Source organism: Lissotriton vulgaris, unplaced genomic scaffold, assembly GCF_964263255.1.
Source record: "Lissotriton vulgaris unplaced genomic scaffold, aLisVul1.2 SCAFFOLD_875, whole genome shotgun sequence".
Classification (NCBI taxonomy): Eukaryota; Metazoa; Chordata; class Amphibia; order Caudata; family Salamandridae; genus Lissotriton; species Lissotriton vulgaris.
The window spans coordinates 15,798-159,976 of NW_028251487.1; the positions used below are offsets into that span (position 1 = coordinate 15,798).

The following is a 144,179-nucleotide window of genomic DNA, read 5'->3' on the forward strand; positions in this document are numbered from 1 at the left end:
CGCTCTTGATAGTCCCGTGGTGTCACATTTTGAACCGAAGAGTCCGCACTTGACCTCTGGAACAACAAAGAAGAATTCGTTGCCCCCCCCCCAATCCTGACCTCTTTCCCCACATTACCCCCAACACTTTGTTTTGAATTTACACTCTTTTTGCCTTTCTTGAAATTCCCAGCCTGACTCCTGGATGCCTGACTAAACTCACCACTCCCTTGAAAACCAGCACTAGTCCCTGGGCAAGCTCCGTCTCCCACCCCCCCATCAAACTGTGACCAAATCAGACTTGAACTCCGCTCTTGAGGCCTATCTGATCGCACAAAATCCGCTCTGGATTCGCTAGAGTAAACTTGATCAAGCTCCCCCGTATACCTTGACACTATAGGGGCAGCCGCATTAACAAATGGCCCATTCAAAGAATTCACCATTTGCGCTTCAACCATGTCGCGCTGTGCTCTCGAGTTAGCCACCTCTCTGGAAACATGGCGCACATTTTGTTTGTCAGTGAACATTGGGCGCTCCACCCAAAGCAACTGACCGTCTCCGCTCTCGCCCTGCGCGCTCTTTCTGTGTGGAATATCATATGGTGAAGGGCGTGCACATGGAAAAACATATTGAGTGTCCCATTGCCCGGCGTCTTGATCCCTAGGCAAAAGTCCATGTCCTTGGTCCTGCTCGCCCTCTACTTCTGAGTCAGTCTCTTCATAATATTCTTCTTCTACCTCAGAATCACTCACATCCTGAGTCCCTTGACCTGGGCCCTCTCGCTGACCTGTCTGATGCCCCACCGCTGAAACCAATGGGGGCTTCCTCGCTCCAGTCTCCACCACTCTTGTCAGCCTGGCACTATTCTGAGGTATAGGGATAGGAATCAGCTGAATGAGGGGGGCACTGGTGGGTTGCGTGTCATAAACTATTTCTTCTTCGCTGTCGCTTGAATATGCCACTAAAGAACCCGACCCCCCTCTCATGATGAAGTTCTGACTGGCAGAACTCTGCATATAGTCCTTGCCCGTCGCATCCCGCACGGGAAGACAGCTAAAGGTGTGGGAAGGTAATGCCAACCCCTGTTCACCTATTCTGTCTTGCGTAAGGGCCACCTTCTTAATCGCTTTTTCTTTCCCTTTTCTCTTCAGGGCTACCTGTGTACCCTTCTTAGCCGCTCCTGAAGGTACCCCCGCCACCTGCACATTTACCTCAGCTCCAAAGTCACTTGCTGCCTTCTGCCGTGTGAGGGAAGACGCTCTACGCTCCTCTGTACCCCTTTCCATCTCCACAGGTCTTAAGGCTGCTTCCGCACCTGCGCTCAAGGAACGAGCTCTCACCTTCTTCCTCTTGACAGAAGCCGGTTGACAGGCTTCAATGGCAATTTGAACCCCTTTTGCCGCTTGCCTCCGTGGTGGGCGCTTCGGGGGGAGCATTTCCTCAAGTGCTGCTTGTGTCAGCATGTCCTCCCTACCTTCCTGCTGTATTACCCTTAAGGCAGCTATTAAATTTTCACTCATATCCATTTCTCCCCTTCAACAAAACCCTCCTTTTCTCTCACTAAATACACTATTTTCTACAGTAATATCAATATAAACACTATCTACTCTCACTATTCTGATTTTATTGACAAACGCCCTCTCTATCTACCTACGCCTGCTCTCCTCACTAAAAAACGCCGTCTAATCTGCCCTAAACGCTCTCCCTGCCTCGCGCTCTTGGACCCTACCATCTGTGCAAAAATCCGCAGGGGGAGACGTCTCGCGCCGCTCCCCCTGCGGAGCCATTCTACATATGTTCGGCTGAACGTATTAAGTCTATAAGGTAATTAGACCAGCTCCTATATATATCTACTGTCCCCATATTAGCCATACAATCGGCACTAATACTGCCCTTCTTTTTACTGTTCCCATTTCAACACAGCCAATTAGCTGACCTATTCCTATATCTGAAAACCAGCCTGATTTTATCCAACTGTAATCTATCGATCTAAGGTGGACAAAACTATCTAAGTAAGGTATATAAATATTTTCTTGTTACCTACAACAATAAGGATAATATAATCGAGTAATATCACCCATATTCACTAAACAGTGGACCTATTACTCAAATATATAAGCCACTTCATACTCTTTACACCCTGCTTGTGCCATTATAAAATAAGTGCTTTGCACCTGCTTTTCACTTTGTCAATATCTTATTATAACTATTGACACGTATCTTCCTTTCATCAATGGCACCCGGAGATATAACTGTAACTGAAAGAGCTGTATTTTACGCATTTAACTAATTTGGCATTACAATCATCAGCTTTCAATATATTTAAAAAAAATACGTTTCTAAATTCCCTGCCCCCTTAAAAATAGGAAAATACTATAATCAATAATAGTCTCTCTTATTTACAGAGTCGTGCCATCAGCCAACCACCTGTTCTGAGTTTTTAATATTCTATCCCTATTGGAAACCCATCATTCCATGTACATTCACTCATTAAAAGTAAGTAAAGACTTTAGATCGGATTATCAACTGAACATATAGTTGTAGCTATAGATAGATACTATCTCAAATGACGTTATAAATCTATATACTGGTTTAAGTTTTCGCTCTTTTCTCTCTATCTTCCCAATGTTTTAAGAACCTATAAATAAGCTAGTTGAACGGACATGCAATTTGTCCTTCAATGCACACTATTTGGATATACATGTATCTAGATGAGCCTAGAATGATGTCAACTTGACCAATGATTCTAAAAATTGATAATAAGCAATGATGAACACATGAATGATACCTGCCTTATGTTGTTTTATAATAAATTGATACTGACCCTATGTTAAAAAATTTAAAAAATATCATGTTTAGTTTTGAATGCGACTGATATATTTATGTGTTTTTCCCTTTAGATTTTTTGTTGCATATTACATACTGTTATGTCTGCACTTCACGAATGATGGTCACCTGACGAAGGCCACAGGCCGAAACGCGCGTAGTGTTTAATTCCACCGCATTACCTACCTCAAGTCTTGTGCTCTGTTCCATCTTGTAGCCAACCTCAGTTTTCCATCGACCTAATTTCATGTCTGTTCACATAAATTCTTTTGCTTTATGTATATGTTATACAATCATTTGTATTTTGTGTCTATATAATCAATATCATCTTATCACAAATAATTTATGTATGTTTATATAAAAAAGAAAGAAAAAAACTATTTTTTATACATCAAAGATAAAATATATACAATAAAACCAAAAAATATAAAGGATAAAATATGTTGTTCTGTTTATTAATACATAAATGTCGCAAGTTAAATTTCAGATGTTAATTATACAAAGGGCAGTTTCGAGATAACTGTTTGCTATTGAGGGTGTTGCGCTCTCTATTTTTCCAAAATTCGTGCCCCTGTATGTGCATATAGGGTTAGTGACCTGGGAGCCTATTTTGATACGCGCTGTGGGAGAGGAATACAGTACGGCAAGACGTTGCCGAAACACCTCTCCCATCCCCATGCCGGTGAGGACCTGTCTCCGGAAGGGCCATTTGACCAGCCGGTGGCAGAGGCTGGCTCTATCTGCTTAGCGCTGTGCTCAACTACTATCACACTGTAAGCGCTGATTGTGTATAGCGTGTTTTTAACCTTAGCGATTGTAGGCTAATCTTAAAAATTTGTGTGTAATAATTTGTGTAAACAATCTCTGATTGCACCTCACCTCTAGGCTGATTCTAAAAGCTTCGGTGACTACGCATTCCGCCTACTCCCGCCCCGGTTCGCCGTGTCCATTTCTGGGCGTTTGATGCGGAGGGTGAGGAGGAGCCTAGCACTTCCGGGCTCAGGGCTGCCAGGTCAGCGCTCTAGCTGCGCTGCAGGTGTTTAGTACTTAAAGCTAAGTAGAACGCAGTCGGTCGGTGGAGAAGAGTCTAGCCGGTGGCAGAGGCTGGCTCTATCTGCTTAGCGCTGTGCTCTACTACTATCACACTGTAAGCGCTGATTGTGTATAGCGTGTTTTTAACCTTAGCGATTGTAGGCTAATCTTAAAATTTTGTGTGTAATAATTTGTGTAAACAATCTCTGACTGCACCTCACCTCTAGGCTGATTCTAAAAGCTTCGGTGACTACGCATTCCGCCTACTCCCGCCCCGGTCCGCCGCGTCCATTTGTGGGCGTTTGATGCGGAGGGTGAGGAGGAGCCTAGCACTTCCGGGCTCAGGGCTGCCAGGTCAGCGCTCTAGCTGCGCTGTAGGTGTTTAGTACTTAAAGCCAAGTAGAACGCAGTCGCGCGGTGGAGAAGAGTCTAGCCGGTGGCAGAGGCTGGCTCTATCTGCTTAGCGCTGTGCTCAACTACTATCACACTGTAAGCGCTGATTGTGTATAGCGTGTTTTTAACCTTAGCGATTGTAGGCTAATCTTAAAAATTTGTGTGTAATAATTTGTGTAAACAATCTCTGACTGCACCTCACCTCTAGGCTGATTCTAAAAGCTTCGGTGACTACGCATTTCGCCTACTCCCGCCCCGGTCCGCCGCGTCCATTTCTGGGCGTTTGATGTGGAGGGTGAGGAGGAGCCTAGCACTTCCGGGCTCAGGGCTGCCAGGTCAGCGCTCTAGTTGCCCCTATCTTTCTATAAATGTGTATGGGCCAGCGACCGCGCAGCGGACGCGTGCAGCGGGCGCGTCGGAAGCGCGCCGAAGTCGAGCCAAAGTCAAGCCTGTCTGCGCCGGTCCGCGGCCGGACGGGGCTCGGGGCCATAAATCCTGGTAGACCAAAGTCCCCCATTTTACGGTATGGTAGACAGGAACTGTTGGATCTGTGTCCTACTATCATCCTTCCATGTAAACACACTATGGAGGCAGTATCACTGCACAGCTGCTCAGTGTGTCCTTTTACTCCTGAGGACGCTCCAACAATAGCGCCCACTAAAGGGCAGATAAAGGCGGCACTGATAAACTGCAGATCTCTCAGTAAACATAGCACTAAAATTTATCACTTACTTGAGGATGATGCTCTAGACATCCTGTTTTTTACCGAGACCTGGTTAGGAGAACACTCAGACCCTGACATAATAGAGGCTATGCCACCTGGCTATTCCCTCTCCAGACTGGACAGGAAGGACGGCAGGGGTGGAGGGATTGCAATCGCAACCAAAGCGCCCATGGAATGCTCCATATCTCCCCTGACGATCGATCATTGTGAAGCAGGCTCTTTTACCATTAAATAGGGCCTCAACACTCCCTCTCGGGTATCCTTGTATATCGACCCCCAGGTAGGCTGTTCGATTTCACGGCTAGCCTAGTGGAAGCGACAGCTCACCTAGCCTTGAGAAAAACCAGATTCATAGTGCTTGGAGACATGAATGTTCATTTTGATGATCCCCTCGACAAAGATGCTTTGGACATCAGGTCAGAATTATATTCCCCACAGTTAGATCTAAAAAATCAGGACCCCTCACACAGACTAGGACACCTGTTGGACCCTGTATTTGGGAACTGGACCGGAGTGCAAACTCTTCCTCCACTACCGGTACCCTGGTCTGATCACTTTCTAATTCCGCTGCAGATACGGGTATCTGAGACTGAGCCTAAAAAAGATAGTGAACATCGTTATCGGTGTCGGAAATGGAATTTTTTTTCCCTCAATCAATCAATCAATCAATCAATCAATCAACGCATTTCTATAGCGCGCTACTCACCCAGAGGGTCTCAAGGCGCTGGGGGAGGGGGGTCTGCTACTGCTCGAACAGCCAGGTCTTGAGTTGCTCCCTGAAGGCGAGGTGGTCCTGGGTCAGGCCGAGGTGGGTGGGGAGGGAGTTCCAAGTCTTGGCGGCGAGGTAGGAGAAGGACCGTCCCCCTGTGGTGGCTCTTCGGATGCGGGGGACGGCGGCGAGGGCGTGGCTGGTCGATCGAAGCTGGCGTTTGGGAGCGTAGAAGTTGAGGCGGCTGTTGAGGTATCCTGGGCCTTGGTTGGGTAGGGCTTTGTGCGCGTGGGTGAGGAGACGGAAGGTGATTCTCTTGTTGACCGGGAGCCAGTGCAGGTCTCTCAGGTGTCCGGAGATGTGGCTGCGACGGGGGATGTCCAGGATGAGTCGTGCTGAGGCGTTCTGGATCCGCTGTAGTCTCTTCTGGAGTTTAGCGGTTGTTCCGGCGTAGAGGGAGTTGCCGTAGTCCAGACGGCTGGTGAGGAGGGCCTGGGTGACCATCTTCCTGGTCTCGGTGGGGATCCACCGGAAGATCTTGCGTAGCATGCGCAGGATGTTGAAGCACGACGAGGAGACGGCGTTGACTTGTCTGGTCATGGAGAGGGAGGAGTCCAGGATGAAGCCCAGGTTGCATGCATGGTCTGTTGGTTTGGGTGCGCTGCCTAGGGCGGGGGGCCACCAGGAGTCGTCCCAGGCGGCGGGTGAGGATCCCAGGATGAGGACTTCCGTCTTGTCCGAGTTCAGTTTCAGGCGGCTGTTCTTCATCCATTCGGCTACCTCTTTCATCCCTTCGTGAAGGTTGGCTCTGGCGGTGGCGGGGTCGTTGGTAAGGGAGAGGATCAGCTGGGTGTCGTCGGCGTAGGAGATGATGTTGAGGTTGTGCTGGCGTGCGATGTCTGCGAGGGGGCTCATGTAGACGTTGAAGAGGGTTGGACTGAGCGAGGAGCCTTGCGGAACGCCGCAGATGACCTCGGTGGCTTCTGATCTGAACGGAGGGAGGCGGACTCTCTGTGTCCTTCCGGCGAGGAAGGAGATGATCCACTCCAGTGCCTTCTCCTGGATTCCGACGTTGCTGAGGCGCTGCACTAGTGTACGGTGGCAGACAGTGTCGAAGGCCGCGGTGAGGTCTAGGAGGATGAGGGCTGCTATTTCTCCGTTGTCAAGCAGGGCTCGGATGTCATAGGTGGCTGCGATCAGGGCGGTCTCGGTGCTGTGGTTGGCCCGGAAGCCAGACTGCGAGGGGTCGAGGGATCCGTTCGTCTCGAGGAAGGCGGCCAGCTGCTTGTTGGCGGTCTTCTCGATGACTTTTGCAGAAAACGGGAGCAGCGAGATGGGGCGGTAGTTCTTGAGGTCGGTGGGGTCGGGTGATGGCTTCTTTAGTAGAGCGCTGAGTTCGGCGTGCTTCCAGCTCTCCGGGAAGGTAGCGGTGTCGAAGGAGGTGTTGATGATGTCCCGCAGGTGGGGTGCGATGACAGCGTCGGCCTTGTTGAAGACGTGGTGAGGGCAGGGGTCGGTCGGAGATCCGGAGTGGATGGAGTTCATAGTGCGGACGGTGTCTTCGGTGCTGATCGGAGTCCAGGCGCGGAGGGTGGTGGTGGGGGACGGTGGTTCAGTCGTGGCGTTCGTCGGTTGAGTGTTGAAGCTGTTGTGTATGTCCGCGATTGTAGGAAGGGGGAGTCTCTAGTTGGCGCAGTGCAACACTAGCGACAAGGAGGGACTCTCCTCTTCCTCGTCAGGGCTGAGGGTTACCTTCCAGACAACCTCTGCTTACCCTCTAGGTAGTGTGGCTTAAGCAGTCGCAGGCTAATCTTTGGGGCATATAGGTTAAACACTCGCAATAGTACACCTTTACAACCATCACACCACACAACGAGACCAGACTGTATTCTGTAAAAATATATATCTTTATATAGATTTTAAGCAGGCTTGTGAATACAGTCAACGTACTTTATGAAAACGGTTGCCAGTTACTTAGTTCGGGTTACCACAGTTCTTATGCAGTTCTCTTGAGGCCCGTAGGCCGGTGTTAACCAAAGTTCTTGTGGAGCCGGCGGCTTCCAGGGGATCTGTCCCACGTCGCGTTGCCTTCCCGGGATCGCTGATCGTTGCGGCTCTTCAGCCGAGCAGGTCACTGGTCATCCGGGGCAGCGGTGTTCTGTGGCGGCAGGGTCCTCTCCTCGTCGTCCGCTCCGACCCTGGAGGTGGCGGCTGTGCGGCGGTGACAAGTGGCAGTACGGTCCCCAAGTGCAGGACGTACCCAGCCAAGTGTCGGTGCAGCTGTGGGCTCACAGCTGGGCTGTCGGGCAGGCTACCGACCTTGCGGATTCTCGTAGGGCAACTGCCCGTCTTTGCAGGTGAGGGACTGCTCGTGATGCAGTCACCTCGAGAGCTCGGACCGGACGGGTCCTCCTTTGCTTTGCTCTCGGGCTCCCGGTGCAGTTGCGGTCACGGTGTTCGGGCCAGCGGCGGCTGGTCCTTACTTTGCTCCCGCTGTTGCTTTGGGCCCCGGTCACGGTGGTCGGGAGGACGTCGATGCCGTAGAGGAGATTCCTCTGTCGGTACTGCGGCGATGGTCAGCACCCGCAGTCGCTTTCTTCCAAGGGGGTTAGCGTCCACTGGTCCTGGGACGCTGGTCAGGGGGCAAGTTCAGTTGCAAGCCCTTGGAGATCTCTTCAGCAGAGTTTGGCACAAAGTAAAGCAAAAGTCTTCTTGTAGTCTTTTCTCCTGTCTCTCCTTCGGCAGCAAGGCACCAGACACAGGCAAGAGTCAGCACCCTTCCTTGTCTCTCACGGTCCTTCTCGTCGGGCAGAGTCCTTCTGTGGCCCAAACCGGATCTAATTCTCAAGGAGCAGGGCTCCTTCTTTTATAGGCCAATTCTTTTGTTCTCGCAGGCCAGGGGGGCCTTTGCATAGCCACTCTCAGTTCTGGAGTACCCCGGCGGGTGTACTCCGGCTTCTGCTTTCAGTGTGAGGGGCAGGCGCATCAGACGCCCCACAGGGGGTGGGGCCAGCATTGTGCGGACAGGGGCGGCCAGAGTACCTTGTTGATGAGGGCTTCGCCCTTCCTGGGCCAGGTGCCGGCAGAGTCATCCGCCGCTCCCCAGGAGGGTGGAGCCAGCATTGTGGTGGCCGAGCACAGCTACAGTTCGAGTCAAGAGGCACTCCTACCTCCCACTAAGGTGTAATCTGCGCATTCACCACCTGTCATCCCTCCAGCCCTGTCACTCACACATCCCAGACAGTCAGATACACATACCAGCAGAGGCGGGCTGAAATGGTTAAGCAAGCAAATGCTAACTTTCTAAAAGTAGCATTTGCAAACCCAGGATACTAAAATAAACTTGACTACAAGAAATATCTTATCATCCTGAGTTCAGGCATACTAAACATGACTCGCTACCATGCTCCTTGAGCCTGCGGGAATTATATGGTGTAATAATTCCAGCAGCTCAGTCTGGCCTAATGGAGCAGGTAGCCTTCAATAGTGAAATACGGTCTCGGTTGTAAGTCACTACTAGGACATGCCACACACATCAGGGCCTGTCCTACCTTACACCTACAATGCACCCTGCCCGCAGGCCTACCATAGGGGTGACTAATATGTAGTCAAGGGAAGGGTCGATGCTGGCAAATGGGTGCACTTGCCCAGCTGGCGTGACAGTACGGGACTGCACGCGGGTTCTGCGGTCGCAGTTCCCAGACACATCTTTACGGCTGCTTCGGTGGGTGGCGCAACCAGCGCTGCAGGCCCACCAGCAGTATTGGCATCTACAAGCCCCGGCACTCTCTAGTGCGCTTTACTAGGGACTGATAGTAGATCCAATGCACCAATCATGGATACCAATCGTATATACAGTTTTACAGTAGGGAGCACTTGCACTGCGGCACGGATCAGCCGTGGCGCAGTGCCCTGAGTATCGGAAAACCAGCAAAACATCTGAGGCACATCAGCAAAAAGTGGAAGGGAGACTCACGCCAAGGTGCCAGGTCTAACAGCGATCTTGTTGTGGAAGTAGGAGGCGAGGGAGTTGCAGAGGTCTTGCGAAGGGGTGATGTCGTTGTTTCCGGCGTTAGAGTTGGAGAGCTCTTTGACGATGTTGAAGAGTTCCTTGCTGTTGTGTGCGTTGTTGTCCAGTCGTTCCTTGAATGCAGTTTTCTTGGTGGCGTGGATGAGTTGGTGGTGTTTACGGGTGGCGAGCTTGAGGGCAGTCATGTTGTCCGGTGTTGGGTCTCTGCGCCAGGTTCTCACGAGGGCTCGGCAGTTCTTCTTGGAGCTCTTGAGTTCGTCGGTGAACCATGGGGCTTTCTTGCTACCGGGTCTGCTAGGCGGGGTCCTCAGGGGGGCGAGGTCATCTGCGCAGTCGGTGATCCACTTCGTGAGGTTGGTGGCCGCCTGGCTTGAGTTCGTTGTGCTGGTGGGGGGGTTCTTGCTCAGGGAAGTCGCGAGCTGGTCGGCAGTGATCTTGTTCCAGCTTCTGCGTGCAACCTGTTGTTGGTGGTGGGTCGTGGTCCTTCTGAAGCTGAAGTGGACGCAGCTGTGGTCCGTCCAGTGGAGTCCGGTGGCGTGGCTGAAGGCGATGTCCTTGCTGGATGAGAAGACGGGGTCGAGTGTGTGTCCGGCGTAGTGGGTGGGGGTGGTCACCAGCTGCTTGAGTCCCAGGTTGGCGAGGTTGTCCAGCAGGGTGGTGGTGTTGCGGTCGTTGTTGTTCTCCAGGTGGAAGTTGAGGTCCCTGAGGAGGATGTAGTCAGTGGAGCAGAGGGCGTGCGGGCTGATGAAGTCGGCGATGTCTTCGCTGAATTGTGTGCGTTGTCCCGGGGGTCTGTAGATGAGGGTGCCTCTGAGGGTGGTCTTGGGGTTGATGTGGACCTGGAAGTGCAGGTGCTCGGCGGTTGCGAGGGTGTCGTCGGTGTTGGTCGTGATGCGGATGGTGTTCCTGTGGACGATGGCGATGCCTCCTCCGGTGTGGTTGATGCGGTCCCTTCGGATGATCTTGTAGCCGTCTGGGATGGCGATGGCGATGTCGGGTGCTGAAGAGACGTTCATCCAGGTTTCCGTGAGGAAGGCGACGTCTGGTGAGGTTGTGTCGAGCAGGTTCCAGGGCTCGACGGCGTGTCTGTGGACGGAGCGGGTGTTGAGCAGGATGCATTTCAGGTGGCTGCTGCTGTTGCTCGTGGAGGTCTTGAGTACTGCTGGAGTGGTGCAGGTCCGGATGCAGGTGAACTTGCAGGCGTTGCAGCAGAAGGGTCCGTGGGTGCGTCTAGGGGTGGCTCGGTAGCACCCCGGGATTCTTCCAGCGTTGAGTGCGTAGAGTTCGGTGGCGCCGAAGGTGACCGGGGCAGCGGGTCCGGTGAGGGGCGGGGGCAGAGGCGGCAGGCTGCGGGCAGAGGCGTGCCCGAGGAAGATGCGGAGGGCAGCGGCGTGGAGGAGGTGAGCGGAGGTCTCAGCAAGCAGGGAGCGGCCAGGCAGCAGCTGAGTCAGCAGGCAGGCAGGCGAGCGTCAGAGCAGCGTGGAGGGAGCGACCGCCTGCGAGGGCACAGGGGTCACCTTTATCCAAATACTTGAAACTGCAGGATCTCCAGGAGGGTCACCTTTATCCAAATACTTGAAACTGTAGGACCTCCAGGAGGATCAGACTGTGAAACTGCTTATAATCAATTACAGAACTGTATTTTAACTGCCCTAGACAGCACTGCCCCTATCCGAAATTTAGTAAATACCAAGAAGGTGAGGAAATCCACCCCGTGGTTCTCCCCTGAACTCCAGATAGCTAAATCTGCTTGCAAAAAACTTGAACGGGTATGGCGAACCAACTTCTGCCCGATAATTAAAACTCAATATAAAAAAGCGCAAAAGGACTATAACAAAAAGATTCGAACCACCAAAGCATTGCATTATAAAAATCGCATAGGGGAAGCAGAGAATTCTTCTAAAGAGCTTTTCAAGATCTTCAAGGAAATCTCTGTGGTAACCACTGACAACACGTCCCACAGTGACTCGGTGGAAACTTGCAACAAAATTGCCAAATACTTTCCTGCTAAGATAACTGACATCTATGCCAATTTCTCTGGTAACCTGACATCTGGTCAGGGCTTTGTAGAGAGTGAAGGTGCCGCTCTCACAGAGTCATGCCTACGATGTTTCGCGGTCCCCCCTCCTGCAATACTCACGAACATCTGCAAAAGTATTAAATCGGGCTCCCCCCGGGATCCTGCTCCTCCTAAGGTACTAGGAGCAAGTCTAACAGTATTGGAGCCATACTTCAGACATGTGCTCCAAGTTTCGTTTGCTTCGGCCTGTCTTCCTGAAGAGTGGAAGAAAGCTATTGTACTCCCTATAAAAAAGAAACCCAATGTGAGCCAGGACACCTTGGAAAACTTGCGACCCATCTCTTTGCTACCTTACCTAGCAAAAGTGGCGGAAAAAATAGCCAATAATCAACTTATGGCCCATCTTGAATACAACAATGCTCTCCATAGCTCGCAATCGGGTTTCAGGTCGGGCTACTCCACCGAGACAGCTCTCTTGAGAGCGACCGAAACTTTACGGGCAGGAGCAGATGAGGGTCATACCATTGCACTTATTATGCTGGACCTCAGTGCCGCGTTTGACACTGTAGCACACTCCATCCTGCTACAGTGTCTAAACAAAGCCGGGGTTACCAAGGCGGCACTGGGTTGGTTGAAAGCGTTCCTCACCGATCGCTGCTTTCAGGTTCAGAGAGGCACTTACCTCTTAGACAGCATAGCCTTAGAACAGGGGGTGCCTCAGGGCTCTGCCCTGAGCCCCACCCTGTTCAATCTTTATATGGCCCCGCTGGCAGAGGTGGTTCAATCGTACGGCGTAGAATTAGTCTCCTACGCCGACGATACCCAACTGCTTATCTCCCTGTCCCAAGCTCCCACCACAGCTGCTGACAACTTTAAAACCTGTATGCAGGATCTTGCAGGTTGGATGACCCAACACTGCCTGAAGCTAAATGGCTCTAAAACGGAGGTTTTAGTGATAGGAGGTAAGGATGCTAGCTGGACTAAAGAATGGTGGCCATCATGCCTTGGGCCGTTACCCACTCCTGGTAAAGAAGCAAAGAACCTGGGCATCTGGGTTGATCCCAAACTTTCTTTCGATAGTCATGTCCATAAAGTTGTAGGGAAATGCTTCGGGGTTATGAAGACCCTCAACCGCACTCTGGACCTCCTTCCTCTTGAGGCCAGACGAACCATGACTCAAGCCCTAGTGACCTCACGAATAGATTACGGCAATGTGCTACTTCTAGGAACTACGGAAAAGAACATCAGGAGACTGCAGGTGCTCCAAAACACGGCAGCACGTCTAGTCCTTAGATTACCTAAAAGAGCAGCCTCAAAACCTACCTTGGCCACTCTCCATTGGCTGCCTATAAAAAAGAGAATCCTATTCAAAGCGCTCCTCATGTGCTATAGGATCACCTCGCACAAAGCTCCTTCCTACCTCACAGATCTGGCCATCCCCTACGAGCCTAATAGAACTCTACGCTCTAGGGGAACAGGCCTACTCATAATCCCCCGCATAAAAAAAGCCAGAATGGGAGGCCGTTCCTTTCGTGTGTTGGCAGCCAACAAATGGAACTCTCTCCCTACGATCATTAGGCTAGCGGACACTGAAACCAAGTTCAGAAAACTCTTGAAGACCTACCTGTTTTCCCTTTAGTCTCCAGCCTTTGTTTCTCCTTTCTCTGACTCTCTCTCCACAGCGCGGGGACACGCCGGGAGGGCGTCACCAGGCGCTTTATAAACCCCTTTATTATTATTATTATTATTATTATGAATGTCTTCTCCATTTCTAGGAATACCGCAAACACCTCCGGTCTTGTAGGCTGAATGGCAGTGAATACCGTACGCAGATTGTACACAAATCCGGCCTGTTCCGGGGCCACCAAAGTTGTGAAAAGTGGTGCCAAACGATTAGCAAGCAGTTTTGCTAAGATTTTGGTGTCCACATTCATCAAAGATAGAGGTCGATACGAGACGCTCTTGCCTGGAGACTTTCCTGTCTTAAGGATAGCCACTATGATCACCTCCTGCATAGATGGGGGCATCCCGCCTGTGATACACATGTCCTCAAACAGAGTGAGCAGATGTGGCAGTAGAAGATCAATGAACGCCTTATAAAAGGCGACAGTGAGGCTATCCCCCCTGCGCACTCCCTGCCCTCATACCAGAGAGATTAAGTGTAATGGGGTGACCCTGTAAACCTCAGAACCTGGGCGGGTAATTAAACAAAAAACAATGGTTCTGTCGGAAAGGGCATGTCAATTGAACATGGTACTTAATCAATGGACGTAAACATATATTCCACGAATGATATATACAAATAGTAATAAGCACTGACCACATACAAAGAAGGTGAAAAAGTCAATCTTTAGTATTTAACCTTTTCAAAGATTTGAATTATGCAATGATTCAAAATGTACTGTCCAAAATACACAAAACACATGGACTGTGAATACATAAGTAATAAACGTTGTGACTGGTGACTGGATGTTTACAAGTGATAACACATATATACATAAAAGAAAAACGTTTTCAAAATATCCACTGTAAATCACGATAGTCTCAGGAAAGTTCAATTGTTTCTTTGCTCAATGGGACTTTGTGCAGATGGATATATAACATATAACGTCGACGTTTCGACCCTGGGGGCGATGCGCTAGTTTGTGTGCATCAAGAGCGGGTCTTCATCAGGACTGGATTATGGTTGGACAGCCTTAATTATAGGTGTGTGATACTTCCGGTCTGTTTTCTGGGGGTCAGCCGAGAAGCACGTTTGGCACTATGTTGCTGTCTGGTTCTTTTTAAATCATGTTGATTCCTCTACACCAGCCGGTGGAAGGATTTTATTGGTCTGGGACGCCTTGGCAATGGCTCGGGCCTGATGGCAGTGAACGTCTGTCTCCGTCGGATCGTCGGTGAAGGTAATCTTCACCGACGATCCGACAGAGACAGATTCTTTTTGTTTAATTACTCATATCAGAGAGAGCCAGGACTATTTCATCCCTTTCGATCGACCGCATCAGAAACTCTTGATGCCAGTTGGACAGCCATGGAAGCTTTATATGCATCAGGTAATCTAATATTTGCTCATCTGGGCTGCAGCCTCTCGAGGCATATAGGTCCGAATAATATTGTCGAAATTGCTCCACCACTTGGGCATCTGTTAGCAGAGAGTCTCCAGGTTGTGTTCTAATTTCTGGGATCGCCGTGTTGTCTCTGCATTACCTGAGGAGCTGCGCGCAAGTACTGCTCCGGCCATTCACCCTCACCATAAGTACGAGCAGTGGCATACTTCCCGAGATGCTTTATTTCCGCATCCGCCTCTACCTGGTATTCCTGTAGAGTCTGCGTCAATTCTGGGCTAATCAAGCAGGGAAACCTATAACTCCTGCATCTTATGTTCCAGATCCGCCAGTCTATTACAAATCGATTTAAGAACCCCTGCATGTTTAGATATTGCCACCCCCTAATATATACCTTAAAAGCCTCCATACAGTTTGGAAGGAATCAACTGATCCTACATTGGTCTAAAAAACATCTCTATTGCCGTAGCAATATCTTCCTTAAAAGCGGCGTCTAGTAGGGAGTAGGGTGGAAAGCGCCACATGAAGGGGGAATGCGCTTCTTGGGAGAAGCAAGAACCAAGAGCAGGGGTGAATGATCAGAATATGTGCACAATTGAGCAAGACTGGATGTGAGGCAATAAGTGGAGGTGAACCAGTAGTCAATTCTGGTATGGACATTATAATACGCGGAGTAATGTGTGTAGCCACCCTGGCCCGTGTGCTTGTTGTGCCAAACATCGCACATATCCAACCTGATCAATGACGTCTCCACGACTCTAGCTGAAGCAGAGACACGTCTGTCTGGGCCGTCTGACCTATCCAAAGCGGGGTCCCTAACAAAATTGAAATCCCCTCCCCACATGATCTGCCCAGGAGCATGAAGGTCAACTTACTATAAAAGTCTGGGTGATCATAATTCGGTCGATAAACGTTTAGGAAAACCAGCTCCATTCCCTTACCGCAACATTTGGTGAGAATAGACGGACTCTCCCTATCCGTCTCCAAGGGCGACAGTCGGAACTGCGTCTTTGGGTTAACCCACGTCAGGACCCCCCTAGCATGCGTGGTGAAGCCGGCCACATGCACATTGCCCAGGAGCCCTTTAGTGCGTAAAATGGGACTATCTAGTGAAGGTGTGTCTCCTGTAGGAGGGCGCTATCGATATTATGCCTATATAGGTAATTCAAACATTTTGGGACGTTCCTATAGTCATTAAGGCCACGCACATTCCACGTGAGCACTGCGACCGAGTCTGGAGGGTTGTCATAACTTGTCTCAGCCATATCTGTCATGAGGGAGTATCCAGCTCAAGTTCCACAGTGCCAGTCTCACTGGGCCTACACAGCCATCATGTCGCACTTCGTATGATGTCACATCAGAAAAAAATTCATGAGTCAGTCTCAGTACATTCCCACCCCCCACCCATGCCAGGCCTATCCCAACATAGCCTGAACGATTCAAACCCCCATAACGTGCATTTTGACAAAAAGGATCCATGTCATCAACCACACAAAACATCAATTCGCATCTCAAACCCCACCCTCCCCCCACCCATACCTGCCCTGCCCCAACTTGGCCGTGGTGCCATCCCTCCCACCAACAGAACTGCCCCACCCTCACCCCAACAGAAAGAACACTGCCCAGTGTGATTCACGCGATGGTGGATGTAGCTCGACAGACACGTAGAAGTATGTGGCCCATGTAAGGCCGCACTCCGAACACCGTGAATAGTATGCAACTGTTTTCATTATGTACCACTAAATCCCAGGAGCAACTCCAAGAGTCTTACAGTAAGTAAGTGTGGCCACAACACTATGATATGCCATGGCAAAAGTTCAACCTGAAGTGTCACATAAGTTCAGTGTAATCCCAGTCTGCATGGGAATTTGGCGTCCGAGCTGAGCGATATCCACGAACATCCCCATAGCCGCCTCCCCCAGGAAAGAAGGCTTAGCTTGCCCCTTCTGGGCAGTGGAGTCTACCGAGTAGAGAGTCATTCTATTATAGGCATCAGGAGGGGAGAGTAAAGAGTCACAGCCCTACACACAGGGCCCCCACAACAACACACCCTCCCACCCAGGAGCTATCAGGTCATACTTATCCTCCGTCAAGCCTCCCGTCGCTTCATCAAGCAGATGCTTCTCCGGGCTATGTCGCCTCTCCTTCGACCAGTCTTTCAGAGCTGTTTGCAGTGCCTTCGGGTCTGTGAAGATGTGGGAGTGACCCTGCCTGTTAACTCGAAGTTTCGCTGGATATAGCATGGCATAGTCCACACCCAGATCTCAGAGTTATCTCATCATGGGGGCGAACAGGCATCATGCTTCTTGGACCCGGATCGTGAAGTCCGGGAACAGAGAGATCGTGGACCCCTCAAATCGCTGTGGCTGTTTCGCACGGGCCAGCTTCAGCGCAACATCACAATCCTGGTAGTTGAGTAACTTTGCTATGATCGGTCTAGGGGCAGCTCCTGGTGGCAGCCTTGGACCCAGAGAGCGGTGCGAACTCACCACCACAAACATATTGGAGAACGAGTCCTCACCGAGCAGGGTTTTCAGGAGCCTCTCCGTGAAATGTTCCATATTGCCCGTATGGGTAGTTTCCAGGAGGCCCGTGATTCAAAGTTTACAGCGCCTGGAACGCACTTCCAAGTCCTCTGTTATGTCCTGCAGGACCTTCAGGACCCTGCCCAGCTGTTTATTGTCAGTATCCATGACGGTCTTTGCTTCCTCCGTTTCTGTTAGCCTGCTATCTGACATATCAAACCTCTCAGCGTGCTTATGCTGCCTTTCAGCCATACAGTCCTTCCTATAGGACAGCGCATCCATCTTGGTGCCAAGAGATGTGATTCCCCCTTGTAGATTCTTCTCCATTGCCAGTAGCAGGCCGCGGATGTCCTGGTGTGAGTCTATGGTTGATTGGTCCTGCTCCCTGGCTCCATCTTCAATGGAAGCGTCATTTGACTTAGACCTTTTCTGGTCAGCTCTGTCCACTCGGCCCATCCTGACCTCCTGTGGGTGTTCTCATGCTCGCTTCTCCGTATCTTTGCATGAGAGCAGTTGCAGCACCAGTATCGCGTCTTCACAGGGGATATAGTGGGTGTCTTCTAGTGATGGCACCAGGCTCTCTCCCAACTAGGGCAGTCACCACCAAGACTTTGTTTCACCTGCCTCCCATGGAGAGTGCCCAGTCTCGTCCTTCCAGGCACAGATAGCGCAATGCAGCGCAGTGGCGCCTGCTGCAATCTCCGTAGTGGGCCCCCCTGCGTCACGGGCCCTGAAGAAGAGTGTCACCTCTCTTCCAGCTAGGCTGTATCTTCGCCCTGTGAGAGAAGCAACACCCCAATGTTCTAGCCCACCAGATCCTGCGTCAGCAGCCACAGGGGCTCAAGGGTCAGTACGCAGCATGTACAGGTTCTGCGCCGGGGTCATAGCAAATGAACTTCATGTGCCTCCCCAGGCTCTCCGCAGCGTGTTGTCGAAGCTGTCCACAGGGGTTCAGCAATCATCCATCTAGTAAGCCCTCTACCTCGTCAAGGAGCAGTAAGCAGGACAGTCAGCCCGCCTGTCACAAAATGGCGGCCACATTCCAGTCGGCCCACCAGGGTTTCGCAAGGCCCCGTAGCACGGTGGGGGAGAGGGCCCCACCTGCGGGGTGTGTCCAGCAAAGCCCCTTATCAGCGTGGATTCTGGGTAAAACAGCTATGCCCCAGGGTAATGCGAGACACGGGCTGCCCGTCCGCTGCAACCAGTCCTCTTCATGGGATAAGCCCCGCTCCCCATTGGCGTCCGATGCGTAGGCCCGCGGCCAGGGAGAAGCGCCGATCCCCAGGGGCCCAGCAGCACCAGTTGGTTCCACCACTCACCGGGTCCCAGCCTGACTGTGCGCCATCCGGGTCCACGTGTCGCTGGTCTCTCCGCAGAGGTGCCTCTGCAGAGAACAGCTCGATTTTATGTGTTTCACCCTGCCGAGGCCCCAGTTGTCAGCTGTCAGGGATCGCTTCTTCGTGCCTCAGTTGTAGCGCAGTTGCCGGATAAATGACTGATTTGTAGACGGTTTATCGGAGCTCCCAGCTCACGCCGCCATCTTGGTCGCAAGATAGCTCCGCCCCCGAACTCATGCTATATAGACAGTGGAAAATGCACTATAAGATTTAACCACCCTCCCCTTGGTCAGAATGGAGTTTATCATATAAACAAAGATCTCTGATCTCTGCGGTTGATAGCAGACTCAATACCTTAAGGCCTAGATGATAGGTTTACATCATAGGAACTGTGCAGCTCTTCTTCCTGTGAAGGTTTCCCTCCAAGTGTGTTGAATAACATGCAACGTGATAATATCAAAGCACAAGCTTTGCCGCTGCGCCGATGTGTGATGTGTGTAGCATGTTTTGTCTAGGCAATAGGGACTGACCAGAACAGAATAACAAGAGGCATGTTTTTCAACCTTGTACTTAATGTGCAGACGACAATGTTCAGACTAAACTCCAGGGTATGGAAAGGACGCAGTAGACAGACATTGCGCCCAATAAAACATTACAGTAACATGCGCAAAAGAAGCAATATGGCAGAGAAGCTAATGCTAACTTAGTAATGTTGAAAATAACCCTCCCCCTGGAAAGACCCTAGGGCTAAGAATAAACAGGAAACAGAGTTCAAAAAGCTAAGTGTGGTCCAAAAGCGCTTCTTGGATAAAAATGAGAACCGAAATCCAAATTAAGATACGATATTGTTTAATTCAATCCATAAAAGTACACGAGGTGAAGAATGCAATTTGTTCCAAAAGGCCATCTCTGTCATTAGTCGAAAAAAAAGGGATGCCTTCCAATTAAGAATGTCAAATGAGCAAGCATGCTCCTCATAAGGTGGGGCAGTGTTAGATTTGGGAGTCTCTAGTTGGCATAGGTAGGTACCTGTGACAAATAGGGACCCTTGCGTCTAGTCAGGGTAAGGGGTACACTCCTAAAATAACCCCTGCTCACCCCTTGGAAGCTTGGCACGAGCAGACAGGCTATCTCAGAGGCTGTGTGTAAAGCATTTGTGAACACATACAGTAATCAAGTGACACACTACAGATGGACACCACACCAGTTTTATGTCAAAAATAAGTATTCTTTACATAGATTTAACACAAGACCATAAACAACAAAAATCCACAATACTGTACTTTAAAAATGGTAGAATTAGCTTAGTTCTCTCAAGATGGTAAATGCGACACTCTTAGTTAAATGTACCTCCGAATGCGTAACGCAAGACAACAAAAGTGTTGCAAGAACGGTGATGCGTTGAAGATCCGGTGCAAAGAAACAAAGATGGTGTGATGCGATACGCTTCTCTGATGTTGCGAGATGTCTCGACTCGATGCGACAGCTGTAGCGGCGACACCCTTGTCCAGTGATGCGACAACAGCGGCTTTGGCGGCGGCACTCTCCTCCGATGATGCAAGACTCTTCCGCTCGATGTGACAGTTGCAGCGGCGACACCCGTGTTCAGTGATGCAACAACAGCGGCTGCGGCACGCTTCTTAAGTGTTGCGAGACGCTTTTCGTGATGCGGTGCAATGCGACAGCTAAAGTGGCGACAACCTTGTTCAGTGATGTGACGGCAGCGGCTGCAACGGAGACACACTTCTTCTCCGTGAGTCGCGCTTCTAGCACCTTGCGACACGCAGTCCCTCAGAATGCCCAAATACAGCTACAGGCACTTCCAAAGAACTCTGGGGAGCTGGTGGTTGAAGTCTGTTGTCCCTGAGACTTCAGCAGGAGGCAAGCTCTTTTCCAAGCCCTCGGAGATCCTTCACAAGTTGAATAAAGTGCACACAAAATTCCTTTCTCCTTTCTTTTGCAGTCAGGCAACCACTGCAGGCCAATCCCTCAAGCAGCATTTCAGCTTAGGGATAGTCTCTCCTCAGTTTCTTCTGGTTTCTCTCCTCAGCAAAGGTTTCTTCTTGTTTCCCAAAGTGGTCTAAAGTTCCTGGGTTTGGGTCCCAATATTTATACTCAGTTTGTCTTTGTTCTCTGAAGGCAGAGAGGCTTTTGCCTGATCCAAACCAGTTCTGGTCTGTCCTGGAGCACTCTGTTGACATGACTCCTTCTTTCCTTTCAGAGAGCACGGCAGAGACATCAGACACACCACAGGAGGTGGAGCCAGCATTGTGGCACAGCCCTATTCAGGTCCCAGGTGCAACTCCTCCCACCCATCTACATGGACATCTCTCTATTCAGCCCTGGCTGACTCTCCCTGTCTCCTGGAATTTCCCTGTCAGTCACCCTGTAGGTTTTGTGCCTCACAGGTGTACTATCCCCAGTGTCCACATCATGGACGCACCAATCAGTGACACCTGGGATCAGGGAGAACAGATCAGAAAACTGTCCCAGCAACTGGCAGCAGTCATTCTGTTGCTCAGGGGTCAGGGTGGAAGAGAGTTTGACACTATCCACTTACCCATCTCGCTCTGTCCAGACAGGAGGTCAGGAAGAGGCTCAGTCTCCTCCTCCATCCCAGCATCTGTCGCTAGGAGCAGGCCCACTTGGGACCTCTCCAAGTGGGGCTTCAGGCGGTTGACATGCAGGACCCTCAAGGGGTTCCTGGGAGACTGCAAGTCCACCAAGTAGGTAACTGGACTCTTGCGCTCCACAACCTCAAAGGGGACGATCCACTTATCCTGGAGTGCACAGGGCTCCACAGGGGCCATGAGCCACACTTTCTGACCAGGCTGAAGCTCTGCCAGAGTGGCATTCTGGTCGTAACACTGCTTCATCTCCTCTTGGCTGGCTTCCAGATTCGCCTCAGCGAGTTGCCTAAAAGGCCTAGTCTGGTTCTTAAAAGACAGCATGTAGCTATATACATCCTGGGGAGGTTTCCTGGGAGATTGCCCCTAGCCTTCTTTGACCAGACTTACAGGTCCTCTTACTGGGTGTCCATAGAGAAGCTCAAAGGGACTGAACCCTAGAGATTTCTGAGGCACCTCACGATATGCAAAGAGCAGGCATGGTAAGAGGACATCCCACTTACGCCTCACAGGTTCCTCAAGACCCATAATCATGCCTTTTAGTGTTCGGTTGAACCTTTCAACCAACCCATTTTCTTGGGGGTGGTAAGGACTGATAAACTTGTAGGTTACCCCACACTCCTGCCACAGGGATTTCATATACTTTGAAATGAAGTTGGTCCCCCGGTCATACACTACCTTGTGAGGGGAATCCCACTCTGGAGAAATTTCCCATCAGTGCTCGTCCCACTACGGGGGGCCATCACTGTCCTCAGAGGGATGGCTTCCGGATACCGGGTGGCATGGTCCACCAAGACCAGGATGAACCTAATGCCCATGGATGTCTTGGGGCCCAGTGGCCCCACAATGTCAATATCCACCCGTTCATAGGGGGTGCTGACCACAGGGAATGGCTGGAGAGGAGCCTTTTGCTTCCTCCCACTCTTTCCACTTGCCTGGCAAGTCTGACAAGTCCTGCAATGAGTGTCTGAACTCCTGCGCATTTGGTGCCAATAAAAGTGGGTGACAAGCCTCTCAATGGTCTTGTCCTGCCCTAAATGTCCTGCCAATGGCACATCATGAGCCAGCCCCTGTAGGAAGGCTCTGAAGCGCTAGGGTACCACCAGCGCACAGACTGACCCAGGCTCAGCAACCTTAGGCTCATTATACAGGAGGCCATTCTCCCAGTAGACCCAATGTGACCCAGACTGATCTCCTGCTACCTTGTCTGCAGCCTGCTGCCACAAACCCACGAAAGAAGGGCATTCTTTCTGCTCATGGCAGAATTCCTCCCTGAGGGGCCTCCTTCTTGCTGCCAATGGGTCAGCTCAGGCAGGTCCCCCAGTTCAGCTACCTGTCCCCCTGTAGGCTCCAGGGCATCCCCCTTAAGGTCTGCCTCCTCCTGGACCGTGGGAACTTCGGGCCGGTTTCCCATGCCTGCTGCCTCCTCTCTCTAAGGCAGGCTCCTGGGCCCCCCAATCAGGCTCCAGGCCCTCTTGAACACCTTTACTTGCTGCCATGGGCCATGTGGTGACACACACCCAGTCATGCAAACCCAACATCTCCAAATGAGCACTTCGCTCCACCTTTGCCCACGGTCAGCTCTCCAAGTCGTTCCCTAACAAACAGTCAACAGGCATGGCGGGCCTCACAGATACCTGAAGAGTACCAGAGACCCCTCCCACTCAAAGGGAACCTGAGTCACCTTGCAGTGTGTTACATTCTCTCCTTTCCTATTTTACTTCCTATCCTTTCCCTTTGTTACATCATTAGGTTCTTTGCCAGCCTTGGCATGCACTGTGTTTTTTTCTAGTGACATTCCATATTCTGGATGTTTGGTTTAGATGGAATTACTGTTTGCGGCTCAGTTGCATCTGGAGCTGTTATAGTTGGAAGAATTTTGCTGTGCTGAACTGAAAATAAACTTACTCCAAAATCTCTTTGGATATAGATTAATTTCTACAATTGGCGATGATATATATATTATTCCAATGCGCAGAGCCTATTCGGAATATAGGAACTACACTACATGGCGCCCAACATTTGGTAAGGCGATAAAACTAACGCAAGACGTTAGAGTAACTCAGTTGTGCTTTTTCACACAGACCCTTTTTCCCGTAAATATTCCAATAGACGTCTGGAGTGGGTGAAAGGTTAAAATCCGCCTGAACTTAGTAGGAAGAGATTCCTCTGTATAGTTTTTGGTCTATTCAACGTTGAAGGATACAGTGTTCCAAAATATTGTGCACCTAATCTTTGTTTCCTTGGAAACCTGCTCTGCAAACTTTCATTAAAACAATACCAACTAACGGCGACAGCAACGAAACCGGTGGAGAAACCGGTGGAGCTGCAGTAGATGCAAATCAACTGGATTTCGATACTACAGGGTTTAATGAAAACGAACCGGGTGCAATTATCATCCCGGAAAATATAAGAAAAGCTATAACTATAAAACTTATAGAAAACGTACTGACACCACGAGGTGGTACAGTCATATTTGTGGTAGAGGCCCATGAATATCGGCAGAGAGAGGTATTCTACACATGGATACACTTTCCAGCAGCAAACGCTGTCACACACGACTTCCACTATTACAAAATAGAGGAACCTCAGGATGAATACACTCCTTTCGAGGATGTAGAAATCCCATTAAATTACCAAGAGCACCTGCTCTGGTTTAAAGGGACCCTACAACATAATAATCACATCACTAGGCTCGGTCCACTAGGGATCCCAGGAGCAGCGTGGCCAGTTCTAGCCAGCTACACACCACACCCCGACATTGATAAAATGTCAAAGGAAGAAGTCTTAGTTAAAATGAAAGAATTAACAAAGGCAAATAGAGAGTTAGTTCAATTGGCAACGAGGAATATAACTAGTCTCCAGAAATTGAAAGAAACAGATATAACAGACCAACCAATTGAACTTGCCAGAATCATAGAAAAATGCTATGAAGAATTGGGTAGAGATAATTTGGATGGAAAACCAGTAAAACCCCAACTAACTGAAAATTCAGAAAATATATTTATAAAAAATAATCAAAACACTCCAAAAAAGAGCTGGGATGGAAACAAACAATCCACTCCCAAAGGAAAAAAATTCCAGTCCAGAGGAAGGTCTCCTCAGCACAGAGAGAGATCTCTAGGCCGAGAAGACAAGTCTCCCCAAAGGGAACCCTCTGAAAAAAGATACAACCTTAGAAATAGGGACAATTTGAAAAAACCTGATAGATATCAAGATATTGATACACGTCCTTCTCGATCTTTTCAGACTTCCTCGCAGAAATCGGAAAGAAGAGGACGGTCAGAACACAGGGAAGAGCACGTCAAGCCCAAAGACAAGGAACCTACTCAAAGTAAAAAATTACAATTTCCAAGAAAGAAGGTAGCCAGTATTAAAGTAATCAAACATGCCGAGGATACTGAGGACACAGCTGAAAAACGGAGAGTGGGCACAGACAATGCTAGACAGCGGAGCAGAAGTGACCATAGCTCACAAGACCCTGATGAATCTTCTGGAGACAGTGGACACGAATGAGTACATTCTGGTGGAAACTGCAGACACACGAGTTAGTGTGCCCCACAAACTATATGAAATAACATTACGTATAGAGGGAGATAAAACCAGGAAAATAAAAAGTCTGTTTTGGGAAAAACTTTCGAAAGGCTATGACATTCTGTTAGCTGAGAAAGACTGGCCACCAGAGTTTGTCAGGGAGTGCCCTCATGGCGAAGAAATGATTATGCCTGCCTTCTCTGATCATATCCCAATCCATAAAAAATACACATATGCAAGAAAATGGGCAGTGGCCCAAGCACCTGCGTTATATAAAAATCATGTAGGATGGGATGAGGACTCCCCTCCTCACAAAATCCAGTTAAAATGTCAACCAACTGCACAGAGGCAGTACCCAATTAAGCAAGAAGCTAAAAAGCAAGTCAGGGAGATCTTAGATCAACTTGAATATCAAGGGGTGATTGAAACATGCACCTCTCAAATGAACAATCCTTTGTTTCCTGTCTCCAAGCCAGACGATTCATATCGTCTAGTCTTGGACTACAGACATCTTAACTCATGTTGCAAAACATTTGCAGTACAAAACTCACACAGTACAGCATTAATGAATAACATCATTCGCAAAAAATACAAAACAACGTTAGACATCTCTAATGGATTCTTTTGTCAAAACATTGCACCTGAAAGTAGGTATTTGACTGCTTTCTCAATAATGGGGTCACAGAAAATTTCTGTCGACTCCCACAGGGATTCAAGAATAGCCCAGGATTATTCTCAACGAGGGTAACAGAGTTACTACAAATATATGATGATGAGGCATTATCTTATGTCGATGACATCTATCTCACAGATGATGACCTGGATACTCACTTTAAAAAGTCACAAATTGCCCATTTAACTGTCCTATTTTTAGGATACGAATTATCAAGTGAAGGCAAAAGCCTAGCAGACAACTTCTTAGAGAAGTGCGCGGTACTCCAAGCGCCAAAAACGCTGAGGAACTTACAATCTATGCTAGGTTTCCTGAATTTCGGAAGAACTTACATTCTAAATTATGTGGAGAGGGTTAAACCTCTCTATGAATTAATATAACCTGATTTTAAACCAATCAATCGGACTCAGAAACACACAGAAATTTTGAGATCATTGCAAACAGACATGTTAGCTAAAACAAAATCGGAAACTCACGACAACACACGCAATATGGTGATCCGAGTCATCCCAGGAAGATGCGGATTCACGTACCTGACCTCTAATGAGGGAGAAACGGTACCAATAGCTTACAAATCACATTTGTACACACAAGCTGAAAACACATTCAGTCTTTCAGAAAATACTGTAAATGCGGTTCAGACTGCTGTAGCAAGAGAAAGAGCCCTAGCCCAAGGCAAAAGGATAACTGTTTATACAGCAGAATCAGCCTTTGAGGCGTTATTAAGCCCAGTTAATCTACAAACGGTGGCACTAGATCCAAAATGGATACAGTGGGAAAATTCTCTTGCTGCAGAAGACGTGAAATACTATTTTGACCCGAACATGAAAAAACTGAAGGATTTGTAATTTGAAGAAGAATATCCTCTGCCAATCGAAATTCTGCCTCTCCAACAGTACTCTTGTATAATCTATTCGGACAGATTTGTACAACATTACGATGTGGATAATAAATCCTACAATGCAGCATACGCGATTGTTAAAGGTCGCTGGCTCTGTGGTAATTTCAGACCAAAAATAACAAAAACTGAATCAACAAGAAACTGTTCGGCTCAGCGAGCTGAAATCAGATCTTTAAAGATGGCGCTTGAAAATGCCGATCGTGAATTCCCGACACTAATAGTGTGCGATTCGCATTTCTGCGTAAAATCTTATAATAATGACTTGCAGAACTGGGTTCAAAACGATTACAAAGATGACACAGGTGCCACAATCAAGCATAAAACGCTTTGGGAACATGTAGTTCTTTTGCAGAAAGAACTACGAAAGACTCACGTGATACATGCACTGAGTCATCAACGTGGTGGCGTTCACGTTGCAGGAATTCATTGGCTACTACAGCCAAAGCGGAAGCAGCTCAACCGGCTTCTGTAGCCACAAAAAAGCGTTCAGAAAAATACATAGACGGGGAAACGATGCTAGCAGTAAACACGTCTTCAAAAGACAACTGTGCAGCACTACCTGTGAACTATCCACTCAATTATACATACATCATTGATGCGAACTCCGTTCCTTTTGCTCGAATCCCTGGAGTGGGGGATAGGGTAATTCCAAACACGAACAGGAGAATCTTCTTAATAGCAGATGCACACATGAGATTGGGTCCAAGGCACCAAGGGATCAAAGAATCTCTGAAAGAATTACAATCAGAATACTGGTGGCCGGGGATTAGCGTGCAACATCATAAATTTGCAATAAACTGCCAAGACTGCAGCAGAGATCGCAGTGGCGAACCGACCGGAGTATTGCCATGCCCTTTGATGTAGTTAGCGTACGTCTATCTACACGTAAAATCCAGCATCCCAGTAATTCAATTTTAAGACTAATATTCACTTAAAAATATAGACCCCAGCGCTCGGCTGACGCCAGAACTGTTATAAAAGATTTGTGCGTCTTTATCGGCATATACGCAATTGGCATGCTACATTCTGACCAGGGTCCTGCTTTTAGCTCTCGAGCTTATAAGGATGCCATGACCAGCATGGGCATCGCATTGCGGTACTCTTGTCCCTTCCATCCTGAGGGAAATGGGATTGTGGAAAGAAAAAACCGAGACATAAAGCAATCTATAACGGCAAGGGTATTAGGTTCGGGTGACGGGTGGGTCCAGCATTGAACAAGTGTCCAACGTAGTCTTAACAATCTGCCAAGAAATTCTCTAAAAGGTTTCAGTCCGTACAAACTATTGTTCGGTGTTAGAATGCATATTCAGGACTTAGATAGTCAAATTTCAGTGGTAGAAAAGAAATGCTTTGATATCAAAGATCGTTTGGCTGTTTTACAGGACTTAAATGAAACAAGAAAAGCCCTGAGCAAAGTTAAAACAACAGCCGACAGCCACTGAGGATACACCACCTGTCCCAGCAAGGCCTGTCTGGATTCCAAAGATTGGGGATCTGGTCAGAGAAAAAATCGCGGTAAAGAAGGAATTTTGGCCTTCTTACAGAAAAGCAGTACCTGTCCTAGCTGTCAACGGAACAAGATCAGTCGTACTACTGCCCCTTGCTGGCAAAAAGGAGAACTGAGTTGTATCAATCGACCTGGTAAAACCACAATCATGTGGCCAATAATAAGTAGTAGGCCCAGTGGTCTCCCAAGAAGTAGCAGAATACCAAAATTTGCTACAATCCAAGAGGTTCAAACTGAGAGACTAATCACATTTGATAAACCTGCAGTGAATAAAAAAGGACTATGCAACAATGCCATGGAACTTGTGCCTCTTGAAACCCAAATCACAACAGTTTGTCATGAAACACCTGTCTACAACGATGTAGCCTCAGACTATGCTAATGAAAGAAAAGATGATAAAGCAAATGAAAATTCGGAAGCAATTCCAACAATTGACAGAACTGCATCTGGCTACTTCATCAACTTTGATAACTTTTCGGAAGATCCAAGCGAACCTGAAGAAACGCCAGCAACAAAAAGTTTTAAAGACAAAGTAACTGAACTCTTTGATCAACTCAAAGAAACATATTTGATTTCTCCATGGATTGAATTTTGGGTTGTGTTAGGTGTACTTTTCCTCCTGCTTTGGCTCATCATGGTCCTTTGCCTGGGAAAATTCCTTGAGGGAAAATACAGTACAATGGACACAGCAAGTCAGAACATCAACTTGGTCCTGAAGCCACACAAATCATCTCACATCGAGAAACGAGAACTTTCATCAGTAAATGTCACAGCCATTCCAATACCCGGCGGGGTAGCTTGGGACAAAACAGATTACAAAATCTATGGCCCGGTTGAACTCTTGAAATATCCACATCAGTTCAAGGTTTCATTAAGTGACTTTGTAAAACCAAGTACATTCTCTGATGATTGGGCCTTTGAAAGTATAAATAATATGATGTCTGATTTAGTAATGTCAGCAAAATGTACAGAACATGATTACTTACAAGGTTCATCGAATTATGAACAGATGTATTGCTACAATCACTATGCACATCACTACTTGCATAAATCTGCACAACCTAGAAATGTTTTTATCTTTAATCAATGGGAACATTGTGCAACTCCACCCAAAAGCAGTTTGAAGACATTTTATGAGAAATTCCCATACTTCTCAGGGTTTAACACAATTGATACAGAAACGTTTTATTTTAAACTGTCAGAAAAGACAGGGTTAAAAACAATGTTGACAAATACTAAATTGATATATTCAGAAACATTTTATGAAAAAATGATTACATTTGGTTTTGATTTTTGGAAACACAACATTGAAACGAAAACCATCTGGGGTTCAAAAGATTGGCAGGTACAAGGTTTAGAAGCATTGTTTAGAGCCTGCATGATCCCAGAACAAATTATATTCCTGAATGACACCATTCAACAAACAACCTGTCTTGGCCTAGCCAAAATTAAAGACTTAAACAAACCGTCTATTCCTAAGCCAGTATCTGACTATAATAGCACTACAGACATTGAGATAGACGTATCCCATATTTTACACCAAAACAGAACACATCCTGATTGGAAAAAATGGTTGATCTGGCCCACAGACACTAATAACTGTCAAGATAGATTCCTGATCAAACGAAAGGGATTCAAAATGGCCAGACCCTAGATACTCCTAGAGACAACATCCAGGGATAGTTACAACATAGAGTGTAGGGAAACTATGCCTTGAGTGGCTAGAGATATCCACACTGGCTGAAATTAAGCTACACTTGACTTTACTTAAAGACGGTGCTGACTTGCGTGATTTCTTATTGGGACCACGCAAACAGCGTCAAAAACGTTTCATAGCGGCCGGTATATACGCTGCATACAACGAAGCTTGGAAAGTAATGCAAATTGAAACAGCAGAGAAAATACGAGAAATTGATCGTATTAATTTGGAAAAATCACTGTCTGTGGTGGACAATGGGTTAATGACTGTCCTCCAGAATATATTCACTGGACAGTATTGTATCATCTGCTATCGATATAAAAGATCAGGACTTACTAATGCTACAACACGGTCAGTCCCAATTACGTTCAATTGTACAGCTTGGCTGGACGTTGCAAAATCTGGGTTTAGGCTATGTGCCTTGGCGTTTAATCAACACAAGGTCATTGTTTTCTATCTTTAACCTTACTGATAAACAAATCAGTTTGGCACAGAAAGGAGCAGACTATACGATTCTGAGCATTGAAAAACGTGAGAGATTAACGTTGACAATGTCAGAAAGACCTGTCATTGAATGGATAATACACGGAATAATCACAATTTCGATAACAACTTTCCAATTTAAAAATTGCCAAGAGTATATACCAGCAGGCCAGCATGAAAGGTTGGGTAAAGGGTACATTAAGTCATCATGGAAATTACCTTACACACACATGGTAAAGTGACAAAAAACAGAATGTATTTCCTAGTGGTAACAATTGTAAACGATCACTGAGCGGTATACTTCTGTGCCAAGGTATTAACTTGCATGGGGCCTGTGAGGGGACTTCAAATAACCTTTCAAGCCACCAGCACGGCACACCTGCAACACAAATAGAGCCATTCTTTAGACAACTTTCTAACGGGAGTTACGTTCTAATAACGGACCACAGCTGTTGTGGCATGGGGCCAGGGAAAGCCTATCTCGTAAGTGTTAGTTCCATGGTCACTTGCTGTATGCAAGTATTGTATCCAAACGCCTCTCGTGATACGGAGACGACGATTTGGCCTTCTTTGAATATCTCTTCTATACGAATTGATACTTTAAGCAGAATGAAGTCTGTTCTTTTACAGACAACCGTGCCTTTTACGTCATCAAAAGAAACGTATGATCTGCAAGTTGCAAGGACAACAGCAGAGATACATACCCTTTTATCAACAAATTGCCCCGTGCATTTCGTAGAAATGCTAAGCCAAATCCTAAACATGTCAGATACCAGTGGGATCGCACATGTATTTAAGACAATTTTTTCGGGACTGTTGACACCCTTCGAAGCAGTCCTGGGCATCTTTCCCAATTTTGTCCATTCTGTCTTTGGCGGTCTACCTCTACTTTTGGGACTCGTAGCAGGAATTTTATTTTTAATACTTCTGCTCCGATATGGCAAGCCAAGTTGCAGACAATACTCCAGCAACGATGGAAGAAACGATCCTAGCCCTACGCTATCGGGACCGCATAACTAGAGTCCTTGGATTAGCCCGGCTAAGAGATCTGAATATGACCTGGTTTCTTTCATTCAGACCTGTCTTACACTATAATCAGCAGTACCAATGGATATCGATACTTTACTAAGTCCTGTGACGGCTCATGCATCGTGTTGTCCCCAGCGGTTACCAATCCTGATGACGGCATTCGTTGAGACTTCATCATTACGATTAGGTGGGAGTGAAGTACGAGATGAGAGCAACATCACCCAGGTATGACCTTCTGTGAGCATTGCTGATCCAAACATCGATGATAGCAATCACGCGGAAAACTGCACTGTTTCGGCATTTTCAAACTTAGTCGAACTTTCACCTGAAGCTGTAGACTGCTTTTTTGCACATCTGTCTGAAATGATGTTCTCCCCTGAACAGAGAGAATAACTTTTTAAACGACGAGCACACAGCGTTCCTCTGAACTCTGAATTTGGCCTTCAACTTTGATAACAACAGCTACTGAACACGTTTGGAACTATTTTTTCCCCTGAAAACTTTCAACTTCCAAAATATTTACCTTTTTTCTGGCACATATACTCTGCTTAAAGTAGAACTATTCTTAAAGAACAGAGCTTCTATTTTTAGTGACTCTAGAGACAATACATTACCTCAGCCTCTAGCACATTTACAGCAACTGTATTTATATGTGATGGAATGGTCTCAACTTTTTTCTGTATTAAAGAGCCATTTCATGTGTAATTTTCGCAAATCGTTCAGCAAATATATATACATCCTTTTTTTACTGAATGATTACACTGCTTAATAAGCGTACAGTACCTATAATCTATTTCGTGTATTTCACATACACCCTTTCTAATGCAAAAAATGTATTTTGGGGTGGGTTGGAATACACATGCAACTTTAAAATGTTTACTATTGCTTAGTTTTAGTAATGATGGACATTAGATCGTAGAGTGGGTATTGTGTTTTTATCTAGGAACCTATATCGATATTCCTATTTTATGCCTTTATCCGGGTATAATCAATAATGTCCCTATAACGGCATAAGAATTATATCCATATCTAGCGGTAGCCCATGCAGTCATATTAAGCAAGGCTACTTCCCCGGACTGCTAGAAAGCACAACAAGTTCTCTAAACACACCAAACCTCCAGCAACATGGGAAATCCCCGTTTGCTTTTGTTTTGATTTGTAATAGAACTCCTGCGAGCACTGTAAGAACGGCCAGTTCTTGGTGACATCTTTATTGACGTCTTATGTCCACCCTTACGTCAAACCCGGCACCTTTCATGTATAAATATACCAACGTTGCCTTAAGCAAACACACGGTGGTGGTTTTGGAGCAGAGCAGTTCTCTACTTGCCCGAGAGCCCAGCTGATGCGAGAGCCCACGGACGCTGCCCCTCCTCTTTGACGCCCTGAGAAAGACGCTGTCTTTTTCTCCAGCCGAGAAAATCCAGCTCCGGCGTTTCCAGCCTACCCTCGCGGGTTGCTGGGATATCGAGTCCTGACAAAGAGATACCAGACCTCCTGCTTTGTAATACCAAGGTACGGAGCTGACTAAACCCTTAAAGAGAATTCTTGATTCAGATTCTTGGCAAAACAAACTTAACTTAAACTGCTACTTCCTTACTCCTTCCCACGTATTAGGCTTAGGTCAGGTACACCGGGGTAGGCGTAGTTAGAAGCACCAGTTGAGTACGTTAGTCAATGTATATATGTATGTATAGATTTTATCCATTTTAAGTATCTTATGGCTAAGAAACCATATCAATGCTTTTACAGTATTATTTTATAATACTCCTTTTACTGTACGCACTTTACTTTACATTAAGTATTGCAATTGTGGCAATTCATTTCTCTTGCATGAGAAGGAAGACTGCTCAATAAATTATACCTTTTTATTGAAAACGCCCGTCTCTCTTTTCTCTGCACTCTGGTGAAACTAAGTACGCACAATTGACTGAGTGAAATAACTGTCTATTGTTTTCACACGACTCTAGAGATACACTCTTATTCTGAGGGAGCAAAGTTGTCATGTTATATGGTTGTCAGAAGCTAATCAGACTCCCCAGGATATAGCGGCATGGATTGGCAAATTTAGCGGCACAAAAATGAAAATTTAGCGGCACAAAAATGGAAATTTAGCGGCATTTAGCGGCATTTTATTTTGGGTTTTTTGCAACACCAAACACAGATATCTCACTGTTTGAGTTATTTGACAACATGGAGCTATGTACATTTTGTTTATTTACAATTCAACCCATTTGTTTTAGGTAAAAGGCATGTTAATCTTGGCCATGTTCCTCATCATATGCCCAGTTTGGATTCCTGTGTTCCCTTGTGGTTGGCTGGGGTAGGGTACAAAAAACTGTGTATTCCATGGGGGAGGGGGCTAATAGTCATAACCTGTGGGAGTAAGTAGTAAGATGCAAGACAATGATGATTCTTTGTGGAAGAGGCTGCTATATTTGTCAACCGTTAATCTAAAACAGTAGCAAAAATACAGTATTTGTGATTCATACATTTTTTAAATGTACAGTAGTTAATTTAACTGGGAAAGTAAGTTGATCCATTTAAAATTGGAAACCAATGCCGGTTTTGGAAGCCCTCTCTGCACCACCAGCTCTCTCTGCACCACCAGCTCTCCTGCACCCCCAGCTCTCCTGCACCACCAGCTCTCCTGCACCACCAGCTCTCTCTGAACTACCAGCTCTCTTTGCACCACCAGCTCTCCCCTGCACCACCAGCTCTCCCCTGCACCACCAGCTCTCCTGCACCACCAGCCCTCTCTGCACCACCAGCCCTCTCTGAGCCCCCAGCTCTCCTGCGCCACCAGCCCTCTCTGCGCCACCAGCTCTCTCTGTGCCACCAGCTCTCCTGCGCCACCAGCTCTCCTGCGCCACCAGCTCTCCTGCGCCACCAGCTCTCCTGCGCCACCAGCTCTCCTGCGCCACCAGCTCTCTCTGCACCACCAGCTCTCTCTGCACCACCAGCTCTCCTGCGCCACCAGCTCTCCTGCACCACCAGCTCTCCTGCACCCCCAGCCCTCTCTGCGCCACCAGCTCTCTCTGCACCACCAGCTCTCCTGCACCACCAGCTCTCCTGCACCACCAGCTCTCCTGCACCACCAGCTCTCCTGCACCACCAGCCCTCTCTGCACCACCAGCCCTCTCTGCACCACCAGCCCTCTCTGCGCCCCCAGCTCTCCTGCGCCACCAGCCCTCTCTGCGCCACCAGCTCTCTCTGTGCCACCAGCTCTCCTGCGCCACCAGCTCTCCTGCGCCACCAGCTCTCCTGCGCCACCAGCTCTCTCTGCACCACCAGCTCTCTCTGCACCACCAGCTCTCCTGCGCCACCAGCTCTCCTGCACCACCAGCTCTCCTGCACCCCCAGCCCTCTCTGCGCCACCAGCTCTCTCTGCACCACCAGCTCTCCTGCACCACCAGCTCTCCTGCACCACCAGCTCTCCCAGATGGTAGGGTACAAAAAACTGTGTATTCCATGGGGAGGGGGCTAATAGTCATAACCTGTGGGAGTAAGTAGTAAGATGCAAGACAATGATGATTCTTTGTGGAAGAGGCTGCTATATTTGTCAACCGTTAATCTAAAACAGTAGCAAAAATACAGTATTTGTGATTCATACATTTTTTAAATGTACAGTAGTTAATTTAACTGGGAAAGTAAGTTGATCCATTTAAAATTGGAAACCAATGCCGGTTTTGGAAGCACCGCATAGCAGACGTGGCTGTAGTGTGAATGGTGCTTAAAAAATGCATTTAAATGCCGAAGTTTGTGTCAAGCCATTCATGAAATACTTGCAAGAAAAAAATTGTAAATTAGGCCATATGTACAGATATGGTCATGATCATGCGTTCGATATGTTGGTCAAATATAGCACACAGCTGTTCACGTTATTGATAAATGCATGCAACCGCTTGTGGGACAAACAATAAAAGATGACATGGCTTTTACTTTCGTTTTCAACAGGCATTTCGGATGCAGACATCATAAACATCACTCTGCCGACAGGCGTCCCCATTCTCCTAACAGCTTTTAACTGAACCCCCAACATCTCCACTGAGCCCCCCTCCAACCCGGGCAGCGCTGTCCCAAATACGCAGCCCAGGCCGGGGGCCGGTCTGCCACATCTCTACTGAGCCCCCCTCCAACCCGGGCAGCCCCCACAGCGTAGGACGGACGTACCTGTCTTCTGTTTGCCGGCCGGCTTTCCTCCTGCTCCGAGCCCCGGTCTCTTCCTGTCGCTGCTGCTTCGTGCTCTCTCCCCCTCTTGGTGTGGTGCAGGTCTTCTCCGCTGGTCTTCTCCCTTCGCTCGGCCGCCGTCCTCGACCTCCTGGCTCCTTCTCCGCAAATGAATCCTGGGGGGAATGGGAAAATGGGTGCCTCGCGCCTTCTTTTAAGGCGGAAACGGGAAACGGGCAGAAAGACGGCGGACGGGCGGAAACGGCAAATTTCGCGGGCTTTATGGCAAATATCGCGGCATTTCCCGAGATTGGCCGATTTCGCGATTTTTTTGCAAATCGCGAAATCGCGATAAGCTGGAGGGTCTGGCTAATCCCTTCTTGTCTATTCAGGGAGGTTAAACTCCTCCTCGTTTATTCGAGAAAGTTTCTAGTGACCTCTGACCTAGCTGGCGAAACTTAAGTCTAATATAGTCAGTAGAGACCTAGTCGACCTCAGTCCTACGTCTACACTGCTGAATATATTATTCCAATGCGCAGAGCCTATTGGGAATATAGGAACTACACTACACCACTTTTCAAAGGTTGGTGAATAAAGTCCTCACAGGCCTGGAAGACTACAGTCTAGCATATCTAGATGATATTGCTGTCTTTAGCTCCACCTCGGAGGATCACCTGGTCCACCTGAGAAATGTTTTGGAGGCCTTGCAGAAAGCAGGCCTAACTATCAAGGCTACTAAGTGCCAGATAGGGCAGAGTCAGGTTATGTACCTGGGCCACCTTGTAGGTGGAGGCCAGGTTCAACCATTGCAGAGCAAAATCCAGACCATCATGTCAATTCAGTGCTTTCTTGGGCCTGACTGGATACTACAGAGGGGTATGGATCCATTGTGCCACCCCTGAATGACTTAACTTATAAAAGAATGCCTAAGAAAGTCCAGTGGACAGTAAGCTGTCAAAAGGCATTTGATGACCTGAAGCAGGCCATGTGCACTGCACCAATTCTGCAAAGTCATAACTACTACAGAGAATTCATTGTCCAAACAGATGCATCTGAGTTGGGGGTATGGGCTGTGCTGTCATAATTAAATGATGAAGGTCAGGACTAACCATTATCTTTTATTAGCAGAAGGCTGACTCCTAGAGAGAAATGTTGGTCAGCTATTGAGAGGGAGGCCTTTGCTGTGGTTTGGGCTCTGAAGAAGCTGAGGCCATACTTGTTTTTACTCACTTCACTGTTCAGACTGACCATAAGCCCCTCTTATGGCTAAAACAGATGAAGGGTGAAAACCCCAAACTTTTGAGGTGGTCTATTTCCCTACAGGGGGTGGACTATACAGTGGAACATAGACCTGGGAGTAACCATGCCAATGCGGATGGACTCTCCAGATATTTCCACTTAGAACATGAAGACTCAACTGGTCAAGGTTAGTTTAATGTCCCTGTGTTTGGGGAGGGTGGGGGGGGGGTTGTATAGGATAGTAGGATCAGCTTACTATGGTTACCCTCACTTTTTTCTGGTGTTTCACTGTTTTTCAACTTTAGTCTGGCTGGGGCCTTACTATTCAGGACCCCAGCCTAGCTGCTTCCTCTCTAAAGTGATTGCATGCACTTTAGTTACACTCCAGATTGGTTACTGGGTTACCCTTGTGAGTCCCTAGTATATGGTACCTTAGGTACCAAGGCTATGGGACATTGGACTTTGTGCTCTAGAGTGCACTCTACATTAGAGTGGACATGAATATTTCTAATAGCCGCGCACCAACTACAGCTCCAAGATGCCCTACTGGGTCAACAGTAGCGCTATATTATGTAGATTTCATCCATTAAGTGAAACACATTGTGCACATTCGAGAAGTTTGTTAACATGTATCTGAGTTCTGTGACTCTCGAGTTTGAGACCAGCCTTCTTTTTACGTCCCAACATGTTTTTCAGACAGAGCCTCACATGAACCATGGAGGACAGAGGGGGCACATCTGGGGACGTCCTGCTCTACGCTTTGCAGAACCTCTACGAAGCTGACTTCAAGACCTTTAAAAATAAATTATCAGAAATCAACTTCAAAGGACAGCGAAACATTCCACAAGGAATCCTGGAGAAAGCAGACCAGATTGACACCAAGAACCTTCTTGTACAGTACTACGGCTCGGACTCAGCCATTGATGTGACCATCGAAGCCTTCACCAGGGTCAGCCTGATGGAGGCGGCAGCCAGACTCAGAGAAGAGCGACAGCGAGGTAAGAGGGTAAGATCCATCAAAATCACACTCCAAGGTCCACCTTGTTGGCCAAATTTAAAACATTTTCATTGGTTTTCTTACTTAGAGGATAATAAAAAAGATTTTTCTAAGCCAGCACTGTTGCAGGATTCAGTCAGTCAGTCAAAGCTTATATTTCGGTTAAAGACCATAAAAAGACAATTTACAATTTCATGGTCTAGTTTAAAAAGAGAATTAAAACTATTTTAAAAAGATCACAATAAAAACTGTGTCACAAAATGTACAAAAAGCTAAAAACAATACAAAACAGTACACCCATCTCATAATAACAGACATCGAATAAAAGATATACGGCCCCACACAGTGAGTACCTTTACCATGATCAGGGAGAAAGCCCTTAGCTATTGGGTAGTGGTTTTGGACTTCCTTTTAGAATTGTGCATCTAGTATACCACATGGATATAAGAAACCTTGATGTTGCAAACACGGCCAAGGCCGTGGTGTCCGTTCTTAGGATTCTCAGTACTACCCTAAAGTCTCTAAGACCCCTGGACCTGCAGAACTGAACTATCCATTTGGCCCTCGCGCCACGGTACGAGGGGCAGAAGAGCAGGACGTGCTGATCTTTCTCTTCTGCAGCCCCGTACCCGGGGCAGGTGCTCACTGATTGTGTGCTCCTAGTCCACTTATGGGTGAAACCCCTAAGCGGAAGTGAGCCATGCCTAAATTGGATGTACAGCTTCTTGGCCAGCAAGGACTGGATATCATCCAAGAATTTCTTGAATCCTGGGAGTGCCTTGAAGTCAAGAAAGTGCTCTGTCAGCCTGCCCATAGAAGGATTTGTAAATACACTGGCGTGACGATGTTGGTTTAGGGCCAGATTCCAAGATTTTTTTAGAAATCTGGGTGCATGCCGCCTCAGGAGACGTCCACAGATCCCCCATTCCAAGTGCTAGAGTAAGATGTTTGATATAATTCAGCCATGGGATATTTCCTGCTCCACTTACAGACAGAAGATCACGCAAATCCTCTCTGAAACTCTCTAGTTCTGGAGTGGGCCATAGCCTTCTCCAGTATAGGAGTGGACGGTTCGAAATAATATCCTGTATAGGGACTAATCCCAAGTCGAACCTTAGGGGGGTTAAGGGAGTGCTACTGGGGAGTCGCAGGATCCGTCTGATGAAGCTGTTATCCGTAAGGGAAAGTGAGGGTGTGCTGGCGTGCCCCCAGAGGTCCGCCCCATAGATCGGGCCCCCGCGTGCCTGCACTTTATATATCTCAACCGGCGGACCCACTAGTTTCTGGGATGTATTGTTAAAAACTTTTAAAATGCCACCCGAGGATTGTGATAATTTTAGGTTTGCCCTGGCTACGTGTGAGGACCAGTCCATCTTATCATTAAGAGTGACCCCCAAATAGTCAAATGTCACCCACACAAGGCAACAGGTAGATTTGGCCGGGTCCCCCACTCAGCAGGGGCTGACGCTGGTCTTATGCGCCTCCTGGCGCGGTCGTTTGCTGGTCGGGCCGCAAGGGCTTCTGGGGGTTGGAGTCCCCTGGCCCGCTCTCCGCTCGGTGGCCGCGCTCCGGTGGTGGGAAAGGAGCGAGGTGGCGGGAGGCAGGCGGACAGCTGGCAAGATGCTCCGCAACTGCAGGCAGCGGACAGGCTCTCACCCCCACAAGGCAACAGGTAGATTTGGCCGGGTCCACATCGGGCCTCCTCCAAGTATATTTGGTCTTATTTCGGCTCTAAGCACCTCAGAGAGTCTTCCTTGGAGCCTGCATGTTGTTGTTTTTTTAGTGCTTTTGTGGTGCAGTTGCCCCGCCCATAACTACCTCTGCTGGTGCATGATCGAACTTCTTATAGTATCGCGAGAGGAGTGGGGCAACCTCATGCAATCCTATGTGAAGAGCTGTAACAGGCCTTGTCACGACTTTTCCAACATCCATGAAGTGGTATCGGCCACCCGGCACTATCAGAGGTCACATTGCACGTGCTCCTTACTGACCACAATTCTGGGTATTAGTTCTACATTGGAAAGATGGTCTCAATAGTCTTTGGCTCTCTGGAGTGCCTTGGACGAGCTTTAAAGACTTGACTCGTAGGAGGCGATGTCAAGACCAAGGCAAAGATTTACAATGCAGACCAGTAAACCCATGTAGAACCTTTTTGGGAATTTTCAAACCAACGCACACTGGTATTTGCATTGGTTTGTAAGGAAAAGTATTGCAAACCAGGGCGAAGAGCTGCCTTGTGTTGCTGAGAGGCACGGGGCCGTTCCATTGGTGGTTCATGGCCATTTCCATGCTACCGCCCCGCCCACGCTTTTTGATGCAAAACACTACCATTAAAAGGCAGGATTTTACCCTTCAAAGTAGGAGAAGTCTTAAAGCTTGCCTAGTCATAGTTTTTTGTACTTGACTGGGAGCCTTCCAGTACGAAACCGATGCAAGACTCATGCACACACCCTTGCACTATGGCGGAAAGGTGTGTGCGTGGTGCACCTGCACTAGGGAGATGGGAGGAGAGAGCCATATCTCTGTAGGTATGGCACTGTTGTGTTTTCTCTCTGGCTTGCAATACATTCATGGCTTCTGCGCTGCACTTGTGACACACTTGTACACCTGGGCCTTAGTGTCATACTGTAGTTATCGCCATCATGAATAAAGGAACAGATGGGATGGGCTAACTTTAAAAATGCGCTCCTCTCTTCTTTCACCAATGCCCGTGAGCCTTGAAGCCTGGTAACATTCACGGCGCGTACCTCACACTCGTATTCCTACTTTTGACCTTGTGGTAGAGGCACCTTAATACAACAGAACTGCCTATTCACACATATTGTTAGTTTCTTGAAGAATAGACAGATCGACTAAATTCTTTAGTAAATGCTCATTTGTGTACTCACAGACACAGGTGAGAGAAGTGACAAACGTATGCATGTGAAGTGTGGCTCAGGGGTTAGAGGCGGCAGACCCGGAAGCTTAGATCGGCCCTGGACCAGGGTTCAATTCCCCGCCTCGGCGGGTCTTGGGCTCAAAAATTCCACGGACTCGATAATTCTCGTTCCGGTGCCTACTTGACTCACGGGTTCACACTCTGCGACTCTGGGCAATAGCTTGCTTAATCTCCACTACGGCCCCTCGCGGTGGGATGCCTGACTTTCACCTTGTGGATACCCTGCTGGGGCTATCACACAGGGGAATATCAGGACGGGTTCCCTAAGCAAGCGCCGGGAAACCCACTGCGGGTAGCTGTGCGCTATATAAGCTCAACTACATTTACATTTACATGTACATGGTATGCTATTGCAGAAATCTCAACACAAAGCAGCGGAGCGCTGTACAAGGTCAAAGACAGCAAGTGACAGGAGAGGCAGCCGGTTTGGGGATGAGTTAATGCTTGGTGATACAGAGTTCTTTAAAGAGACCCGTCTTCAACTTTTTCCTAAATTGGAGCATCTTTGGGGCAGTCCTCATAGAGATGGGGATGCTATTCCATATACCGGGGCCCGGATTTATGAACGGACCGCGCTGCCCTTGTTGTTCCACAACACAATCCCTAAGTCAGATTCACCAAGCAAAGAAAGGCAAACTTGCGTGGCCCTGCGTGGCCCTGCGTGGCCCTGCGTGGCCTTGCGTGGCCCTGAGTGGCCCTGCGTGACCTTGCGTGGCCTTGCATGGCCTTGCATTGCCTTGCGTGGCGCTGCCTTGCGTGACCTTGCGTGACCTTGCGTGGCCTTGCATGGCCTTGCGTGGCGCTGCCTTGCGTGACCTTGGATGGCCTTGCATGGCCCTGCCTGCCCTTGCCTGGCCCTGCGTGGCCCTACGTGACCTTGCATGGCCTTGCATGGCCTTGCGTGGCCCTGCATGGCCTTGCGTGGCCTTGCGTGGCCCTGAGTGGCCCTGCGTGACCTTGCGTGGCCCTGCATGGCCTTGCATTGCCTTGCGTGGCGCTGCCTTGCGTGACCTTGCGTGGCCTTGCATGGCCTTGCATTGCCTTGCGTGGCGCTGCCTGGCGTGACCTTGCGTGGCCTTGCATGGCCTTGGATGGCCTTGCGTGACCTCGCATGGCCTTGCATGGCCCTGCCTGGCCTTGCCTGGCCCTGCGTGGCCTTGCCTGGCCCTGAGTGGCCCTGCGTGACCTTGCGTGGCCTTGCGTGGCCCTGAGTGGCCCTGCGTGGCCCTGCGTGGCCTTGCGTGGCCCTGAGTGGCCCTGCGTGACCTTGCTTGGCCTTGCGTGGCCCTGAGTGGCCCTGCGTGACCTTGCGTGGCCTTGCATGGCCTTGCGTGGCGCTGCCTTGCGTGACCTTGCGTGGCCTTGCATGGCCTTGGATGGCCTTGCGTGACCTTGCTTGGCCTTGCATGGCACTGCATGGCCTTGCGTGGCGCTGCCTTGCGTGACCTCGCATGGCCCTGCGTGGCTTGGTAAATCTGGAGTGCTTTGCGTTGCTTGGATCCACAAAGGTGATAAATGCGGCGAGTGTGGGTGTTCCCATGCATCAACCCATGGACTGTGGTGCATTCCCAGATTTACTAAGACTGGTAAACCTGGAGCTCATCAAAATGCTGCGCATTCCCAGGAAAGATGCAACGAGGAGAAATATCATTATTTCTCCGTGTTGTTTGCTCTCTTCTGCAGCAGACTTAGAGAGATCTTTGGATCCGGAAACCTGGAAGTTGGATGCGGTCACAACCACCCTGCCATACATCTTTATGGCCTCACCGAATGTGCATCCATTACAACTTCCACAGTAGCAAGTCTCTCGCCTGCAACACGTCAAGCATATTGCACATCAAGCCACACATCTGAGCTTTCTCAAACAGCGAGAGACAATCTTTAAGAATTCCACACTCTTCTCAAACAGCCGTGAGGGGATCGGCCGACAACGCTGCGCTGCCCACTACCTTTCGTGCCGTGAGGGGAACGGCAGCATTGTTTCACTCGTCTTTCCCTAGCCGTGAGGGGAACGGCGGGTAAAGAACTTCATCCCCCAGCAGCCCCTGGGAGCGGGCGCAGGGAGGAGGCGTCACTGCGGCCCTAAAAGGCGCGCACCCCTCGCGCACCGCGGGCGGGCGCCGGGCTAAGCCCGGGCAAAGGGCGGGCCGTCTGTGGCCGTCAGGGGCCGACAGAGGTCGGGTCGGGCAACCCCTCTAAGATTCAGCATAAGGTGAGCGACATCAAGTACTATGGGGAAACGTACAGTTATATCTGGCCCAAAGACCTCAACTGCTACCATCATTGAAGGTATGCTCGTAGAAGCTGTTAATATGGTCTCAACAGAAATTAAGTTAACCGAAAGAAGACTTTCCATGGGTTTTCTGGCAGCAAACTTGCATTTGTCTAATGGAGCTGAACAGGGCAATTTAACCATCCCACTCCCATTATCCCCAAATGTTCTGATCACTACCCCCAGCCAGCGAGAAATATTGCACGTGGACCTTGGGACTGATGATGGTGTTGTGGACAATCCAGAATGCCAATTGGGGCCCAAAGTCATTGCCAGTAGTGGGGATTCGGCCTTGGTTACTAAAATAGTGGGGGGAAAAAGGAAGCGAGGAGTAACTAAACCCACTAGCAGTAAGAGGAAACAGCCTGCTCGCCTAAAAACTCAACCAACTCCCCTAAGTATGTGGAGGCGAGGATCTACTGCTGTCACAGCAAGCCCCATTGAGCAAACACAGGATAATACTATCGACCTGACCACTCCCGAAGTTGCAATTAACAACGCACATACACAAACGGAGCATGTAATTGCACATGGTACACATGGAAGATCGGGCGATATTCTAATTGACACAATAATGGACTCTGTTTATGACCGCTTGAAAATTCTAGTAGATAAATAATTTAATGCTTTGTTCAAACAGTTGGATAGACTGGAAAATTTGGTTAAGAAACCGGATACAAAGAAAAATAATGTTACCATTGTTGATAAACTTATGGGGGGCAACAAGCAAACGGAAGTAATTGATCATGGCACGTTAAGGGCGAGTGGTGATAGTATGCTTTCATCTGTCAACGCTGCATGTGACAAGTGTGGCAATTCTAAAGATAGCCCTTCTCTCAAATCCACTCCCAACCTGATGTCCCCGTCAAAGGCAGCCGTTGGCAATGGGACCTTTAGCAACAGCCAGTCACGAAATTTAGTTTCAGCTATACCTGTACCGTCGGTTCCCGATCCTACAAGTATAGCAACTGCATTGAATAATCAGGCCAGGAATTTTTCTAAAGTTGTCCTTAACTTACCCCCCGAAGCCTGCCCATATGTTGTAATTTTAGCTGGTGTTCCTCCCCTGAAGCAAGACCAATCAGAATCATGGGAACAACTCAAAAATAAGAGTTTTGATTGGCTAACAAAGTATAAGGGCCTAGGGATGGCGAACGCCAACGAAATCCTAATGGTGCGACGTGTAGGATGGGTGGGACCTTCAGAAAAGAACATCCCAGGCGACTGTATAGTCGTGAATTTTAGACGTCCCTCCATGGTGAAATGGCTATTGCGAGCACAAGTTAATCACAATACTGCCCCAACCCTCATACATTCACTACCTTTGGGCTTTTTCTATAAATCCCCCTTAGGCCCACGTAATCCTTTGATACTAACTTGTACCGCACAAAATCGGTTTACTGCCCTGCCCAGTCTGGAGAGTCAGGATTGACTATTGAATCACCTCAGAGACAGTAGACCCCTTAATATCATGCCCAGCTGTTAGTGAACCCATAATCCCAGATTCAAAAATAAATGTTTTAAGTTGGAATATCGCAGGTTTAAGATCCAAACTAAATTCCAGGGAGTGGATTGATCTGGTTAGTAATTACGATATTTTGATGTTTCAGGAGACTTGGTGTACAAATGAATTGTTTTTAGAAGGATTCATGTGTTACAATAGTATTGTAATTAGCCCCTAAATAGGCCGACCGTGTGGGGGGTTATCGACATGGATAAAGATATCGGCTGAGGGCAGTATAAAACCTGTAACGACAAATAATGCAAATTTTCAAGCCGTTATTTACTCACGGGGGGCTTCGATATGTTTAATTAACTTTTATAATAATGATTTTACATCACTACCAAATAGAAATTTTACTAAGCTGTTTGAATTTATTGATGAACTGAATGACGAGCGGAGGTATGGCAAAATAGACATAATACTCCTAGGTGGGGATTTTCACGCACGACTGCATAGTGTTATTGATAACATCACTACAAGGGCGACCCCATGCAAAAGAGGGGAGGAACTTCGTAACTACTTATTCCCCCGCCATCTGATTAATGTAATGGAAAAGGTCGTCGTCAACCCAATTAAGGGTCTATTGCCCACCTATAGAGGTCGCGGATGTTCATCTACTATAGATTATATTTTTATATCATCCTCATTGGTAAATTGTTTAGTAAAAGCTGAGGTTTTATGCACGATTCAAGGTGACCATAACCCAATTTTAACAACTATTAGACTTTCCTCTAAATTTAGTGCTCAAACAGAAATAGGAGCTAAATATTTGGTAGCATCCACTGACAAACCTAGAGTGATCTGGAAGGGGATAGAAAATAAAGCCCTTTTTGCACATATGATAAGATCACACCCTGTACTGATAGATATCTGTTTGTCAAGTAGCACCTCGGGTGGGGAGATTATCAAGGCATTTAGTGATCTTTGTGCTGGCATTAAACATAAACCGCCTGATTCATGAAGCAAAATTGCACTCGCAAAGGGCAAGATTCTCAGAATCTTGCCTTTTGCGAGTGCAATTTTGGCATTTGGGATTCACAATCCCAAATGCTAAAATCGCTAATGAGGAATTAGCAAATATGCGAGGATTAGCATTTAAGGAATCTCTATTAGAGATTCCTTAAATGCTATTCATGACACTTGCAAAAATTGCGATTTAGCAAAATTGGGCCGCTATTTACCGAGAGGTCAGACCTGTCGGTAAATAGCAGAAACTCAGAAAAATGCTTTTAAAAGCATTTTTCTAAGTTGCATGTTGCACACACACATGTCCTTTGGACATGTGTGTGCGCAACACCTGTCCAAATGTGCATTTTAGGGGTGCTACAGGGTGTCCTTTGGACACCCCTGGCACCCTTAAAATCGCTATCTGATTTGCGAGTAGCAAATTGCTACTCGCAAATAAGGGATACTCCCCATTCATTCCTATGGGCCTTTTGGCCCATAGGATTGAATGGGGAGAAATTCCTTTTTTTGCGAGTAGCAAATTGCTACTCGCAAATAGAGAACATGTAGGAATCGCTATTGATTTAGCAATTCCTACATGAATGCCGTTTTGCGTGTCCTCAATAGCGAGTCGCTATGATTCGCTATTAGGGCCACGCAAAACGGCCCGTACATGAATCAGGCTGATAATCTCTAAACCTTCTACTAATTTAAGCAAGAATCCCAGATGGTTCGATAGCACTTGTTCGCGGGCTAATAGAGAACTGCGTGTAGCATTAGCGGCTACACCCAGGGATATAACTCTAGTCAAATTTATTTATTTATTTATGACATTTTTAAAGCGCACTGCAACCCTACGGGCATCCTGGCGCTGTGAAAGTGCGACTGAGAACTGGGCATCATGGGGCAGAATGGGGGAAGTGGGCAGATTACTCTTGGGGCAATTAGACTTTGGGGAAGAGCCATGTCTTTACCTTTTTGCGGAAAGGCATCAGTTTGTTTGTTTTCCTGATTGCAATAGGGAGGCTATTCCAGAGATGGGCTGCTGCTATGCTAAAGGCTCTGCCACCGTGAGTAGCTTTCCTGATCCTAGGTATACTGATGAGATTGGTGGATGAGGAGCCTGCTACAAAAAAGCAACTAAATTACGCTCAGATGAGATACTGACAGAATCCTGAAGCAATTTTAACAAGGGAGATAATTATAGATTACCTTAAGTGTGATAAGGGTGGCAGCATCCCCTGGCTAGCTGCAGTTAAAAATAGCCTAGCTAGCGTGAATTTGGAGCACATTTTCTTAAGCCCGTCAGCAGTGGAAGGTATAAATATAAGTTCAGTCAGGGGCGCGCTTCATGACCTGTACCAAAAAGAAAGATAGAACATTGAGCACAATAAACCATCAATCATTAGATATTTGCCTCTTTTGGGGGCTCCGAGCATTCAACATAATATGCCACAGCAATATCTTAGGAAAAATATAGGGAGATGGAAAAGGAGTTTACTCTACCGCCTTAGACATGGCAGCATAAAATACTCACCCTGCTTTCCAATAGGCTTTAACAACAATTTGGAGCAATTGAGCTGCCCCTGCGGCATTGGTAGCAAACAAACTTTGTTACATTTGTTACTCTTTTGCAAATTCGATGTAAGATGCACAAAACAGTATTTCGCTCCCTATTTCAAGGCACATGCTATTATGGATTTTAAATTAGCAGATTCTGAGATTTTAAAATTAGGAAGTGATGATTTGATTTTTCGTGCAAGTATTTTTTTAGAAGCTGCGGTACGCTCACGTGCCTCAATGATTGAATCCTAATGTTGCATAAACTCTGTAAGATGGTAATATCGCACTTTCTTTGAAAGATTACTGCTGACTTTTTGAATGTATTACACCTTAGTTATAAACTATTGCTGATTTGCACAATTATCCCAAATGCCATATTTTGCACTTGTCTGACTGATTGCATCTATTGCACTTTATTTGCAACCTGTTGCCGATTTTGCACGATTGCCTCAAATTCATATTTTGCACTATGCCATTTATGCTGCTAGTCTTTAGGCCCGTCCAACTCTTTTAATTTGTAATTCTATTTTAATTTTGTAGCTGTATTGGATGATATTGTATATTTATATGTTTTAAAATATTACTGTATTTCTTATTGGTGGTGATGAACTGTGCTTTTATGGATATTCTTATCCGAATAAAGATTATTTGACTTGACTTGAGAAATCCGTACTCTCTTCACCTTAGAGAGCTTCCCAGTAGGGTACTTGGGCTCAAGTACCTTTTTTACAGCGAGTCAAACGAGACGTGAACTGTTCTGAAGTTCTGGAATCTACCGTCCTAGCCTGTGTGACTTTAGTGCCACCATAGCAACAACTCAGCCATCTAAGCCATCAAAATAACCATCCACTTATTTTGGATTTTCATTCATTCATTCTGGATTCTTTGTGGCTTTCCTGAATAAGGTCGCTGTATACGCCGAAACGTGCGTAGAAAATACATACAGGAAAATGTAGCAATCTGCCACTATTTTGTCTTTGTATTATATGAATATTCTTTTATATGTATGTGATATCTGATTTCAATTCTATTTATAGTCATTGGGAATGTTTCTATATGTATATATGTAATGACTCTTTGTTAGTTTTGTGTTCAATTAATGTTGTCTAGTTATTGATGATTCTCTACAGGTTTTTAAAGAATTTTTGTTATGAGAAAAAAATATATCAGTAAAATGAATCAAATTTTTTCATTTTGGGTCTAATATACACTGAGTCATTTCATAGTACGACCATGCTGTTTTAGGTTTAGATACCTAGTCTTGATTTTGTTGCCTGGAGATGTTATTTTCATAATCTCCTGGGAGAAACCCTCAGGCATGCGGTCTTCCAAGAAAACCAGCTGGTTCTCTTCCACCCTCCAAGCATCCAAGCACACCTGCAGATGGTTGGAGAAAAAATGGAGGAACAGCAAGATCTTGGCATACCACTTAGCCTTCAAAACAGTAGTCACCCCACAACACCACCTCATCAGCACAACAAAGAAAAGAGCTATACAGGAACGCATCAATACAAATGCACACAACAGCAAATAACTCTTCGCCCTGGTTAAAGAATTCGCCAAACACAGCACAGAGACAGGAGACATTCCCCTTCTCAAGACCTCTGTGACAACCTCACCACCTACTTCTACTGCAAGATCAAGGAGATATACGAACCCAAGACCCACCTGTAACCATTGTACCCAATAGTTCCAGACCCCAGCAGACCCTGCCCAGCTGGACCACTCTCACCTCTGTGAATACCCTCTGGATCATGAAGAGCATTGACTCCAGAGCCCCTTCGGATCCCTGCCTTCACCACATCTTCAACAGAGCCGGCACCTCCATCGCCCCTGAGCTCTGCAGCACCATCACCTGCTCCATTGAGCCCGTCACCTTCCCCGAAGACTGGAAACATGCAGAGATAAACCCCCTGCTGAAGAACCCCTCTGCCAACCCGACAGACCTCAAGAACTACAGACCTATCTCTCTGCTCCTGTTATGTTCCGTATATGTACCCTAATATAGGCCTGGGTAATATCATACACCTTCACCTATATTTCCTCCCCTACACTATACAGCAACAAGCCTTCTGTGCCCAGGACAAGAACCTTTACCTAGTTCTAGTCCTGGGCACAGAAGGAGGGTTTTCCCTGAACAATAGGGTTCTATAACTTCATCAATAGACTCACATAGTATGAATGAATATTCATTAGGGTTCTTGGAAACCTGTCAGGGGCTCCACCACCTGCATAATATCTATGTACAAGGTTCATCCCATGCGTCATCCTCAAATCCAACAATGTCTAAGACAAGAAACAAGGGACAAAGGAGCCCTAGATACTTTCTGCATAAATACAGCACATCTTGCTAGTGTTAGCTAGTGGGAACTGAGACTTCCCGGCCGACACACTGACCAGAGACGCTGAGGCTCCTGCATGCAGACGCTCTAGCTGACAGTGGTCGGACACATCCCTCGCTGGGTGTCCAACTCGAGACCAGGACCGAATCCCACACTCTCTCACTTCAGGTAATGGGGTTAGACTAAAACCTAGAGGGATTCTAGGCTTCACACCTAGTCACATGCTATGTACACTTAGGTACATCTAGACTGGCATCATAGGAGTATGCGCTTTCTTTTTATCATGCATTTTATATTCATGTATGTATTCATGATTATTGTAAGATGGTAGAACTGTACTATCCTCTTGTATTCACTGTACTGCTGATCATAAATATCTGAAACTGACTACCGGTTGTTGCAGTACATCTATGTAACAACTGTGCAATAAGTTCTTATTGTAACACGCCTGACTGTTTCTTCTGTGTACACTCTCTGAGACTGAATAAGAGAGCACGAGTGACTGAGAGAAAAGTAGTACATTGTTCCATGATTCTGAGGGATCAGGGTTGTCATGTTCTAAGGTTACTGGAAGCTATCCTCTCTCTGATAAGAGGAGATTCTAGTGGCACTGTGAGCTAGCTAAACATTCTCGGATGGGGTGCTCAGAACCAGTCTGCCACCAAACCCAAAGTTTGTTATCCGAATGCGCAGATTGTGTATAGGAATATATAAGAACTACACTACACTCCACTTCCCAGCCTAAGTCATCGAGAAGGCCATCAACACCCAACTCTCCGAGTTCATAGAAATGAACCACATCCTGGACTTCTTCCAGTCAGCTACAGAAGAAGCCACATCACCTAGACCATGCTCCTTGCCACTACAGACAACATCCACTCCCTCTAAGACTGAGGTGAAAATGCAGCCATCATCCTACTGGACCGCTCGCCAGCCTTCGACACCGTCTCCCATCACACCCTCTGCACTAGACTCCACAACACCGGCATCCTCGACAAAACCATAGAATGGATCTGCTCTTTCCTCACCGGCAAAACACAATCAGACTTCTACAGTTCTACTCAGAACCCACAGAGACCAGCTGCAGGGTGCCCCAGGGATCCTCCCTGAGCCCCACCCTCTGCAACATTTACACGGCCCCACTTACAGCCATCGTCAGAAGCCACAGACTCAACATCATCTCCCACACAGACAACAACCAGATGGCTCTCTCCTTCCCAGACAAATCCACAGCTGCCAAGAGCAACTTCCACAACGGGCTCAAGGCAGTCGCCACCTGGATGAAGGACAGATGCCTAAAGCTCAACTCAGACAAGACTGAAGTCCTGATCCTGGGCTCCACCGCCTCTACTTGGAATGACTCGTGGTGGCCTGTGGAGCTTGGAACCCAACACACACCCACAGACCACACATGTTGCCTTGACATCATCCTGGACTCCTCACTCTCTTTATGAATCAACACCATCTCTTCCTCCTGCTTTCACATGCTCTGCATGCTTCAGACAATTTTCAAGTGGATCCCCACCATGTCCAGGAAAACAATCACCCATGCATTCATGAGCAGCAGACTGGGTGACAGAAATACACTCTATGCTGGTGCCACCAAAAAGCTCCTAAAAACTACAGAACATCCAGAACGCCTCTGCCAGACTCATCCTGAACACCCCCGGTTGCCGCCACATCACCTGTCACCTGAGATACCTACACTGGATCGAGATGATTATTTTTTACCTTCAAGCTCCTCACGCACACCTGCAAAGCCCTCCACAATGCTGGACCTGCATACCTCTACCACGGCCTCTCCCTCCACACTCCCACCAGACATCTCCGCTCAACTGGCCCTGGTCACCATCCCACGGATCCGCAAGACCACGGCTGGAGGAAGATGCTTTTCCTATCCAAATGCGAAGACCTACGACTCCCTGCCTCTACACACCAGGCAATCACTGTCTCTGTATCAATTCAGGAAGGACCTCAAGATCTGGCTCTTTGACTGAACGGCAGACCCCCCCCCCAACCCCCCCCCCGAGCATTGAGACCCGAACGGGTGAGTAGTTGCCCTTTACAAGAACCCTGACTGATTGATTGATGATGGCAGAGCCATCTGAGGCTCAGCCGTCAGAAACCCAGTGGACAGCAAGTTCTGTGGATGGCGTTCTAGAAATCACAGACCTCTTGTGATCATTTAGCGGCTGGCCCTCTCCTGCAGCTTTGCGTATTGTTTTTAACTGATACGTTGTATACAATATTGGTATATCCTGTTGTTACTCAGCTGCATGTCTAGCATCTGTTCCACAGTGCTCAGGAATGCCTTTCTCGCCTATTTCCTACAACCTGGCATTGATGTGGTATCTGTCCGATGGCCGATGTCCTTGCCTTCACTCATAGGAGGGTGGATCTTGATTAGTCAATGGTTTGGGCTACTCAAGACCCAAACACAACCCCTACCATGTTGAATTATTGTCATAGCCCTGAACCCATCATAATAATATCCCTGTAATAATCCCTAACATGAAAATAAACCTTCCTGCATATTCTGGCTAAGATTTTGGTTACTACTTAAGATCCCACATCACGGCGACCTAAGAATAATCCATGAAATCATATTAAATTGGACACTGTTTTTGGATCACTCTATTTGTCTATGATAGTCTTGACATTAATAAGTGTCATTTCATTTTCAGTGTTGGATCCTCATGAAGCCCGAGAGGTCCCAGGAGCTACTTCAGGTACGTGATGCTTCCACTCATATAATGAATAGGACTTTGAACCCCGGGAAGAGAGCTCTCTCTGTGATGGGGCTTGAACTTCGCTATGAAGCATAAAATGCTGCAGTGACCTATGTTGTGTGCGACGACTGTGGATCGGAGGCTTTATTTATGCATGTCGATGATTGTGAAGGATGTGGAGGCTGGGTTTGTCCATGTCAATGATGTTGAAAGGTGTGGTGGCTGGGTTTGTCCTTGTCGATGATGCTAAGGGATGTGGAGGCTGGGTTTGTCCATGTCGATGATTCTGAAGGATGTGGAGGCTGGGTTTGCGCATGTTGATGATGCTGAAGGATGTGAAGGCTGGGTTTGTCCATGTCGATGATGCTGAAGGATGTGAAGGCTGGGTTTGTCCACGTCGATGATGCTGAAGGATGTGAAGGCTGGGTTTGTCCATGTCGATGATGCTGAAGGATGTGGAGGCTGGGTTTGTCCATGTTGATGATGCTGGAGGATGTGGAGGCTGGGTGTTTGCATATCGATGATGCTGAAGGATGTGGAGGTTGGGTTTGTGCATGTTGATGATGCTGAAGGATGTGGAGGTTGGGTTTGTGCATATCGATGATGCTGAGGGATGTGGAGGCTGGGTTTGCACATGTTGATGATGCTGAAGGATGTGGAGGCTGGGTTTGTCCATGTCGATGATGCTGAGGGATGTGGAGGCTGGGTTTGCGCATGTTGATGATGCTGAAGGATGTGAAGGCTGGGTTTGTCCATGTCGATGATGCTGAAGGATGTGAAGGCTGGGTTTTTCCATGTCGATGATGCTGAAGGATGTGGAGGCTGGGTTTATCCATGTCAATGATGCTGGAGGATGTGGAGGCTGGGTGTGTGCATATCGATGATGCTGAAGGATGTGGAGGTTGGGTTTGTGCATGTTGATGATGCTGAAGGATGTGGAGGTTGGGTTTGTGCATAGCGATGATGCTGAGGGATGTGGAGGCTGGGTTTGCGCATGTTGATGATGCTGAAGGATGTGGAGGCTGGGTTTGTGCATAGCGATGATGCTGAGGGATGTGGAGGCTGGGTTTGCGCATGTTGATGATGCTGAAGGATGTGAAGGCTGGGTTTGTCCATGTCGATGATGTTGAAGGATGTGAAGGCTGGGTTTGTCCATGTCGATGATGCTGAGGGATGTGGAGGCTGGGTTTGCACATGTTGATGATGCTGAAGGATGTGGAGGCTGGGTTTGTCCTTGTCGATGATGCTGAAGGATGTGGAGGCTGGGTTTGTCCATGTCGATGATCCTGATGAATGTGGAGGCTGGTTTGGTTTGTGTCGATGATCCTGATGGATGTGGAGGCTGGGTTGGTTTTTGTGGATGATGCTGATGGATGTGGAGGCGGATTTGAGCTGATGGAGAGTATTCAAAGACTGAATCTTCCAGGTCTGAGGGTGCAGTTGGTTGAAATGGCGGTGATATAAGAATATTTTTTTAGGTATGTTTAGAATTCAAGTGGGTGCCTCGAGCATTAGCAATAGAATGTTTTATGATTTGGGTTTGGAACAGAAATATGTTAACAGAGATGCTGTTTGCAATGAGTCTATGTGGGAGGAGGGACAGAGCAGAGAGTGACCGGGTTAGATATTCTGAGCATCTCTGTACTGTTCAGGAAGGAAATACTATCCAGTGTGGGTACAAGTAGGTTCTCTCCCTGGAGTGAAAAAAGGCCCCACTGAGAAGCCACATATACTACAAAATGACGTAGCGCTGCAAGACATTATACTGCGCCGAACTGCGTTATTTTAAAAGCACAAGGATGCGTCGTATTAACAACAATACAAGTGTTTTCCCCGGTGCTGGCACACAATTGGCTGCCATGCACCCTCCTTGCGTCATGTTGCAAGGGTGCCTGCATTCTGGGGATGATTCTTTTTGTCCAGGAGGGAACGCCTTCCTTAACAAAAACAATCATTGACATGTTCCTCTTTCTATGTGTGCTGGAGAATGGGGAGGTATAGGATTCTGGCCCATTCCCAACTTTACAAAACGCTGTAATTCTGGGAATGTGTCAGTTTCCATGGATGTTGCAGGGGAACACCCACAGCAACACCCATGGATGCCCCTTTCACGCAGAGTAAACCGTGAAAGGGCCCTATATTTAGGAGGCTATGAAAAGTCAGCAGGGTGACTTTACGTGGCTTTCTAAATATTGGCCAGTGCATCAAAAGAGTGACTCACCGGCGGTGCAATGGGCTTGCAAATGATGCCATAGTTTAAAGAAATTCCTCTGTTGATAAAATTAAGGGTGCAAGGGACGAGAATTAGGTCAAATTTAAAACTCGATACCCCTCTTAAATCTGAAAACATAGCACCAAGAAGCAAACTCTATTTATGTTGATATACAAAAACCTGAGTGAAAATAAAATATATAGGTATATGTATACACTTGAAAAAAGCAAAATATTTATATTCTCTAATACTAGCTAATAGAACAAAAGAGTATTTTAAAAAAACTTTCAGTGATTGTAGGAGGAAACACAAGAAAACTAGAGGATGTAAAAAATAAAGGCCACAGTAAAAAGTGAAAAGAAATATTTTGCCCATAGAAATGAATGGGAATCTGAGAGAAAAAGAAAATATAAATATTTTTTAAAAAAACATATAAAAGGTAAATGTTTGGAAATGATAAAACAATGTATTAAAGTTATATTTTTGTATAACAATAAAGCCATTTTACAAAATACAGTGTTTATGAATGTAATAAAGAGTTTTAAAATTATAGTATGCCTGTATTTAATTTATTATATGTTACTTTAAACAAGCATTGACATAGCCAATAGGTCTCGCCTTTGGAACAGTGTAAGTGTTTAGCTGTGCAGCACATTATAGAGACAATAAACAAGACCGGCCATGCCGTAAAGGGTATTTACAGTGAAATTGCATTTATGTAGCACTGCTGCCGTATGACGAGGCGTTGAGGTGCTTTAACATGCTAATCCAGAACCCGAAATTACTGGGTAGTGCAGAAGTGAATGGTTATTCTTGTGCTGTTAAGGAAGGGGGAACACCCGTTAGAACGAATGGATCGCATCGTGCTGCCATCGCAACGCGACCATTACATCGCGGCCGTCATGACAACGCATGTTGGGCCATATGTATCAACATACAGTTTTGCGATTCCTAAATAGCGATTTTTAAGGAATGGCTATTTAGAAATCGCAAAATGGTATGTATGTAGGAAATTCTTTTTAGCAATTCCTTAACATTCCTAAATTGCGATTAGCAATTTGCTAATCGCAAATTGCGAATATTTTCAAGGGTGCAGGGGTGTCACAAGAACACCCTGCTGCACCCCTGGAAATTACATGTTTGGGCATATGGCGCACATACTTGCCCTAAGGGCATGTATGAGCGTCATATGGCACCTTTGGATTTTTAATAAATTGCTTTTTGAAAAGAATTCGCAACTTACTACCAACTAGAAGTTGGTGGTAATTTGCGAATCCTTATGGGCATTTTTGCATTGATTTTTCTTTGATACATTGCATTTAAGGAATCGCAAATTTTGCGATTCCTTAAGTGCAATTGCAAAATAAGGAATGGCAAATTTTGCGATTCCTTATTTTGATGCAAAAATGTTTCATACATACTATTTATCAAATTAGCATTCGCAAAGGCCGAAATTCGGCGAATTTCGGCCTTTGCGAATGCTAATTTGCTTGATACATATGGCCCGTTATCCGGACGCATGGTACTACATCGCAATAGCATAGACATCGCTAGCGATTACATCGCTAGGGATGCCAAGGTATGTAAATAGAAAAGGAACAGCAGATGATAATATTTAATAAACAGTAAAACAGCGCTGATGTTAATATTGGCTCGCAGGGAAAGCAAATTCATTTGCTAATAAACAGTGGGTATACACTGGCTATGTTTTTCTATTTGTGAATTTGCTTCGAAAGCGTATTCCTTTGCTCAGCTTCGCATATGTATATAGGTGCCAATATTTAATAAACAGAAACATTTGCCAACATTTAATAAACTAGCGATGCCAAGGAGTGCTTGCAACATATCGTAAAAACAACAATTGATGGACAGAATGCAGAACAATGTCATACATTCACCCCAGTACAGAGATCTGGGCCTAAGTCCATCGTTTTTTGCACTCCACACCACCCCAGGTCAGACATGGCCATATGCAAATCAGCCTTGACCCTGTGCCTCATGGGAACAGTCCAGCCCGAACTGCTAAGCCATGTCTTTCCTGGACCGGAATAAAGCATCCAAGGACCGGTTTCTGGCTATCAGCCTTCATCAGCCTGGATAGCTTGACTCCAGTGGTGTGGAGAGCCTGGGACTCAAGTCTGAGCATACCCGTCCCACTCGGGGTGACAAATGCAAAAACAACAATTGCTGGACATAATGCAGAACAATGTCATACATTCACCCCAGTACAGAGATCTGGGCCTAAATCCATTGTTTTATTGCACTCCACACCACCCCAGGTCAGACATGGCCATATGCAAATCAGCCTTGACCCTGTGCCTCATGGGAACAGTCCAGCCCGAATTGCCAAGCCATGTCTTTCCTGGACCGGAATCAAGCATCCAAGGACCAGTTTCTGGCTATCAGCCTTCATCAGCCTGGATAGCTTGACTCCAGTGGTGTGGAGAGCATGGGACTCACGTCTGAGCATACCCATCCCACTCGGGGTGACAAATGCAAAAACAACAATTGATGGACAGAATGCAGAACAATGTCATACATTCACCCCAGTACAGAGATCTGGGCCTAAATCCATCGTACGGTGATGGATTCAACCCAGATCTTCTGACTGGGTGTGAGTGTTTGATTGATTCAGATGCTCCGTCCATCACCACCCCCTTTTGTACCGCTTTTGGCCGCCATAAGTGTGGCAGGGTATGCTCAGACGTGCGTCCCTTGCTCACTTTGCCACTGGATTCAAGCAAGCGGGGCTAAAGACGGCTGGAATGCCAGAAACCGGTCCTCGGAAGCTTGTTTCCGGTCCAGGGAAGACATGGCTTGGCAGTTCGGGCTGGACTGTTCCCATGAGGCACAGGGTCAGACTGATTTGCATATAGCCATGTCTGAACTGGGGTGGCAGAGTGGGCTAAAGAACGGTGATGGATTCAACCCAGATCTTCTGACTGGGTGTGAGTGTTTGATTGATTCAGATGCTCCGTCCATCACCACCCCCTTTTGTACCGCTTTTCGCCGCCATAAGTGTGCCAGGGTATGCTCAAACGTGAGTCCCTTGCTCACTTTGCCACTGGATTCAAGCAAGCTGGGCTGAAGACGGCTGGAATGCCAGAAACCGGTCCTCGGAAGCTTGTTTCCGGTCCAGGGAAGACATAGCTTGGCAGTTCGGGCTGGACTGTTCCCATGAGGCACAGGGTCAGACTGATTTGCATATAGCCATGTCTGAACTGGGGTGGCAGAGTGGGCTAAAGAACGGTGATGGATTCAACCCAGATCTTCTGACTGGGTGTGAGTGTTTGATTGATTCAGATGCTCCGTCCATCACCACCCCCTTTTGTACTACAACATATCGTGTCAACAAGACATTGCTCAGCCTAGCAGATGTAAATATTTAAGAAACAGGTGGCAACATTTAATAAGCAATGATTTCACTACAAAACGTGTATATATGTGTTATAATTACCGCCTCGATCACAGGAAGAGGATGTGGTCTGACGGCTAGCTCTGCCGACTTTGGTGCTGCCAACCAAAGTTCGAGCCTCCTATCAAGTCATTTACAGCGCAGATGTTAATATTTAATAAACAGTGGCTATGTTGGATATGTATGAAACAGTGGCTATGTTTTTATATGCTAATATTTAATAAACAGTGGATAATGTCGCAGATGTAAATATTTGATAAACGGTGGCTATCACAAGTGGGTGGATGGATGCATGAATGAATGATGGGTGGATGCATGATGGATGGGTGGGTGGGTGGGTGGATGGATGGATGGATGGATGGATGGATGGATGGGTGGATGGGTGGTTGGATGTATGGGTGGATGGATGGGTGGATGGATGGGTGGATGGATGCATGAATGAATGAAGGATGCATGATGGATGGGTGGATGGGTGGCTGGATGTATGGGTGGATGGGTGGCTGGGTGGTGGATGGATGGATGGGTGGTGGATGGATGGTGGGTGGTGGATAGATGGGTGGGTGGATGGATGGATGATGGATGGTGGATGGATGGATAGATGGATGGATGGATGGATGGATGGGTGGATGGGTGGCTGGATGTATGGGTGGATGGATGGGTGGATGGATGCATGTATGAATGAAAGATGCATGATGGATGTGTGGATGGATGGTGGATGGATGACTGAATAGATGCATGAATGAATGGAGGATGCATGATGGATGGGTGGATGGGTGGATGGATGGTGGATGGATGGCTGAATAGATGCATGAATGAATGGAGGATGCATGATGGATGGATGGATGGTGGATGGATGGCTGAATAGATGCATGAATGAATGAATGGAGGAATTATGGTGGATGGGTGGATGGATGGATGATAGGTGGATGGATGGATGGATAGGTGGATGGGTGGATGGGTGGTTGGATGTATGGGTGGATGGATGGGTGGATGGATGCATGAATGAATGAAGGATGCATGATGGATGGGTGGCTGGATGTGTGGATGGGTGGCTGGGTGGTGGTTGGATGGATGGGTGGTGGATGGATGGTGGGTGGTGGATGGATGGGTGGGTGGGTGGATGGATGGATGGATGGATGGATGGATGGATGGATGGATGGATGGGTGGATGGATGGGTGGCTGGATGGATGGGTGGATGGATGGGTGGATGGATGCATGTATGAATGAAGGATGCATGATGGATGGGTGGATGGGTGGATGGATGGTGGATGGATGGCTGAATAGATGCATGAATGAATGGAGGATGCATGATGGATGGATGGATGGATGGCTGAATAGATGCATGAATGAATGGAGGATGCATGATGGATGGGTGGATGGATGGATAGGTGGATGGATGGATGGATGGATGGATGGATGGATGGATGGATGGGTGGATGGGTGGCTGGATGTATGGGTGGATGGATGGGTGGATGGATGCATGAATGAATGAAGGAGGCATGATGGATGGGTGGATGGGTGGCTGGATGTATGGGTGGATGGGTGGCTGGGTGGTGGATGGGTGGATGGGTGGTGGATGGATAATGGGTGGTGGATGGATGGGTGGGTGGATAGATGGATGATGGGTGGTGGATGGATAGGTCGGTGCATGAAGGGATACACGAAACTGTTTATCAAATCCAAGACCTTCGGAAACATAAACTTGCCAAGCTGGATGGTTGGACTGATGACAATTGGAATAAACTAGTTCACACCATGCCCTGGTCAGAACTGCCCTTATGCCCTCACCACTAACAGCTTTTTTACCCAGAGTAGATGCTATGCAGGAATGTCAGTAGAGTGGTTATTCTAATCAAAGCACATAGTTACCTTTTGAAGAACCTTCAGTACCGTCTCACTGTTTTTGTGCTCACTGTACTCTGATATATCAGAAATTCGCTGTGTTGACCCGAACATTCAAAAGAATAAATATGGATTTTAACTTCTTAGCTGCATAAGTGAGTTTGTTTCAAGCGCTATGCAAAACTTCAAAATCAAACCTTTTACGTGTAGTGTGTGTCAAGTGCTCTCTTTTACACAGTGTCACTTGGATGTTCCCCATTCCAAAGACTCGTGGTTTTCATGTAAACTTTTATTTTTAATGTGCAGAAAAATGTGTAGCTGCACCTAGCATTTACATCGGATTACCGTATTCCACAGTGGAGGTGTAGCTGCACCTAGCATGCACATCTGATTACCGTATTCCACAGTGGCGGCGTAGCTGCACCTAGCATGCATATCTGATTACCGTATTCCACAGTGGCGGCGTAGCTGCACCTAGCATATACATCGGATTACCGTATTCCACAGTGGAGGTGTAGCTGCACCTAGCATGCACATCTGATTACTGTATTCCACAGTGGCGGCGTAGCTGCACCTAGCATGCACATCTGATTACCGTATTCCACAGTGGCGGCGTAGCTGCACCTAGCATATACATCAGATTACCGTATTCCACAGTGGAGGTGTAGCTGTACCTAGCATGCACATCTGATTACCGTATTCCACAGTGGCGGCGTAGCTGCACCTAGCATGCACATCTGATTACCGTATTCCACAGTGGCGGCGTAGCTGCACCAAGCATGCACATCTGATTACCGTATTCCACAGTGGCGGCGTAGCTGCACCTAGCATATACATCAGATTACCGTATTCCACAGTGGAGGTGTAGCTGTACCTAGCATGCACATCTGATTACCGTATTCCACAGTGGCGTCGTAGCTGCACCTAGCATGCACATCTGATTACCGTATTCCACAGTGGCGGTGTAGCTGCACCTAGCATGCACATCTGATTACCGTATTCCACAGTGGCGGCGTAGCTGCACCTAGCATGCACATCTGATTACCGTATTCCACAGTGGCGGCGTAGCTGCACCTAGCATGCACATCTGATTACCGTATTCCACAATGGCGATGTAGCTACACCTAGCATTCACATCTGATTACCGTATTCCACAGTGGCGGCGTAGCTGCACCTAGCATGCACATCTGATTACCGTATTCCACAGTGGCGGCGTAGCTGCACCTAGCATGCACATCTGATTACCGTATTCCACAGTGGCGGCGTAGCTGCACCTAGCATGCACATCTGATTACCGTATTCCACAATGGCGGCGTAGCTACACCTAGCATTCACATCTGATTACCGTATTCCACAGTGGCGGCGTAGCTGCACCTAGCATGCACATCTGATTACCGTATTCCACAGTGGCGGCGTAGCTGCACCTAGCATGCACATCTGATTACCATATTCCACAATGGCCGCATTGTGACTTTTTTTCTGCTCGTGCTTTGCAATGAGGTTATATTGCAACATTATGTTCTGGTCAACGATTGAGTGTGATTGGTGCAAGAGTTACAATTTTATTGTCCTCTCATGCAGAAGTGAGAGACATGAACTATATTTTAGGAGGGAGCGTTTTTTCTTAAAACCGAAATATCCTTATAATTACTGAATCAGATCGGTTATCTCTTTAGAGAGGTGTTTTGCCCCCTGCGGTTCAGGCGCAATGGTTGTCATATTTTACTTATTGTATGGTTCAAGGCATAAGGTTTATTTTCACCTCTCATTAGAATGAGTGCCTGAGGTACATGAATCAGAGCAATAGTATATTTTGAATTCATTTTGGATTATTGATTGTTGACTTGTCCCGCCAGAAGCTTTCCACCTATTATTAGCCATTTAGAAAATAAATACACACCACAAAAAAAGAACACATAAAAATAGAAGATTTTGTGTCGAGGGGGATGGGGGTGCGGGTGGGGGGCAGGGGTACAGGCGGGTTCACGCGGCAAACACAAAAAAACGCGTTGTTTTGTACTGCGATGTGATGTACTGCGGGGTGATGTTCGGGCCAATGGGAAGCAACACAATCGCGTTGCAAAAGGCTGCGTTGTGTTTCTTCACGATCTAATGGACGGGGCGATGTTACAGACGCGATGTTACAGCGCGCGATCAGTGTGACCGCGCTGTATCGTCATACATCCGAGTATGTGGGAAGCAAATCGTGGATGGAGTGACTAAACATATTGTTAGGATGTGGGGACTTATTTTCAGAGCGAGAGATGAAGGAATGTGGTGTACTGTGTACTGAGGGAGCATGCAGAAGGAGAACGAGAGGGCCCTTGAAAAAAACAAGCATTGGAAATGCAATAGGTCTCGCATTAGAAAAGTTGGATCTATTGGTTTTGTAAATGACACATTTTTTATGTGTTGGTCTTGAAAATAGCAAAATTAATAGCTTTGTCATTTACAATGCCAATACTTTTAACTTTTGCAAATGTGACACCTATAGCATTTGTAATGCAACATGTTTTGTAAGTACGTGACTTAGATGTATTCATATTACAAATACAAATGGCTTTTAATTTTTTTAAAGAATTAATACTTAAATACAATTTCTTGTAATTTATAATAGCAATAGCTTAAAGTATTGTAAATAACTTTTGTGAAGAGTATGTTCAGTGTATTTTATTGTGACGAAAATCCAAGAACAGAGGTGAAATATTAACATATTTTTGTGACAATTGTAATAAAGCTTGAAACATTGAGAGAACATATTTGCACCAGTTGTTGTTGAATGGTTGCACAGAGTGATGCTGTGAGGGTGATAGATAGATAGAGTGAGTGGTGATAGATAGATAGATAGATAGATAGATAGATAGATAGATAGATAGATAGATAGATAGATAGAGTGAGTGGCGATAGATAGATAGAGTGAGTGGCAGTGGCGATAGATAGATAGATAGATAGATAGATAGATAGATAGATAGATAGATAGATAGATAGATAGATAGATAGATAGATAGATAGAGTGAGTGGCGATAGATAGATAGAGTGAGTGGTGATAGATAGATAGATAGATAGATAGATAGATAGATAGATAGATAGATAGATAGATAGATAGATAGATAGATAGATAGATAGAGTGAGTGGCGATAGATAGATAGAGTGAGTGACGATAGATAAATAGATAGATAGATAGATAGATAGCTAGATAGATAGATAGATAGATAGATAGATAGATAGATAGATAGATAGATAGATAGATAGATAGATATAGTGATTGCATTCCGAATCTAAGGAAGACCCATCTCGGAGTTGGGTTTAAATCAGGAACTAATGGGTAATGTGTATTTCAGCTATTGCAGAAATGAACGAATGAAGAGGACACTGACTGATGGACTGTAGAGGTGGACCTTTTTGAAGCTCTCCATGTGCTAACCATTCAGTACAGGGCTAGCAGTGAAGAGGCGGGACTACAAGAGGTGCCCCATGTGGCATGGAGCCTGAAGTGCCTGCGCCAAGAAAGACAAATATTCCATATACATTTTTTTTATAAAGTTCACATTAAGTGAATACATTAATATTACTAGACCACTGATACTCAAAGTGCAGTCCCCTGATCAACAGCATCACTGGGCTGTTGTTCACTCAATTCAGCACTAACTGATGCCAATTATACAGGCAAACCTTTAATCAATGGTTAATAGAAAGTTAAGGAAAAGAATCTGGGAACATTCACAGGAGCAAGGAGGAGGAAAGTACAATTTTGTGCAGCAGGTTGAACAGGAGCTAAAGTGTACACTAACATGACCTAGCAAATGAGTGTGGACATTGTGTTAGGGAAGCACCTAGTAAAACTAGTTGGGCATTAACATATCACCTAATAACACAATTATCCTGCTACTAACAACTCTATGCAGTAAGAGAAGTAGCATAGATGATTAGAAGTTGTACCATACGGGTACAAACGAGCCCAAAACTAGCACTAACTTTAACCAGAGCTCCTGGAGCAGAAAAACATTAAGAACTGCAATGTACTAGGCCGTGAGGGCAGAGCTAGAAAACGAAACAAGAGAATATCACTTAAAAGACAAAGTAAAGTGATTTCTGAAAACCTTAACAGCATTCATCATAGATCTTATTAGAAGCTAATTCTAACTTTAATTGCCATCTTGATATTACTCAACTGGCAAATCTTGCTTTTTGGTGGCTTGCGGCAATGAATTGTTGTTATTTCTCCGGAAATTCTGTACTTTAACCAGTGCTCAGTGTCGACGTCTAAGGTTGTGCATTATGCTTCATAAACCAAAAATAAATCTGAAATGCTAAATAATGGAGAACATGCTACTATAATAATTTTAAATATAAATGTCTTTTCTCCAAGAATTTCGGCATACAAAAAATCCTATTGGCAGAGGTTTCACCCCTGAATCGGAAACAAGATAAGGGCAATAGTGCACTGGATATGGGATGCTTTATTTAATGTTAATAAAATAAGATTCATGCGGCGTCCGCGGGTCAGTCACATGAAGCCGTCAAAAACTAAAGGTTGAAGCCCTTGCACAAATACAGAACTTTCTGAAACTCTAAGGTCAACCAGAGAACATCCTCGCACTGCACAGTTACGGCACCCAGAATAAAGTGGGCCCGTGCAGCATGGGTTAGGTAAATGTAGAATGCAGCTCCAAACACAAACTGGTCTGGGAATATGATGCAATTCGGATTGTCACCCCGCGCAAAAGAGATTCACCCGAAACAGACTGCAAACAAAAACAAAATGCTTTTCATTTTTCTTCCGCTGTCCGAAGGAGGGCCGTGCGAGGTTAATGTCAAAGACTAGAAACCTTATCACGATGAGGGAAGGCAGAGAAGGGGAGGGGGAGGAGAAATGCGACACGGCGGGCAGGGGAGGGGGCCGAGCGGGGAGAGCGACCTTATCACGATGAGGGAAGGCAGAGAAGGGGTGGGGGGAGGAGAAATGCGACACGGCGGGCATGGGAGGGGGCCGAGCGGGGAGAGCGGCGATGAGGGTGTTAAGCAGCAGGGGCCTTTGAAGTGAAGCTAAGCTTCACTTCAAAGGTTTGGGAGGAGTGCTGCTGGGGAACAGATGGCGATTTGATGATGTGCACGGGCATTTTAGGTCAATGCGCTTGCGCATTGACCTAAAAGCGCACGGGCACAGCACCAAATCGCCAGTTGGGATACTAGTTGGGTAAAGTCTGTTTGAGTCGCTTTAGACTGGCTCTGCTCAATGCGCATGCGCATTGAGAGGCGAGACCTAATAAAGGAGGGGTTGTCAAGGTCAGATTTTCATGCAGAGTGAATGTACATTGCGGCCTGTGGTTATTGAGACAGTATGTGATCTGTGGATGTATAAACAGAGTCCGATGTTTCCACCGTCCAAGTTGTAGGGGCCTCTTTTAGAACGTCAACAAAAACAAGTATTGGCATAGCCAATAGGTCTCGCTTTTGGGACCTTATAAGTGTTTAGCCATGCAACACTTGATGTTGTTGCACCAAGGATATTGTGCTGCATAACTAAATACTTATAAGGTCCCAAAGGCGAGACCTATTGGCAATGCCAATGCTTGTTGGAGATAGTCAGTGAAGAGGTGGTGTGAAGGCTTAGTGCAAGAGAGAAAATTCCAAAATCCTGCTGCATTGTCAGTGAATACTTGTTAGTTTGAAGGCTAAAAGCCAAGGTTTGGGGATGTATTTTGTGAGTGAGGGGCTGTACACAGGCGTTGATCGTCAACAGTCCTTGGGTTCTGGGCCAATAGTAACGCTGGTTACATAAAGATGCTTGAAATAAGTAAGCATGAAAACTTTATTGGTGCATGACCCTAGGTCAGAACCAGTTGCTCACAGTGACATCAAGTTTGTAACTGCTTGACCCGGCTTGATGGGTACGTGTAGTTCTGGAGCACCAAGGATTGTGGCTAAGGAAGCCGGAGTCCACAACGTCATTGTCACAGTGGTGAACCAAGGAATGGAGCAAAGACCCTTGTGACTCCGAGGAGCCATTCCGAAGAGTTGCAAGTAACCAGGCATGACTCGAGAGCTGATAGCACATGTCTGCACGGGATCTATGACAAAATATAGAAAGACAAAATATCGACCTACAAAAATATCGGAGCAATATCGATGTCAGCAATATCGACATCCTATCGACAAAAAGGTAAGTACAAAAATATCGAAAAAAAAATATCGATGTTAAAAATCGTTTTTTGAAAAAATATCGTTTTTTAAATAAAAAAACATATGTAAAATTAATTAAAAAATATAATAAACATAACACTAAATATATTATATTATTTAAAAGTAATAAGTAACATGCATAATGTAATAAAAAAATAATTAAACATATAATATATAATATATATACTTAATAATCAGTTGTAATATTTATTGTAATAACATAAATAATTACAAATATTATATATTACAAATTCATCTATACACATAAAATAATAACATTTAAAAAAATTAGGTAATTATGCAAAACAAATTAAACAAAAATAATTAATTATATACTACATTAACTAAAACAATACAAAAACTATTAAGTAACAGAGGGAATAAAATACTATTCCAACTCCCCAAAAAACAACAGTAAGGAAAATGTTGGATAGCGTAGGGGTAAAAAGTACTATTCCCACTCCAGAGAGTGCAGCAGTAGGGAAAGTGTTGGATAGCGTAGGGGTAAAAATTACTATTCCAACTCCAGTTAGTGCAACAGTAGGGAAAGTGTTGGATAGCGTAGGGGTAAAAATTACTATTCCAACTCCAGTTAGTGCAACAGTAGGGAAAGTGTTGGATAGCGTAGGGGTAAAAATTACTATTCCCACTCCAGTTAGTGCAACAGTAGGGAAAGTGTTGGATAGCGTAGGGATAAAAATTACTATTCCCACTCCAGTTAGTGCAACAGTAGGGAAAGTGTTGGATAGCGTATGGGTAAAAATTACTATTCCAACTCCAGTTAGTGCAACAGTAGGGAAAGTGTTGGATAGCGTAGGGGTAAAAATTACTATTCCCACTCCAGTGAGTGCAACAGTAGTGAAAGCGCTGGATATCGTAGGGGTAAAAATTACTATTCCAACTCCAGAGAGTGCAACAGTAGGGAAAGTGTTGGATAGCGTAGGGATAAAAATTACTATTCCAACTCCAGAGAGTGCAACAGTAGGGAAAGTGTTGGATAGCATAGAAGTTAAAAATAACATACTTATAAATAAACTAATATTTTAAAATATTAAAACAATATTTATTAAATTAATCTAAACTATTTACAAATACCAATAAATAATTATGAAAAAAATAATTACCAATTAATAATTAATATCCAATAAATAAATTATCAATACCCAACTATAAATGTAATACCTACTCAATTACATATCAATTACTTTACACACTATAAACGCACAACAAACACCAATAATAAAATAATACACTTAACATAATTATCAATTAATCAATTAATTAAAATTAATTACCAATTAATAAAAATTAATTACCAATTAATAATTAACTAACAATAATATAATTAGCAAAAACGATTAATAAATATAAATTATTACTTAATTACATTTATATTACTTCCCACCCTATTCCCCTATAAACCCACAACCCACTACAGAACATAATTACCTATTAATACAAATTAATTACCAATTAATTAAAATTAATTTATAATTCCTAAAAAATAAAAAAAGAATTTAGTATAATTAAATTACTTCCCACCCTATTCCCCTATAAACCCAAAACCCGCTACAGAACATAATTATCAATTAATCAATTAATTAAAATAAATCACCAATTAATAAAAATTAATTACCTATTAATTAAAATTAATTGATAGTTCCTAAAAAATAAAAAAAAGAATTTAGTATAATTAAATTACTTCCCACCCTATTCCCCTATAAACCCACAACCCGCTACAGTACTAAAATACAACATTTACTTAAATTACATTTAAAAAAAAATAATACATATTAAATACATAATAATATACATAATAATCATATAAAAATCGACACACGCCACAACAGAAGAAATAAAGAAATGGACTGAAGCAGGAGGGGTCCAGACAAATCAAGGCTGGATGACTAAAGACAGAGCAGTATGGTTCTTACCTGACTCAATGGTACAAGTAATAATAGAGACATCACATAGTCCAGCACACTTAGGAGAAAAGGGAATGTTAGACAGCCTACAAAACATATGGTATAACAAGCATTTAAGGGCTGCAGCCAAGCAAAAGGTCAAGACTTGCATGATATGTTGCCAATTCAATCCCGTGAAAAGGAATATCAGTAGAGCAGGGTGGGTTCCAGCCCCCTGACCACCCATTCGAGGTCTTACAGATGGACTACATCCAGATGGACAGATGCAGAGGACACAAGTATGTCCTAGTCATAGTATGTGCACTGACAAGATGGACAGAGGCCTATCCAGTGCCTGACTATACTGTGGTAGATAAAATTACCGGGACTATTTTTATATACATTAAATGTCAATAAGAATAGCTCAATAAATGAGAGGCAAAATCCGTGGTATCTGAGTCATACGGGCTTTAATTAAGTGGCTCGAGCCAATGGACATCGGGTTCCATCACCACTAAGGTTCAGGAAGGGATATTCAACATTTTATTAACATCACACAATATATATAGTAAAACTGTACAGTTGCATTGAATATAGTAGGCGTAACAAGTGAAAAGAAGAGAGATAAGAACATATGGGCGTAAAAGAAGGCGTGCACAGGGCGTGCATGGAGATGTGTGATGTAGACATCACAGGAGTGTCATAGGTGGGTGGATGCATAGAGGAATCCTGCAGGGTCAGCAGGAACTTTTAACACACATGCGCGCGCAACTGGCATGACGTGGTATTGACGTGTAACTGGGAAGAGCTGGGGCTTGACTTTAGCACTAGTAGAGGAGACTGAAGTCTGGGATGTCAGAACGACCTGTACCTATAGCATATCTGATATCTTGTGTTTGGAGTACATGTTGCTTGATTTAAAGGCCATCAGGGCAAAGGCTGCTCATCACTAAAGGCTAGTGTATGCATATATTCTATTATGTATTGCGTGGGGCTATGGGTCTTCTAAGGAAACGGGTTCAGTAAATCACTTGCATGGAGACAGAAAGACTGGACTCTATCTTCTGCAGGCAGGATATGTTTATTCTGTTCGTTAGCTTGGAATGTGGATCCGGGGAGCTGAACAGATAACTGTAGGCAAAATACTGTCTTGGCAGGCAGGCCAGGCTGTGCCGGGCACCTCTCGGCCTGGCAGGAAGTAAGGGAAGGGTCAGGGATGCAGGCGGGGCTGCAGCTTTCAGAGTGTTTCAGGAGGCTTGAGGCCTGGATTTTGTGTCCTGGCCCTGCGGAGCCTCAAGAACGGGTGCATCTCGATAATTTAACGTGCACCATGTAAAGACGTTGGCAACATAGGCCTAAAAGCCTCATTCGCGTTGCTTTCACGGAGGACTGGATAACTGACATGCTAACGTTGGACGCAAATGCAGAAGCGTCTTCATTTTCGGCCATGAAGGGAAAATGCATGGATGTCATGCACATATGCTACACGATGGGGTACACGTAGGGGACACATAGCAGAGTAAAATTCCATTTTCCTCATTCCCTCCTTGTTCCCTACGTTCCCTTCAGATAACATCAATATTCATGAGACCATCTATCTGTTCATATAGCATCATTTGCTCGTCTTTTTTCATTCGGGCACGGGATCGTGGACGTGGACGGGGAATACAAGCTGTGGCGCATAGTCCGCAAATCGCTGGGCCACATTGTAGACAGAGACAACAACTGAATAGTATGAGCAGTATTATTCCTAGGAATGACAGTACTTTCCATCCCCAGGCTGATATTACACTCCAGAGCCAACTGGACCAAGTCCAGGTGCCTGGATTCTGGTGTAGCTGATGAGCTATTTTATGAAGCCTTGTTATTGCTGAATACACTGACGGTGCGTGATTAGGAATGAAAACGCAACAACTGGATCCGATCACTCTACAAGCTCCGCTCCTATCGGCCAGGATGACATCAAGGACAAGGCGGTTCTGAAGTACAACAAGTCTCATAGCAGACTGCTCTTTTGTTAGGTTACCTAAGGCAGAAGTAGTTTCATTCAATACTGCTTCAAGGGTTCTGGTTAACCTGCGTATTAATTTACTATTCTGGATGGGACCTATAAAGAAAAAGAAACCTTTATTGAAATCCGTATACTGTTCCAATGTAGTTTCAGTCTGATCGACAATTGGGGACTCAATCTCCCTCCTATGTCTGACATGCACTAGATAGGTATTTCGGTGATAATCGGATGGGGCTAGAAAAACTGGTGGCAGTAGGAATGCAATATAACATGTTCCATCCCAATCTAAGGGTAAACGTACATAAGCAATCTGACCACAGATAAAATAGGAATGATGGGAAGCTTTGAAAATAGACTTTCCTTTATCACTGAATTCGACCACCGTATTACAATCACTGTGTCCTAGGTGTACTGAACCATTCTTTCTAACACATAATTCACCTTTCACTGGTAAAACTGTTATAAAAAGCAAGTCTGAATTAGTCTCGGACTGTAGTAGTAGTAGTAACATCAAAGTTTATTTAGACAATAGTCTATAAACCATACACAAGACCATGGATCCACCTAGCAATAGAAATTTTACATCATAGTTCATTTTAACACTCAGTACACATTTAAAACCATAAAAGCACTAAATTGATATTTTCCATTTTTTTTAAATCTTAATATCTTAAAATTTCCCAACTTCCTTGGTTGTCTCCTTTACAGCTTCTCTTATTGCTTTCAAAAATTTCCCCAACGCAATTGTGATATCTAAAAACGACATTTCAGTAAGGAGAACAACAGCCTCTGATCGTGTGTTTACCTTATACTTTAAAAATATTGGACGCAAAAACATTTTACGCACTGTTAAAATCCATGTACAGTCCAGTAATATGTGTAAAATATCATTCTTCACACCTAGGCCACATTTACAAATACCATCAGGTTGGATCAGGGCTACTTTTAATTTACTGTCGATCTTCCATGGATTTAAGCCTACCCGAACCTTCATGATTTCGTACCTTAACCATTTACTGGGTAACACATCCAAATAAGGGAATCGGACTGAACGTTCAGAATCATGAGGTTAAGGGAAAAATTACCTAATTCATACACTTCATTTTCTAGATCGGTCCCTGTCCTTTGGGGAAGACCATCCTTGTCTGGGAAACATACTTTATTCATAACTGTATTCAGATCTCCCCATATCCAATTACTCTGGAAAACTGTGGACTTACTGCCTAATGATGACATCAATGCAAACCATGCTCCACACGAACCATTGTATGCAAACGGATAAGGAAAGAGGGGCAGAGCTCCCTTCATTTTCTGGTAAGGGGGGAGTCAGCCACATACCCAGCAATTGGTGGCATTGCTGGTCTGGTGAGAATGGTGTAACATACGGATAAAAGTATTGTTGCGCAATGCAAGTCGATAGGATAGCTCGTGAGGGGGTAGTTCACTAAATGTGTGCTCTACAGTGTCATTAGAGGAAGGATGTAATTGACAAATAACAACCTAGGCAATTAGTATTTAAAACACCATAATTGTAAAAGATAATAAGTAATTGGCTACAGCTGGCTAAAAGACATAGATTTTTATTTAGTAATTAAAACAATAGACAATTCATTCACATAACACAAGATTAAAATTAAAAATTCACAATGCATTTTATCATAACCATCATAAAACAGAAATTAATAAACAGTAAAACACAATTCTTTATCTATAGTAGATAAGTGGCAGAAATAATGGGACTCTACGCGCGTTTCGGCGGCCAGCGCCTTCTTCTTGGAGTAGCCACGTAATATCTATAAAATAAAGATGCATATAGGGTACAACATTATATCATTTCACAATCACATATTTATACAGACTAAAAAAAGATCTAACATCAAAAAGGTTCTAGCAGCTGTAGTTAATAAAAACGTTCTAATTAACATTTTCCTTTGTTGTTGTCATTTCCTTATAGTATTCAGGCTAACATATGGACAGCCATTTTCTCAATGTTAAGTGGGGAAGAAGTGAGGAATAGGCATCGATTTTTTCAAGTTTATTAGTTCAAAATAACATTAAGTTTTTTTGTGGGGTTCGACCTATTCGATGTATAATAGGAGGTCAGATCTAAAATGAAAGACAGTAGCCCTTTAGTATGTATGATAGGCTATCTCTATTAGCGTTGAGGGAATAGATATATGATAAAGACAGCATTCTGATGTCTCAGTTGTTTTCTCTCGTTCATTCATATATTTTCAATTTTTATTAAAAGAATCACTCAAATGTGAAGCACTTCTCCTGTCTTAATTATTGGAACAAAGATACTCACTAGTGATATATTTGTTTTAAAGAGACGAACAGGTAAGATGTCTGCGTCTTATTGTGAGTCTTTCAACTTCCGGTGTTGCCGAAGCTTTAAAGGGGGAGAGGTCATGTTGGCTGTTAGTTTTTCAAGGAATATTCTAATTATCATTGCTATAAAACAGATATTTACAGATGATATTACCTGGTTGATATGTTAGGTAGATACTTAATGCCCGCCGACCGGAACCCTTTATAATAATTAGCGCTGGATATAATCCACGGTTATGTTCTTCCCGATATACTCTGGGTCTCTAATTTTGAAAGTATAAAGGGACATAAAGAGATGCTTATTTTACTTATTTTCGGTTATGGTTGTAGAGATAAGGTTGCTTCTAAAATGTCAGGATGGAATAATATTCCACTATTTCTGTTTCATTTACTCTTACCTATTGGATTTAGAGTGTGTTCTTGATATCTTGAGCCTTATGCTTCAGTTCTAAGGTCTGATCTCTTTGTAAGGTATTTTTTAGGGTTGACTTCCTATTCGCCTATAAAGAAATGGATGTAAAGATCAGTTTATTTGTTTTTATATTTATTTGTGAAAGAAGTATAGTTCCTGACTCTGTTGTTGGACGATCTTACCTAGGAAGACAGATTCTTCTACTTCAAAGGATGAAATGAAGTTTAAAAAAGAGGTTCTCAAAGTCTTGTATGTAGGGTTGATATTAAAAGATCTCCCTGCCTGTAAGGAAGAGATAGAAAAATGGGTATGTTAAGTCCCATTCTATACAATCTAGCTATAGCTTTTGGTGGCTAAATTCCATCTGGCGCCTTACCTGAGGATAATCGGCAGGGCTCTCTATGTCCGGTGGCGGGAAAAAAACACCTCTGGCAACTGCAAGCGCGGGGAAATGATGAACGAATACCCGTTTGCAGAACTAGTGTATATACCTAAGTTAATCTACGTAAATCAATTGCACTTGTTTTTAATTTTTGGTTACGTAATCTCATCGCGTGGTTTGCAATACATTCAGGTTTTGCGTTAACTTCATTGATTGGTGGTTTGTTGTATACAGAATTTAGCATGAGCTCTGATGATTGGATAATTAGAGGAAGGATGTACATGTGAACCAAGAGGAGGAAAGAATACATGTAACGTCCAACTTATACATATGATCGTAAGACTCAGAAAAAACATAAAAAGTAATGTAACGATACATCGGCTTCGGAGATTTTTACAGTATTTCATTTTCTTGACTTTCTGTCTATCTCTCTCACTATGTGGGTCTATCTCATACATGTCAGGAACCTGTCTAACCGCTTCACCCGAGGGGGACTTAAACAATTAAACGCTGTCTGACTTACTAGACCTCAGTTTGATTTTGTACTCCTGCTGCGGAGTTTTCTCTAACAGGGGAAGTTTAGAGTCAGTATCTGGGCAGTCCTTGAGAAAAGTCTTTGGATACAGTCCATGAAAACGCTTGATGTGGCTGGAATGGAGCCAGCCTTTCCTTCCTTCCAGCTTCACTGCGGTCCTTGTGGTCATCAGAACTAGTTTCGGCTCCCTCCAGCGGGGCTCCAGAGGGCTTGAGCGGTCAAAATTGCGAACCAGGACGAGATCTCCAGGGACGATTTCATGCGGTTTCACTTGGGTGTTGTCCGGGAAGGCAGCCGCGATCTGGGAACGACAAGAGAGTAGTGCAGACATCAAGGAAGCCAGGTAATCTGTCAGCATATTACTATCAACATCGGTTATTTTTCTGGGCATAGGCGTACCCCACATGTTTGGGGGACGACCGAAGACAATTTCATATGGAGACAAACCAGTTCTGGAATGGGCTACCATACGCATGTAAAAGAGGGCAACTGGCAGGGCTACTATCCAATCTACACCTTTTTCTGCACAGACCTTCGCTAATCGTGTTTTCAGAGTCTGATTGTGTCGCTCGACGAGGCCAGCTGCCTCGGGGTGTCGTACGCAGTGGAATTTCCACTGGTACCCTAACAGGAGTGATACCTGTTTCATGAGCTCGGACGAGAAGGGCTGTCCATTATCTGAGTACACGACACGGGGCAAACCATATCGTGGGAAGAATTCGCGAACCAACTGCTTGGCAGTGGTCACGGTAGTGTAATCTGGGACTGGATATGCTTCTGTCTATCTGGACAGGGCACATACAACTACGAGGACGTACTTGAATCCTCAACATCGATCCATCTGGATATAATCCATCTGGAGGACTTCAAAAGGGTGGTCAGGAGGATGAAATCCACCTTGTTTCACGGGAATACCTTTGCCTGGATTGAACTGACAACAGATCATGCAGGTACGCACTTTCTGTTTTGCTGCTGCTCGTAAATGCTTGTTAAACCAAAGGTTCTGTATGCTGTCTAACATGGCTTTTTCTCCTAAGTATGCTGGACTATGTGCTGTATTAATGATAACTTGAACCATAGAGTCGGGGAGAAACCATGTGGCTTTTCCCTTCGTCATCCATCCCTGATCTGTCTGGACCCCTCCTTGTTCGGTCCATTTCTTGATTTCGTCTGGAGTAGCATGTGTCTGTATGTCTAGTACATCTTGTGTAGGATCCCTGACTGTCATGCAAGTCGTCAGTAATGGTACCTCTGTCTTTGTCGTGTCAGCTGGAACGTCTGGAGTCTGTGCTGTAAGCTTGGCTGTTCGATCTGCCAGGTCGTTACCCTGGGAAATGGTATCAGTAACTTTCGTATGTGCTTTGCACTTCATGATGGCTATGGCTGTAGGCAAGTGTATTGCTTCTAACAGAGCTTGAATGAGGGGACCATGCTGAATCTTGGCTCCATGAGAGGTCATAAAACCTCTTTCTTGCCAGAGGACTCCAAAGTCGTGAACGACTCCGAATGCATAACGTGAATCTGTATATATGTTTACTTTCAGGTTCTTGGCTCGTATGCAGGCTTGGGTCAGAGCGATGAGCTCTGCTGCTTGGGCAGACAGGGTGTCAATACGATGTGTTTCTATGACTTCAGTTTCAGTGGTCACTGCATATGCGGCCACTAACTCTCCTGTACCTGTTCTCATACATGAACCGTCCATATAAAGTGTCAGGTCTGGGTCTGGTAATACAATGTCTGTCAAGTCTTGTCTTGGCTTCGTCATGGTGTTAATGACTTCCACACAGTCATGTGTTGTAGGTTCTGCTGTAATCGAGTGTAACAGTGTAGCAGGATTTAATATATTGCAACGTCTGATCTCTATGTGTGGCTGAAACAGTGTCAGTTCATATCCTGTCAATCGTGCTATGGTCAAGTGCTGAGTCTGTGTCCTGTTTAGGAGAACTTCCACGGAGTGTGGAACCTGTACTGTCAGAGGATGTCCTAACACTATGGAATCGCTTTGTCTGATAGCTAAGGCTGTGGCTGCAACTGATTTGAGGCACGCAGGCAAGGCCTGGGCTACTGGATCCAGGGTACTAGAAAAATAAGCACAAGGCTTGTGTTGTCCTGCTTGATCTTGTGTGAGAACAGATAATGCTGTACCATCGCGTTCAGTGACAAAAAGTGTAAAAGGTTTGCTGTAACATGGTGTCGCTAAAACAGGTGCTTGACATAGAGCTTTCTTCAATTCGTCAAAAGCAAGTGTATGTTCCTGAGTCCAAGGGAGTGATAGAACTCACTTTTCGATACCCGATTATCCATTGATAATGTGTGAGTTAGCATCATATGGCTAACTGATGATGTTCGTATATGCACCTATGCTGAATTATTTTTACTTGCTCCTTTACTCATACTCAAAGACATGTGTGATCTTATTAGTTCCTTAGCTTTGCTTGTGTGCCACCATTTTGTGTACCCCTCTGTGCCTGCGGGCTCTGCTCGCTCATATGCCCCTCCCGCAGGAATACAGAAATTCACTAAGACAGCAGTTTTCGTTTCTCGGCTTACTGTGGCCGAAACTAACAAGTCTCTTTATCAGTAATGTTCTCATGCCCAGAGACGCCGAAGCCTAGCTCCATGGCCTTGAGTAGAGATAATGATGTATCCCTTGCAGGTGCAGATGCCTGCTGTATGAGAGCATTGTCCACTGGTCCGAGGCTCGGTAACTTTCCACAAGGGGCGTACCCTTTTTACTGTATTGCATTATAATGTATTGCTGTGATGCAGAGAGTCAGTCCTCTCGTTCGCACTCCTAGGAGTGAGGTCGGACAGGGCCCTCTCATATGAGTGTTGTTTGGCCTAATAAAGACTTTTGTTTATTCTTCTCCACTGTCCGGCTGACTTCCTATATAGTGACTATAGGTGAGTGCGGTAAGTCACTCGGGTGGATTTGAGCCACACTTATCAGATGGCGCCCGAATAGGGACCCCGCGATAAGGATCTTTCTCACCCGTAAGTGGGCAGCAGAAGACCGGGGACCCGCTGGTCGGCACGGTGGGCCCGGGTACCCATCTGATGCCGAGCTTGGTTCTCGCAGCGCTGCCCCACCCTGCTGATCGGGAGAGGTCCCGGTTCGGATCTTACGCCGGGGTCCAGAAGGCGAACTCAAAGCTGACCGTGTTGGTCCTGGCAGCCGGAGGTGGAGAACGGTAGAGGTCGGTGCAGCCTACGGAAGGTGAGTGGTCCACCTGTGATTGTTTCAGGAACAGGAGTGTTCCGGGAGACTAGGGTGTCTCCAGTGGTTTGAGGAGCCGGTGTGCTCCTGGGGCTAGTGTGCTCCGGGGAACTCAGAGTGCGAGCAGGCGCTCTGACAGACTTGACGAGGTTGGGGAAATATCTAGATGTATTGTTCGTAGTGATCCGACCGGGTGGTACTGTGGTGAAGGCGTGGCTCATTGCGGGCAGACTCCGGTGCTTACCCTGAACTCCTAGAGTGGTGGTTCAGTGGAGGTGAGATCTGGGTCTCCCGTGGTAAAGTGCGCAGTGATCCGTAGTGCCGCACGGGTAGCGGATCTGTTCCCCATCCTCAGAACAGTTAGTGTACTGTTTGGTCTGCGGTAGGGTCCAGGTTCCCCAGGACTTGGTCGACGGGCCTTGTCCCATTTGGTAACACGTGTTTGAAGGTATTGTATACGTGCGTGTGTGGTCTTCTGATGTATGTCTATATGTGTGTGCGAACGAGCTCGAGCTAGCGATTCAAGGTAACGCAGTCTGTGGAGAAGTGTTTCTTTCACACCGAAGTAGAGATGCCGTGTTTTAGTAAGTTACGATGTTTTGGATGTTGTTGTCGACCCTCAGATACTAGACTGGCCGAGAGCCAACCTGCCCCCCCTGAGGGCACTCCCAGCTTTGATATGTATGTCAAGCACGGACTGGTCCCGCTTTTGTTTGGTACTTTATGGCACCGGTACACTGCTGATAATGTGGATTTACAATGGCCTTTAACGGGTTCTTTCGATGAAGCTAAATTGGATTATTTGCAGGACAAATTGTTTGCTAGGCGTAGCCGTCAGAGTATGTTTGATTCATTGCGAGTGTGGCAGAAGGAGGCCAGAAAGCGCAAGTTGAGAGACGAAAAGGAGGCTTATAAAAAGTCCACCCAGAGTATGGCGCAGAAGGCGAGAGAACAGGTTGGAAATGAGAATGCGCTGCGCATGGAACGCTCAGATAGACTTTGTAGGTTGAAAGAAAATAAAAGTTATGTAGTGCGAGAGGATGACCCAGATGAGATGGAAGACATTTTGAATACCCGACCCCCTCCCCCTTACGCTCCGCAGTCCTTATACCCCTCCCTGCCAGTTCCGGTCCCCGTTAGTGGGGTCCCAGGCCCATCAGCCAGTGCTCCCCAACCATCCCTGCCATCGACGCCCCTCGTTTCTTTACTCCAGCACACTTCGCCTGCACCCTCACAATTTTCTTTAGCACTCCCTACTGTTTCAGCTAGTACCACCCCCAGTCAGGAGATGCTAACGCCGAGTCGAGGCGCAGGTAGCGGATTACTCTCGCAGGTACGGAAGTTGCTTACGCGTTCTACAGTTGGTTTAGATGAAAAGAGTATGGTGGCTAATCAGGCATGTCAGTGGGCTAGGAATAATATTTATTCGTTTGAGGACATTTGGTCCACTATGAAAGATTTTGAGCCTTTGATGCAGCAACACGCTTTGTGGCATATGTCAAATGTATTGATACCGCTATGGGAGCAGGGGTATGGAGGCGTGGCTCCAGCGATTTTGCGAGACATACAGGCCGGAGCCTATAGAACAAATACCGGGGTGAGAGAGGTGATGAGTAGTTTACGTGCTCTATTACAATATAGGAACGAATTACCCTCCGCAGGCACACCCCATTTCCCAGGTCTCCACCCAATGCGCGAGGTGCACCCTATTTTTCATCCCGAGGTCCCCGAGTTGCTAGATCCAGTTACGAAGGCTGTTACCAGGAACAGGATAGATGCGCATTTCCAGGAGCAATGGGTGTATACGCCATGGAAGAGAAGTGAGGTATTATCATTGAAAGCTCAGCTGCCGGATTCTAGAAAGAATCCGACTGCCTACTACAAAGAGCTGACAGAAGCTGCGTCTTCCACTGTGATGACTTTGGCTGATGTTGAATTGTTTTTCGGGCTTTTGGTCCCAGTTGATGTGTGGCGGCAAGTGAAGGGTACTGATCATGCGGAAGAGTTAGGAGGTACTTGGCAGGAGTTGCAGGACTGGGATAAGGAGCGTAAGCCGGGGGAGAAGCCGAAGGCTGAGATTCTGGCTTTACCGGGGCGTATAATAAAATACATGCATTCTCTTATTCCCCCGAAGAAGGTGGATTGGGACAAGTTGACGGCTTGTAAGCAGAAAAAGGATGAGGCAGTCTCGGACTTCTTTACGAGGTTTGAGGAAACGTTCATAGACTTTAGTGGGCAAGATGTGTCACAGGATGGAGGGCAGCGACTTTTTGTTAATAGGTTCGTCACGAACCTATTGCCGGAAATTTCAGCGAGATTGCAAGGGTCGGAGAGTACGTGGACAACGTCCTCTCCTTCCGGTATCCTCAGTATGGCGCAGTATTATGAGCACAGAGAGAATGAGAGTAAGGATAAACAGGAAAAGAAGGCTAAGGATCTGAAGACGAGGGTTTTGTTGCAGCAAGTGGCTAGAGGCAGGGGAAGAGGTGCAGCGCCGGGTCGAGGTGGCGGCTTTGAGAGAGGGGAGAGTAGGGAAAGGCTGGGGCAGAATCAGTGCGCGAAGTGTAAGAAGGAGGGGAATTGGTGGCGGGATTGCCCACTGCTTCAGTCGAGCGCCGGTCCAGGACGAGGACGAGGACGAGGACGAGGTATTGGTGATTTCGGGAGACAGGCTACACGGGCTGAAGGAGGTGGGAGACCGGGAGGAAATTACTTTGACAATAGTGCAGACAGACAACAGTTGCAGAGGGGCGGTGGTCAGTACTATAATGATGATTACTCAGTGGACGATTTGACAGGGTTTTCCCACAACTAGGACAGCGTAGGACAGAGCATGGGACCAGTACTTGTGGAAGTTGATCAGAGGGGACCCTATGTTGAGGCAGATTTATTGGGGTCTCCACAAAAATTTCTAGTGGATACGGGTGCAACGAAAAGTTCAGTGGCTCGTTCTCGAGTCCCAGGGGCGGCTCTGTCTGGCAAAAATAATATTTCTGTGGGTTTCGCAGGTACCCCGGTGATTAGCCCCATTTCTAAACATCTCACGTTGACGATTGGCCCTTTCACTGTTGATTCCCCGTTTCTATTGACATCTAATTGTGGGGAAAATTTGTTGGGCCTAGATTTACTGAAAAGGTTGCACGCCACCATCTATTGTTCCCCTGATGGTGTGTACCTTACTTTGGGCCCGAATGTCGCCCGCCCATTACAGTGTTTTTCAAAAGATGACCCATTACCACCTGAATTTCAAGGCATACCCGACAGCTTGTGGGCTGTCAATGATACAGATGTAGGTAAAATGGATATTGCCCCAGTGACAATAAGAGTGAAAGTGGGGGCAAAATTACCCAGGGTTCCACAGTACAGGATTCCTAGGGAGGGAGAGAAGGCCCTATTACAAATAATACAAGATTTAATACGGTCTGGTGTAGTGGAAGAGACTGATTCGAACATATGTAACAGCCCTATTTTACCTATCCTTAAAAGACGGTCACCTGAAGCTACTGATAATACTCCCGATGTCTATAGGTTTGTGATTGATTTGCGCCACGTAAATAGAGTAGTGGAGCCACAGTACCCGGTGGTCTCGGACATCACTACAATATTGACAATGATCCCCCCCTCTGCTAAATATTTCTCTGTCCTGGATTTGAAAAATGCTTTCTTCAGTATTCCGGTACACGAAGAAAGCCGTTATCTCTTCGGATTCTCATTGGCTGGCCGAAGCTTCCGCTTTAAGAGAATTCCCCAGGGGTACACTGAGAGTCCGAGCATATATAGTCAGGCTTTAAAGGCACAATTGGATGAACTGGAACTTCCACCTGGCAACGTCATGTTGCAGTACGTGGATGATATCTTAATAGCATCAGATGACGAGAAAGGTTGTCGGGATGCTACTGTGAAGCTTCTGCATCATTTGGCAAAAAGAGGGCATAAAGTGTCCCTTCCAAAATTCCAATACTGTCGAACGGAGGTCACCTACCTCGGTCACCTCCTTTCGAAAGTGGGGAGGAGATTGACGCCAGAGCGCATAAAAGCTATAACTAATATGAAAGTACCTAACACGCAGCGAGAGGTGCGCGCATTTCTGGGCATAACATCGTACTGTCGCCAGTGGATACCTAACTATGCGTTACTAACAAAACCCCTATTGTATCTGACTACCAAGGAAGTGCGCGAACCCCTACCCTGGACCCCCGCATGTCAAGAAGCGTTTGAGTCACTAAAAACGGCTTTATGTTCTGCGCCTGTTCTTGGAACACCTGATTACCAGAAGCCTTTTGTTCTTTACGTACATGAGGCGGAAGGTTGTGCGTTGTCTGTTTTAACTCAGTGTTACGGGGGAAACAGAGACCCTGCGCTTATTTCTCTGCAATGCTTGACAATGTGGCGAGAGCCCTGCCGAGTTGTCTGAGAGCCACGGCGGCTGCTGCGGTCTCTATAAGACAATCGGCAGGGCTCGTATTGGGATCAGACCTCACAGTCATGGTACCGCATGCTGTGGACATTTTGTTGAACAGAACTCAGACGCAGCACTTAACTAGTGCTCGTCTTACGGGTTATGAGATGACTCTTTTTGCACCCCATGTGACGATCAAAAGGTGTGCTACACTGAATCCGGCCACATTGTTACCTATCCCCACAGATACAAAGGACGATGACATACATGACTGTCTGTTTAGGACAGAGGAAGAGACAAAGGGGAGGGTGGATCTGACAGACAGGCCCCTGGACGAACCAGACGGTGAGTTGTATGTGGATGGGTCCTGTTTTAAATTGCCAGATGGTACATCGACAGCAGCATATGCAATAACAACATTACAGACGGTAGTGGAGACCTCTAGGATACCTTACAATTCGGCCCAAGCTGCTGAGATTATAGCTTTACTGAGAGCATGTGAATTGAGTGAGGGGTTGGATGTGAACATTTATACTGACAGCCAATACGCCTTTGGCGTGGCTCATAACTATGGGCGACTTTGGGCAGAACGGGGATTTCTGACCTCTCATGGACAACGCATACAACATGGTCCACTGATATTACGACTGCTAGCGGCATTGACACTACCCAAAAGATTGGCTGTGATAAAGTGTAGCGCACACAAGACAATAGTGGATGATGTAGGACGAGGCAATGCCTTTGCCGATGAAACAGCAAAAGAGACTGCTAGGGAAAAATTACCACGAATGTTTGTGGCAGGACCAGCTAGATGGGTCCCAGATGTTCATATGTTCTCAGACACTGTACAGAGTGTCAAGAACATACAGGGAAAAGCGACAGAAGATGAATTGAGGGCATGGAAGGATGGGCAGGGACGATTGGATGCGGATGAATGTTGGACAGATGTGACCGATAAGAGACGATGGTTACTCCCGAATGCATATGTCCTTCCGGTAGTGACGATGGCACATGGGCCTGCCCATGTAAGTGCCAAGGGAATTTGTAAATTGTTAGACCCAGTGTGGAGCAATAAGAATATATCTAAAGTGGCCACTCACTTGGTTCGACAGTGCATGGTGTGTTTGAGACATAATCCTGGAAAGGGTACCCCTGTCCCAACTGGAAATTTCGCACCCCCTTCTTTCCCTTTTGAGGTGATTCAGATGGATTACATCGAAATGGAAAGGGTCAATAACTTGAAGTATGTCCTTGTGGTTGTATGTGCCTTTAGTAGGTGGGTGGAGGCGTATCCAACGAAAGACTGCACGGCCATTTCTACTGCGAAAATGTTGATAAAGGAGTATTTTTCTCGCTTTGGATTACCTAGGGTGATCTGGAGTGATAATGGTACATCCTTTAATGCAGAACTAGTGAAGCAATTATGTAAAGGCTTACAGATTTCCCAAAAATTTCATTCAGCCTTACACCCTCAGGCAGCAGGACTCGTGGAGCGGTTTAACGGCACGCTCAAATTAAAGATGGCCAAAATATGTGAGAGTACAGGTCTCTGTTGGCCAGACGCCCTTCCCTTAGCCTTGCTTTCAACGAGAGTTACTGTAAATGCGAAAATGGGCGTCTCCCCCCACGAGGTGGTATTCGGCCGTCTGGCCAATATCTGGGGAGTGCCCAGGCCTTAATGTTTCACAGAAGTACCATATCCTTTGTTGACAGATTATCTGTATGCTTTGACTAAAGATCTTCGTTCTATTCATCAGCAGGTAGCAGACACTCTGAAGCCGTTGCCGGAGGGGCCCGGACACTCCATCAACCCAGGGGACTGGGTTGTGATCAGAAGATATCAGCGGAAGTCCTGTCTGGAGCCAAGGTGGTCGGAGCCGCGCCAGGTGCTTCTTACCACGCGTACTGCACTTCGGGTGGACGGAAGGAAGGCGTGGACCCACGCCTCACACGTGAAGAGGGTCCCGCTCCAGTTGCCCTATGACAAATGGGTACAGGATGGCATTGCTGACGAAGAGCATGAGAATATCCCAAGGTATGCTCCTTTCTCGGATGCTTCACTGATTGGAGAAGAGCGAAGTGGAATAGAGAATTCAGTGAGCTCTACTACTCCTGTTGCTACTAGTGAAGAGACACCAGAGAGTCCAGCATCTGCCACAGATACACCTGCCTTGTTCACTGACCCCGGAGTGCCAGGGAGCACTCGATACAATTTGCGGCCCGAAGAAAATAAGTAACAGTGCTGAAATATGATGGACTAAACACTGGAAGAAGGGCTTAGTGAACTTTCTGAATACGAAGATTTAGTGATAGGGATGGACTTGTAAGAGCCCTGGTGTTTAGCCGAAGATTGTGTGTTATGAGACTATAGAGTGGTGCGGGGCCCGAATTAAGTGCTCCCTTGTTTTCAATTGCTGAACAGCGACGTTGGAATAAGGTATGGACGGTAAAAGCCTGCCTGTGAGGCTTTGAAGGACACAGGGAGAAGATCCCTTTTTAAGGGTTGAAGAACCCCTCTGGCCGGTTGAGGATTGTCTGGGACTATTTTTTTAGTAGAAGTGTTTTTCTTTCTTTTTCTTTTTGGTACATTTTGAACGTTCTAGAGAATGTATCCTTTTGGGCGCCCCATTCCTGATGAGGAGCAGCCCTTTGCGGCTCCGCCGAGACCTGTGCCTGATTCCCCCTGGTTGGCCCTTCCCCGAAAAGGAAAGATCGTGGTCATCATTATTATTCTGATTGCTTTTATAGTGACTCTTGGAATATTGTTTTTCCTGGATAAAGCTTACCCCGTTCATGTGTTTGCACCCACACCCACTGCCGTTCCTGAACATAATATGATTACTGTTGATTATGGTGAAAGAATGTTGAGAAAAGGTTATAAAGAAAATGTTTTTATTAAGACTTTGCACCATGCACACGCCACTACCAACTTGACAGATTGTTGGGTTTGTGGGCTCTTGCCTTCTGCTGCCTATAAGAAAAACAGATTTCTTGCCCTCCCTTTGACGCCTGTGAATAGTTGTGTGGGGTGGTATACTCTCATAGGTCTTGTTAAATATTTCCAGCAGCCAGATTCCCTGACTCCTCGACTGCAGAATAGGGGGTGGACAATGACGATGCGAGTACGCCCTCTGCCTCCATCTTCCCTTGGACGAGTATATACTGACGGACGTTTTGATCAGAAATTTATAGAGACGTGTGAGAAAAAGTTGGGCCGGTTTTTAATACCAAATGATACTGACAGAGTCAGGGAAAGTTTCCTGAAGTTGAATTCATCCCTATCTTATAGACACCCCCCAAAGGGAAATAACAGTGCCAAGTCTTTGATACCCCTGGCTGTGGTGGGCCCTCCACCATATTTTTGTATAGAAGGAAGGGGCCCCATTAAAGTTGGTAATAGTTCCTGTAATGTGACTGCATCGATACGCTTGCCTCTCAGTCCCTCTTTGATTGCCCCACCCAGCATCTACTTCGTGTGTGGTGACAGTGGATACTTATGGTTGCCCGAGGGTTGGGGTGGGGTGTGTTATCTCGCCTATATGATTCCTCCTGTATATATAGCTCCTTCTGATTATCACAAGACTCATCGTCGATTCCCCAGTCCACAAGAGCAGCGTAAAAGGAGGGAGCTTCAGGTAGATGACGTTGATCAGACAGACACCTCATACCAACAATGGACTGATTTTTCTAAGCGTTTGTTACCTTTCTGGGGTCCGATATTTAACAGCAGAGCTATTCGACGACTGTCTAGGGTAATGGAAAAGGTAGTTCTCACCGAAGCTGACATTACGACTAACATATCTGTCGAGATTCAGGCTATGAGATTATTTACGATCCAGAATAGGATGGTGCTTGACGTCATACTGGCTGATAGGGGCGGGGCCTGTCGCGTCATCGGGACGTCTTGTTGCGTTTATATACCTGACTCAGCCCCGACTGTTAACTTGGCAGTACAGAAATTACATAGATTAGCGACTGAACTGCATCAGGATAATGGGACATGGTCCTTACAGGGGTGGCTCTGGGGTGCCTTCTCCTCCTGGGGTTGGAAAATATTGATGGGTTTGGTTGGTGTGGTGAGTGTAATTCTGACTTGCTGCCTTTGTGTATATTGCCTCCCTCCATGTTGCTCAATGTGTGCTACGAATTTACGTCCGAAAAAGAAGTTACCTGGTCAATATACCACTTCTATGATTACTGAAATTCCTGCTGATGCAAGTTGGTTGATGTTTATTGCAGAGGATGTTCTAGACTAAAGACATAAAAATAAAGGTGTAGAAATGTCCTGCCCCTAGAATGGATGTCGACACTACCTTTTGGCAAATAAATGAGGCCATAGTTAGCCAATGATGCTAAAAGGAGGGTCTGATAGAACTCACTTTTCGATACCCGATTATCCATTGATAATGTGTGAGTTAGCATCATATGGCTAACTGATGATGTTCGTATATGCACCTATGCTGAATTATTTTTACTTGCTCCTTTACTCATACTCAAAGACATGTGTGATCTTATTAGTTCCTTAGCTTAGCTTGTGTGCCACCATTTTGTGTACCCCTCTGTGCCTGCGGGCTCTGCTCGCTCATATGCCCCTCCCGCAGGAATACAGAAATTCACTAAGACAGCAGTTTTCGTTTCTCGGCTTACTGTGGCCGAAACTAACAAGTCTCTTTATCAGTAATGTTCTCATGCCCAGAGACGCCGAAGCCTAGCTCCATGGCCTTGAGTAGAGATAATGATGTATCCCTTGCAGGTGCAGATGCCTGCTGTATGAGAGCATTGTCCACTGGTCCGAGGCTCGGTAACTTTCCACAAGGGGCGTACCCTTTTTACTGTATTGCATTATAATGTATTGCTGTGATGCAGAGAGTCAGTCCTCTCGTTCGCACTCCTAGGAGTGAGGTCGGACAGGGCCCTCTCATATGAGTGTTGTTTGGCCTAATAAAGACTTTTGTTTATTCTTCTCCACTGTCCGGCTGACTTCCTATATAGTGACTATAGGTGAGTGCGGTAAGTCACTCGGGTGGATTTGAGCCACGCTTATCAGGAGGACAGTCGAAGTTGCTGCCTCCTGTGTTGTCAACTGTTTGAGTGGTTTAGCAAGATATGCATACTGAGGGATCCATTGTCTACAGTAAGAAGTGAGGCCAATGAAGGCCCGTACTTCCTTTTGTGTCTTGGGTTGTGGAAGGTGTGCAATTAACTGGATACGGTCAGGTGTCAGCTGTCTACCTCTCTTGGACAGCAAGTGACCAAGGTAAACAACTTGCTGGACACAGAATTGTAGCTTCAAAGGGGATACCTTGTGCCCCTTTTCTGCCAGAAAATACAAGACTGTCAGTGATGCACGTTCGCAGTCACGTTCTGTACGGGCTGTGATCAATAGATCATCAACGTACTGGAGCAGGGCAGTGTCAGTAGGCATGTGAATACTGTCGAGTTGTCGTTTCAGTGCTTAGCTGTAAATACTAGGGCTTTCTGTGAACCCTTGAGGTGCACGTGTAAATTTGAAACTTCGGCCATTTAAACAGAATCCGAAAAGATACTGGCTTTCCGGATGAATGGGGACACTAAAGAAGGCGTTCTTGAGATCGATGACAGTAAAGAACGCAGCTTCGGAATCAATCGCAGTTAATAGGGATGAAATATCTGGGACCACTGGGTACTGGGGTATGATACATTTGTTGAGTTCTCGAAGGTCAATCACCAGTCTGTAGACTGGAGGTGCATTTGGGTCAGTTCGTTTAAGAATCGGAATGATAGGAGAATTACATACATTAGAGTCAGTTTCTACAACCACTCCTTGAGCAATGAGCTCGTCAATAATTTTCAATAAGGCTGTTACAGCCTCAGGTGGTAACTTGTATTGTCGGATTCGGGGTAGTACAATTCCTTGTTTCAGAGTGACACGGTATGGTGTAATGTGCATACAACCTACATCAGTTGGACCTTGCGCCCATAAATGCTGTGGTACATTCTGTAATCTCGGATCAAAATCTCTTAACACATAATGTCCTTTAAAATCACGCAAAAACAATCTCACTCCTTCCGGAGAACAACAAATCACTGCTCCTAGTTCTTTCAATGTTTTAATACCAAGCAAGTTTTCTGGACATGATTTCGTAAGTAACAAGTCTGTAGTGCGGGACAATGGACCAACTTCTAGGGAAACTGGTTTCGATACTTCATTAACAATAGGCTTTCCTGAAAATCCCAGGGAAACATTTCTTGAGCCTGAGAGGGGAGCCCCCGGAACCTCGTCATGACTAATGGTAGTTCTACTTGCCCCTGTGTCAATCAAAAATTTTCTGTCTTTCCCCAATACCTGACTATGTACATAGGGACCCTCTTGATCTACAGGAACCTCGATAAGAGGCAAACCAACCTCCCTCTCTAGGCTGTTTCATGAATACTGCTGATAATCTGGATAATCTGACTGTGCATACTGGTACATTTGCTGTGTAACTTGTTGTGTGGCAGCTATGGGCTGGGGTACGGCTACTGTCTGTTGTGCGTTTTGAGGATGTTGCGTGTTCTGCGGAACATGTTCCTGTCTAGGAGGACGCGGTCTTTCTTTCGTCTTACCGGTAGCTATATTGTGTTTCAGAACGGCACATTTGTTTATATAGTGACCTGGCTGCTTACAGTAATTGCATGTCCCTTTTACAGGAGCTGCAGAATGACTGGTCGGTGTCGTACCCCTCTTCTGACTATCTGCTGGAACAGACTGTGCAACTAGTACTTTAATTTTCGTGTCTTTCATACGTCTCTTTTCGTGTTCTTGCTCCTCTCTGATTCGGTTCTGGTGGTACTGTAACATCTGTAACATTTGGGAAGGGGTGTTAGCTTGCCAAGTACTCCCAACCTTCAGTACTCTAACTTGTGGTAAGGAATTCTCTACTAGCTTGGTCACAAAAAGATGTGGATACGATTCACTACTTGTTTTCAGGCCGCTATTAATAATGAAACATTTCTCGAATCTGGAATAAAAATCACTAGTGTCTTCGTCTTGTTTCTGTTTACAGGCTGATATGGCATCCCAGTCTTCCTTTTTAGTAGCTAGTAATCTTGGCAAAACTTGTATTAACAACTCGGGCAATGCTTTGGCTTTTTCCCCGAGACCAGTACCAGGGATTCGTGTTTTATCTTCGTTTTCTAATTCTGCCCAATCAATCTTTTTCTCTCCCACCTCCCATTCTTTTTCTTTGAGTTTTTCGTAAATGCCCGCAGGCAACAGGACCTTTAACATTTTAATGATATCTGGATACGTATACTCTGCGGAGCATGTCTTTTAATTCACGGTGGAACCCTGCTGGATCTTTATCGTGACAGGGCACTAACTTTTTCATTTCCTATAGTTCAATTTTCGTTAAGGGGGTGTAAACAAATACTCGCTCGAGCTCACCTCCCGTTGTCCGAACAGGATGAACTTCTCGCAAAGGATTCTGTCTGTCTATGTAGAATGTTTTCCGTACTGGGGGTGGAACAGGAACGAAATGTGGAATCAGGAACGTTCTATATTTGTGACGTTGTTCTAGAATGACATTAATTAAATCGGTACCTAGGCCTCTCCATCTGTTCAGGAGTAACTCGTCTAATACATTATATAGGGGACCTGGATCAGAATGCTGACTTTCGTACAGTGTAATGAGATGTTGGATCATGTACATACCCACTAGTCGCTGTTCGTCTGGGGAAAGATTCAAAAACGTTTGGGCCACTACATCGTCTTTATATATGCTAGAATTACTAGCCCATTGAACTGCTGATCGGGCTAGTTCCTGTTCATGCATGGTACTAAGCTCACTGTAATCTATTCGTTGTTTCAAGACTTTATCGGTGGCTTGGAATAAATGCTCAAGGGAACATTGTTCTGGTATGGGAGGAAGAAAAGTTTTCTTGCACTCTAGGCGTATGGGTTTGTCAAAGGGTCTTGCCCTACCTACGTACGCTATTTTATCTGGGTTTTCTGTTGCTACATCTTCGTCTGAGGTGTCATCCTCTTTCTCGGTTTCGTTCTCGTTGGCACGTTCTTTCTCACGTATGTCTTGAATTTCCTTACGGATTTTCCTGTACATGGACTCTATACTAGTCTGTTTATCATGTTTTCCGACTGCTATGTTATCACTCCAAGTTAACATACGTTTTGTTATTTCTCTGTGTGGTTGATCTTGTTCCCTGATCAAACAATTTATCAAAAACTGTAAAAGCAAACGTTGAGTTTCCACTTTTCTGTGTACCATGGCTTCATGTATACTTTCTGGTCCCTCCCCCGTCCTAATGAAGTGGTATATTTTGTCTAATTCTTCTCTCATGCCTGGTAAAGTGATCAGATAATCTGTAACACGTCTTAATCGTAGTGAGTGTAAGACCAATGAGTCCTCGCCTGGTACTGGATCATATATACAATCAGTCATGTTCTTTCTAAGTGTTGCGTATGTCGCCTTTGGCGTATGTTCTAGTGCTAAATCTCGTAACGATATTCGTTTTACTTGAGGAGGGGTGGAGAAACCACCTCCCGCGGCTCCTAAATGTGAGCCACCAGGGCTTGCAGGATGTGCTGGTGCTGGTACTGTAGGTGTAGGTAAAGTGGGCTGGACCTGGGTTACTGGCGGATTAAAAGGATTGCCAGGACCAGTGGCTGGAGGAACAGTGACGGGAATCGCGTTATAAACAGGGTTGTGAGGTTGAACAGGTGGAGGAGGATTCGTGATTGCATTTTCTGGGACAGTGTCGTCTAAGTAGGAAGAAAGGAAAATTTCAGCTGCGGTCGGTTTATGACGTAGCTTAGTCGGGACCAATGGTGGCGGTAAATTACAGGGTACTTCCGGGGTCGCCTTGGGTAGGCCCTCGGTGAGAAGGGGATACATGCCTTTCATAAGGGCATTTCTTTGGCGGTCTAATTGTTCTGCTCTAACTCGTTCACCTTCTACTAGCAATTCTTTTTCTTGGGCTTTTTCTGATGATTCTCTATTTCTCTCTGCTTGTCTGAATTCTTTCTCTGTTCTTTTATGCGCTTCTTTACGCCACAATTCTATGGCATCTTTCTGGGATTGTCTGGCTTTCTTTTTCCACAATGCTTCTTCTACTCTCATGATGCACTCAGCATCCCATGTTCCTGAAACAGGCCATCTGTATTTCTCTTCCAGGTCTTTGGTATAATCTACCCATAAGTCTAAGTACAGTATGGCATCTAAGCCATGCTTGTGGTACATAAAATGTCCGGGACTGTCCCTAGGCGGGACAGGAACTGCTTCTTCGAGTATCCCTTTCCTAGTTCCTATCTGACGTAATTTCGAAAACAGCGGCATATTTGAACTTACTTGAACGTGAGCACAATAAACACAGTAATGAAGTGCAAACAATCATTCATACCACGACATCAAACACATAAAAACATTTCGAACAGATGTTACCTAGTACATAGGAAAACACAATACTGGAAATCTCGAGAAACAATACTGGAATACTGAATTACAGGATGCACTGCTAAAACAGTACAGAACATACCGGTCCCATAAAGAGACATGTCATACCGTATCCACCTAAGTGAACACGTCTGGACCGGGTCTGTGTACCCAGACCCATCTTGACCGGGCACAAATTAATGAACCCGTCTAGATGCGTTCCCAACAACGGTACTCACCGGGAAGCAAAACTGAAGGCCTCTGAAAACTCAACACTGGACTGGACTGGACTGCTACGACGTCTGGTTACTGCTACGCACTACGCATGCGCTTCGGAACAGGTGGGCCTCCGGATACCTCGGACCTTGCTCTCTCGGCTTGGGCTCTGGTCGTGGGCCTGAGGGAGTTAGCAGGAAAACCTGCAGGTGCGCACAGGAAGGGGTCCGTCACGGCTGTAGAAGGGGTCAGGGGCCTGCGTTACATCGCCGGCGCGTGGGGAAGGGGAGGGGTCCCTGTTCGGGCACCAGATTATGTGGTAAATAAAATTACCGGGACTATTTTTCTATACATTAAATGTCAATAAGAATAGCTCAATAAATGAGAGGCAAAATCCGTGGTATCTGAGTCATACGGGCTTTAATTAAGTGGCTCGAGCCAATGGACATCGGGTTCCATCACCACTAAGGTTCAGGAAGGGATATTCAACATTTTATTAACATCACACAATATATATAGTAAAACTGTACAGTTGCATTGAATATAGTAGGCGTAACAAGTGAAAAGAAGAGAGATAAGAACATATGGGCGTAAAAGAAGGCGTGCACGGAGGTGTGTGATGTAGACGTCACAGGAGTGTCATAGGTGGGTGGATGCATAGAGGAATCCTGCAGGGTCAGCAGGAACTTTTAACACACATGCGCGCGCAACTGGCATGACGTGGTATTGACGTGTAACTGGGAAGAGCTGGGGCTTGACTTTAGCACTAGTAGAGGAGACTGAAGTCTGGGATGTCAGAACGACCTGTACCTATAGCATATCTGATATCTTGTGTTTGGAGTACATGTTGCTTGATTTAAAGGCCATCAGGGCAAAGGCTGCTCATCACTAAAGGCTAGTGTATGCATATATTCTATTATGTATTGCGTGGGGCTATGGGTCTTCTAAGGAAACGGGTTCAGTAAATCACTTGCATGGAGACAGAAAGACTGGACTCTATCTTCTGCAGGCAGGATATGTTTATTCTGTTCGTTAGCTAGGAATGTGGATCCGGGGAGCTGAACAGATAACTGTAGGCAAAGTACTGTCTTGGCAGGCAGGCCAGGCTGTGCCGGGCACCTCTCGGCCTGGCAGGAAGTAAGGGAAGGGTCAGGGATGCAGGCGGGGCTGCAGCTTTCAGAGTGTTTCAGGAGGCTTGAGGCCTGGATTTTGTGTCCTGGCCCTGCGGAGCCTCAAGAACGGGTGCATCTCGATAATTTAACGTGCACCATGTAAAGACGTTGGCAACATAGGCCTAAAAGCCTAATTCACGTTGCTTTCACGGAGGACTGGATAACTGACGTGCTAACGTTGGACGCAAATGCAGAAGCGTCTTCGTTTTCGGCCATGAAGGGAAAATGCATGGATGTCATGCACATATGCTACACGATGGGGTACACGTAGGGGACACATAGCAGAGTAAAATTCCATTTTCCTCAATACGGCAGAGACAACAGCCAAACAATTAGTGAGAGAACACTTCCCCAGGTACGGATTGCCCCGTGTTATCTATTCAGACAACGGTCAGCCTTTTTCATTGAAACTCATGGAACAGGTGTCATTATTGTTAGGATACATATGGAAATTTCATTGTGTAAGACATCCCCAGGCAGCAGGCTTAGTAGAGAGACATAATCAGACCCTCAAGACAAAGATAGCCAAAGTATGTACAGAGAAGGTTGTGGACTGGATGGTAGCCCTGCCAGTCGCACTATTCTACATGAGAATGGTAGCACATTCAAGAACAGGTCACTCTCAGTTTGAAGTAGTGTTCGGGAGACCCCCGAATATGTGGGGAACACCCATCCCAAGGAGAATAACAGATATTGACAGTAATATGTTGACAGATTACCTTGCTTCCTTGATGTCTGCACTACGCTCTTGTCGTTCACAGGTCGCTGCCACCTTCCCAAACAAAACACAGCCAGCGGAACACGTGATCAAGCCTGGAGACTGGGTCTTCGTATGCAATTTTGACAGAACGAGCCCCCTCGAGCCCAGGTGGAAAGAGCCGAAACTGGTGCTCTTGACCACAAGGACAGCGATCAAGGTTGAAGGAAGGAAAGGTTGGCTTCACGCCAGTCACTGTAAAAAGTATTTTGGAGACACTGGAACATTTGAAAAGAACAAAGCCAATAAGGACTATCGGCCTCCTTTGTTAGACCCGACACCTCAGCAGGACTATACTTCAAAGCTAAGATCTAAGCAGCCAGTTCAAGTTTGATCAATTAAGTCCAGAGGTACAGACCATCTGGTGAAACGGTCAAATAATGATTACTGACTTTCGGAAGATAGCTAGCAGACAAGCTAAACAGACTATGATGAAACAGAAATATTGTAAGACATTACGTAGCAGGTGGATAATATTTTTAGTCATTATGTTTTTTGTGTGTGCTATATTTTCCTGTATTGGCTGGACTCTCCATGTTGCTTTTCCTCCTGAGTCATCACACAACGCCACTGTAGTACACTCCCATATTGAGCTCCCAGTACACCTAGAGAACAGAAGAAATGAATTTAAGAACAAAACGTTCATCACCGTTTTACAACAACATCAACTGGCCATGAACACCTCCAACTGCTGGGTATGCAGCCTTCTTCCCCATACAGTTGCCAAAGGCATGCCTTTCATCACACTCCCTTTTACTTATAAAGGCTCCTGCAGTGGCTGGTGGGAAACGAACAAAGCCTCCTATATGGCCAATACGGATAAAAAGGAGCAGTCTCAGCTCCGAGATCACCTATACGCTTTATGTTGGCCAAGTGAAAAGAACAGGGTATACGGCTCCCCGCTGGAACAGGAAGCCTATGCTGACCGCGGTAACAGATCTAATGAGTTATATTACCAGTATATGGACAGGAGAAAAAGATCCATTACACCTATTTTTGTAGCATCATCAAAAGCCCCCTTTTGTGTCCAAAGTGAAGGAAAGATACATATGGGTGATAGCATCTGCAATCACACAGTCAAATTAAATGGAACAAACAATACCCAGATTGTGGTCGCACAGGGCACCTATTTCATATGTGGGGATAAAGGTTATACTTGGCTCCCACATGGCTGGTCCGGCACATGTTACATTGTATTTCTCCTTCCTTCTACCTACACTGCCCCGGCGGATTATCATGAAATTGACCCTCTGACCGTCCCGAACAGACGGCGAAGGGGGGTCATAGACACGGAGGATACAGCCGGGCAGGAGGCAGGTGATTTCTTCAAGGGTTTTATACCTTTTTGGGGCCCCATGGTCAACAGCCGCCATATCAGACAATTAACAAGAGTAGTCCAAACCACAATTGACGAGACAGCAGGTGCATTGGCCAATGTCACTGCTGAAATGGCTGTGGACCGACTCATGACCCTTCAAAACAGAATGGTTTTAGACGTAATTCTCGCAGATCGTGGTGGAGTATGCAAATTGATCACCACCAGCTGCTGCGTATATATTCCGGATAACGCCCCTTCCGTATATCAGGCCATCTCCAAGTTACACAAGTTGTCAAGCAGTCTCGATTTGGCTAAAGGAGAATGGTCTCTAACGGGGTGGTTATGGGGTATGCTCACAAATTGGGGTTGGAAGATTTTGACCATCATTGGCCTCATGCTACTGATCATTTTCCCATGCTGCCTTTGCATACAATGTGGACCAGCCCTCTGTGGGTTGTGTGCTACTACATGCATCCCTAGGCCCCAAGTACGAGCAAAGAAAAACGAGAAAATATTGTTACAAGAACACATAGATAATTTGATGAACATAGAGGTAGCATAAGGGTGCACTAGGGGACAAGGAGGGAATGAAGAAAATAATACGTAAGTGTGTCCCCTCTTGTACCCCTCCATTTAATTTTTTTTCTCCTCCATTTCATGCCACACTCCCACAAATCGTTCTCTGTTCTCCTATATCAGTTCATGTCCATAGGTCACGCACCATATTCCGAATATAGCTCCATCAAGATGTGCTGCATGCTCAAATATCCTCCAAACAAGAATTAAACCTGCCGTACCCGGCGCTATGATAGCCTTCAACGCACTTCCAGCTGTGAACGTACCGACAGATTAGTCACAGTTTCCTCGGCGCCAGCATGTCTGTGAGACTGGAGATTCCCCGCACCTGGTATTGTTGCATGAGCACATGACAGCAGATAAGACTATCTGGTTGTATTTGCTTGGAGAGCTCACACACATATTCGCGAACAATGACCCTGACCTGACTGGAGATTCCCCGCACCTGGTATTGTTGCATGAGCACATGACAGGCGAGATAAGATTATCTACTTGTGTTTGCTTGGAGGGCTCCTCCCTGTTGCGTGCAAAAGAACTGTATAAATATTGTACTCTGTGAATAAAGCTTCAGACTACTCCTGAACCTGTTTTGGTGAAGGAGCTCTCCCTTAACTCGAGTTATTGAATAAAGCCCTTTTTAACTCGATCACCACAGACTCCTCATTTTTACTTTTATATCTACTTGGCACTATAGAAATTCCGATAAGGTAATATTATATTTACCACAGGACAAGAGAGGGTCAGATATTGATTCGATATTGTGCAAATAAATGACAACAAATAATTCAGTACGCGCAGTATTTAAGACGTAACTGAGTGTATATTCATGAGTAGAGCTACTGACCACTGTAGAGAAAACCAGGGTTAAACTATCACTTCCTACCCAACCTCTAGCTTCTCTAAGCCCAATACAGGCTGATGAATACAAACATTTGCATAAATCAATCATAAAAGCCTGTCAAGTGCCCACTGCCCAACATTCTTCTCATATTCTCACGAAGGTTAGGGCACAATCCAGCTAGAAACAAGAGTGTGGCAGCATAGAGGTCCTTTATAACTCTCCGACTCCCACTTCCACATGCACGAGTGAGTCCGCTGCACCAACCAAAGTCAACTCTTCGGGCACAGGTAACCGTGACAGCGATACGTCACAGAGAGCTGAAATACGCACCAGTCCTGATCGCTAACAGACTATTGGCCATTTCATATCATCAGGAGCTAATCCCCCCTCACCACACTCAAGAATTGGAGAGTTTGAATTTGAATTTGAATTTAAAATATTTATAGAGAGCAACATTCACCTGGCGGTTTCTTGGCGCTGTGAAGGGAGGGTACCAGAGGAAAAAGATCACAACCACAAACTCAAGAAAGTGGAAGCAGTTTTACAGAGAGAAAGCCTGTTTAAAAAGAAAAGTTTTAAGGTCTTTCCGGAAGGGAAGATAATGCGTGGCCGATCTTAGATGGTCGGGGAGAGAGTTCCAGAAGATGGGTGCCAAGGTAGAAAAATTGGCCCCTCCCCACTTTTTGCGTTTATAGCGAGGGACCAGCAGGAGTGACTGTGACGAAGAGCGCAGCTCTCTGGTGGGGGTGTACTCCCTGATCAAGGAGGAGATGAAGGCGGGAGCCGAGCCCCATCGTGCCTGGAAGACCATACAACCTATTTTAAATAGGGCTCGCTCCCTAACAGGCAGCCAATGAAGCGCCTTCAACAAAGGGGTTGAGTGGTGGGAACGTGATAGGCCATAAACTAATCGAGCCGCCTGGATTTGGACCAGCTGGAGTTTCCGCAGACTGTACGCCGGAATGCCGTTGTAGAGGGCATTCGCGTAGTCCAGCCGGTGTATCACCAAGGCGGACATGATCAGCTTAAGTGCCAGGGGAGAAAAAAAGCGGGAGACAGTGCGGATAGTACGAAGGGTGAAAAAGCAAGAAGAAACAACAGAACTAACCTGTGAGTGAAGAGTGAGGTGATTATTAAGCTTGATACCTAAAGTCTTAACTGAGGAAGAAGGGGTGGGGGGGGCCAAAAGAAGAAGGCCAAAACAAAGAGTTCCAGGGACTGGAACAACCACCCGTGAGAACCAGCTCGGTCTTGTCAGGGTTCAACTTCAGGTGGTTGAAGTTCATCCAGTCCCTGATAAAAATCATAACAGACTGGAAATTGGAAATAGAATGAGAAGAAGAAGATAGATTAAAGATGAGCTGGAGGTCATCCGCATAGTTATAAATGGTGACCTCCAGCTGCTGGAGAGCAAAAATCAAAGGATAGATATAGAGGTTAAACAGAAGAGGGGAAAGAGAAGAACCCTGGGGAACACCACACGTGACCCTCAATGGGGCGGCTGAGAAGTCCCCCAACTGAACCGCCTGGTTGCGGTCCCTCAGGAAGGAGGAAAGCCAGACCAGGGCCGAGCCCCCGACTCCCGCCGCTCCGACACGTGACAGCAAGATGGAATGGTCCACCGTGTCGAAAGCGGCGGAGAGATCAAGGAGCACCAAGGCCTGATGTTGGTTTTGGTCCATGCCCTCCCTGAGGTTGTCCAGGACCGACACCACTACGGACTCAGTAGAGTGTCTAGGCCGGAAGCCTGCCTGACGGGATGCTAGGCCCCCATTCTCCTCAACAAAGGAGCTGAGTACCGCGGTTACGTGGCGCTCTAGCACCTTACCCAAATAGGGCAACAGTGAGATGGGGCGGTAATTGGCAGGGGCAGAAGGATCAGCCCCGGGCTTCTTAAGGATAGGCACTATGGTGGCGGATTTAAGAGCTGGAATCACGACCCCCTGGGCAAGGGAACTATTCAGAAGTGTAAGAGGGGGCTGGGTGCAGACAGAGTAAATCTGTCTGAGAATGCGAGCCGGGCAGATGTCAGCCGGAGAGCCTGACTTGACTTTGGGGAGTATAGCCAGGAACGCATCTTCAGTAAGAGGAGGAATCGAGGTGAGAAGAGACTGGGCAGTCGCGGGAAGGGGATCAACAAAGGAAGGGGAGGGAGGGGGGATATTAGATTTAATATTACTAATTTTATTCAAAAAATAAGAATTCAGGGAGTCACATAAAAACTGGGTAGGAGGGGGTTTGAGGGTAGCCCTGTCCGAGAAAGCCAGGCCGTGGACAGTGGTGAAAATCTCCCTGGGTTTATTCTCCGCAGCCAAAATTTTTGCGGAGAAATAAGCTGTTTTTGCACCAAGTATAGCTCTCTCTCAAAAGGGTGGTATATTGGATTTTCAGTATGGGACAGTAGTCCCTTCTCCACTGCCTCTCAGACCTCCGAAGGGTCAGCTTTTTCTCCTTTAAATCCTCACTGAACCACTGGTTGGCCTCATTGGGACGTCTGACCGATATCCGCCGTAAGGGAGCTACCGAATCGCAACCTCCGGCGAGCCAGGTGTTAATGGAGGCGGCTTGAGATGATGAAGACAAGCCAGCCAGGTTGGGCGAGGAATTCAGGAGGGAGGATGATAGTGACGGGAGATCAACATGACTCCAATTGCGTGCCCAGATGTTTTTGGCAAGCGGGACTTTTCCTACAGGGCTGAGGTGAAGGGAAAAGGTAATTAGGAAGTGATCCGACCAAGGACAAGGGGAGACAGACAGCGATAAAAGAGAACAGTTGAGGGATCAGACCTGGTCCAACACGTGTCCGTGAGTATGCGTGGGGACTTGCACATGAGAGACAAAGTTCAGGACCTGAAGTGATTCTGAGAACTGTTTAGAGGAAGTACACTCATGGGGATCAGTAGGCCAATAATTAAAGTCCCCTAACACAAGGACCGAGGCATGGTTGACCACCAGGGGGGCCAAGAGGTCCTGGAGGGCGGGTAGAAACAAGGGCGAAAACTGAGGTGGACGATACATCAATAAGCAAGTGAGCGGGGGGGGAAAAAGTGGGTGAGCGAATAACAAGATAATCAGTGGACACGATGGGGGATGAGGGAAGGAGTTGAAAATTAAATTCTGACCGGGAAATGAGAGCCACACCGCCCCCTGCCTTGCCAGCCGGGCGATCTGCGCGGAGGGCAACATAGGAGGGGGGGAGAGCAGCAAGGAGGGAGGGCAGGGAAGACTCGCAAAACCAAGTCTCGGTTAAAAATAACATGTCGGGCTTATGTGTATCAAGTAAAACAAACAGCTCCTGATAGTGCCTGACCGCCGACCTAGTATTAAGTAAGATAATAGATAGAGGGCGGGGTGATGGTGAGCTAGAGTCGGTCTAGATATATGCGAATGAAGGAATACAATTGAGAGACTGGGATAGCTGGGGCATGGGGCAGCCACCACCCCGCCATGACACTCCACTGGTTCATTCCCACCCTGCTCCTCACACCTCAAAGGCAGGTACATGCGATGTCCCACCTGCCCCTCACACCTCAAAGGCAGGTACATGCGATGTCCCACCTGCCCCTCACACCTCATAGACAGGTACAAGTGAGGTCTCACCTGCTCCTCTGACCTCATAGGCAGGTACAAGTGATGTCTCACCTGCTCCTCTGACCTCATAGGCAGGTACAAGTGATGTTCCACCTTATCCTCACACCTCATTGGCAGGTACAAGTGACGTCCCACCTGCTCCTCACACCTCAAAGGCAGGTACATGTGATGTCCCACCTGCCCCTCACACCTCAAAGGCAGGTACATGCGATGTCCCACCTGCCCCTCACACCTCATAGACAGGTACAAGTGATGTCTCACCTGCTCCTCTGACCTCATAGGCAGGTACAAGTGATGTTCCACCTTATCCTCACACCTCATTGGCAGGTACAAGTGATGTCCCACCTGCTCCTCACTCCTCATAGGCAAATACAAGTGAAGTCCCGCCTGTTCCTCACACCTCATAGGCAGGTACAAGTGATGTCATTTGTGAGACCTGGCACCATTGGTGTGGGTCTCCCTTCCATTTTTTGCTTCTGTCTCCTCTGTTTCTGCTCTTTCTGGGCGCTGTGCCACTGCCATTCAATGCCACAGCGCGAATGCTCCCTATTGTAGAATTGACTGTATGAATTGGTATTTCCATAATTGGCTCATTTGGTTTGCCTGTTAGTCCCTAGTAGAGTGCACCGTGCGTGCCCAGGGCTGGTAGAGCGAATACTGCTGGTGGGCCTGCAGCGCTGATTGCAGAGTCTGTGTGCAGTCCAGAACTGCCATGCTGACTGTGAAGTGAACCCACTTCCCATCCCTAAACCTTCCCTTGGCATTGTATAGCAGGGTGCATTGTATGTAGGACATGTCTTGGTCGGTGTAGCATGTCCTTATAGTGAATTACCCTCCATTTCGTTTTTAGGTCTTGCATAGGCAGCGCATGCGTCTCCTCTACGAGGCATTAGCCACATCGCTGTGGCGGCTATTCCGCCGCAGCGCTAAGAGGGCGGGGCAGCCGCGCGGTGGACGCATGCTGGTGACGGAACCGCTCCGTCACCAGCCGCGATTGGGCTGTGCTCGTGACGGAGCGGTTTCGTCATGGCCCGCCCCGCTCAATAGAAGGCGGCCGGGCCATGACGGAACCGCTCCGTCAGCAGCACAGCCCAACCGCAGCTGATGACGGAGCGGTTCCGTCATCAGCATCGAACCGGTTAAGTAATCTGGAGATGTGTGTAATCTCCGCCTCTAGCAGCTGTTTGATGGTCATTGGTTCTTGAGCTTGTCTGTCTTTTTGTGTTTGTTTTTGACAGGTCAATGCACTTTGTAGATCAGACTTTTTTTTCTAGTGACGCCCATGCAGGACCGCCTAACTACAGTAAACCTACAGCAAGTGGCTTGAAGTGTTTGTGTTGGAACTATTTTTTATTTTATTTTGCAGCTATTGCTTTATGATCTGTTGTGTTATTTTTGTCTTTGTTTCGTATGTTCATATATTTGCTTTTTTGAGCGTTAAGTTCAATTTTAACTTGTAGCGCGTTTCGATACATTTTAACTAGAAGCGCGTTTGCATGAATTACCTTTGCAGCGCGTTTAAATGTATTTCACTGTGTTGCGCGTTGACAGATATTTACTTTCTATTGCGTTTAGATACATTTTAACTCGTAGCGCATTTATATGAATTACCTTTGTAGCGCGTTTAAAGTTATTTTTCCATGTTGCGCGTTGACAGATATTACCTTTTTGGTGCGTTTAGAAACATTGTAACTTTAGCGCGTTTACATGTATTAGCTTTGTAGCGCGTTTAAATTTATTTCACTGTGTTGCGCGTTGACAGATATTTACTTTCTATCGCGTTTAGATTTACTTTCTATTGCGTTTAGATACATTTAAACTAGTAGCGCATTTACATGAATTACCTTTGTAGCGCGTTTAAAGTTATTTTTCTGTGTTGCGCGTTGACATATATTTCCGTTTTAGCGTGTTTACATACATTGTAACTTTAGCGCGTTTACATGTATTAGCTTTGTAGCGCGTTTACATTTATTTCACTGTGTTGCGCGTTCTCAGATATTAACTTTCTAGCACGTTTATATACATTTTAACTAGTAGAAGTTTACATGAATTAGCTTTGTAGCGCGTTTAAAGTTATTTTTCCGTGTTGTAAGTTGACATATATTTTCCTTTTACTGCGTTTTGATATATTTAGGGGCATATTACCAACAACTAGCGATAATTATCGCTATGTTGGTTTAGCGGCGATATTTTTATCGCCGAGCTGCGGCGATTTTTATCGCTTAGGAACCTTGCTACTATCAAGGTTTATCTCCTAAGCGATAAAAATCGGCCGAAATGCATGAATATCGCTGAAAAGTCAGCGATATTCATGCATTACCGAGCTAATGCTCTTAGCCATGTTATCCACCTACCATTGGATAACATGGCTAAGAACTGCTCAGGGCAGGTCTTAGCTTTTGGAGATATTCGCGCTTAGCGCGAATATCTCCAAAAGTTGGTAATAGGAGATAGCGATGTTAGCGACTGTTTCCAGTCGCTAACATCTTGGCACGCCCACTTTGCATGTCATTAGTGATAAATATCACTGACATGCAAAGTGGGGCCCAAGATGGTCGCTATCTCCTACTAGCTGTTGCTAACTGGTGTTAGCGACAGCTAGGTAATAGGGAGATAATTTTATCTCCGCTTTCTTGGCTTTAAAGCCAAAAAAGCGGAGATAAACCCCCTTGATAATATGCCCCTTAGTTTTTTAGTGTTTTTACATATATTTTCCTTCTATTGCGCATTGATATTTTTGGGAATTAGTAGCTAATTTACTTATATCTGAGTTCTCTTTGCGTTGTGATTTTTGGAGGGATTGTAGCGTGTTTAGATATATTTGCGTTTTCACGGGTTTAAATATTTTTGGCCTTGTGGCTGGTTTCATATATTTTCCATTTAGCTGTAATGTAGTTGTGACCTCTGCTTTATGAATTGTTTTTAAATGCTATGCCATGTACCGAATGCGTTTGTATTGCAGGCTGAGTTAATGTAGAAATTTGTGCTGTAAAATAGCATAACCAGTGATGTTAGCAAAGAGCTTGTAACTTGCCTGTTTTTTTAAATAGCACATCCATTTGCATGTTTCTATATATTCGTATTGGAAGATATGCTTTGTTTCTATTTTACATGGGCGCAGGTTTATAGTCTGTTTTATACTTGTAATTTTTGCTTTGAGTTTTTTTCTAATAAATGGCACCTTTTGGATACTTTGGCATAAAATGTTGACTGTGCAAGGATAGCAGAGGGAGTAGATGTAAACTTTGGGCGAGCTTAAAGGTCATTTTTTTACAAAGTTCTTTTCACTGTCGCATCGACCTTTTCTTTTTTTTTAAAACGAATGAAACAAAGACCTTTGGCGTCAGTTGTTTGCTCATTTGCATCTCATTGATGCTGGGAACGGAGAGATGACCATCTTTAGTGCTGATCTTCAAGCTCTTCATTACCTTGGCCTGGTTTCGTTTCTCAAGCGTGTCTCCTCGTGTATTTTCCGCCAGTCGTGTTGGGTGGTACCCCCCACTAGGCTCTCTCCATCGAGTGTGGCCCATTCGATCAAGCGTCTTCCAGTACAGCCCTATAGAGATGAGCGATAGGTTTGCGCCCCTCTCATATCCAGTAATCCGGCCAGTGTCTGGGATTGGACAGGCTCTCCGGGGACGGTCGGTCATAACTCTTGGGCTGTGGCTGATACTTTATTATACTGTAGATATCGATATGTGCCTGGCTCGAATGGTTCAATGATGTCTTTCCTGGTTATAAATGGGCCTCTAGGTAGAGATCCCCAGGAGCATCACACCCACCACTTTTACATAGACCTGGTATTCTCCATGTCTTTCAAGAGCTTGGATTGTCTTGTGCAAATGGGGCTCTATGGAGCTGCAGCCTTTGTAGGCTGAATGTCTTCCGTTTCTCAGACCATAACCGTGCCACATAAGACTGTCATAGAACGAACTGTGCACAAGGTCCAGGCAGTGGAGCAATATTTCCATTTTGACTCGAGCTGGTTTCCCCGTCACTTTAAATAAGGCATCAAACACTATCACATTACCCAAATACCCTTCAGCAGTATGTCCACAGCGTGTTATTTATTGGGAATTATTATTATTATTATTATTTAAAATCTTATATAGCGCGCAGCTACCCTTGGGCATCCCGGCGCTTCCAGACAACATCAGATGGTAGAGGAGACAGCATAGAGGCGTTATGCCGGAAACAGAAAGGTTTTAGGACCTTTGCGGAAACGCAGTGTACAGGGCTCAGCTCGAAGTTTTAGGGGGAGCGAGTTCCAAAGCTTTGCCGTATTGAATGAGAATCTTCTCCCACCAGTGCGGGCCTTTTTGACTCTAGGCACCATCAAGAGATGTTTCGTGTCTGATCGCAGCGTTCTGCCAGCTTTGTAGGGAGTCACTAGATTTTTTAAAATAAGGGGGCCTTTACCTGCGAGAATTTTATGAGCGGTGCAAAGTGCCTTAAAGGTCACTCTCTCCCGCACGGGGAGCCAATGCAATGCCTTCAGTGCCGGTTTCGCTGATTGCGTCCTCGGAATGTCCATGAGCAGCCTTGCCGCTGCATTTTGGACCTGTTGAAGAGTCTTAAAGGTTGATTCAGGGGCGCCCAAAAAGACGGCGTTACTATAATCGAGTCTGGATGTTATCAGACCCTGAATCAGCAGCTTCCTCAATGTTACCGGTAGTAGAGGGAAGATTTTCCGAGCCGACCTGAGCAGAGCATAACATACTCCTGCTGTTTTCTTGGCTTGGGTGCGGAAAGACAAGTCTGGTTCTAGCCAGACTCCAAGGCTTTTCATCGCATCTTTGGGGGTCGGGGGATCGCCCATACATCCCGGCCAGCTGAGCGGCGGGAGAAGGGTAGTTTTACTCCCCAGCAGCAGTATTTCCGTCTTTGAGCCGTTTAACTTGAGGGAGGAATCTCCCATCCAAGTGTGAACATCTGCCAGGCAGGAGTTCAAGATGTCAGGATTGTCGGCCAGATGTGATAAGGAAACCACTAGCTGCGTATCGTCAGCGTAGCTGACGATTTTGATGTCATATGGGGATACTACGTCCTCCAGGGGGGCCATATATACATTAAATAATGTGGGGCTCAATGACGAGCCCTGTGGCACTCCACACTGGAGGGGAATGGATTTGGATCTCTCAGGGCCATCCCACACCTGGTAGGAACAATTCGAGAGAAAAGATCTCAGCCACTGCAGGGCCACCCCGGAGACCCCTACCTCAGCCAGCCGTCGGATCAACACCTGATGGTTCACGGTGTCAAACGCCGCGCTGAGGTCCAGGAGGATCACCGCCACTGACCCTCCTGAGTCCAGGATGCATCTTGCTTCCTCGACAACTGCCAAGAGGGCCGTGTCTGTGCCCTGACCTGGGCGGAATCCAGTTTGTGATGGTCGAAGGAGTCCATTCGACTCCAAAAAGGCTGACAACTGCCTGTTGACCAACCGTTCAGCAACTTTGCCGAGGCCTGGCAAGAGCGAGATAGGTCTAAAGTTCGCCAGATCATTAGGGTCCAGGTTGGTCTTTTTTAAAAGAGCCTTGACAACAGCCACCTTCCAAGTGGGTGGCACCACACCCTGAACAAAAGAGGCGTTCATAAGGTCTGTTACGGGAGCTGCAATGGACGCTGTTACCTGCTTGAGAAACTTCATGGGGACCGGGTCCATGGGAGAACCACTTTTAATCGACGATAGAGTTTTGGCGACGTCGCTCACTGATACTGGGCCAAAGGTGTCAATGTGGAAAACGTTCTCTCTGGCCGGAGATCCCACGACCTGCTTGCCAATGTCCTGAGATGGGTTCGGCTGGGGCAGAGAGATTAAGATAAAAGTGCATCAAAGAATAAACATTCATTCCCTATAAAAAGAAACATACTTTTAAATAAAAACGGTTACTTTTGTGCAAATGCATTGCCATGCGACATGTGAACACATTTTACGCTCGCTAATTATTCTAATTTGTTTGGATATTTAGGGGATTTAATTCACTCTACCAGCCTAACAAAGTCAGTACATGGCGTGCCATTTCATATTATTTCATAAAAGGACAGGGAAAAACTGTAAGTCTGCATAAATCGCTGCGCCTATGTACACCATAACATAAGTGTTTTCTACCCAGGTGCATACAACGCGCAGGCAGCCACTCTGCATTACCCTTCAATTGGGAATAAGATGTTAAAGGATGTGTTGGACTTGGCCCTTATGGCAGGTTCACCCCTAGACTTTTTGCTTGTAATGGTGACCTGGTGATGGTGATTTTTGGGTTCTGCGCACTTTCACTGTGTCCCAGTGGAAAGTGCGTGCGCACTCTGAGTGCATGTGATGAGATAGGCCTGCCCTCCCATAGGAATGCATGGGGAATGTATGTGTCACTGGTAGTTCCTGATGCGTGGGGTGTACAGGTTCGAATTTGATATGTGCGAACTCGTGAGAGTGAATGCTTCGCAATGGTGTGTGTTGCATGAGTGTGTCATATGTAGAAATGCCATTTCCAGGAGTTGGCATATTAGTGTAAAATATGCCTGGCGTGTGATTGGCTGGAGCAGGCTGGTGAGCCTGGCTCCAGGAGCCTGGATGGGTCTGCCCCGGTGGTGAGTGGGAGATTAGCATGCTGATGGCTGGGGAGGAGTGTACCTGTGTCCTGAATGGGCTGGGCTTTTCCCTACACAATGCTGGCTCCGCCCCCTGTGGTGCGACTGATGACCCAAGCCCTGCCAGTGAATAGAGAGGGTGGTTGAGGTAAACAGAGTACTTCAGAACCAGCTGCAACTGGTTTCTCCCCCACCCTGCACCTACAGACAAAGGAATTTTGTGTATAAAAATGGGGCTGTGTCCCCACAGAATTGGTTCTCTGTTCTGCTTTGGATCCTGCCAGAGGGGGCTGTTGCTGCTGCTGGGGCCAGAAGGACCGCCACTTGGCTTGTTTCCCTGCCTGGAGACCCAGTGAGCCGGCTTTGGCCCTGCCTTGCCCCCCTGCCTGCCTCCAGACCTTGCTGGAGCTTTGCTGTTGTCTGAGAGCGCTGCTCTCTTGCCTTTAGCGCTGTGGGCGCTTTTCCATGCCCTGAAGCGCTTGGGAGCGCTGTGGATTGCCCCTAGCGCTAGAGAGCGCTTTATTTTACTAATTTCGCTAGGAAACGCTTTTGACGCCCAGCCGGTGCCCACCCGGCGTTTGCCCGCTGGGATTGCCGATTTGCGGCGCATCGCGAGTGCCTACCTCGCTTCACCTTTAATTTCGAAGCCGGAGCCCACCCGGCATTGCCCCATCCTTGGATACTTTATTTTTCACGAGGGAGCCCGCCTGCCTGCCTAAAACGGGCCGCCGCGCTGCCCGCGATGACCCGGAAGTGCTGGAACCGTCAGCCAATCGCTGCGCGGCCCGGGAGAGGCGATCCGGAAGTCCCGCCCCGAAGCCGAGCAGCGAGGAAGGAAGCAGCCGGCTCTGTCCTCGAGGCTCCCAGAGTGAAAGGGAGCCCCGCACCGACCAGAAGGGGAGACGCATCCGGCCCAGGAGACCCGGTTAGTGCGGCGGCGTTTCTCTTTGTGTCCCGAGCGGCCCCAGTTGGCAGAGGGCCGCTCCCACGACGCCCGCATTCTTGTTGTGTGGAGCCCCGAGGCTCCTGGGAGGCATTTCTTTGAGCCCGAGAGGCTCTTAGGGCATTGTTAATTCCCGAGTCCCCCGTGAGGGACTCCAACGACCGCCCTGAGTATATTTACGAGCCCCGAGGCTCGAGGGGGCATATTTTGTTATTGAGCCGCGAGAAGGCTCCCGCCCCAGCCCACATGGTTTTACAAGCCTGCGAGGCTCGAGTGCCAGCATATTGATCATTGAACCCTGAGAGAGGCTCTGGGTGCATTTTCATTATTTTGAGAGTGCTGAAGCTCTAATTTGCACATTTGCTTTGCAAGCCCCTGAGAGGCTCCTTGCCCACTTTGTTCTTGAGCCCACGTGGCTCCAACTTTGCCCTAACTTTCCCTGCATCAGTTGCCCAGCACTTTGGGGGCAACTGCTACGTTTAGGTTTGTGGTTTGTGCTGCCTGCGCAGACCCCCTGACATTGAGACTCAGGGCATTCCGCCCCTTGCGAGGCCAGTTGGCCAAGGGACTGCCACAGGTTGTGGCTCATGTGAGTTTTGCGCAATTGTTATTGCTACACCTCTGAATGTATTGTTGATGCATCATGTGTTTTCCTCCCCCGCACCCCTGAATGTGTTTTTATGCATCATGTGCCTTGCTCTTACACCGCTGAATGTATTTTGTGCATCATGTGTTATCTGCACCTCTGAATGTGTTTAGGCGTCATGTGTTTTGTTCCCAGGTCTATACCCCTAAATGTATGGTGATATTTAGTTGGTTGTTTTCTCCTAGTACAGGTGGTGCTAGTGAGGTCCTGGTTCCCTGCGTGACCTGTTCCTAAGGTGGTTAGGATTGCGTAGGTGGTACTTACCTGATTACCAGTAGTTACTGGTTATGTTCTACTTTGTGCTACAAAGATTTACATTCTATGTTCTAAGTGCTAATTCTACCGAGTGCTAAGTTCTAAAAGTGCTGATTCCTGACAGTGGTCCAGGTGGCCCTGTCTTGTACATATCCCCTGTAAATTCTGCCCGTGCCTGTTGGCACATTGTAAAGTGTGTGTTTTATCTAATGTGTTTTGGTGTAATACAAAGGCTATTTTATATATACCCTTGTGTGGAGTTTCCTTTGTGGTGGGCCTTGGGAGTTGTTGCTGGGGGTGCGTCCGCAAATACTTAACTCACATCGCCTCCAAGTTTAGCCTTGCTGCTCGCGCCACGTTACCTAGAGGGTGAGCAGGGGTTATCTTGGCGTGTAACTCCCTTGCCCTGACTTAGGAGTGGTGGTCTCTGACTGACTTTGGCGCAAGCCCTGGCCAGCCAGGGATCCCATTTCTAACAGGATGAAAAAACCAGAACGACAGAAAGACTGGTAGTGTGTGACGTGTCAGCTTGTTTGCCTTTTAGCGAGTTTAGATATACTTTAACTTATACCTCGTTTACATATCTTTGCCTTTTAGCGTATCTACATTTATGTTACCTTGTTGTTGGTTTAAATATGTTTGCCTTTTAGTGCGTTTTTTATATATTTATTTTTGTAGCGCTTTTACATATATTAGCCCACTTGATGCTAGCAGCGAGCATGAAACTTAGTTTAGTTTTCTAATAGCGCATTCACTCACTGTCAATGTTATATGTCCCAAGTGTGTAAGAATTGCAGGGTAATTTTTTGTGAGTATTGGCTTTTGTAAATATACTATCCTACTTGATGTCAGCAGTGAGCGTGAAATTTGGGTCAGTTTCAAATTGCATATACATAGGCATAAAACGTAACAATTATACTTTAAGTAATGCGTTTATTATACCAAATATGTGCTCAGCCTTTTAGGCTGTTTATTGGAATTGCTAAAAACAAAGCATTATCTGTGGAATTTTTGCTTGTGTTATACTGATTTAAACGTTATTGTATATTTTTATTTTCACTGTTGAATACAACTTTTCTTTTTCTTAAAAAAAACTAATGAAACAAAGACCTTTCGCGTCAGTTGTTTGCTTATTTGCATCTCATTGATGCTGGGAACAAAGAGATGACCATCTTTAGTGCCGATCGTCAAACACTTAATTATCTTGGCCTTCTATCGTTTCTCAGCTGGTGCAAACAAGCCGACACTTCACACTCTACCAGACTTTCTGCCATCCTGTATTTTATTTTTACATCTTATAACGAATTGAAGGGCAATGCAAAGTGGCTGTGTGCATGCTTTTTTTTACGTGGGTAGAAAACACTCATATTAGGGCGTACATAGGCGCAGTGCTTTATGCAATTTTACAGTTTTTGCCTGTCCTTTTATGAAATTATAACCCATGGCACGCCATGCACTGACTTTATAAGTATAGTAGGTTAATTTGATGTGTGAATTAAGTCCCGTAAGTATTCAAATACACTTGTAAACATAGCAGTGTAAGTTGATGTATTTATTAAGTACGCAAAATATACCTTAATATCTAATGTAAGCAGCGAGTGTGACATTTGCTTATGTTTTTTTAATAGCATGTTTACTCGCGTTTCACGTTTGAAAACTTTATTTCGATTCATAAAAACAGAATCATAAAAGTATAACATAACATGTTACACAATTTAAAAGGATCATACGCTGGTCTTCAAAACATTACATAGCATGTTTACTCGTTATCAGTGCTATGCTATGCACCGAGGGCATAAGGATGGCAGGGTGATTTGAAGTTATTATTGCGTCTTGTAAATATATCATCGTACTTGATGTCTGCAGCGAGCGTGAATCTCACTTCAGTGTTATAATTGCATGTTTATTCACTCACAATAGTATGCTATGTGCCGAGTGCGCAAGTATAACAGAGTGAGCTTACGTTAGCATTACGTCTTGTAAATATACTATGCCACTTGATGTCAGCAGTGAGCGTGAAATGCGCTTTACTTTAAAATTGCACATGCATAAAACGAAATATTATTATTTTAAGCTATGCGTGTATTATGGTAAATATGGGCTCAGCTCTACAACCGTTTTTTTGCATATGCTCAAAACCAACCCTTATTTGTTTATGCTTTGCTTGTGTTAAAGTAAATATGTGCTGAGATGTTTAGGCTGTAACTTACTTGTAACGTCTGGATTTAGCAATTTTGTTTCAAATGCTGTGCCATGTACCTACTGTGTAGAGATTGCTGGGTGAGTTGATGTTAGAAATAAGTGCTGTAAATATATTTGCACATCTGATGTTAACAGGGAGCTTGAAATTCGCTGGTATTTTTGCATTGCCCGTGCACCTGCATATATCAAAACCATCGTCTTTTACAATATGCTTCGTCTATAGTGTCCATGGGCGCACCTTTTAGGCTGTTTTATAGTTGTGATTTCTAGCCTTCTTAATCCGCCAATAAATAGGACGTCATAGATAGTTTGGCATTATATGTTACTTGTGCCAGACCCACTGAGCGAGTTGATGCAGCTTGTCAAAGTTTGCGTACATCAACGTCACCCGCTATTTTTAGCACAGTGTTTGCTTTTATTGTTTGGTCATGTAATGGACTATCTTACATTTGTACCTCTTATCGAATTTGATTAAATAAAGTATTTTTTATCGCTAATAACAAAGTAATTCCACTTTGCATGCATTATTAAAACTACACATGGAAAGAAGATATTGTTTTTTGCACGAATCCTTTCCTACTACTTTTTTGAAAAACCCAATCGTGCTACAACTTTTATTAAAAATAAAAGACAGCTTTGCACGGTATACTTTATTTACAGTTAAAAGGACCAAACTAGTCAAAATAAGCAGGAGCTGTGGTTTGAAGACCCAAAACACCGTTTTTTTTTACATAACAAAGCACTGCAACAACTAGGAGGCTTGCCTGAAGAGACCATGAACATTTAAGGCAATGGCAAAGTCGCTGTGTGCAGAGCAGAGGTCGCATTTGACTTGTTGTCCGTTATGTGTTAGTGACTTTTGTAAAACTTTTCTTACTCAGCACTGTATTTAAGCTGACGCTACTTAGTGAAGGCAAAACGACTTTGAATTGAATACTTGGGAGTCAGCATTGTTTAATTCTTTATAACTTGGGTTAGAACATCTTTTTGTAATACAAAATAATGTATTATGTAAACCATAGCTATTTGTTTTTAATTGAAGCAATTTGTATAGAAGGAGCACATTTGAAGTTGTTACTTTATAGCGAAAGTGTTGCCAGGCCTTTTATGAGAACGCATTTTTACACAATACGATTTTTTTTTACACTAGATGCTGCATCTTTAAGTAGTTGTACTTAATAACCGTATCACGTTTTTCACTAAAAACCTACTTTTAACGGTTTCTTTTGTTAATTTATTTAAAAATACATACAGCTTGCCTTGTTAAGTTGATTAACATTTTAGGATTTGTTTGCAAAAATATCATTTAACTATTTTCCATTACTTGCAATATTACTACAAAACGTATTTGTTCTTATTATGTTTTTCCTGTGTAAAAGTAAAAACAGTATTACATGTGCATAGGTTCTTAAAAAAATGTCAATCCCGAAACCCGGGCCATGTCTCGGGTCTGGAGATTATCGAACTTTCTAGAACTGATTTGCACCAACTAAGGTGATACACTTTGAACTTTCCGGTTTCTTATGCTACTCACACTACTAATTTCAGAATGCTGAGGGGCGATCCGGTGGAGAGGCCAGCAGTGTCACGCCCATCTTTGCTTATTACTACAAAACGTATTTGTTCTTAATATGTTTTTCCTGTGTAAAAGTAAAAACAGTATTACATGTGCAAAGGTTCTTAAAAAAATGTCTTTACCATTCTTCCAGATAAACTGTCTTTGAAGAAAGTGGCATTTTCCAACTGCTTCGCTTACTACGAAAGTCAAACTTGGGCTTTTAATCTCAAGTCAACTTGATATAGGTATGTTTTTAGTTCTGGACTGTTTTCTGCTGGCTGCTTAAAAATTAAGGGCAAATGCAAGTTGAAGGTACTAACTAACAAAGTGCAGGCACCTTGCCTAAACGGAAGTAGAACACACCTGTGCACATTTCACATGTCTAATGTACACACTTTAGACATGGTATAGGCGTGTCCTTATCGTTTTGAAATACTTCCTCATTGCAGAGAGTGGCGGAAGGTCATCTTCATTTGTGGGGGGGCTCTGCCCTGGCACCTCTCGCACTCGCATGCCATGGAGTGAACAATACCCCCTAGTCACAGCGGCCCCCAGAGGCCACAGCTGCCCATGCCATGCTGCATAAGTGGGGTCGGCGTCTCGCGAGGGGTGTGCGCCACGTGCAGAGGGCAGCACCGACCCTCACCAGCCTGCTTCCTACAGCCCGATGGGTCTCTGCACGTGCTGTGGCCAGTCGCACCCTCTCTGTTCCCCAGCAGCATGTGCAGAATATTTGTAATTTAAATGGCAACATCTGCGCGCAGCTCTGCGTGAGGGGCCGCAGGACTCCCACAGAAGCACCCAGGGTTATTAGTGGGCACGGTGCCATGGGTCCTGGTGCAAGCAAGCGAAACTATCCTTGTCGCTGCTGAGGCGGCGGTAAAACACTGAAAATATCAGCATTCAAAGGTCCCTAAGGCCTCTCGTTCCTGGCGCCACTGCACCTGCTGCACCAATAGTAGCCACACTCCTGTGTTGAATTCGCCAAGACGGGGTGGCCATGGCAGTTGTGGTGGGAGGGTATTGGGGGCTTCTCTGCCCATTTGGCAGTGCAGAGTAGGGCAGGAACCCACCCTCAGTTGGTTAAAGGCCAGCACAGGGAGTTTATCAAATGTACCTCTGTATCTTCTACTACACGGCTCCACTGTGCTTTACGGTATTTAAAGGACTAAACCAGGTATCGTGGCCTTTTGTTTACAATGCAGTGTTGAATCGGTCATAGGAAACAGAATGACTTAAAAGGGAAAACTCACAGATGTTGAAAACAGGTGACACTGGGCTCTAAGCCTCCAAGATTCATATTTTGGTGTTAAAAACAGGAACATGAAGTGCAGCTTTAGCTCGCAGTCTCAGCGGGAGGTGCTTTCGCTGTTGATGACCATGCAGTGAGTATAGTGAGCCTCGTCGCCATCTGAGCCCAGTCCCCCCTGTTTAGCAGCTCGAACTTGCAGTCCATTTGAAGGCATTTACTGGCACAGATGTTGAAGACAGGCCCTTTTCCTGCAAATATTGGACATCTGGTCGCCCCGTCTTCATAACTCGTTCTGCTTTCGTCGAGGCTGCAAGCCGCTCTCATGCATATTACTCTGCTCGTAATGTTACTGCAGCAAAGTGCTCTGAAGTACGCCCCATGCATACATTGCCCAGAGAGTGTGCAGCGTCAGACACTACCAAACTGCACGTGTACACGTCTCCCGTCATGGAGTGTGAATGTACACAACACTGTCTTTTATGAGCCGCAGCCTTTATTGGCCATTTCTATCCACATTTCCGGGCAGACATAGGATTAAGGAGTGCTATGAATCCATAGACATGACAGCTATGCGCTACACTGATGACCTAACCGCATAGCTCCTAGTGCCTCGCGACATGGCGATAGGGCTGCAAGGTCTCAGCAGCGGCATCGGAACACTATGCAAGTGACACATTTTACGAAACCACTGACTACTAAACTTTGCTTGCAGCATGTACCCTCCCCTCCCCCCTCTTACAGATGCGCCCCAAACACCCATGCCCCCCAGGGCACACCAAACAACAGCTCTGTATGGTTGTTATGTGCTAATACCAATAATGTGGTGTTTATTTGTCACACTTTGGCATCTGGTGTGCTTCACACACTCTCCCACCCCCCGGGGCTTGAGATGACACACTCAATCTACTAGCACTTTAGCCGGAGGGGGCACGTACAGATGTCCTGGGAGGGGCGTGCGATCAGACCTCACAACCCAGGGAGGGAAGTGTGGAAGCAGTGGGTCTCGTCAGTGCCAATGAGGGGGGCGTTGGTGTCCTGGTGTCATTTAATGCTGTGGATTCTCTGGCTTTGCGGCTGCCCGAGGCCACCCGGTGGCCATCAGGAGGGCGGGCCCCTTAGTCCCAGAGGGCTTCCCCTGCCCCCTTACCTGTGGTCCTCTACTCCTCCCCCGGGCAGGGGGAGCCTACTGGGCTGTGACGCGCGTCCGGGGCGGCAGGCAAGGCGAGGGGGTATATATCTCCCCCTCGCCATTTTAGTTGTCTCTTTGCCGCTTCGGACGTCGTGCATCGAGACACTCTTTTCCCTCCCTACCTCTTACCCTGAGTGTCTGCTTGGGGGGGTGGGCACCTGGGGAGCTTTAATGTGTTCTTTTTCGTTGCAGGTGGAGTTACAGGGCGATCCGGAAGCAGAGAGGTGCAGCACTGTACTTCAGCGGGCACATAGGGGTGCCAGAGCCTAACCTCGAACCTCATGGGAGGTCCAGGAACCTGTGTCGGCACCCCAGTAGTCCTTCGGGCGGTTGTGGGCCTGTGCAACCGGGGGTTTTCCTAGATACGACCCGCAAGGGGTGTGAGTAGAGTGATTACCATAATGACGCAGCAGATGGGTGGTTCGCCACTGTGCTGCCTGGCTCATCAGGCGGGCAGGTGGCGATGATGCAGCCTGCCCTTGGATCGTCCGTAAGATAACCCACCATGATTACATAACGTTGTATGTAATAAACCTGCAGCAACTTTTCCCAATCTAACACTGGTGTCTGTGTGTTATTTGCGGGATGTTGGGTATGTTGGGGGCGGGGGGTTCTATTGACCTGATGGGACTATGGAGGCAGCTGCATATGATGTGCCTGTACCCTCGGAACAACAAATGTTTATGTAGTGGAGAGGAGGTCGGGCGCCACTCTCTGACCCTTCGTAGAGACATGTCACTTTAAAATAAGATGTAACGGAGCATCTGTGGGCGTAAGCGTTGATGGGCGCAAAGTAACTATTTAAAACAAGCATTGCAAAAACGAGCGGCGCAGACTCCCGCACCCATTACCAGCGCAAAAAACAAAAAAACGAGCGACGAGAGTGAGGCAGCGCTTTATTGATCCTGACACCAAGAGTACGAACTTCAATGTATTCGAGTCACTGACTTTAGAGCGGATGGGCTTAAAAGATGTCACATGAGTTTTTTCAGCATTCTTTATTTCTCTGCCTTAATGCATTTAAACTGCCTTATAGATATGTGTCCATTACACCAGTCCTGTAAATAACGCTGAAGAATGTGAGCTACATCAGAGTGATTAACCAAAACATGACAACAACATGTCAGTATTTAGCAAGTTTTTATTTAAGGTGTTAGCCATTAGCTTGGGTGTTTTACTTACATTATTGATAACAACAACTTCTCCGTGTACAGGTAGACTGTAGTAGGTTTACATCAAATTTGTTACCAAAAATAGCATTTTTCTATTTGTTATTACTTGGAATATTAGTATAAAACGTATTTTCATTTCATACGTTGCTACTGCAAAGAAGACAGTATTACATATATACATATTCTAACACACAATTATCTCCATCCTTTCCGATACACTGCATTTGAGAAAACAGACATTTTACAACTGCTTCGTTTGCAGAAAAATGTGTACTGAGGCTATTAATCAAGAGAGAACAAAACATAGGTATGTTTTTAGTGGTGCACTGCTTGATTTAAGGTTCTTTCCTTAAATGTAAATCTTTCACATTTTATTCCAACAGGGCCTAGTCTATCTGTTTTTTCACAGGTAGGGTGCATCACAATTTAAATCTGAATATACCGTGCAGCATTATTATTATCTATCTCCTTTTCAAGTGCTAACTGTACTTCTATTGTAGTAGCAAAGTTATTATGAAACGCAAATTGTTATTTAAAAAGATATTTTATTTAGCAGTGACTATACAAACAGCATACATATATAACCGTATTTTTGAAAACCACAATTGCAAATGAGACTGTTGCATTGTATATACCATTTTTCTATTTATTATTACTTGCAATATTAGTTCAAAACGTATTTGCACTTAATACGTTGCTTCTTTAAAGAGAAAACTATTACATATATACTACTTCAAACACACAGCAATCTCCATCCTTTCAGATCAACTATATTTGAGAAAACAGACATCAATACTACTTCGGTTACAGACCAATTCATACTGAGGCTATTAATCCAGAGAGAACAAACTATAGGTATGTTTTTAGTGGTGCGCTGCTTCATTTTTGGTGCATGTTTAGATACATTTTACCTTGTAGCGCGGTTACATATATTTGCTTTGTAACGCGTTTAGATTTATTGTACCGTATTGTGGCGAAGTATTATAAAACGCAAATTAAAAAAATATATTGTATTTAGCAGATTGCAGGCACAAGCTAACAGTGTGCATGCACCTTGCACAAACACTAGTAGAGCACACTTAAGCACATTCTAGGGCTAATTGACAACTATTGTAGTGCCAACGATTTTTAAGGAAACGCAGCTTGGTATTTAAAGGGATATTTCATTTGTCAGTGACTATACAAATAGCTTAAATAAACACCCATAATTAGATTCAGTGCACGCAACAAAATTTGCACGATAAAATACCGCTTTTACACGCACATTTTTTAGATTCACAAAATGCTGTTTCATAAAGCAACTGAAGCTCATACCTGTCACACTTTTTTGTATTAAAAAAAATATTTTTAGAGTTCATTTTGTTACTTAATTTTAATATATACAGTTTATTACTAGCTGCTGGTTGAAAATGGAGCATACTTTAAAGCCATTTACCTAGCCCACAAAGTACTCCAATGTTTAGCGTTAGATTCTCTCTCGCAACTACTCTAAGGCCACAGATCAAACAATGTCACAGCATATGCTGTCTCAGATTAGCAGAAGCATTAGGATAAAGATCGCACTCTAGCACTTCCTTTCATCTCTGCTTTGCTAAAACTAAACTCAGCGTAAGTGCCTTGAATGCTACCTGGTCTATCATGTGTATGGACTAAAATCAAATCTACTTACTGACTTCAGAACGGACCCATAGGCTTAAGAGATGTTATGTGCTTTTCTTTCCATTTGTTTATTCTTCTGCTTTAGTATATAAAACATGGCTTATAGATGTGCCTTATATATAGGTTTTGGCCATGAGCTTAAATGATTTACTTACATTTTAGATCACAATACCTTCTCTTTATACAACTCTACTTCAGTGGGTTTAAATACAATTTGTTTAAGGTATTGCATGACTGTTTATCGTTACTGTACAACTTTAAAAAACAGTTTACCATCCGTTCAGATAAACTGGATTTAAAGAAATAGGCATTTTTCGACTGCTTTGTTTAAATCAAAAGTCGTCTTAAGACTTTTCATCAGGAGAGAACAAAACATAGGTATGTTTTTAGTTAAGCACTGTTTACCTTTTGTTGCTTTAATTGCAAGTCAATCCTTTAAAGTTTTTGGTAACAGATCACATTCTATCAGCTTTTTAATGTATGGTGTGCATTTCAATTAGAGCTCCCGGTTTTATGGTATTTATTTTTTAAACATTTCTGTCTGTATTTATCCAGATTTATTTTTTGGTCATTTTTTCTGGATTTATCCACATTTTATTTTGACGCAAGCAAAAACAAAAGATGCAGCTAGTATTTTTCAACATCTATTTTACTAGGCAATATGCGCTTGGTTGTTATAGGTTTAGGTAGATTTATGTAGATGGTAAATGGCATACTTCTTTTCACAAATATCTTTTTGTTACTTGCAGTTAGTAAATTGCAGTCTTCCTAATGTAACTTTTACTGTCTTATGCCGCACATCATATACATTTTATTTACACACATATGATTAATTGTCAAGCGCTTTGAGACCTTGCATTATGATGAGTAGGGATATAGCACTGTAAAATAAATAAATCCAATAGCAGAATTATTTGTTTAAATACTGGGATAAAGCAACACATCTAACATTTCTACAGTGCATTTGTATCTCTTTACTCCAGCGACTGAACTAAGTCAAATGCAGGCCTCTCTTAAGTGCCTGTGAAGTAACAATCTATGGGCATTTATTTTCCCTCAATTGCTTCTAGGGCTGCGCCTTCCTCCTCACCGGCCCCCACCCCCAATAGCTTCCAACCAGGATACTTAAACAAAAGGGGGCCTAATAGCCCCTCAATGTCCATGTTAGTTACGGGCTCACATGAAATTTGATACACCCTCTCCCCGTCCTGCACTGGGACAGGCTCATCTTCTCCTGGCACACAGCAGCAAAGGTTTATTGGCATTTTTCAGTTTCTATTTATAAATACAGACGAAAAAAAAATATTTTTACGTCTGGATTCATATGCAAAAATCCATTTAATCGTAAAACCAGGAACCTTAATTACAATTAATAATTAAATGCACTTTACTGTGATCTTCCTACACATTTCCTTTTATGAAATAACTGTACAACTATTGTAGTAGAAGATTCTTATAAAGTGCAGCTTTAGATTTTCACTGATATTTTATTTAAAGTTGACTATACAATCAGCATGCAAATATGCAATAGGACACATTGCTCATAGTTTCTGAGAAAAGCCTATGCAGCTATAATGCAACACATGCACTAATACCAAAATACAAAAAAAACTACAGGACCACTAATCAGTAATCAACCTTATGTTTATTGCTGAATTTTTAGAATTGCACATTTAACTAAAACATTCTTATGTAACCTATGCTCATGTTACAGAGTACATGCTTTAGCAATTGGCACTACCTAATAGGAAAGAATGTTCAGTCCAGTTCTTTCAATGCCCAAGGCACAAGAAGCAACTGCAGACCAATACATCAAAGCAACAACACAACAAAACAGCAGTACTCCTCCTAGCAGTTCTTCCACCTTTGCTTCTTCGTAGGTTCCTTGATCCAAGCGGGCTCTGAAGTTTTAGTCTAGACCTCAATATTTATACTGCATTTCTCTTTGTTCACTTCAGCAGAGAGTGTCTGTGCTTAGTTCAAACTAGTTTAGTCCTTTGTAGCCCACTTTCCCAGCAAGACATGGAAACAGCATTGTTTACAGCAGACTAAGCCCATTCTAATGCATGGAAATCTCCTCTCGTTAGTCTAAATTCAGCATAGATCTATTTAGCCCAGCCCTGACTCATCCAGAGAGGACAGGATTCACCTCAATCCCCTGTAGCTGCATGAAAAGAATGCACATCCAAACATCACTCAAAAGCCAATACAAAACACAGCAGAGACACACAGAATAGCTAAGCAATAAAATGCCTACTTTCTAAAGAGGCATTTTCAAACAGATTATAACAATTAACTTTAATAAAATATGTTTTTTTATATTCTGAATTCATAAATGATAAATGTGATTTATCTATCTTGTCCTAATCAGAAGATATACTTCTAAGATATTACAAAGTAATTTCCATTCTATCCTATGTGACATATAGCCTTTCATTAATGAAAAACTAATAACTTTGTATTTTATTATTCAAACATGTTAGCTACACCAGTATATATCCTGCCTCTCACATACACTGCCCATAAGGATACCTCGGGCCTAAATTAAATGTGACTCGCATGAAATTAAAAGGAAGGTTAGAGCTTAGCAAATAGGTGCAATTGCCAAGTCGTCATAGCAGTTCAAATTGAGTGCAGACAGTGCAGTGGCAAGTCTGAGAACCCTTTGAAAGACTGCTTGTGTGGGTGTTACCATCAGTGCTGCAAGCCACTAACTGCATTAAATTTACAGGCCCTGGATTTTACTATGAAATCACCCCAGCTAAAAAAGTGCAGGAACTCCCCAAAAGTTATGCAATGTTCCAACTACATACAAATATATAGCAGAGTTAATAGCATGCAATTTTCAAATAACAAAGCTAGCACTATGTAGTTATTCAATCTGTACGTACAAACAACAATTAATCTATCAGTACCTATGCACTCCTTCATTAACTCAGCCAGCATCATCTACTTATGCAATCACTCTGTTAAACACTTAGAAAATTACTATGCACTCGTCATGCAGTACTCTAATATTTATTTTACAAAAAATAGCCTATATAATACCAACAGTATTTGTATTCCATATATGTTATGTGCATATAAGCAATAGCAGTTAATAAGGACAGTACACCTGAGCAGTAAATTAGGACAAGAAAGAGCACAGTGGATGGGACAAAACTACAAAATGCAGACAAATATATATACGTCGCTATAAAAAGAAATGAAAACACATTTTGATGCACGCACTGCACCAATATTAAAAATGCAGTATGCGTTGCAGGAACTGTTTATATTATTTATATGTTTAGCTTACGTGTATTTTGCTATATTACATATTTATTATCCCACCGCTCTGACCTACCCTCCACACTACGTCACCATCTACTAGCACTTCAACCACCAACTGCAACTGCACATTAGAGACATACAACTTTTTTTTTATATTGCAAATTTTTTTTTAAACAATAGCACTAAATATGTTTAATGCACACAACATATTACAAAAGCATAACTTAAATTAAACTTTTATAACAAACATTATTACTATACAAATAATTTCTTAGCCACTATTATTTATTACATAAACTACTACATATACATTCACAATTAATACGCATACATTACTATTAGTACCAGGAGATAATTATTATATTTTGCTTTACTAATCTTGCATAAAGTATTACGTTTAACAGCAACAAACAAATAGAGTAAAATAATTCATTTATACATTAGCATATTAATTAGTTAATTAGAAAAGAAAATTCAGCTTCGACTATAAAAAGTTTTTTTTAAAACCTCTAGTTAATACTGCTTTTAAAACTTATAAACTTCCAAAAAAAAGATTGAGGATGAATAAAATAATCCAAGCAAATTATCATCAAAGTCATAATATTTTTAATATTGTTTCAAGAGGTAAACAATGCCTACCAAACAGTGTTTTTGCAATTTTACATAACTACTATAAACCTGCACATACTTGGAACTACAATGATTTACACTATATTAATAATCTAGGAGATAATTTATATACTGAAATACATTTTATTTTTATTTTTTTATTTTTTTTTAACTTAGTTTTCTATAGCGCCAACTCACCTACTGGTCTCTAGGCGCTCCAGACCAGATAACAAAACAACAGTGATTGAGGACATGAGAGAGGCAGGAAGGCCTATAATACAGCTTGTTTAGATGAGCTGAGTGCCTCCCTAAATAAGAGGGTTTTTTACAGCTTCCTGAAACGCAGGAGATTTGCTTCTTTCCGAAGTGATTCTGGTGGATTGTTCCAAATCTGTGGAACCAGAACCGAAAAGGATCTCCCTCCTTTGGTTTTTAGCTTGTAACGAGGGCAGACCAGTAGCTGGGAATCAGCAGACCTCAAGACTCGCTTGGGGTTATACACCTCCAAGCGTTCTTTAATATAGGCAGGGGCTTGCCCATAGATAGCCTTATGGGCCGTGCACAGGCTCTTGAACTCCACCCTCTGCTCAATGGGAAGCCAATGTAACTTGAGCAGTAAAGGAGAGGCGTGGGATCTTCTAGGTAGCTTGAAGATCAGATGCGCCGCATCATTCAGGACCACCTGCAATCTGTTGGTCAGGATTTTAGGCAGACCAAGATAAAGGGCGTTCCCGTAATCCAGCCTCGAGACGATGGTAGCGGAAACAACCATACGGAGTGCGGAAAAGGAGAGAAGAGGGGCTAACTTTCGCAGCTGTCTGATCAAACCAGTGCACATCCCTACTACTGAGGTAATCTGACTGGCCATTGACAACACATTGTCAATCTTGATACCAAGATTTTTTACTTTATCACACGGTATCGGTGAGGGACCTAGTTCCTTGAGCCAATAAAGGTCACTCCAGGGTGAGGCTAAGGTGGAGACCAACAGAACCTGGAGGACGTTCCCGGATTTATTTTGAGCAGGTTTGCTGTCATCCAGCCCACCGTATGCCTGAGAATGTTCTGGGCATTAGTTTGCGCCAGGGCCGTGTTTTCAATACTCAGTAGCAACTGGGTGTCGTCAGCGTAGTTAAACACCCGGCAACCCATGTTCGCTAGAGAGTCAATCAGCGGTTGGAGGTAGAGGTTGAATAGTAGTGGGGATAATGCGGAGCCCTGAGGGACTTCGCACTCCAGAATACCCACCTCGGAGATGGCATCCCCTAATTGAATCCTCTGGGTCCTGCCTGTCAGAAAGGATTGAAGCCATTGATGGACACAACCCCTTATCCCAAAAGTGGCCAATCTGTCCAGTAGCAGGGAATGGCTGACAGTATCGAACGCCGCCGATAGGTCTAGGAGTATCAGGGCGCTCGGTTTCTTACTGTCAGCCATACCTCTCAGCTTATCCAGCACCGAGAGCATCACCAACTCGGTGCTGTGGTGTGCGCGAAACCCTGCCTGGCGCTCCTGGAGTAGATGGTGTGACTCCAGGAATAAGGAAAGGGACTTCAGCACATGTTGCTCTAGGACCTTGGACAGGAATGGCAGTTGGGATATCGGCCTGTAGTTTTTTAAAATAGCCGGGTCGGCTCCTGACATGCGCTTACTAAGCAAATGTATATGCATCCCGAAGATTTACCTAAATATATACAACACAATAACACAATATATTCATTTAAATTTGGGACCTCTTATTATGGTGACATGCTTCACCAATTTGATCATAATTATCCTGATTTTAAAAGTGCATTACATTTAACAATACATTTACATTCTGGCATAATAATATGCATGAATGTATATACTATTTCCATTTTCAAAAGTAATCATTCATTTTTTGTTTTTGATTCCCATAGTCGAGATAACAAAGGAATGCCTCATCCAAATGGAACATGTATTACAAATCAAATTATAAGCTTTGAAGGATTAGTGCAATATATTTATGACCTTGCCATTAGTATTAGAGTACCAAATGAAATTTGAGTACCATATGAATTAATAGTTATAAATACAATTAAAAAACAAACACTTCAAGCTGCAAAACTAAAACACAAAAAACAATATCAGCAAAGTAATCCAAGTAAATTATTTACACATAATACACAAACATATAGAGATCAAAGTACACATATTGTTACATCAACTGCACATATTAGTACTCCAAATACATTAATTTCAGACAATGCAAACACATATAGAGAAACAAATAGCAATACAGCAGTTGAAATTAGACAAACAGAAAATACAATACCTAGCAACATTAACTTTCCTATAATTACTAGTGAAACAACATCAACAACACCTATTTGTATTACACAACAAAATATGCAAACAATACCAGTTTCCAATTCTGAAAATTACACACTAGCAATTTCATTAAAAAGGAAAATAATTAGTTCGGCATCAGAAAAAAACAACAGACCCAAAAAGATTACATATACAGACTAGCGAAGATTATGAGGCAGAAATTAATCTATCAAATATGCAAATTATTACCCACAATATAAATACATTGATTACAGACTTCCATAAAGAAATATCTTATGGTCCAGAATACATTTGTACTGTTTGTAATCAATTGTGGCATAAACAGTCAATTCGTAATATTAGCAACATTTGCACTAATGCCACATTTATACAATGCAATATAACCCCAAACTCAACTCCATACATTTGCAATACGGGCTATTCACACATTAACAAAAGGAAAATACCATGTTCATTTTTAAATGGGATGCAGTTTCCAAACATTCCCATTCAATTACATTTACATAATTTAGAGGAAAGATTAGTTTCACCAATAATTCCCTTCCTACAAATTAGAACATTACCACGTGGTTTTCAAAAATCATTATCAGGTGCAGTAGTAAATGTACCTGCAGATGTTATGACAACAGAAACAATATTGCCAATGCTAATTACTGATGATATGACAATTCCTATTAAATTAAAAAAAAAGGTAGCTTATAAATCTTAAACTCATTATGAAAATATTAGACCAAATAGAGTTAAACAAGCAGCATTATGGTTAGCAATAAACAGCACCATGTTTCAAGAGTATGGGATTACAGTTGATCCAAATTGGAAGTATATGCCACAAGAAATAAATAATTGCAATGAAACTTCAGAAAGTAATGACTCATCAGAAAATTTGGAAAATATAGCAGCAGGAAATTTAGATACTATGTTGACAAATTAAACCATTACCACTGATAGCATTGATATCTTAAGTTTAGCACCAGCAGAACATAATACACCAAGAGGTTTATATGAAGACAAAGATTCAGAATGTTTAGCTTTCCCAACAATATTCTGTGGTCAATGAAGACCTAATAACAAAGATAGACACTTACATGTACATTATAGTACAATATGTCAATGGGAATTAACAGTTGTGACAGAAGAGTAGCAGAATCTATAACTAATATTTTCTTTAAACTAAACAAAATTACACATTAAGCAAATACAAGGGAAGATTACCATATCACTGTGTAAGCATTTTACAGATGGGAAATCTATTACTGCAAAAGACATAAAATACAATTTAGAAAACATATTACAATATAATGAAGGGTATAAAATACTAGATACCATTCGTAGTACACCATCATATTGGGAACATTGCAAAAATAATCTTTTTGCAATGATACGACAACTAGGAATATCAATCTTTTTTTTTACTTTATTTGCAACAGAAACTACATTGCGCCATTTAATTAATATACTGTTAAGAATACAAAAACTTACTGAATGCACACTAGAAGAGTTTGAAAATATGTCTGGGAAACAAAGTGTAAATTAATACAGGAAGATCCAATTACATGCGCAAGACAATTTGACTTTCAAGTTTGGAAATTATTTAATTGTGTTTTGCTGTGGTTGCAGATGGTTGATCTGATGTGAAACACTACCAGCTACCTTCTGTGTGAGCGTCCCTTCGTTTTATAAACAGCCGCTATTTCGACTCGTATATCTTGAGTCTTGCTTCTCGTAATCTGAATGAGCGAAACGGCTTATTTTCGGTTTGCATCAACAATTTGAGCACATCTCTGAACATCAATTTCGAAGTATTTTAAAACTCTTCTACCCCATGTGGACGCTATTTAAATAGTTTCTCGACATATTTACTGCAACAGTTTGAAGCACGACTAACGGGAAAGTGCACAGATTATTCTGATTAATTCCCTGGATCGTTTTGCCTCTTTTATATCTACAGTTCTTATGGGAAAGGTGAACGATTGAGGGGGTATAGGATCAGATTGTATCTCCCCTGACTAGTTCGCTTGGTCTTATGTTCTTCTATGCACTGCTAAGAGACTTGGGATTCGCTCTCTTTTTAAAACATTTTAGTGTCTCCTGAAGAAGGCGTTTTGCTGAACGCCGAAACGCGCGTCGACTACATTAATTGCCACATTTATTATTAACTATGTGTGTTGTAACTGATTTTCTTCCAATTCTGTTTTTATATTATGGTTTGACTTTCATTGTGTATTTTTTTATGTATGTATTATGTTTAATATGAATTTTGATCTCATTTACATTGTTATATAATTGTTTATTCCCCATGACAAGCTTTGGAAGGTTTTGTCGGATATGAGGCTTCCTTGTCACCTCTTGCAGATGGTTGTTACACTCCACGAGGACAACTATGCTAGAATCCGTTGGGGGAGTCAGGGCTAAGCATGGGCGAATTTTGCGAATTCGCGTTCCGCAAATTTGCGGATTTGCAAATTCGCGATCCGCAAAATTCGCGAATTTGTGCGAATTTGCGGACTTTTGTTTTTTTGCGTGTTTGCTGGGTTTTTTGCATGTTCGCGGGTTTTTTTGCGTGTTTGCGGGGATTTTTGCGTCTTCGCGAGCCGCTTGCATAGCGAAGTTACCCATGCAGTCGTTGATGGGAGAGGGAGAGAGAGATAGATAGATAGATAGATAGATAGATAGATAGATAGATAGATAGATAGATAGATAGATAGATAGATAGGATAGAGAGAAAGAGAGGGAAAGAGAGAGGGAGAGAGAGAACGAGAGAAAGAAAGAGAGGCCGGATCTCTGAAGGGCCAGATTCCTGAGTTGCCCCTACAGAACATACAGCTTTTTATTTTTAGCTAAATGCATATGAAAATAGTGCTGTAAAGGTCTCTTTTAGTTTAACCCCTCCTGACAACTCAAAATGGGTGTATTTGCCATCCTCTCCCTTCTTCTTGTTTTTTATATCTGTAAGTGCTTCCTGATGAGGTTTAATTCCTTGGACAGGTGCCTCGTTGCCTACTTGTAACTATTCTCTGACCCTGCTTCAAGGGTCAGAGCAGGGTCAGAGAATAGTTGCAAGTAGGCAACGAGGCGCCAGGAAGCAATTAGCAGCAGGTGTCCAAGTTGAAGTTAATTTGTTTGTAACCCTTTTGTAAAAGGTTACAAAGAAATTAGGTTCAACTTTTGCACCTGCTGCTGTAACACTTGCTTGGCTGAAAATTCGTCCCCGCTGATTCGCGGATTTTACCGCGATTTCGCGAGATTCGCGGATCGCGAAATCGCGGAAAATCCGCAAATTCGCCCGCGAAACGGATTTTACGCCCACCCTTAGTCAGGGCCAGTTAACAGAGAGGGTGCCAGTTAGCAGAGGGCTGTGTGATGGCCCCGACATTGTTCTCCCTCTTTATTAATGGGGTGGTAGACCATTTGAGGGAGGACCCTGCCGATGCCCCAGTCCTGGCAAGGGGAAAAAAAACCTACCCTAATCGTTGCGGACGACACCCTCCTGATGTCCAAAACCCCATTGGGTCTGCAGAAACTTCTCGACTGCTTTAGTTCATTTTACAATGAACGAGGGCCAACTGTAAATGCTGCAAAAACAAAACTGATGGTGTTATCTTCTAAAAAAAAAGCTAGGAAGATTAACCTTACCCTAAACGGGTCAGTTCTAGAGGTGGTGGAAGAGTTTGACTACCTGGGAGTCAGGTTGAGTAATAATATGAAATGGAACTCCCACGTAGCAAAAATGCTTTTAAACCTAAAAAGGGTCTCAGGAATTATCCTGAGGAACCAGAGGATCCTGAGGTTGTCCATCAGTAGGCCAATAGCCAATAGCTGCAACCCTTGCGGCCTACGAAGGAAAGGCACTGGCCTCTGCGGTCTATGGCTCAGAACTGTGCGGGTGTGAGAATGTAAGGGATTTGATAATATCCGAGAATAAGTTCGTGAGAGATTTGGTCTCACTTCCTTTATCAACCCCATTGAAACCCCTGTTTATTGACATGGGCAAGCGATCAATTGCAGACAAAGTACGCCTCTGCCCTTTACTGTTTTGGGTGCGACTGAGAAGGACAACTGAATTATCAAAATATGGCTTGGTATTGGATGAGCTGATTGTCTTGAATGTCTCAAATAAGATAAAATGGATGTACCATGTTACAACGCATACCGTTACAACTACCTACTATTACAACGCGACCATTACAACGCATACCATTACAACGCATAGCGCTTTGAGGTGCTGGATAGTGGTAAGTATAATTTACTATTTTAACTCCAGTCCCCGTGGACACTAGGGAAGGTGTTGGATAGTAAATTATACTTATTCCCTATCCTAGAGCGCCCCCCAGCGCAATGCGTTGTAATGGTATGCGTTGTAAAAGATGCGTTGTAATAGTAGGTAGTTGTAAAAGATGCGTTGTAACGGGTGTATACCGATAAAATGGCTAAACAATCTGAGACAGTTGGTTGTGAGCTTAGGAATGGTTGAATTCTGGAACTCCCAGTCCCCGCCCAATAAACAAATTGTTAAGAAAATATATTGGGAGTGGATTGACTCAGAGGAATTAAAAAGCACAAAGTGGGGGCAGTTGACAAACCATTTCCTTGAGCATAAGCCAATGAGGAGGTTAGAGCCCTTTTTGGACTACATACAAATTCCAAGAGACAGATCCCTCTTCTTGAAGATGAGATAGGGTATACTCCCCCTTAAAAAGTTCACAGAGGGGTGGAAAGGAATGAGGGACTACGATCTCACTTGCCCTGGCTGCCCATGTAAGAAAGAATCCCTGCCACATTTCCTGTTTGCTTGTAAGGCTTACAAGCTTCCTAGAGCAAGATGGTTGAAACCTGTGTGCAGGGAAATGGGCGTCAGAGATTTTAGGGTTGTGCTGCATGTTTTTTATCTGATACTACATCACTGTATATTGTTTGTGGGATTGCAAAGTACTTGGCCAGTGCTTGGTTCATTCGGTCTAAATTGTTATGTAATATTCAAAACTAAATGCCTACCCTTTGAGATGATTGAAATTTATAGAAATGCACCTTCTCTGTAATCATTTTTTAATTGTAAATCGTTTTTAAAGTTTTTAAGAGATGACGAATGTAATACTTGTAAATTGGTTTTATGTATATCTGTGTTCGTACTTTTATGATATGAAATATATCGAATAAAGTGTTACAACATTAAACAATATATGGTTTTATTATAGAGTATGTTTCTTTATGTCCTCCAGTTTACACTTGTTCCCTATGCTTATGTTGTGATTGCCTAGGATTTGATACACATACTTTGTTTTCCCTGTCCTAGGAATTGTACCATCTTCTACTCAGGGGGTCCTTGCTTTTCGCATATATTGACACAAGATTTTAGTGCATTAGATTATCAACAGTTTTTACAATTAATTAATTTAAATACGCAGCAATATATTATATGTATACAAGCAATGCTACAGAAAACTACTATGTTTTTAAAAAGAACACCAGCTGAATGTTATATTAATAACTATAATTCTATTCTATTACAATCTTGGAGAGCAAACATAGATTTACAATTCGTATTAGATGCTTATGCATGTGCAGTCTACATAATATCGTATATTAGGAAATCGCAAAGAGGAATAAGCAAAATAATAATGCAGGCTGCTAAAGAGGTGCATTACAATACCACTATTAAAGAACAACTAAAGCATATAGGTAACACATTTTTTAAACTGTGCTGAAATAAGTGTTCAAGATGCAGCTTACCTCATTCTTTAATTTCCCTTGCCCAAAAGTTCAAGGTCATTTGTTTTTATTAATATTAATCCACCAGAAAAAAGAGCTTATTTAATGCGTGACTTAGATACAGTACATTCATTACCAGATACCTCAACCAACATACAATACGACAATATTATAGTTAAATATAGCAGACGCCCACAAACAATAGAACAATGTATATTAGCAGATTATGCTTCAATGTATAATCATAAATCAAACTCTAAAAATGAAAAAAATTGCAATGACGATGAAAATGTACTTGCAGAAACCAATTTTTATAGCTCAGATGAGGAAGAAATTGAAACATTAAAACCTGAAACAGCTAATATATAAACAGAAACAACAGAAACATTAATTAAATGCAAAAACAAAAAGATTATACGGTACTGTAGATTTAACAAAAACAATGACTCTGTGAATTATTATAGGGAGCAATTAATGCTATACTACCCATGGAGAGAAGAAAGTAAAATAATGTTAAACAACAACACGTACTTAGAAAGGTATATGCAAGTTAAAGACATTGTTAATAAACACCATGACAAATATAATAAACAAAATGAAATATTTACTCACTTAGATAATGCTAATAATGAAACAGTAATAATACCTCTAATATTGCCAATATCTACTAACGATAGCAACATTCTTTCATATACTACAGAAATAAATAGTAACCAGTCAGCTGAACAACAATTACTATATGACTTATCATTAGACTTGGGTATTAGAGCTAAAACTGAAGAAGAAACATTAACTAATTTTAACTTACCAAATGAAAAATACTATAATATTATGCGAAATTTCACAGCTGAGCAATTAAACTTTGTTTACCATCATTTAAATGTGGTAAAAACTACAGAAACCCCATGTTATACAATTTGTACTGGTGGCGCAGGAGTTGGGAAAAGCTTTCTTGTTACAGCACTTTATCAAACACTATTACGGTATTATAATACAAAAGCAGGTGCAAGTCCAGACAACATTTATATATTACTTGCAGCACCAACTGGTAAAGCAGCACATAATATTAATGGTAAAAAACTAACTAGCACATTCAAAATACCTGTTTCACAAAGTTTTACTTATAAGCCACTAAGTCATGAAAACAGGACTAGTCTACAAAGTCAGATGATGCATTTAAAAATACTAATAATTGATGACATTTCTATGGTTCGGAACAAATATTTTCAATTTCATACATAATAGATTGCAGGAAATGAAAGCATCATATTTACCATTTGGAGGTGTCTCTATTTCAGCTATTGGAGACTTTTATCAGTTAAAACCAGTCTTTGATACATATATATTTGAAAACTCGAAATATTCATATGAGCCATTAAGTACTAACTTATGGCAAACACATTTTAAAATGTATGAACTAACAAAAGTTATGAGACAATTAAATGACTTCCCATTTACAGAATTACTAAACAGGTTAAGAGAAGGCAATCATACACAAGGAGACATTTTTGAAATACACCAACGCCAAATAGAACCAGATCAAACTATTATTAAAACTATTCCATATATTATGGACACAAACAATCAATCAATCAATCAATCACGGCATTTGTAAAGTGCGCTACTCACCCGGGAGGGTCTCAAGGCGCTGGGGGAGGGGGAAATTACTGCTCGAACAGCCAGGTCTTGAGCTGTTTCCTGAAGGAGAGATGGTCTTGAGTTCGCCGAAGGTGGGTGGGGAGGGAGTTCCAAGTCTTGGCTGCCAGGTAGGAGAAGGATCTTCCTCCGGCGGTGGCTCTGCGGATGCGTGGTATGGTGGCGAGTGCGTGGCTGGTCGATCGTAGCTGGCGGGTGGGCATGTAGAAGGTCAAGCGGTCGTTGAGGTACTTGGGGCCAAGGTCATGGAGAGCTTACTGTGCGTGGGTGAGGAGTCTGAACGTGATTATCTTGCTGACGGGGAGCCAGTGCAGGTCTCTCAGGTGTCCAGTGATGTGGCTGTGTCGGGGGATGTCCAGGATGAGTCGTGCGGAGGCGTTCTGGATGCGTTGGAGTCTTTTTTGAAGTTTGGCTGTGGTTCCGGCGTAGAGGGTGTTCCCGTAGTCCAGTCGGCTGGTGACGAGTGCCTTGGTGACGGTCTTCCTGGTTTCAGTGGGGATCCATCTGAAGATCTTGCGGAGCATGCGCAGAGTGTTGAAGCACGAGGATGAGACGGCGTTGACTTGTCTGGTCATTGACAGGGAAGAGCCCAGGATGAAGCCCAGGTTGCGTGTGTGGTCCGTTGGTTTGGGAACGGTGCCCAGGGCCGGGGGCCACCAAGAGTCGTCCCAGGCGGAGGGTGATGATCCCAGGATGAGGACTTCCGTCTTGTCTGAGTTCAGTTTCAGGCGGCTGTTCCTCATCCAGTCGGCAACGTCTTTCATCCCTTCGTGTAGGTTGGCTCTGGCAGTGGTGGGGTCGTTGGTGAGGGAGGGGATGAGCTGGGTGTCGTCGGCGTAGGAGACGGTGTTGAGGTTGTGTTGGCGTGCGATGGCTGCAAGGGGGCTCATTTAGACGTTGAAGAGGGTTGGACTGAGTGAAGATCCTTGTGGTACGCCGCAGATGACTTCGGTGGCCTCAGATCTGAATGGAGGGAGGCGGACTCTCTGGGTTCTTCCGGTGAGAAGTGAGATGATCCACTCCAGCGCTTTCTCTCGGATTCCGATGTTGCTGAGGTGCTTCACTAGGGTGCGGTGGCAGACAGTGTCGAACGCCGCAGAGAGGTCCAGGAGGATGAGGGCCGCTGTTTCCCCGTTGTCGATCAGGGTTCTGATGTCATCGGTGGCTGCGATGAGGGCGGTCTCGGTGCTGTGGTTGGCCCGAAACCCGGACTGCGAGGGGTCGAGGGATCCGTTCATCTCGAGGAAGGCGGCAAGCTGTTTGAAAGAAGTAAATAACATTAATAATCAAGTTTTAGTAGAACATATACAACAATATCCAGTGTTCACAACAGTAGCCATTGACACAGTAGTCTCAGATCTTACAGAATTAGTAAAGCAAACAATATTAAAAAACATCCCTACTGATCCAACAAAAACCATGGGACTTGCACACACACTATACATAGCTTTAAAATTACGCTACGATTTAACTTGCAATATTGATGTTAATGATGGTTTAACTAATGGAGCAACAGGAATAGTTGAATTGGTAGAAACTATTAATAACATCCCATGTATAGTTTGGATAGCTTTTGATAATGAAACAATAGGAAAAAACACAAGAAGAGAAAGCTAACACTTATATCACACTCCGATTAGAGCTAATTGGACACCAATACATCCAATCACAAGGCAATTTCAATACACCCAAAAATGTATCACTATCATACAGAAACAATTCCCATTGCGACAAACATCAGCAAGCACAATACATAGAACACAAGGAGAAACTATTGAGCCCATTTATATACACTTTAACAATAGCAAAATGCACCATTTGCATTATGTAGCTTTAAGTAGAGCAAAATCAATTTCAAACATATACATTCAAAATTTCAATGAGAGCAAAATAATCATACATCCCAAAGTCAAGGAAGAAATGCAAAGATTACGTACAGAAATGCCTTTACAAATATCTGTACCACAATTAAACACATACAACAATAACTTAACTATTATTGCACATAATATACGATCGCTACAAATGCGTTTCAAATCAATATTTGTCTAACAGAAATTTTATACAACTCATAACACACCTGACAATAATTATGCATTACCACAATACCAGCATATGGTATTTGACTAATTTCACAATCAACAAACAAAACATGGAATTGCACTACACTACAAATAAACCTTTTTATATTACCTACATTTGAAATACAACAAGAAATTGAAATTGTATATTTCACACTAGATATCATGGCAATAGCTACTTAGTTATAATATGATATAACCCACCACATATTGCAATACAAACATTATTAGAATTAATGACAAACATTATTAACTTCTATACTAATTCAAAATATATTATTATGGGTGACTTCAATATTGACTAAGGCACTACAAATACACTAACACAATCACTACAAGAGTATATGTATACAAAGTTTAACTGTAATCAAATAATTGATACATTTAAAACGAACTACCAAACCATATTAGATCACATTTATACTAATCAACAAATATGCAACTATGGAACTTTAGAATGCTACTACAGTGATCACAAAGCTTTATGGATAGCACTTGATAAAAATATTTGAATTATTAACATTCTTTTTTTTCATTGCATTCTATTCAAGGTATCACTGGAAAATCAACCGAAGAACAAAAACCTTATCGAAAAGGATTAAAAGCTATAATTATAAAATGTACTGGAAAAACATAGTATAAGACTGCAAAAGAGGAAAACAAAGTACTTTATCATTTAGCATTGGCTGACACCAATAGATTAATGAAAGCTACTTGCTACAATGAAGAATATCTACCTTTGACAAAGGAGAACAATGGAATTTTAATAAGCAATTTCATCGTAAAAAACAAAATGATTCTAATTACATAACAAACAAGGATACCTCCATTCAAAATACCAGAAACAATTATAGAAGAAGCACAATCTCTACTGCAACCACCTGCTCCACCAGCATCATTTATAAAAGCAGCAAAATAAGCTACCCTTAAACAACTTATGACTGTTTGTGGGACCATAACTGAGGTAAGGCAACATAGTCTATATATGCAATATTTATTCCACAATAATGTGTAACTCTAATATCAAATGCAATCTAAATACATACAATTATTATGCCAATAACTGACTATAGCACAGACAACAAATTATTACATTAACAAGCCTCTAAAAAGATGTATTACTAGAACTCAATTTAAGCAATTACTATTAAAAAGAACAATATCTTTACTTTACGGGTTTAAAAAAAGTTAATATTTATGTTCAGAAAAGTGTATCATCCTATATGTAAACATCTTTAAAAAAATGCAAATTATAAACTTTAATTTGTTCTGCATACAACATTGTAATGACTATTTTTTTATTTTACAGGAAGAAGATATGAAAAAAGTATTCATTGGAGGCAATGAAACTGAACTTAATTCAATAACAATAAAAGATGCAACAGACTACATCAAGATAACATTGTAGAGAGAAGATGAGAAGCTGTAAATTTCCCAATAAAACTTGGAAAGTATATTCAAATTACTCATGTGACTGTCCATGAATTTAATAAGGAGAAAATATTAAATACAACATGGCACAGCATAATTAAGGTAAACTAATTAAAAAAAAATAGATAAGGATTTTATTTTATGTAAAGAATAACTTTTACAAATATTTTATCCAGAGAATATTGAACCACCACCGGAAAAAGTTACTATTCAAATATATGGAATTGAAAATACTACAAGAAAAAAAGTACACTAACAACGCAAGTAGAATAAAATGAAAAATTTCAATTAATGGATATTCTCAATCAAACACTAATAGACTGGTTCATAATAAATCCAGAGGTAGAAAACTTGGAGGATGAATTAATGAAACATTTGCCTGTAACATTTGAAATCATTTATACTAATGGAATGAGTAAAACAATTTTACAAGAAATTTTTGGACAGTAGGAAAAATTTACAGGCATTATATACAATAATAAGGATCAATTCTAACTTTGTATGGTAAACCTTCACAAGAACTATGAAAAAAATCATAATCAAACAATATGCTTCTTTTATATACACTACTAATTATCTTTAACAATACACAATTACTTCCTTATGTCCCTTTCTTCTAACTTTCTACAACACTCTTACATCTTTCTATCACTCAAAACATCAATTTCTAAATTTTCTTTTACCTTGTCCTCTAGTCCTCAATGCCTTCTCTACACCACTACTGCTTCTATATACACCTATCTTTCTTATTCATATCTTTTTGCCCAATATTCAACACTTTTGTTCTTTCTTACTTTTACTAAACTTCAATACCAATTATCAACTGTCATCTTTTTTTACAACACTATTCCTTATTTCAACACCCCTCTTATTTTTTAAACTAATTCGATCACTTTTTAACACACCTATTACTAATACAAATCTATTACCTATTTCACCAACATTAAACCTATTTCACATCGCTAAAATCTTTTTATAACTACCTTTTTAATAACTATATCCATTACATCTATTTAACACAAACACATCTTTATTTACACTTTCAGCCTTTCTCTAATACAGAAAACACTTTCTCAAAGTCAACTAACTAAAAAAAAATAACTAACAATTTTCTATTCAGCAACACTTTACTTAACTTTAAAAAGTCTGTTTCATAATTGCAAAAAAATGTACTGCTGCATATCTATGTATATTTTACCTATTTGTATTAAAAAATGTATATTTACAACATTTTTAAATATAAGCCAGTGAAATAAACCCTTTTGTTTATGCACTAATGTACAAAAAAACAATAAATCTTTTGCAAAGTTTTTTTTCACACTAACTTTATCTCTCTTCCTTTTTGTAACATCTGCAATTCCATATTTATATCCTCATCTAACCCATTTTAACATTACTTTGTAAAACAACAGCATCTTTTCCATTCTTTCTGCACAAAAATGTAACAACAATTATACGATATATATGTAAATTTGAAACAATTTTTAAACATAAAAGTATTATTTGTACTGCTGCATATCTATGTATATTTGAACTATTTTTAGCCAAAAATTTAAATTTACAATAAATGTAAATATAAGCAAGTCAGAAAAAGCATTTTATTTATGCCGTAATCTACACAATTAAAAACGAATGTTTCGCAAAGAAATTTATTTAACCTCTTTCTTTATCTCTCTTACTTTTTTACAATCTTCAATTCAATAGTTTTCTACTCCTCTAATGCATTTTAACACTACTTTTTAAAAATCTAAACCTATTACTCTTTTATAAACTTACACAACTGCTTCTTAAAATTTGTTGTATTCTTTCTACAATTAACTTATCTCTATAGCAAAGCATAGTGCCTCCTTTTACACCACAAATAATTCTTTCAATAGCTCTTGCTAATTTTGAAACCCCTAATACCTCTCTCATAATAAAATATATTCACTCTATTCCCTCTTCCAAAACCACTATAACCTATTTCTACAACACAAAACCATAATTTCTCATTTTATATTTACTTACAAGTTTTAATACTGTTATTATGTAAAAAATATAACAACATTTCAAATGCATCTATATGTATATTTTGTAGAATTTCTAAGCATAAAAGTATTAGTTGTTAACTGCAACAAAAGTTACACATTATCCCCAATGCTTTACTACAAAATAATAATCAAAACGTTTTTTATATTTAAAAAAATAAAGTTTTTAAAAATTATTATCGCCTATTATTCTTTATAAACTTGTTTCAAAAATGTTATGCAATGTACATTTACAATTGTTAACACGTTCAATATAATTAACAACTCACCATACTACATCGATTTGTACTTCACAATTTAAATTAATAATATAAATTAAAATAACAAACGGTCAGCAATGAAGTAATTTTACATTTGCATACCTACATGCTCTACTATCAATACAACTATCACACATAGAACAGATACAGCACAAACAGCAACAATACTAAGTTCCATCATATAATGAATAGTACAACAACAATAGTATCAGCACAAGCTACTCTCACATATAGAACAATTCCAGCACACACAGCAGCAATGCAAGCTTACATCATATAAAAATAATACAGCACAGGCAGCAGCAGTGCAAGGTCCAACATATAAAAATAGTACAACACAGATAATATCAGCTCAAGATACTCTCACACATATAACAAATACAGCACATACAGCAGTACCAGCTTCCATCCTATTAAATATAGTACAGCACACACAGCAGCAGCTTTCATCATATACAAAGCAGTACAGCACAAATAGTATTATGTCTAACTACTATCACACATAAAACAGGTCCAGCACAGACAGCAGCAATGCAAGCTTCCATAATATAAAAAAAGAGTACAACACAGATAGTATTAGCTCTAACTACTATCACACATAAAACAGGTCCAGCACAGACAGGAGCATTGCAAGCTTCCATCATTGTTGAAGAACCGTAATAACCCACTTACAGGGTCTCGGCGGCGGGGGAACCGCCCAAATCTTCCATACCCTTCATACGTAGTAAAAGGAGACACAGAAGCCTTCGTCTGCAGGAGAAACCCAGATTTATTTAATAGCCCGGGCTATGAAACAGAGTCCAAAGCCAGTCAAAGACAAGACGGAGGAGGCTGCTACTTCACTCGGTAGCTTACATGCCTTTTATATGTTTCTTAGTACATTAATTTGGCTGTTAGTCCATTATTCACTCAGGGCAGTGTTTGTTGTTGAATAGCGCCTTGAGACCCTACGGGTAAGTAGTGCGCTCTATAAATGTCTTTGATTGATTGATTGAGCTGGACCCAGGTGGTGTTTGTAGTTAGTGACCTGGTCAAGGCTTGGTACACAGAGAATTGTCCACGCTGCTTTGATCAGGGCTCTTTCTTTCAGATGATTGTTCAACTGCCTTATCAAAGCCGGGTCTTTCAAGTATTGTTTACCCACCCTGATTAGGAGCCAGCAGTCAGACCCTTGTCCAGATAACCTGATCAGGATGTCAAGGATGTGTTATAAGGCTGGTAGTAAGCATGGGCGGAAAATCCGTTACGCTCGCGGATTTTGCGGATTTTCGGGAAATCCGCAATCCGCAAGATTTGCGAATTTCCCGCAAAATCCGCAAATCCGCGAGCAGCGGATTTTGCTCGCGCTGCTCGCACTGTTCGCGTGAGTTCGCGCCCCGCGAATAAGTGCAAAATTGCAGAAATACGATCTTAGCAAAACTGAAAGTTACTACTTACCAGGTTCAAAAGTTCAGGCACATCATTAGTAGCCATTTCCTGTAGTGCTTCCTGAGGGGCCCCTCCAGAGTTCAGTTGCCAGTTGAAACTATTATGTGACCCTGCTCTGAACCTCAGAATAGTTACACATATGCCACAAAGGTCCTGAATTACAGCTAAGGGAGACAAGCAGGAGCCAGGCTGGAAGTTAAAATCCATTAATCAGCCCCTAATTCATTATTGTCAGTTGGGGCAGGGCAGGTGTTGTAACTAATTTTGCAACAATGAAAGCACTTAGCAAGTGCAAAAGATCACTAATCAGGGCGCACTAAGGAAGCAGGTGCCAGCTAAAAAAATATTCTGTGACACATTAATCAGCCCCAAATTAATTCAGGTCACTTGAGGCAGGGAAGGTGTGCTTTGCTTTGCCGAAAATAATGTACACTGGACAACCAGAGGGTGTGGTGATGAAACAGAGGGTGGCATGGGTGGGCCAGAGGGTGGCATGAGTAGTCAGAGAGTGGCAGTGGTGACAGAGAGTGGCAGTGATGAAGAAGAGTGTCCCAAACAGGCTGGGCACGTAGAAACAACAAGTTCGCAAAACTTGCGACCCGACAGGTAAGTTCGCAAATTGCGAAATTGTAAAAACCCTCGCGAACTGGCAGAAACACGGGCGAACACAAAAAAAATAAAATCCGCAAATTCGCGGGAATTCGCGGATTTTGCGGATTGCGAATCCGCAAATCCGCAAAATTCGCGGATTGCCAATCCGCAAAATCCGCTCATGCTTAGCTGGTAGCAGGAGAGGAAAGATGAGTCATTAACTTGGGGTGAGGGCCATGTGGCTTTCTGATGAACTGCAGAGAACAGGGGGTTGGGCGGGTGACAGTTCCTGGGCAGAAATGCAGGCCTGCAAAAATGGATTTTTGTCATGCTGATAGAATTTTCCTCGTACATCAGGAAAAACTACCAGGTGGGTCGTGTGGAAAGTGTTTGCCACGAGATGGCAATGTAAAAAGTTAATGGAGTCCTGTAAAAATGATTGTCGTTCAAAAAATACATTTCCTCAATATAAAAAAGAGTACAGCACAGACAGTATCAGCTCTAACTACTCTCACACATAGGACAGGTCCAACACAGACAGCAGCAGTGCAAGCTTCCATCATATAAAATATAGTACAGCATAGATAGTATCAGCTCTAACTGCTATCACACATAAAACAGGTCCAGTACAGACAGCAGAAGTGCAAGCTTTCATCATATAAACAATACAACAACACAGATAGTATCAGCTCTAACTACTCTCACACATAGGACAGGTCCAACACCGGCAGCAGCAATGAAAGCTTCCATCATTTCAAAAATAGTACAACACAATTAGTATCAGCTCAAAGTACTCTCACTCATAGAACAAGTACACTGCACTGCAAGCTTTCATCATATAAAGAATAGTACAGCACAAAACAGCAGCAGTGCAACATTACATCATATGAAAAATAGTACAGCACACACAGCAGCAGTGCAAGCTTCCATCATACACAAAACAGCACAGCACACATAGTATCAGCTCACACTACTCTCATACATATAACAGGTACAGCACACACAGCAGCATTGAAAGCTTCCATCATATAAACAAAAGCACAACACAAATAGTGTCAGCTCAAGCTACTCTGTCACATACAACAGGTACAGCATAGCCAACAGCACTGCAAGTATCCATCTTATAAACAATGCTGCAACACAGATAGTATCAGCTCTAACTACTCTCACACATAGAACAGGTAGAACAGGTACAACACAAACAGCAGCAGTGCAAGCTCCTCTTATATAACAAATAATACAGCACAGACAGCAACAGTGCAAGCTTCCATCATATAAACAATAGTACAGCACAGGCAGCAGCAGTACAAGCATCCATCATATAAACAATAGAACAGCAACAGCAGTGCAAGCTTCCATCACATAAAAAATAGTACCACACAGGCAGCAGCAGTGCAAGCTTCCATCATATAAAAATAGTACAACACAGATCATATCAGCTCAAGCAACTCACACACCTAGAACAAATACAGCACAGACAGCAGCACTGCAACACTCCATCATATAACACATAGTACAGCACACACAGAAGCAGTGCAAGCTTCCATCATATACAAAACAGCACAGCACACATAGTATCAGTTCACACTACTCTCATACATACAACAAGTACAGCACACATAGCAGCATTGAAAGCTTCCATCATATAAACAAAAGCACAACACAAATAGTATCAGCTCAAGCTACTCTGTCACATACAACAGGTACAGCATAGACAACAGCACTGCAAGTTTCCATCTTATAAACAATGCTGCAACACAGATAGTATCAGCTCGAACTACTCTCACACATAGAACAGGTACAACACAAACAGCAGCAGTGCAAGCTCCTATCATATAACAAATAATACAGCACAAACAGCAACAGTGCAAGCTTCCATCATATAAACAATAGTACAGCACAAGCAACAGCAGTGCAAGCTTCCATCATAAAAAGAATAGTACAGCACAGGCAGCAGCAGTGCAAGCTTCCATCATATAAAAATAGTACAACAAAGATAATATCAGCTCAAGCTACTCTCACACATAGAACAAATACAGCACAAACAGCAGCACTGCAAGCTTTCAGCATATAAAAAAAGTACAGCACAGATAGTATCAGCTCTACCTACTCTCACACATAGAATAAGTACAACACAAACAACAGCAGTGCAAGCTTTTATCATATAAAAAATAATACAGCACAGACAGCAGCAGTGCAAGCTTCCATCATATAAAACCAGTACAACACAGATAGTATCAGCTCAAAGTTATCTCACACATATAACAAGTACAGCACACACAACACAATTGCAATGCAATAGGTCTCACATTACTAGACCTTTAAGCTGCTAGTGTTGCATTATTAGCAATACCAACAGCTCAAACTTTTATAATGTGAGACCTATTGCATTGCAAATGCTTGCTCACTATTGCAAGGCTATCTGTTCCATTAGGCCAGGATGGGCAGTTTGATCATTACATTCTATAATCCTAATTGATCAAAGGAACATGATGAGAAAGTCAAATGTAATATTCCTGTGCTCAGAATATTAAAGTACATCATTTAGGGAGGATTATTTTTATATTCTGTGTTTGAAAATATCACTTTTAGAGAGTAGGTATTTTCTTGCCTAAGTCTTCCAGTGTGCTCTGGTGTTATGTGTATTGGCTGTCTGGTTTTTGGAGGGACAGGGCTGTCTGAGCCTGACCTGGATTGAATAGAGAGATCTGCAGTTGCAGTATGGCAAGGGGAGACCCTTTGATCTGAGCAGGGCTGTGCCTGGCAAAGTAAATGACGGCTCCACCTCGGACTGTACATCTGATGGCAGACCCCCTTTTCCTGAAAGGCAGGATGCAGCCTTGTAAACAAAGTGCTCCAGGACGACGCCAAACTGGCTCTGGCTGGGTTCAGTGACTTGTGAATTTTGAGAACAAAGGCTTTGGAGGTATAGATATCTGTGCAAAAACCCCTACAGTGTGTGTTACTTCTGGATGCCAAGACGAACCTCTGTCCGTGTAACTAGAGGGAAAGGACTTTGAAACTTTCAACCATTTTGCTGAAGCAACTACCCAAGGGCCTGATTTGAGCTTGCCTCCTGCTGAAGTCTCAGGGACATTAGACTTCACCCATCAGCCATCTGAATTCCTATTGAGGGGGATTCTGTTCGCAAGTGAGGCTTCTGTTGAGAATTCCAGAGCCTCTGGGTCTACTGCGGGGAATGCGAGCTGAGAATCACCGCTATCGATATTGTGGGCCACTGCAGCTGAGGAGTTGTTGCCGATGAGAGCCCGCATTTGTCTGTGCTACGAGAATCATCGCTAACACTAATGTGGACCGCTACCGCTGAGGAGCTGTTGCCGCTGAGAGCTCACATTTGTCTGTGCTACGAGTATCATCGCTATCGCTATTGTGTGCCGCTGCAGCTGAGGAGCTATTGCTGCTGAGAGCCCGCATTTGTTTGTGCTACGAGAATCATTGCTATCTCTATATTGGGGCGCTGCAGCTGAGGAGTTGTTGCCGCTGAGAGCCCGCCTCTGTCTGGGCTATGTGAAGCATCGCTATCACGGGCTGCTGCAGCTGAGGAGCTGTTGCAGCTGAGAGTCTGCATCTGTCTGTGCTACAAGAACCATCGCTATCGCTATCGCTATCGCTATTGTGGATAGCTGCAGCTGAGGAGCTGTGCCGCTGCATGCCAGCACTGGTCACTACATTGACGATCTTTGTTATCACCTGGGGGGGCCACCGCCACCAAGCACTGTTGCCGCTGGGTGCCAGCCTTTAAACACTGTGCCAGGATCATCGTGAGTGCACTCCTCAGACCGCTGCAGCTGGGAGCAGCGGCCGCTGCAAGTCTGCCTGTCATCATCGCGGCTTCCTCAGCAAGTGCGTGCCGTGCCCCTTTAAAAACCTCAGGTACTTTGAGCATCACCGGGTCGCGTACACTCCTGCCTCAAATTAAGTTCGTTTCACACTCATTTGAGTGTTTTTATTGCTTTTTGAGTAAATCTATATTTACGTGCCTTGTGTTTTTTTATCGCTTTTGAGCCTTTTGTTAAGCCTATATAAAGATACTTATTTTTCTATAGTGGCTTGTGTGGTGTCCCTTTGTAGTGTCTTCACTGCGTTATTGTGTATGGTCATAAATGCTTTACACACTGCCTCTGAGATAGGCCTGTCTGCTCGTGCTATGTTACCACAGGGTTGAGCTGGGGTTATCAAAGGGTGTAGCCCCCTTACTCTGATTTAGGAAGAAGGATCCAAAATTGGACGTTGGTGCCAGCCTCTGCCAACTAGAGATCCCCATTTCTAACATCCCTCCAACTCCTCACACCTCATAGGCAGGCACAAGTGATGTCCCACCTGCTTCTCACACCTCTTAAGCAGATACAAGTGATGTCCCACCTTATCCTCACACCTCTTAGGCAGGTACAAGTGATGCCCACCCTGCTCCTCACACCTCATAGGCAGATACAAGTGAAGTCCCGCCTACTCCTCACACCTCATAGGCAGGTACAAGTGATGTCATTTGTTAGACCTGTCACCATTGGTGTGGGTCTCCCTTCCATTGTTCGCTTCTGTCTCCTCTGTTTCTGCTGGTGTTAGATGCTCTGGGCACTGAGCTACTGCCATTCAGTGCCACAGCGCAAATGCTTCCTATTGTAGAATTGACTGTATGAATTGGTATTCCTATAATTGGAAATCCCACCTGCTCCTCACACCTCATAGGCAAGTACAAGTGATGTCCCACCTGCTCCTCACACCTCATAGGCAGATACAAGTGATGTCCCACCTGCTCCTCAGACCTCATAGGCAGGTACAAGTGATGTCCCACCTGATCCTCACACCTCATAGGCAAGTACAAGTGATGTCCCACCTGCTCCTCACACCTCATAGGCAGGTACAAGTGATGTCCCACCTGCTCCTTACACCTGATAGGCAGGTACAAGGGATGTCCCACCTGCTCCTCAGACCTCATAGGCAGGTACAAGTGATGTCCCACCTGCTCCTCACCTCAAAGGCAGGTACAAGTGATATCCCACCTGCTCCTCAGACCTCATAGGCAGGTACAAGTGATGACTCACCTGCTCCTTACACCTGATAGGCAGGTACAAGGGATGTCCCACATCCCTCCGTTAATGAGATCCACAATCTGGTAGGGCCAATGAAAGCTACCGAAGGAGTGGGCTTGTACATCTGACCTCAGGGCTCCTCATTCCCTTTCCAAGATCTGTAGCGCTGCCTCGCTCCTGGGGATGGGTTTACGCTCAGATCTTTGCGAGCGTCTCTGAACAGCAGACCCTGCACTGATGAATGAAGTGAGGACACAGCTGGAAGGACTCGCTCAATGGATGACTTTTCGTTCTGCAGTGCGAGCTCCGTGAGGAGATTTAACAACTGGTTGAATTAAATCAATGGAAGCCCCTTCCTGTGACCCCAGAGACAGTGTGGTGATTACAGGGACAATGAACTTTAATTCACTCTGGAGAGGTTGATTGTGTGAGGCTTGCCTGGCTGGCTCTTGCTTTCACTGATATCGTTGGTGTTTCAGTTGGTTTTGTCCTCACTTTTAATGCCTTTAGTTCCTTGATCTCTGCCTTGAGGTTTCAAAATAGCCAACCTTGGAATTTCTAATAAGGATATCAGATATGCCTGCAGCTGCTCAGACCTCCAGGTCTGCGATCGGCATCTTTCGCCCCCACTCGCTAGATTGGGAACACTTCCAGTCCTCTCAGCGGTGCTGCGCTCCCTGTTGCTCTCACTCCATCATGTGCTATTTGTGTATCACCCCCTGGGGCAGTCGGTCCCTAAGGAGAGCCTTTGAGACCACTAGAATGTGTCTGGACCACAGGGGGTTCCTTCTGAATGACCTGGCACCTTTCTATGGGAGATTATCTGCAACAAATGCCTCGTGTTCCATCAACTTATTGTTATAACACACAGCCAGAATGAATAATGTATATATTCAAACTTTCATTTATTGTGACAATGGAACTGAAAAATCCAAAGTCATCAACATACATCATAATCCAAGGCAGAGCAGGACTCGGTCATGAAACAATTTTAAAAGCAATAAACTCCGCGATGAATTAAAATACTTATGAATTCCTAAAGTCTCGCAATTTTGTACACGATGCCTCCGCATGATCCACACAGAGGTGAAACTTTGTCCAGACTGTGAGAATGAGACGGTCTGTACTCGCTTTGAGGGTCCTCAGAGGTCCTCTGTGTTGTCCAACTCGCCAGCTGGAGGCAGATCTATAGGATTATCAATGTCTGAGCTCCAGCCAGGACTGCAGACTTGTCTGCTGCCCCCTCGGTTCTGCAGGGATGTCCTAAGCCTCAACATGTATGTGTTCACATGGAGCAGCTGCCATTGAAAGCTTCCTCAAAGTTGCAGATTTACTGGACACTTGTAGGAAGTTTTCTTTGAGCTCAGAAATAATAACTTCAGCAGAAAATAAATAAATACAGCTCTGCTTGACTGTGTGATGCCGAAATAACAACAATGGAACTGTGCAGTGGGAGACGTCCATTGGAAACAAGATGGCTGACAACCACTGACTGAGGCCCAGTGAACAAGAGCCCGGAAGCACACTCAAGTGAATGATGGAGCTCCTAGTCTGATGTTACTGAAGGATGCGCTCCCTGATGAAACCTCTGAGCACTGAGCTACACGGGGAACAGAGAGTGTACTGCCCCCTGCAGGCCCCAGAGTGGGGTCCCCATCACCCAACTGCATGTGAATCACTCCCTGCTAGATACCTTCTCTCCAGGTGCATGGATGCTGCAATCACGTGACAAGAGCCAACAATCTGCAGCTTGGTCAAGGGTGGACCAGATCCCA

At 44.6% G+C, this 144,179-nt stretch overlaps 2 protein-coding genes across 2 annotated transcripts in view; one reads left to right on the forward strand and one right to left on the reverse strand.

Annotated features, from left to right (window-relative positions):
* Positions 1–1,505, reverse strand: part of LOC147662870 (uncharacterized) — a 6,010-nt gene extending 4,505 nt beyond the window's left edge. Inside the window, exon 1 of the mRNA XM_086950833.1 lies at positions 1–1,505. This exon is cut by the window's left edge and continues 47 nt beyond it. Coding sequence (XP_086806959.1) covers positions 1–1,505 — 1,505 coding nt within the window.
* Positions 1,506–37,195: 35,690 nt separating this feature from the next.
* On the forward strand, positions 37,196–113,703 carry LOC147662871 (pyrin domain-containing protein 1-like). The gene is made up of 4 exons (XM_086950834.1): positions 37,196–37,500; positions 51,748–51,792; positions 110,858–110,951; positions 113,340–113,703. The coding sequence occupies exons 1-3, from the start codon at positions 37,218–37,220 to the stop codon at positions 110,944–110,946; spliced, it is 417 nt and encodes a 138-aa protein (XP_086806960.1). The 5' UTR covers positions 37,196–37,217; the 3' UTR covers positions 110,947–110,951; positions 113,340–113,703.
* The last annotated feature ends 30,476 nt before the right edge of the window (positions 113,704–144,179 follow it).

Bases quoted from the DNA above. Each gene is read 5' to 3' on its own strand.
- LOC147662871 (XM_086950834.1), top strand. From the start codon at position 37,218: ATGGAGGACAGAGGGGGCACATCTGGGGACGTCCTGCTCTACGCTTTG. The intron at 37,501-51,747 runs GTAAGAGGGTAA...TTTCATTTTCAG, and splicing joins CAGAGAAGAGCGACAGCGAG to TGTTGGATCCTCATGAAGCC. The intron at 51,793-110,857 runs GTACGTGATGCT...CCATTCTTCCAG, and splicing joins GGTCCCAGGAGCTACTTCAG to ATAAACTGTCTTTGAAGAAA.